The following is a 121,896-nucleotide window of genomic DNA, read 5'->3' as shown; positions in this document are numbered from 1 at the left end:
AACACAGCAGCTTTAATCAGCTACAGTCACAGATGAATATCTGTTGTCCACCCACAACATAGATGATTCATTTTTTTGTGACTGTTTCTGTGGCTACTTTACATGTAAATGATGCCCATGTGGTGTTCATCCACATTATTCCTTTAATATCAGACGCTCTACATAACAAGAGCATTTGCAAGGTTTTCCAGTCATATTTACTTGTTATAGCCCTTCACTAACACACCACTGATTGTGCCTTTTATGTATTATATTTATAATTTGTTTAATGTTTATTTATTTCTTTTATTCATTACATTTCGATGTTCACAGAGGTTTATTGTCTAAGAAAATATTAAAGATTAGATCGCACATAATGCTCCGTATAAACAGCAATTCCAGAAACTGGGGATGAGCACAGAGCTGCGTTAAAGGGCTTCTTTCTTATCATATTCACTTGCAGCCACGAACGATGCTGCCAGTCAGGGATTGTGAGCGTAAATCCAAATGATCTGTATTTAAACAATTATCCGAGATAACTATCTTTTTTGTCATTTAAGTACATAGCTCGAAGACGAACTCTGAAAAATGAACCGAGCACAAAGCCACAGCGCAGAAACGCAATCTTTCCAGGCAATCATCTTCTCAGGAGATTAGTACTTAGAATTGAAACTGTTTAGAAAAAGTCTCTCAATTTGTTTACAGAGACCTAACTTTTGACAAACCAGAGAAATTAAGGAACTTTCCCAGAAAGGTTAGTCAATCTCCTGTATAGTGAGGCATACTTAATTACTATTGCTACGAGTTAAATGGTGTTTTCTGTCATGTTTGAGGTATTTAGGATTGTAATTACCAGCCCCTGTTGCCTCACACAACAATGTGCATTTTGTTTTGCAGCAGCATGAGAAGCCCTTCTCTTGACATTCTCATGGCAGGTTGATCTATATAATTTATATCTGTGAGCCACTTTCAGCTTAGCTGTGCTGAACTGCGGTGGTTGATATATGAGACATGTTAATATTTTACCCTGGTTAAACAGAGTGTATGTGTAATCCAGTGTATGACTTTATCTGGTGCAAAAATATTAGCTAATGTGGTCGACTCACAGATTCATTTAGCACTGAATATCACACCCATTTTTCCTTTTAGATAGATTACTTCCTCCTACCGTGTAAAACATTCAATGAAAAGTAAACACACACACTCACTCACGCTGCATTGTCAGAGCATATGAAAGCACATGTGAAATGGATTATTAATCAAGAGGGATGTTCAGTCGCCTCCTAGCGGTAAACTGGGAAAAGCATTATCCTCTTCCTTAAGTTTCTTAAGGTCCCCCCATCAAAAGGTTTACCCACAGAGCTCTGCTTTTGCTTATTTGACTCGTCCATAATGCAACAAGAGACCATTTGTCATTGACAAAGTCGGCTGTATATGGGTAACCCGAGGGCCTCTAGGTGGCATTCCTGTCCGTGTTCAGGTTACGCGGGCTGATGAGTGGAAATACCAGTTTGTGTCTTAAGGAGAAAAATGAATAATCAGCAGTTTGGTCACTGTTTGCTGCTGTATGCATGCACCCCCTCCACAGTCTGTTAGGTGCAAACTTCACATCATCGTTTGGTGGATTTCAGGTTTTTGCGCAGATCTTTAAACTAAAGCCACATAAGCGAGTAAAGCCAACGTTTAATACTTAGCTTTAGTTGTTTTAAAGTAGGAGGATTTTCACTTTGCTCTTTCAACTTACCCCTCATTTAAAGCTTTCTCCCCTATATGCTCAGCTTTTCATGACAGTTGGGTTAATCCCCACTTCTTTTCAGCTAGCCCAACACTGTAATTTTTTGTTGTTGTTATGTTTCCTTTTACATTTAAAATTAGGCAAGATAGGACATGCAAATCAGTAACTGAAGAGTGTGGCTGGTTCTCATGCTCAGGCCTATGTTAGCCCAACCCTTTCTTCCACTCTTCCCTCCCTCCTATCCCTTGCCAAACAGGATCTGTAGGATCTTACACAGTCATTTTCTCAGGAGACAGGAATGTCAAAGCACAAGCTTTGTGCCTGCTGGAACTTGCTCCCTACATTCTGTAGAACCTCCAGGAAAAAGTACAGAATGAGTTACCCGTACATCCATTTAATTTCCACTCCTGTGTGTGGCATCAACCGCTAGTTAAAACGCAGTGCCGGATGTGTTCTAGACACACGTTGACTCACTACTGAAATTAGGTTGTCTGGTATGCCACCCTGCCCTATCTTAACAAGGTGTCCTTGGATTCACGTCCCTTTAGTTTGAAAGGCGATTCGTTTCATTTTACTCATTTTTATTTCAACGTCCCATTTTCTGGAGACATTTGTTGTCCAGACCATTCACACTCAGGGAACAAAAACACGGTTTACGAGATATGAATTTTAGGTCTTTTTAATTGTCTGGTTTGTGTACAGTTTAAAAGCACATTTTACAGCAGATAGGCTAGTCACTTAGACTGTAAAGCACCCAGGGGTATCAGATTATAAATATAATACAGTGTAACTGGCATTCAGAGAAATGACACATTTACAAAAAGAAATGTAAAGGATTTTTTCCCCAATCATCCCACATCACCATCTACATTATCTCAGCTTTTCAAATGCTATCAAGCAAGCGGAGGATAGAAATGTAACAAAATATGTCGATGTCCCAAATAATGCTACATTTGTTTGTGTTGCTGTATTAAGCTTGTAGACGCGGAGATCCAAATTGACAGCACTCCTGCATCTGTAAGCTCGCTCTGTCAACTCCTGCACTGGCATTTGCAGCCAGACAGACAGCAGAGCCGTCTGCAGAGTGGCAGTGAAATGTTAAAAGTCTCAAAGAGTCCAGTTTCCACCAGGATCAGATGCCATTTCTACTTTAATTGACAGACCAGTGGCTGGGCGTTAGCACTGAGCTGCTTGTGGACTCTTTGCGGCACAGATTTGGGCTGTGGCTGTAGGTGGGGGAGTGAGTGACACTTGGACTGCTGGGCGGTGTGGAAGAACAGGAGGAAGACTTGGATTTAATCTGTAGCCACTTGTCTCCCAAAGCCTTGGCAAAGTGGTCGTCGACGGACACGCTGATGGAGAGCTGCTGGGACTGAGCTTTCTGGTAGTGAACACCCAAGCTCCTCTGGAAATGCTCCTCGAGGACGTTATCATAGTTGTCTTTGGGAACCACTGCAATATAGAAGACGAATGGCAAACCTTTACATACACACCTAAGTGAGTCAGTAAAAGTGCGTGGTATGGCTGTGCTATGAGGCACGTGTGATGACTAGGGAGTGACCTTCTGGGTAAATGAGCTCATTCCAAGTGAGTGTGAGACTGACCTGATGAGTGGCCCACGGATCTTGAAGAGGGGTTTCGTAACGAGGAGGCGCAAGTGATCACAGAGGGACGTATCTGGAAAAAAGAAAAAGAAAAAGAAATGGGTCAGTAATTAGACTCAAAGTAATTAGACTTGAAGCACAGGTTGTAACCCTGGTTTTAAGCTTTCGTTTCATTCCACAAACTTTGTGTTTTTGTTCTGACTTTGGCTAAACCTGACTGTGTACTCGCTCTTCAACTGCAACAGTTTAAATTAAAAACAACACGATCTGAAAACCGATTAAACTGGTTGGGTTTGCGCGTGAAAGTCAGCTCCCTCCCAGTGTGGTGGCATAAACAGGTCAGAGAGAAAGCAGTCTGTTTGGTCTTGTTGATGGCATTCCTCCCTCCATTACTCACATTTTCTTCCCGAATCCGGCTGGATTGCATAGCTCAGGCAAGCTTAGGCTTGCAGACACACTTAGACGCAGAATGCTTGTGCAGCTGGATTCACTGACTACAGATAATGGACCCCTGTGGTTGGTGGCCTGAAGCTATGCTGAGGTTATACAGTAGGGTAAACAGTATGACCTCCTAAATACCCTGTGTTCTAGACAGGCTTTGCTGAATTACCTGGATTTGACTGGAAGAGGTGCCTTTATTCTTTTCCTCTGCGCTTTCAGTTTCTTTTCTGGGTTTCTTGATGAGGGCAAGGGGTTCATCCATGACTGGTGTGTAGTACACATGGGTGGGCAGAGGGCTGGTGGGGCTGGGTGTTGGACTCAGGGTTTGTGTTGGACTCTGCTGGCTGCTGAACACTGCTGGGGCTGCTCTCTGGGCCAGCCTGCTTCGGCTCATCGCTCGCTCTCGTCTGAAACAATTATTTGAAAGAGTTTCAGACCCTCGTTGCTGTCTTTTTTTTTTTTTTTTGACAGAATTTGCATTTAATAAGTTGAATCTATCAAAAGAAAATGTTCTTAGGAAAGTTAAACAGCTCAACCAACCTTTCCTCCAAAGTCAGACCTCTCTCGTGGCTGCGCTTGCGTTTGATTGGATACACCGTTTGGGTTCGAGCCCGGTCGTGTGTCATATGTCTGTATCTGTCTTCGCTTCTGAGATGAGGCTGACCTGCAGAGCAAAATTAAAATGCGGGATTAGAAGAAGCATGCAGACTTTCAAAGAAACACGACCCCATCAGGGGTGCCCGCGGTCCCTTTGCCAACGCCGATCCTACGTCAGATCACTGACGGTATATTGTGACGTTTGTGATTGTATCTAACTGGCAATGATGTGAAGCAGTGATGACTAACTGCTTGTTTTGATCCATGACATCAACTTGCACGACTGCTTTTCGTGGGAAAGCGTTTTTTTTTTTTTTGCCACCGTTAATCGTAAACTCCGTTAAGCTGTAGAACTCGATTTACCTGATCAGTGAGGGTTACAACACTTCACAGCTGATTCAATGCTAACGGTAAATGTTGTTTTTCTACATATTGGCATTCAGCCCAGTCACACGCAAACAAGTTTTTTTCCCCCTGTTTGGATGGAGTGCAAAAACATCAAACTGCTCTCCGTGTCTGAGGACCCCGATTTGGGCGTCAACCATTTGTGAAAAGGCCATCAAGGCGAAACACGTACACATCCTGGATCTTTGCAATTACACAAGTCGAAACACATCGACAGGCAGCTGCTGATGTCAGTGGCTTGTTCAATCAGAGGAGTTTAAAGCATGTCTACAGTGCAGGACAGACACACTAAATGGGCTGGATGTCTCAGTCTTTTGCAGGTTTATCACCCATCAAATGTCAACCAAAGCCACACAGGGGGGCGTTTGGGCAAATCAGCCTGCAGTCACATCCCCAGGCTGATGTGTAATGCATGCAGCCAAAACACAAGCACTGTTTGAAAATGTAATGGCAGCACAATTGCACTGTGTGTTCCGTTAACACTTGGAAATCCACACTGACGGGCAGCAGTGCTAAACTGTATTCAAATCAGCCAATGGATGTATTTAAAGAAACAATAGTCTGTGGTGCCACACTGAATTGAGACAGTCTGTTTAAATTGGTTTTGCATTCCTAGAGAAAAACAAAACAGCCTTCACGCCCACACTGCTCACTCCAGTTCACATTTCCTAACATCTAAACTCTCCAATAGCACATGTGAGCTTTGTGGAGGGGGGTAGGTATAACCACACCTATGCTGATTTTCTAATGCCTCGGGCATGGTTATTTCTTCCTTATTAGCAGAGGGAAAATGCTTCCTGACCTTTTGGTTCACTGCATTTAAATCTGATTTTATTGTTACCCAACAGAAACGCATGGTTTAGAAAATCTCAGTTAAAGCCTCAGGTGAGTATTTACAGAGTCTGTATGTAAGATTCAGTGTATTAAATATATTAACCGATAAAGCCAAACGTGGTTCTAGCAGTACACATACTTGATTGTTTACTTATCGCTGTCATTTGATTGTCACCGTATCTGATTCTTTCTGCCTGACTTCACCTAAATATCACAGACAGACTAAATGCCACTTAATTAACACAGATGTTGTATATAGTTCATATCATATTGAGAAATACATATTAAATACACATACTAATAAGTAAATGATATGGCACAACCACAGCAGAGATTTATTTCCACAGATCCAAGTATTCACTGTCATCAAGAAACATGAGGACATTTTTAAAAAAGCGTAAATCGAGCTTACCTTCTAAAATGTAGACCTTGAAGCCACTGCTCATCCGAGTTATGTATTGGAAGTTAGCCACAGCCATTGCTCCTTATCTTTGTGTTGCTGAGCCCAAATACAGAGGAACACCTTGACTGCTGGACTTTACAGGACACAAAGAGCCTCAGTTATAGACTGTATTGGAAAGGTAATGAGACGCTGGTTCTGAGCGCCGTCAGGTAAAGTATCAGGTGAGTGCGGACAGACCTGTGACTCATTTCCTGCCTTTCCATTGGCTGCTGCCCGGGCCAATGAGGAGCCCCGGTTCACTCATTATTATTCCTGTACAGTTGGGAATGTGCCTGCAGTTAGGCCCATCGCTAAAGTAGAAAAAAGGCGCTAAATGTCACAGTATACCAGACTTTACTCTGATTAGAGAACTGTTTGCTTTATTCGGCACTTTCTCTTATACGAAAAGTTCCATCCTGAAAAAACAAACAAACAACCCCCCCCCCCCCGTCATCAATTATTTTCTTTCAGTTCCTTGTAGAGTGTGCCTGCGGGTTTCCCCATACATGGAATCAACACCTGTCCCCCTCCCACCTCCCTCCTAATCTGCAATCTCACCAAACTGCATTTTTCCGAGTGCTTAGCCCACCGGAGCTCCAGTCATTCTTCTGACCTGCCCATACACGCATGCAGCTGTACTCTGAGCCTGCCTCACCAGTAATCCGAGGGCTTTTGTTGATGGCCAGACAAAGACTCCCTAAGTACTGAAAATGTTGCTGCTGCCATGAGAAAAAAAAATCTTCTGAGAGTGTAATGCGAGTCTGACGACATGTAGAAGGCCTCGGAGGCAGCTCACTTAGATACGTGACAGTTCTAATGAAAAAGGGGGGAAATCATTATTAATGTCATTGTTTTAAGGTGTATCTGTAAAACTTATTGAGAAATACCATTTTGTGCTGTCTGGACTTTGTTGATATACAAGTGGGAGATTTCTACTTGTGAGTTTTACCCTAACAGGTTGGTGAATTTTGTTTAACGTGATAAAAAGCTACTCTTTTAGAAGTCCCACTGTTCATACGTGCATGGAAAATATTAGGTTTAATTTAAGCTCAACAGTGCCCCCTTATGTCGTACAAAGCAATAGCACGGTCAGGGGTAGGAAAATAACTTGTGGGGGGGAAAATGCAGTTTAACGTTTTAAAAATGAAATGAATGTGGTTATAAATCTGCAAGTGGCCAGGGAAGCTGTAGAAGTTCTAGTTTTGCAACGATTGTCCAGCGGCAATCAAGGCATTTTGGCTTGCTGTACTAACAAAAACTTATTCTACAATTTCAGTACAGCCACAAAGAATCTGGGTTTAGTTTTATACTAAACAGAAATTAAATACTGATACTAGTTTTGATTCTATAAACATGATAAAGGGCTTCACACTCTTAATCAGCTGATAACATATAGTCACTGGGGTAATGTAATGCTTACACATCAGAAACGGTAATTGCTCAAGAGGATGTTCTAGGAAGTCTTGACTCACCCCTCAGTTCTTTATATTTTGCTAGGGAAACAAGATTTATTGCTATATGGAAACATACAGTATAAAGAACAAAAACATAGTTTATACAATTCTAATAAGCTTAAAAGTCAATATTTGCTATGACCACTTTTATTCTTTAACACAGCCTGAACTCACTTAGGTACGTTTTCTCATCATTTCTTTAAGAAGTCTTCAGGAATAATTCTCCAGACTTCCTGAAATATATTCAAAGCTCTTCTTTGGATGTTTCTGTCTCTTGTTCTAATCTCTGTAGAGATGATCTCACACTCCTTCAATAATGTTGAATTCCAATTCATGACTGATGTGTTTTTCTACTCAGGTATGAATTTACTGTACTGGCAGTGAGCTGGAGATCAGTGTCATGCTGACAAATGAAGCTGCTGCCAATCAGATAATTTCCAGATAGTGGATCCAGATCTCACTTTTCCTTCTTGTTCATATTTTCCTAAATTTTGACAAGATCTTTAACACTTCTGCATTTCAGCAGCTTCAGACCACGACAGAGCCTCCACTGTGTTTTACAAATGGCTGTAGATACTTGCTTTACCTCTCTCCTGACCTCCTCTGAACATGTTGATGATGATTTGAACCAAAACCTAAATTTTCTAATTAAGACCTGTTGATTTTCAGTCCAGTTCTAGTGTAGTTTTGTGTACCGCAGCCTTCCCCCCCTGTTTCCCTTCCTTAAGAACGGCTTCTTTACAGCCACCCTTAAGCAGAGGCCATTTCTGATGAGGCTTCAGCAAACAGAACGATCACTGAAGTTCCAGATGCATGCCTCAGGACCTCCGCCAGTTCTTTGCTGGATTTTAAAGGAAGACTTCTTAAAGCCATGACCTTTAAATGCCCATCTGCTGCAGATAGTAGTTTAGGCCTGTGACTTCTTTTTATCCCCTGTTTGTTCAGTTTCCATCTGATTTTTTTAAGCACACACAGCATACCATGATCTCTCTTTTGGAATAAACACATTTACAGAGAAAAACATAAAGGTAGGGCATTCATTAAGTTAGAAAGTAGCCTCATCACTTTGGGTAAAAGTTGAAATAATTATTTTCTGTTAGCCTAGCCAAACTTGCAACACTAATCTATATTTTAATTTAGTGAGGAGACTCCACTCCACTGGTGACTGCAAGCAAGAAAACACCCGAGGAAAACACCAATAAATAAATGACGCCGTCAATAACTATCATAAACCTCCTTGTATGATCCATGATAAAGCAGCTGTGTGCGACACACCACAGAGCACAAAGAGCATTCCCCTTTCTGAATAATCGAAAGTGTGTACTGATGGTTACCTGACAGATGCATTGCCTGGGCATGCCTTCATGGTGGGCAGGATAATGACAGAAAAAAGGGGCACAGAAAAAAGAAAGGCAAGCTAGAGAGCGATTGCTTCTCTGGTTTGTGAACTAAAGTAATCGAGCCACTTTCTATGAAATCACACAAATTCTAATGTAATAAAACTAAAATCCATCCACTGAAAAATAAATGTAAACTAATGATACATTAATAGGCAGTTCACTATTCCCAACTCTTAAGATCGGAGCTAAATAGCGGTATTTTTTACTAGCAAGCAATAGGCTATTTATTATCTCTAAAATGCATTAATGATTTAGATAAGAAATGCACCCGGCTCTAGGCCTCTATCCGTGTCTCTGTAGTTTCTGCCATATGGTACAGTTTCCATAGAGCAACCCATGGCTCCCAGGGGGGTGGGCTCCGAGTATCACTAACAGACGGCGCATCCCTCACTGTCTGTATTGACTCAGTTGAAAATCAAAAGTAACACCCTGTTTCAGCAGGCCTGACAACCCAGCAGTTGGTGTGCCGCTGCTGCTTTATTGGAGCCAGCAGGATGCCCGAATGAAATCAACACCCAGAGGTATTGCAGCCAACAGCAGGATCATGTCCAACAGCGAGCGACGCCCCTGCTTCTCCGCTCTCATCAGCACCACCCTGATACCCCCATCATGGAGCTTGTCAAGTTACAAGAATACTGACGAGAACAATGCCGGAAGTTCAACAACGCTAATAAGACTCAACAAAACAACAGCTCGCCACTTATGCGGTTTTAGCTGTGGCTGCTATTTTTACTTCTTTAGTTTAACTATGTCCAAACTCTGACGTCAATAAAAAATCAGCCCTAGATATGCATAGACTTTTCTTTCTTTCTTTCCCCCCCAAGAGACACCGGAAGTGTGGATATCACCCTGCTGCAACTTGACGACCGCGCAGCTCCTCTCTCCCTCAGGATGACTGGGAGTGACGCAGGGCAGACGGAAAAAACTGGGGCTTGATGAGAAGGACGGCGGTGATGCAGGAAGGGCTGTAGCTTTATTTATTTCAGCCTGATGCCTGACTTGCCTGCACGGAGGATATGAGAGTCACCCATATGAGAGCTTTTCTGTGACAGACAGGAGGTAATAACGAGGAATCATCAAGTCATCCTTGGGGCAGACCAGTTTGGATACACTCCCAGGTAGGCTTCATCATGCCCGGTTGTGGCTGTTACTACAGGCTGCTGAAGTGCTAGGTGGCTTTCTGGAAACAGGATACATGTTAAAAAATGTCAATAAATTTATATTTTTATTTGCGTCAGTCTTTACACGGAGACTGATAATTGGCTTGCACAATTTGCTAAGGTGAAGTAGGGCTGATTTCTTCTTGCATCTTAGCAAATTCTTTAAGCTACACCGTCACGACTCATCGCCACTGTTATGATCAGATAGTCGAGCTTCTCCTTCTATATTAACACGGGACCTGTTTTCTCTGTAGGTAACATCGGGTCCTGTTCCTGCACATGGGAAAGTAGCCTAGTCATTCATTTCCCCACTGAACACCGAGTTGTAAGTCGCATTCAGTGTATTTGGACCCCCACATCCTCCTCCTTCGTCATTTCAACAAATATCCACCATGAACTACCTGCGACGACGACTCTCGGACAGCAATTTCATGTCCAACCTACCCAATGGCTACATGACCGACCTCCAACGCCCCGATGCGCCGCAGCAGAGCCCCGCAGTGTCGCCCGGGCCGGCAGAGAGGCGCCAGTCCACCAGTCAGCAGCAGCAGCCGCAGCAGCAGCAACAGCAGCAGTCTGGAGGTGGAGGTGGAGGTGGAGGCTTCTTCTCATCCATTTCCAACGCCGTCAAACAGACCACAGCTGCTGCGGCTGCGACCTTATCGGAGGCAGCGGACCGAGCAGGTGTCTCCAGCAGCGCTAAGATCCTCCTGGTCATCGACGACCAGCAGACCGACTGGTAAGAGCAGTGCGCATTGGCAGCGCGCTGCCTCGTCTAGACAGCAAAAGTGTGCCAGACCGTGGGTTGCGGTGGCCTAACTCCTAGAAGGTCATATGATTCATCCGGTGTTGAGAGGTATCCTTCCATCACGTGAAACAACCGGTGGGAGGTTTTGTGCGCCGAAACTGTGCCATGGCAAAGGCGCAACAGACCGAAGGCAGAGAAGCCATTTTCATTTGACGATCAGCTTGTTTTTTCTTCTTGTGATCGATTCGTGTTGCATTCTGCTGATAATCTGAAATTACGCAAGTGCACTATGCGTTCATGGCCGCCATGAATATGGAGATTACCTATTTGTCAAATGAAGCGGCTGTAAGTGCAGAAGAAAAACGATTTCAGCAGACAGTCGAGCTTCTTTTCCGCGCGCATTATGCAATAGTGATAGCAAACTAAGAAATTTGCTATTATCGAGACAGGATTGATATTCACAATAAACGGAAGCTGACCTGTCCTGATGCAACACCAGTAGTTTTATTTATACATCCATATTTATATATATATTCTCTAAATTTCAAAATTTGCCAAAATAATGGCAAATATTAAATATAGAAAGGCAAAATTTTAAAATCACATCCATATATCAACTTTTTGATGTAATCATTTAACTTCTTGCTTTAAAATCAGGGTGAAGGTCTTCAGAGGAAGAAAGGTCCATGGGGAATTTGACATCAAGGTGGAACAGGTAAGTTTTGCTTTGTGATGCAGACTTGTAGATTGTCTAGGCCAATAGCAGACCAATAATCTATTTGTGAGGAGAAATGTGCAGCCTTATATTTATTACTACAGTTTCACTCAGTGGTCTTTCATGATGTAATCCACTAAGCAGCATTTTAACAGAAGAGAAGCCCATAAACATTTTAAAATCTTCTTTGCCTAAGGCATTTTCTTCTCCTACATTTCTTTCTTATGTGGCCTCAAAACAGGAAGGATGAATTTCACACAGAGCCTGATATTCTTTAATTGTGTCTTGTTCTGCTTGACCGCTGGCTCCACTCATCACCGCTGTGATTTCTGAAGTGTTTATTAGGGTTTGACCTTGATACTGTCCTTTCAGGCAGAGTTCTCTGAGATCAACCTGGTGGCCAATGCCACAGGTACCTACAATGTGAACATTGATGCAATTAGGAGTGGCCATAAAGTTACAAAGTAAGTTCTCTGCAAAATTTTTCTTTTTAGAAAAAAAATTGCAGCGCTGGTAAAACTACGAGTTTCTGCTGAAACGTTCACTGTGCCCCAAATGGAATGAATCATCAAACTGATTTGTTGTTTTTTTAGTGCTGTTAAATATGTTGCTCATGTCCCCTGAACCAGATCCTTTAAGCCAGACTTTGTGCTGATCAGACAGCATGCGTTCAGCATGGACAAGAATGGAGACCATCGTAACATAGTGATTGGATTGCAGTACGCTGGACTGCCAAGTGTGAACTCTTTGCACTCGGTCTACAATTTCTGCGACAAACCGTGGGTGGTGAGTAGGATTTAATTAAGGCATTCATTTAAAGCCAGCACACACTTAGTTGAGTGACATAGACATACTACGCAGCAGCATCTTTCTGTACGTTTCAGTTTGCTCAAATGTCTAGGCTTCACAAGCAGCTTGGCTCAGAGGAGTTCCCACTGATTGAGCAGGTTTACTATCCAAACCACAAGGAAATGGTGAGTTTTTGCCCTATGTCCTTCTCCTCTTCCTTTTCATTTGTTTTCATGGCTACTCTCTTCAAATAACAAGGACCTAGACCCATACACACACACACACACACACACACACACACACACACACACACACACAACCTCTGCATGGGTCACATGTCAGGGGTGTAATTTACCTCCATGTCAATATTCAATCTTATGTAGCAGCTGAGAGCACTCACATTTTCTAAGCATCGACTTTTTTTTTTTGTAATTGGTAGATGGTGAGTGTTTGATTTCTTGAGTTCCAAGTTAGTGTTGCTACAGTTAAACTGAGACGGGTTGGTGCAGAGCAGTTTAATTCCTCCCTGCTGTCACAGCCTGACAGTACTGGGCTGGCTTTCAGGCCATCAGTACCAATCGTAATATCTGCCCCGATCAGAACTGATATAATAATTGGTGTTTTAATCACTGGGGCACTACGAGAAAGTTCATTTATAAGAAATCTGAGCATGTTTTAATGTTCTTTTTGCAGATTACCTCCCCTCAATTTCCTGTAGTGGTAAAGATGGGCCATGCTCACTCAGGGATGGGAAAGGTAAATCTAGAGTTCTTAAGTATTTTCTCAGGTCCACGTGAACACGCTGATGTCACTATATTAATATTTTCACTCTTGCTGCTTTAGGTGAAAGTGGACAATCAGTATGATTTTCAAGATATTGCTAGTGTTGTGGCACTGACCAAGACCTACGCCACATCTGAGCCATTTATTGATGCAAAGTATGATGTGCGCATTCAGAAGATCGGCAACAATTACAAGGCTTACATGTGAGTGAAACTTCCTCTCAGGTTCATGCATGAAAATAAAAACAGTGAAAATGGTTAGAATAGAGTTAAGTCTTTATTTTAATTAACAGGCGAACATCAATTTCTGGCAACTGGAAAACCAATACTGGTTCATCTATGCTTGAGCAAGTGGCCATGTCAGACAAGTAAGAGCGCAGAGTTGAAAATGAAATAAAACTGTAAATCAAATTGTATCGCACTGCACTATAATAGGTCTGATTAATGTGTCACGGCAGGTACAGAATGTGGGTGGATTCTTGTTCCGATATCTTTGGAGGGTTGGACATCTGTGCTGTGGAGGCTCTACATGGTAAAGATGGCAAGGACTACATCATAGAGGTACTACGTGACAATGATATCAATGTTTTCTATGATCTTAAGGGGAGTCCACTAATTATATCAAGTTGTGGTCTTTTAAGGTTGATGACTGTTCGATGCCACTGATTGGGGACCAGCAGGACGAGGATCGCGTTCATATTGCAGAACTAGTGGTTTCTAAAATGAACCAGACTGTTCCACGTACTTCAAGCTCTTCCACAGTCCGTACAGGACAGCCAGCACAGGTGCTCAAACAACAGACATGCTTTCCTTGCTCCAGCACACCCTAACTTTTCCTTATCTTCCACACTTTTAGTAGTAACACACTGTAAGTACAGTTAGATCCATAAATATTAGGACAGAGACACTTTTTCTTGTCATTTTGGTTCTGTAGACTACCAAAATGAATTTTAAGTTCGATGTCTTTCAGCTTTAATTCGGCAGGTTGAACAAAAAGATTGCATTCAAAAAATTGCACACCCAAGGCAACAAACTGCCTCTGATGTGTTTTACGGATGGTGCGGTGTGCTTTAGATCTTGAGCTGCTCCACGGCTTCGCCATACTTTTCCTTGTCATCCTTCAGGTAGAGGTTGATCTTGGTTTCATTTGTCCAAAGATTGTTTTTACAAAACTGAAAACTGGATGGCTTTTTTCGATGTCTTTTTAGCAAAGTCCAGCCTAGCCTTTCTGTTCTTGAGGCTTATAAGTGTCTTGCATCTTGCAGAGAACCCTAACCCTCTTTTTCGCAGCCTAAGGATGGCTTGTTTCACCTGCATGAAAAGCCCCCTTGACCGCATGTTGTGTGTTCGCAGTAAAATCTTCCAAATGCAAGGGACACGCCTCAAATGAACTTCTAAACCCTTCATCCAATCTGAATGTGAATACCCTGAAATAAAAGCTGAGAGTCTACACATTATGTCCATTATATAACTATAATATAACCTGTGAAAGTGTTCAAATATATATATGGACCTAACTGTATATTAGTGGGCATAAAAATATGAAAGAAACAATTAAAACAAGACTCAGTGAGCTTCAAGTCAACAGGATCTGCATTATATTTTCTTTAATCTTTTTAAAAACACATGTTGTGTTTCTAAGAAAAGTAGTGGGCCAAGCATGGATCCCTGGGGTACTCTAAATCTGAGATGGTCACATCAGAGAGACAATCAAATAACAACTTTAAACAGACCACACTGTGATTTACTTTGCCTGAAATGACTTGAATGGTGTGGAAGGATTCAGTGTAGGGTTAAGAGGAGTTTCTGGTTATGAGGTAAGTTAGAACGTAGATTTCCGTCAGAATTCTAAATGTGGCTTAAAATGTTATGAATGTTGTGATTAAGAGATTTGCTAGATCATGCTGTGGAAGAAAAATCTTCGGAACAAATTAAGAGACATTTAAAATATTTATACATTATCATTTTCTCTGCTTAGCCATCTAATGAATGTCATTTTTGCTTTGTATTGATATTTTCCCCTTGTTAACTTGTAGAAAGCAGTTTCTCCTCAGCCAGTCTCACAACCGAGAGTCCCGCAGTCTCAACAGCGTCCTTCACCACAGGGTAAGAACTGGACTTTTAGGGTCTTGAAAAATATTTCAGAATTTGAATGTGATTCGTCTCCTTCTTTTGTTTATCTCCGATAGGTGGTCCTCAGCAAAGCCCTCCATCTCAGCAGCGTCCACAACCTCAAGGCCAACCTCCTGTACAGACCCAACAATCTGCTGCCAGCCCTGCCACTGGTGACCCCAGTAACCAGACTAAGGCAAGCCAAGGGCCTGCGACTCAAGGTCAGAGACCTACGTCTGGTCAGGGCTCTCCTCAGCGAAGCCAAGGAGGATCCCCTCAAGCTCAGAGGCAGCAGTCTGTATCGCAGCAGAAACCATCTGCAGGCCAAAAACCTCCACCACAGCAGAGGCCTGCCATGCCCCCTAGACAGCAGTCACAGGGAGGGACACAGCAACAGAGGGCTCCCGGCCAACAAGGACGCCCTGGAGCACCCACCACCCAGCAGCCACGTCCTGCCGCTCAGGGTCAGGGGGGCCCAGGAGGACGACCTCCTCTGCAACAGAAGCCTCAGCCTCCACAGAAGCCTAGTCAGGACAGCCCGGCTATGGGCGGCTCTCCACAACTAAAGTAAGTAGCTGTGAATGATAAATGGGATCGGTTTCACCTCATCCTTCAAGCAGAAGATCCCTTCTTATTGCCTGCACTGTGACATGCATGCCACATGGGAAATCTATTTAATGACAAATGAGCCACCCGAATGTGCATGGTTTATTGATTTTTACACTTTTCAGCCCTTCAGCAGCACTTTCACGTAACATAACATTTCAAAGTCTGTGCAGAGCGCCTGATACGTTAAAACAACAAGCGGAAGCCGTAATGAAGCTACATATTGTGATATTTAAAGATCCCTTTAATGTAAATAAACTTTTGAACCTTGTTTACATATCTAGATTGTTGTGAAACTTATGAAACTAATGCCATCGACTGGCAGTGAGGCTACACATGTTCATCAGATATTTTAACATTATTAAACATAACTCATTGTGTGATAGCATACTTAGTTCAAAGCACAGCTTGTCTATTTCAGGTCAGTGTGAGAGCCTGCTGGTGCTGAGCGTCTCTCCTCTGCTTTCTGATTCACCGTGAGTTCGAGTCTCCTCTGCTCCTTCTTTACTCCGTGTAAGACACACATGGAGTGGAGCAGACACATGCCGAGTGGAGGAAAGGAGAGATAAGTGGAGATAATATTACTAGACTTAATGACGTACCTCCAAGTGCAATAAAACCTCTAGGGTTTCCAAGACAAGACCATCAGGTCTAAGTTAATCCCACTGCAAGGCCTTAGTATCATGGAGTTTTTGAGTATCCATCTATCCATTTTCTTACACTTATCGCCGGGCGGTTTGGGGGAAGCCTTCCTTCTTCCCAGCTACCTTCTCCAGATTATCTTGTAGAATACTGAGGTGTGCCTCCGGGGCCTCCTCCCTGTAGGGCATACCCAGAACTCGTCACCCAGGAGACACCCAGGAGGCATCAGTGTCAGATGCCCAACCCACCTCACTTGGCTCCTTTCGGTGTGGAATAGTTGCAGCTCCACTCTGAGATGCTCCTGAATAGCTAAACTCCTCACTCTGTTGCTAAGGGGGAGGCCAGTTACCTTTGGAAAAAGCTCATTTTGCCCCTTGTATCAGCATCTCATTCTTTGATTACTACCCCAAACTAGTGACGATGGGTAAGCGAATGGGCATAGATCAACTGGTAAATTGACAGCATCGCAGTGGAGCGCAGTGTTTGAATCACCGCAGATGCTGTACGGGCCTCGGGGTGAAATTTTACATTTCTTAATTTAAAAAAAAAAAAAACTGGACACATGTAATCACATATTGCCGTTTTGCCGTCAGGTGTTCAGACAATTTATTTATTTATACAGTAAGCAAAATCATTCACGCCTTAATTTAACTGGGTTAGCCATGATTCGGTAGTCTCTGCCTGCTTTAGCTTCTTTACTTCTTGCTTCTGCTGAAAGTAGGAAGTGCGCTCTGCAGTGTGTCACTCTTTCCTCTTATGAGAAGCACAGTGAGCCTCCACAGCAGTACTGACAGCTGCGCCTATCCAGCTGCAATGTTCCATCGGTGCCACACAGGACACCTTATATCGGGTTGACGTTGCTGCGTGAACAGAATGTAACCTAAATAATTCACAAAATTAGGAATACATAATCCTGATTTTGGATTTAATACTTGAGCTTCTTTATGCTCTCCTGACAATGAGACATAAACCCTCTTATTGTCAGTCGCATACAAAAACATGCATCACTTTGCTTTCCAGAAAAGTCATTCAATATCCATATCATATTCAAAGCTAACTTGAAATGATAAGGTAATACTGAATGACCCGAGGAAAGGAATGCGCTTTATCATTGTTTACTGAGCCTTTTCTCTCATTTCTCTCCCTCTCTCTGTCTTGCCTTGCGCCAGTCTTTTCATTCCATGGGTTTGCTGCATGACTTTAATAGCCTCTTCCTCTCCTCTATTGCCATTTTCCTCTCTTTATAGCAAGTCCCAGTCTCTTACCAATACCTTCAACATTCCAGAAACCCCAGCGCCACGAGCCAGCCTTAGCCAGGACGAAGTGAAGGCCGAAACCATACGCAATCTACGCAAATCTTTTGCCAGTCTCTTCTCAGACTGAGACAGCATAAGCCCCTCTTCCCTCTCCTCCTGAAAGAAAAAGAGACAGGCAAACTGAAGGACAGACCCCTTCTTCCCCCTCCGAACAAGGACCAACCGGATGCCGTCTTTAATTCATGTACACTGAGCCTGATGTGAAAATGTACACACTTGATAGCCACTGCCTACATGGTTTAACTCTTTTAAAACGAACAAAAAGTAGAATACAGTTAGGCACTGATGTCTTAAACATTCCCTGCCTTGCCTCGAGCTTAAGTAATCATACTCAAAACTGTTTGTACTCCACACTGAAGCCTGTATATGCATGAATACGAAACAAAACAATATTGCTCTCACTTGTTTGTTTGTGCTGTAAATTCATCGTGGCCGTTATGTTCAAGTAACTTGAGGCGCTGTATTAAAGTTATTGGGGAAGGGAAGATAGCCAAATATTTTATTTTAAATAAAAAAGCAGCACCTAGTTTATTATCTCTTCTTATCTAAAAATAGTATATTTGTGTCATAGTAAAAACAGTGAAAATGTAGCTAACCCCTAATTTTGAATAAAGAGCTGTCAAACTGACTTAAAGCCACTAAACAATCTCCATGTATCCCCAATAAAAACAAAGCTACACCACTATTTCACACTTCTACTCCTTGCAAAATTAACAACAACATCCTCCCTGCTTTCCTGATTCCCTAATTATTTTTGTATGGCGCCCAAATGACTACAGCTGCACAAAAAGGATGTCCAGTGTTTGCAAATGCTAGATCTGTTCAAGCTGTAGATCGCTCATGGTGATGTCTTAGCTGCATGTCAACAGGAGGCAATGGTTGCATTTCCCAACCCCTGACTTTGGCGCTTGTAACTGTGTTGTCACATGTAGTTAAATTAGCTAGTATTAGAGTAGTTGGTGTCGTGAGTATGTCGTGGCTCCCGATTTTCTTCGTTTTTTTTTTTTTGTTGCAGAAGAACAAAAGCCCAGCAGCTCTCTAACTTGAAAGCATGCCTTACACAGACAAGAGCGTCAAATCAAATGGAGCTGTCTCAGGGATGTCCAGTTGATTGTGACACTTGTGTGTGGGTGAGGGTCTTCCATTGCAGTCTTATAGTGGTTGTTTACAAAAAAAAAGAAGGAAAAGCATGCATTTTAATGAGCTAGAATGTTTTATTATTTCAAACACATTTGCACACAGAGTATATCTTGCAAAATTATACTTGAATACAATGGTTTTCAGGTTTATTCATCTGCCACTTGACAAAGCAGGGTTCCTGCTTTGGGGTGCTGCCATGTCTGTAACAGGCATGGTACAGTGGGATCCAGTGTAGACAGGGTTGGCGACTGTTCAGGTACAGTTAGTGAAAAATATCGTTACTTACAGTTTATTTTCCTCAATTTTCAAAGCAATGTGACAAGAAAAAAACTGCTAACCAACTACTGAGTTTAATGGATGTACAATAGGTTTTAGGAGGTCTTAGCAGTAGGTCAGCATAAGATGCACTCCAAAGCACACACAGCCAAGGAATGTTACGTTTGTGAAATTCATTTGTACCACGTAGAAAGGTAAAACGGTGACAAGTTTTAGGAATGCCAACTGCACGATGCTTCTCTGCAGTTGATTTCACAATTCTGCCACGCATCTTTTGCACCGACAAAACTTTCTTTGATCACGTCTCTGAAAATCCAAGCTGTCACTGAAGAATGTTTTATCTTCTCCAGGCACTATAAATGTCTTCCAGAAGGAGTGCTATAGATTCATATGGTGATATAGTATGGCAATATCACGCTTTTAGAGAAGACCCAATAGTGAAAAGTCTAAGTGAGTCCTGGTCCCCCTGCAGATTCTCCATGTTGCCTGTGTTTTTCTGTTTATGTAGCCACAGTGACCCCTTGTGTTCAATGGTGCATAAACGTGTGAATGTTGTTTTGTAACCTGGTCAAACCAAATAGATGTTGTGCAAAGCTCTGAGTGATCCAGATTGTCACTTTCCTCCCCTGCTGCTATTTGTGCTTGCTGATATTCTGTGTGTCTCTAAACTTTATAGTTTATCTGGGAAAATAGTTTACTTACTTTTTCCTTTTGTACATGCACAATTTTCTTGTGAATGGCACTGCTATATGGTGCTTGTTATGTTATGCATAAGTAATGGAGGGCTTCATTTTTACATTTTACAGTTACTCAGTGTCAGTACGCAACTGTCAGATTCATAATGGCACAGCCGAGAATAAGTAAGAGAGGAGTAATTTTCACACTGAGTGTGTAATTTATGAAAATGAGCCATCACATTTAGCACTGATGGTTATCTTTGAAAAACCGTGCCGTCCTTTCACTCAGAGGTGTCTTGGCCAAACTGAGAAACACCATTTGCCACGAGCCCTCTGGAGCCTGACAGGATGAGCCGCGACGGCAATGCAAAGAAGTCATTTTGATATATATTTTTTTTTATATTTTATTTTTAAGGGTTTACATTATTTATGGTTGATATATCTGACTGTGAATGTACATTGTCTTCTTTCTTAGAGCTCCTTTTATTGTTTTTTAATTCCACCGTATAATCATTGTGAAACGGTAAAATCCTTACAAGTTTGAGTGAAATTGATTGTCAGTTGATGCCTGCCAGAGTTCAAAATGTACATCATAGATGTAAGTGCAAAAATCAAAAAGCTGAGGGGTTTTTTTGTTAATCAAAAATAAGATACTGCATAATATAAATCATGGTGGATTATTGAAATAAATGTAATAAAAATGATATTGATGTTATATGCAATGTAGCTATATTATGTGAAAATGAGTATGTTATTACAACATGCACATGTCCAATAAAACCTATGACAAATAATGACTGGTTTATTTGAGAAAAGTAAAGTAAAGTAGGTTTTAAAAGATGCTGACACAGCTGCTGAATAACTGTAACAACACCAGTTAGTCTAAATGATTAATGCAGAACTGTTGAGTAACATTCATATTCAAATTTCTTTTCATTTTGCTGTCCTTGATGATCAGAGACATCATTGGTTTTTCAGTTTGTTTTTCACACTTTTGTTAACATTTATTTTTATACCGTAGCTTACTTTATCCATCAGGTTGAAAATTACATGGTTGCATTTTATTTTATTTTCGTTTTTCAGTTATAAAGAAAAAAAATTAAAGGATATATATAATAGTAATTCATAGACTTTAGGTATTTATATTAAATGGGTACAGTGCATAGTATTCGGTTGTGAATGACTTTAATATTAGGCAAAGTATTGTTTATACTCTGCATTGCTGTAAGCTAGCGTCTAAAAATATGGTGGCCCTGAGAGGTCAAATGCACTGCAACTAAAGATACCACCAGCAAACCTAACCCTTAGCCCCCCAAAAACACAGCCCACAAAAGTAAGTTGAACAAAAACAAAAAAACAAACAAACAAACAACAGCAAAACATAAAAACAACATAAGTGTTTTGGGGAAGATAATAATGCGATGGACCAGCAAAAAAGTGACAGAAGCCAAAATGTGCGAAGAACTGCACCGAGGGGACTCATCTGTGTTATGAGTTAGAAAAAGATTCAGGTAATCTGTGTTTTAATCACATGATTCATACAATACTGTAGATACATGTTTGCTATTAGCTGTTTACTGCTAGCTTGTCCCTGCCGCAGCTGTTCCGTCACGTTATTGTCTCCCCATGAACACTTGCCGCCTGTTTTTTTAAAGCGTTTTCTACTTCCATTGTGTGTGTGTTATATTTTTTTCTATCTAGTTCAATTTTGTTTCATTCTACTTATGTTGTGTTTTGTGTGCTTTTGAAGGATTTTTTTATTTGCTGGTGTTTTGTTAAATTGCAGTGTGTTTGACCTCTATAAAGAAATGTCTTTTAAGAATGTCCTATAGTTTGACAGTATTTTTCAACATAAAACATACTAATGTGGCCACAAGGTGGTGTGGGCCTACAGTCTCACTTCTGTAAGCACACAAACACCACATTCTACCATATTACAATGTAACATGTTTATTTGGCCATTACAAATGACTTATAATACAGTATATGCATTCCTTTTCCATTGAAAGTGTTAATTTATATTAAAAAAAACATCCTTTTTAAGTAAGTAAAAGCATCCTGAGTGCTACAGAACAGAGCCCTGGGATTTTGTATGTATTACTATTCAGTCATTCAGTCATTATGATTCATCATTGTATTAGCAATTATGTTAACATTGCTGAAAAACAAAGTTTTTCTTGATGCTCAAATTTTAATCGTACGACTTTAAGTCACATAGAAAAACGGAAATCAAAGCCCGCACACTACCAAACAAAACTAAACTGGCATCCCTTCTTTGTAGAACAGAGACCCATTCATGGTGTTTGAGTAAAAACACAACTATTATGTTCCCAAATTTTGGGGCTTTCACTCGGGCTTAAAATCTGAATGCACCAGCTGCAGCTGAGAGAGGCTCGATACTATTAAGCACCCCCTCTAATGTGAAGAGGGATGTGTTTCATTGCCTTGTCTTGTACAACTCAGTGAGTGCATCTACAGCTGAAAGAACTACATTAAAATTAGATTTTCCTTTCCCTCATCTGTCTGTGCAAATGTTTTGGCAGGTAGGTTTTATGCAATGAGAGAGAGGGAGAGCGTTCAATTTTAATCACCAGATTGATTCTTTTTTTTCTTCCTTGAAAGTTTTCATTGCAGACAAAAGTGTCTGGAGTGCAAAATCCAATTTGCAGGCAGGATGTTTTATAGCTGCTCGCTCATGAAAGGTCACCGTGGTTTTTAAAGCTCTATCTGCTTTGCTTGCAGTTCTTATCTGGCTGCCCGGTGGCTGTTCCTTCCTGACAAATCTAGGTCTCGTTTGCAGGTAAAATGCTCATCTGATCAGGAAAGAAAATCTAATAAATTTTAAAAAATATATACATTTTTAATGCGTCATGAAATGTGTTGTGCATGGAATGAACTAAAGAAGTAAAGGAACAAATGACAGAGTCCTTTGATAAAACCCAGAAAAAAAGATGGAGGGGTGGGGGTGTGACAAGCCCAAAATAAATGTGACATCATTTAATTTACATTTATCACAGACTAGAGACATAGAGGGGTAAAATTTATGTAGCATGACCTTAGAATAATGAAAACAGTGAATCACTTTAAACTGAATTAACCAGTGGCTGCTGTATTATTGAACAACTCTTAATATAAGACTTTGCAATCCTTCACATTTCATTCTTTTCTCAAGCCTCCATAAAAGATAAAAGCATGAAATACGAATCACAAATATGAACTTTGTACTGTTTGGTACTAGAAAAAACACTAGTACCACAGCTTCATTCACAAAATGAAAAGTATATAACAGAGTAAGTTGCGTATCCACACCTTGTATCAAAAGTGTTGTCTAGCAATGGTGTGGTAAGTAATCAAACTACAAGAGAATTTATCAAATGTATATTTAATTTGAATAAGAATCTAGTGAACTTCTGAGATCATAACTATTACTTACCAATTGTAAGACATTAAGAGAGCAACAGCGAGTGACGCATGTTTTTTTCACCGGCTGTATTTCAGGCTGGGGGGGTGGGCTGACTTACTCATGGTCTGGAGAGCCAAATTATATCAATTATTCACTAAGGTAACAAGCAAATCACTGGCATACAGCATAATACGACAACCTGATGCTCTTACATAATCTTGTCTGTGAAGGTTCTCAGTCATCCAGGTCATCGTAGTCAAAGGAGCTTGCAAAGAAAAGCGTCTGGACTTCTTTAAGTTACTTGAAGACGTTTCACCTCTCATTCTCGGAGACGTTTCACCTCTCATCCGAGAAGCTTCTCGGATGAGAGGTGAAACGTCTTCAAGTAACTTAAAGAAGTCCAGACGCTTTTCTTTGCAAGCTCCTTTGACTTACATAATCTTATTTGTTATAACAGAAGATTTAGCATAGTGATGGATCATTTCATTCCCATCCACCAAAATAAATCCAAACCTCTTTGGGAGTTTTCAGTAAAATAGGCCATTCGGTGAAATCAAATGCTTTGTGGGTATCTAGTCAAAGTACAGCATATTCAGGCTTTGAAAGAGTACATAATTTGTTGCTTAAAGCTACTTTTATCTAAAAAACTAGGTGGAATGTAGCCGGTTGTTACTGGACAGAGTTGATCATGGCCTGGAAAATCCTTTCTCAAGAAACAACAGAAACTTTGATGGTCGTTCTCTTTTCTCATGTAGTCCAGTTGTTGTGCAGTCATCCTAATGTAGCATTCATGACTTTGCTGCTCACAAATAAAGCATTCAAGGCTATTGCCAGCAGTACTCTCGTTCCTTTACAGACAAGGGAGAAGACAAAAGGGGAGGGAGGCCACACTTCTCTGAGGGAGGATATTTCTAGAGCTGACCCATTTAAACAGCCCAGAGAAGCTGCAAAGCACAGGTGCATCTGCATTGGTTAGAACCAGAATGTGTAATTACATACATTAAAAATGCTGTTTATTCACAAACTGAAGCAAGTGTCAAAGCTGATTTTGCACACGTCATTTGATAGGCTTACTAAGCAGGATTTGAATAGAAACAGTTTGAGACACCGGGCTCAAATAACAAGTAATAGATTCAGTACAAAATGCATACAGCAAATGTCCTCAGTCATTCTTTTATGAGGGAAAAAAGAAAAGAAAATGTGGTGTCAGTTTAGGATTTGAATGCGTTATTCAGCACTCAAATGGGAAACAGTGGCTGATGATTATACGTAATCGACAGCCTCGCACAATTAGTGCAACCCAGTACTACTTTGCATTGTACTGATGTGGGGTAGAGGGTGAATGACATCCATATTTAGAAGGTCCTCATTGATTCTTCCTAACAGAGGCACAAAAGATTTGTTGTCTGTCCTGTCTTGAATAGCTGGACCTTAATGACAGTTCTGCATCATAAAACCGCCTGCTGACCTTAATCACCATTTGGAAATCTCTTGAAACTCTGAGCTAACAGTTTGCATTCGGTTTCTGCAGGTTGCATGAAAATCTCTGAGTCAGGTTATCAGGCGCTTTTGCATGGAAACACGCTGTTTCTATGCAAGGCCTGAATGTGTTTTCCCTTAAAAAAACACACACACACATGACTTGGATGATTTCTTAGCCAAAATGGCAGATGATGAAGGATGAGTGAGGAGTGTGCTATGAAGATTTAATTAAGTCTCACCATGGGATGTCTTAGTGTGACTCCAGAGGCAAGGACAGAGGAGTTTGTGTTTGCTCAGTGCAACTGTGAATAACATCTACACTATTCTTACTTTGACCTACATGTACTGAGAGGAGGATCTGAGAATATGCCCACATGAGTGCAGGTCTTTCATCACGTCTTATTTTTACCAGGAGGCTGCCAGAGGGGTCTCCTTATAGCGAACCTTATTTTAACTTTAAGCTGTCAATCTCTGCTGGAGATAATCTGGGATGTAAGAGGCATCCGCGTCGCATCTCTCTACCAAATGTACAGTCGACATAAAGCTGCGCTGCCAAATCCCGGCTGTGGTGCATTTGCAGATTGTTGCAGGGTTACAAGCACATTTTCACCTCAGTTTATCTTAAAATTATGACATAGATTTTGATCGTCTCTGTGGAAGACTCCCAACAGCACTTTTCTTCATTCCCTTTGAAATGAATTCAGTCTCTTTTGCTCCTACTCAGTGTGCGTTACCATGGATACTGCTCCCAAATGGTTTGGCTTGTACATGAATTTGTTTATAAGTGTTACTTGGAGTGGATTGTTCTTTTTCTGTGCAGCCAGGGTAAACATAGTTTCCTAATTAAGCACAGGACAAGTGCACGTAATTCCATTGTTATTACTGTATTCTCTTCTGTGGGACTAAACTAATAATTTGCTGTTTGCTTCAGGGAGTGATCAGGAAATTACTTAATTTTTGCAACTTCTGTAACGTGAAGCATGAGCTACCCGCCGACACCAAGTGCCTGCGGCAGTTCTTCTCTCTGCGATCTTCTGCATATGATTTAATCTGATTCACTTTGAATCAAAACTCTGTGGATTGTACAGCATCCTACTGATGCAAAGGAGCATCCAAACACCTCACATAGCTGCTTCTAAATCCTAATGGAGCATGCTGCCTGAGAGGCGAACACCCTGTATGGATTTGCACAACTGTAAATGATGTCTGGGGTAAGAAGGCTGAAGAGAGAGGGCTGAGTGGTTTAATTTCTTGAGGACTTAATCTGGGTTTTGGAATTAAGGGAAGACTGGAAGCATCTCCCAGTGAAGCTTCAGATTTATCACTGCCACACTTCACTCTCTGAATATAAGTCCACTGAATTAAAATCAGCTAGGGATGCCCCTACAGAAGTAAACAATAAATGTGAGGTTTAAAAATAAAATATCAAATAAATAATGCATATATGAAAATATTGTAAGTAACTGAGGGATTATTCTTTTTATGTTCTTTTGTACATATATGGTTACAGATGCTTGTTGCCTTCATGCACTTTTATTTGGAGTTTCATTTATTTTCTTAAAAAAAGACAACACACGATAGACAAAAATCCACATTTTTTTTGCTGGTAGGGTTATTACTGATATATATTTTGTAATTTAGATATTGGGAAAATATCTTTAACATAAACTCTTTGGACCACAGTGTGAAAATCTGATAACATGACTGCCCTAATGATGGTATTTCTGAAGGAACTGAAGTACTCACCACATTCAGTCACAAACAGACCCAACAGGTCTAATTCTGGCTCTGTAAAATATTCAGCACTGCAGTGGATGGTTAATATCCCTAGCGACCCTGGTGATTTCCCTGGGGTTTCTTCTTTTAACATGGCTGCCTTACCATGTCAGTCTAATGTGTTTTTCTTGTTTCGTCAGACATATAAATACAGGCCAGAAAAGAAGCTCAGTTCCTTTCTATTAGCCTGCCACGGTCGGAGCTGGAATTTGTAAGTGATGGGGTCTGACTGTGTGTGTGCACCTCCACATCTCTTATGTAATTTCCTCCAATGGGAACATGGAGATGAGAACTAAAAGTTTGCAGAGTCACTTAATCTTCCATAGAGTTAACTAGAGAGAGCTGCAGAGCTGAAGGGTGTTTACCGTATTGAAACAACCTTCAAGTATTGAAGCTTGTTTAAGCAGTCGAAGCAGAGTGAAGCAGTGATCTGCGGTGATGTAAGCCTGACGGATCCCTGTCAGAGAAGTCTCTAATCAACAGAAAGCCACTTATTTCCTCTCTGTTAGAGTCTACAAGGTGCCTAAGACACCTGCTATCACCAAGCTGACAGACACTTATGCATGGTAACCAACAGCTGACACAAACTGATGCCAGTGTACTCTGAGAGAGAGAGAGAGAGAGAGAGTGACTCACACATACTCGGATAGATCCCACTCTCAGGAATGCTGGATGCCACAATGTGAGATCCACTGTATTCTGAATCATATCTCGTACACGTGGTATCTCACAGATGGAGTCCCAGTTAGATGTGTGTTTTGTAACCAGTGAGCAGGCAGGAAAAGAGATAATAATAAGAAGAAAAGTGGTCATACTCCAGTGTGCTCAAGCAGAAAGCTGCTTCTCCTGTAACAAAATGAGATCTGTCAGAGGTAAGTATTATTGCATTCTTCTGCCTGATCAGCACAGTTTGTCTGTAGTGATTTCTATCTGCTGTGAGAGTGCTTCAGTAAGCAGTTCTGCTGCGCCAGTCACATGCTTTGGGCTGGGGCTCAAAGCCAGCTGTCCCCATCATCAGTTCAGACAATGCAGAAGATGTGGCGACGTGAGACTTTGGGGCAGATGCGAGTAGCAGTGGGCGGGCTAAGAAAAGCGTGACTAATCCAATTCAATTCAATTTTATTTATACAGCGCCAAATCACAATAACAGTTGGCTCAAGACACTTTATATTGTTAGGTCAAACATTGAAACAACTCACTATGAACAAGCACTTTGAGGGGTCCCGAAAAGCGCTATATAAATGCAATCCATTATTATTATTATTATTACTTTGGCAACAGTGGGAAGGAAAAACTCCCTTTTAACAGGAAGAACACATAGGGGTGAGTGAAGAAGAAACACTCAGAGCATCATGGGAAGCCACCAGCAGACTAAGATTTATTCGAGTGTAACTAAGTGAGGATTCAGGGTAGGGCTGCTCAATTAATCGAATTTTAATCACGATTACGATCTGGGCTTTCAACGATCATTAAAAATGACTGAGCCGATTATTAGCCCCTCCCTCATGCTTTACTCTCGCGCTGCTCCGTGTTCGAAATCCAGCGCACCTCTCTGCATTTCGAACATGTGTCACAACAATTAAGAGCAGCGGTCCCCAACCCCCGGGCCTTGGACCGGTACTGGTCCGTGAGTCGTTTGGTACCGGGCCGCGAGAGTTGAGGCTCAGGTGTGAAATGTATGATTTTCAGGGTTATTTTGTTATCGTTTTGATTGTTAACTCGGTTCTCCTTGGTCTTTTCATGTGTGTTATGAATAAATCTTCTTTTTTTTTCAGTACTGGTACTAGTTTTATTTTGTTGTATTTATCCGCGATACCTTAAAGGCCGGTCCGTGAAAATATTGTCGGGCATAAACCGGTCCGTGGCGCCAAAAAAGTTTGGAGACCGCTGATTAAGAGGACCCAAGGGAAGCTCGGAAAGCTAAGCAGAAGTTATTTGGAGAGGAGAGTGACTGCCATTGGTTGAAAAGAGAGGTAAAAAAAAAAAACTTCAGTGGTGCTGCACACTATTTTATATTACTTTTTAAAGTCATTATTCAATACATTGTTATTGTTAACCCTTTAAAGCCGGTCAGAGCAGCATGCTCTGTTTTGTGTAACTATTTTTAAATCCCTGTAGAACCTGAACCGCGTAAGCTAGCGCAATAATTTTTTTTGCATATGAAACCAGAGGAGTTGTACTTACATCTTATGCCATCAGCTTGTCCTCGGTCACGGTTTCCTTCCACATAAAGCTTTGCAAAAATTGCATAAAAAGCGCTTGCAGGAACAAAAACATAATATTCCAGAAACATGCTTTGCTGATCCGATCAGCTGTTCGTAACACTTCCCACAGTGAAACAGACGTCAGCACGAACTATCCGGTTGTTCAGTGATGACGCGACGAATCCTACTTCCGGGTCTAAGGTAGTCTGCGTTTAATATGGCTTTTGTGTTGTTAACATGTTTAATGTTATGTATTTTCTTCTATTTGATCTCAAAAAGCTCCTAAAAAAGTCAGTGATCACTGTTGACCTCCCTCGGCTTTTATTACCGCTAATCATTTATTTAAGCTCAGTTTTTAAAACCTTAGGATGTAACTACAGCCCAGCCCATGCAGCAGTATATGAATGACTAACCTCATATTATGGATGGATTATCTCAGTTGTTCTCCTGGCTGAAGTTTGGTCCTTTTACAGCATCCTGCCATGCGATTACATTTGTTCCTGACCACCGAGAACACTCACGGTAACTTTTATCGAGTGGAAAAAAAGTTAGCTTGTTTATATTATGCTAACATAGCTGTGTCGCTAGCGGTCACGTAGCACATCATTATATACCAGCTAGCCCAACTTCAGTAACCCTACAAACGTCACTGCTGTTTAGTTTTCTGTCTTCATTTATGCTGGAAGTGATAACAGAGCTGTACGTTTTAATTTGTTTCCAAAACCCCGCAGTCAGGACATGCTATATTGTATTTAGATAGAAGCTAGCGAGCTAACTCCCTGCTAACTTCTAACTCCGTTAAATGTCATAAATTCCGTTTTCATGGATGCCTGGATGTTAAACTCAATTGTTACACCTGGTAGAACAGAACGCTGATCATTTTATTAAAGATGAAAGACTTTAGACAGTTTTTCAACTCTCAGTAATGCCATAGTGATCGTTTCATATATGGACCTGCACCAGAGTTTAGACCCAGACACGGCTAGTGACGTCAGACTGAACAACCGGATCGCATGTCCGCCATTTCCTGCCAGAAACCGGAAGTGACATCATTTTCGCGGAAAATGTAGTTTTTTACTTGTAGGCCTTATACCAGTGTTTTTATAAGTCATGTTTGACTTTTCTGAATAATTTCTGGGATGCTTAGAACTCGAATTGCACTGCTGGAAATAGGTTATTTTGATGCACCTGCTGTTTTCTTTGCAAATTTGCATCATAGGCTTGTTTTTTCGTTTTTCCTGCAGTGTATATAAAAATTGCTGTATCTCCAAAATAAAACTATGAAGACACTCAAAATAAATTTCCTGTTGTTGTAAACTATTTTTTGAAACTTTTTTGTATTTAAAGTTTTGAGGGATAAACCTCTTAAATTTCTCCAAGTAGAAATATATGTAAAAAAAAAACCCCAAAAAGGTTTTCAATTTTTTTGTAGTTTATTGCACTTTTTTGCAATTAATGTAGTTACTATGGACTCAATGCATACATATTATTAAAATATGGGCTATAACAGTTGTATAGCAACTTGAAATGCTCCCACAAATGGCACTACAACATGTAAAAAAATAATATAAGCTCTGGCGGACTTGGTTCTATAGTAGGTCTTAAAGGGTTAAATAAATATCGTCAAATAATCGAGATCTCAATTTCAGTGAAAATAATCGTGATTATCATTTTTGCCATAATCGAGCAGCCCTAATTCAGGGTCACCTGATCCATGGTGTGTTTCATGGTGTGATCAGTCCTTCTTAATGATTAACACCTTGAAAACCAAGGACATGGTTATTGATTTCAGGAAGTCATCCCCTCATCCTGCGCTTACAGTGGTAAATGGTGCAGCCATCGAAATGGTGGATAGTTACAAGTATTTGGGAGTTGTTCTTGATAAGACCCTGTCCTTTGAGTCACATCTTGCTGCTACAGTGAAAAAGGCCCAACAAAGACTATACTTTTTAAGGAGGTTGAGAGGTTTTAATGTTTCATCTGAAATGATGACTCTCTTTTATAAAAGTTTTATTGAATCTGTTTTAACTTTCTGTATCATTGCTTGGTACGGTAGTATGTCCATGGATAATAAGACCAGACTTAACAATCTGGTTAAAGTGGCGAGCAAGATTTCAGGGAGGTCTCAGGTCCAGCTTGTGGACTTTTATAACAGGCAGGTGCTGAGGAAGGCAACCTCTGTCCTGTTGTGTTCAGATCATCCTCTCTTTAACGATTTTCAACTGCTTCCATCAGGTCGTCGTTATAAAATGACTGCAGTGAAGACGAAGCGACACAAATTGTCGTTTGTACCTAGTGCTATTATCTTAATTAACAACACGAAATTGTAAGTGTTGTTGCCATTGCACATTGCACTTTTTTCGATGGAAAATCTAGGTTGTTTTATCAGGCTTATATTATATTATAGTATTTTTTTTAATGAGTGTACGTGATGTGTTGGTTGTATGTTTGTTGTTTGTTTTGACATACTGCGAATCAATTTCCCGTCAGGGACAATAAAGTTACCATTGACCATTGACCAGCCCTCATTATACGATTTATCAAAAAGGAAAGTTTTAAGTCTAATATTAAAAGCAGAGCGGATGCCTGCAACAGCAAAGATCTAAAATCAATAGGGGACATTTGACTGAATCAAGGCATTGCCAAGAAACTTCAGATAATAAAGGAGAAACTAGGCTGCAATAATTTTTAATTAGAGGATTTGTGACTTTATAGAAATGCGGTTTTTCACATCCACAGGGTTGACATTTGCAGAATAAGGCCGGTCAAATGCTATTACCTGATGCCACCCTGTACCATACATTCTAACGGACTGAATACCTGAAAGCTGTCTGAAAATGTCACCTTGGGGTTTAAAAAATTACAGGGGACGTTTTTCCACTATTTTCCCTAAACAACAAGGCGATTAAGAAAGAAATAAAAAAGTCAGTTGTCCCAATTACAGGACTATTTTTTCTCTACCTCATGACCATCAATATGAGAGGAGCAACAGAAGTTACGTCAAGAACCACGGGAAATCCAAGTTGATCTTAAACTACGTCTGAAAACTGTACAAATGTAGCTGTCATCTCTGCTTTCCCTCCACGATGAGCATCAGTGACTGCAGAGCGCAGAAACCCCCGGAAATGCCCCTGCAAAGGCCTTTAAGGGACTCAGATACGCAGCGACACCGCGGTGCTGCTCCGAGGCTCGAACTGCCACATGCCCCCAGCTCCCTCAGCACCACCCCTCCCTTCCTCACAAAAACACGCACAACCACGCCCCCAGAGGCACGCGCACAAGCGCAGGCTCAGACACACCACCTCCTCCATCACTGGCAAACGCACATACACACAGAAGCATCGCGGGGTGAAGCGCACAACATGTGAAATGGGCATGAAGGACAGGTGTCGGGCTCCGGCAGGCGCACAGCAGGTGCAGCGGGGCTAACGCCGTACCCACACGGAGAGCAAGGCTGCCGCTTCGCCATGTCCACCGCATGCCATGTACTCACTGGCGAGACGGTAAGAAGGCCCGTCGTTTACTCTCGAAACATTTACCGCAACAAACTTGTTCGAACTCCCCCTCTTTAGCCTTCTCCGTGGGCTCCGTCCTGATTTGAACCCCGTGGCTGCTTCAGTATTTATGTTTTATTTCTTTTTAATGATGTCATTCCGGACTCAAAGGCGTTAGGTCAGCCACAAAGGATGGAGGGCCGTCCGTGCCGCACCAAAATAAAAAGATTTGCCCGAGTGTATCAGAGCAAATGTTTGGTAAGGCTTCGAGGCTCAATGCGTCTTGCTTTGGGTTTGGGCGCGGGAGGTTTCAGGAAAATCTGCAGCACGATTGTGATAGAAAAGGAAAGAATGCAGTCTTTAAAGTTGCTTTTTGTTACTCTTTAATATGGCAAACAAATGGATTTGATCTCAGATTAATTCTGGACTGCATACAGAACATTTAGCTTTATATAAGAAACGTAAAGCCTAATACCATGCAGTACAGCCTTTGGCTCTATGAATAGGCTGTTATGTAAAATTACTGTTACATCCTTTAAAATCAAGTAGCACAGGTCGATCTGCTCACACGCATGTTTGCATCGATTATCAGTTGATGTTTTTTTCTCCTCAGGCTGAGATTTTGCTCTCAGTGTGCAACTGCAGGAGCATTTAATGGATTCTTTGCTGTGTGCCGTAGCCATGGAGACAGTACGTGGCATGTGGTTTTTCTACTTGTGCTAAAGTGGAGTCTCTCTATTAAGGAGAAAGCTTAGTCCGTGAAGACAGAGGAAGGAATTTGTGGATTCACTGAGTCAAGATGTCCTGTCCCATCCTGAAATTCCAAAACACAAATCTTCCCTCTTTCCTCCTGGATCAGTGCGATTTGGAAGCAATATTCTGGTTAACAGATGTGTCAGCGAGAGACCTAAAGTTACTGTCAACCTTCAAAATTATATGCAGCACAATTTCTTTTTAAATTTTCTTTTGCATCTCCTGTGCAGTTGAATGCTCTAGCATTACTATGGGGATCAGTTTTGTAAGGCTGTTTTACCAATATCGGGAAACGACATAATTTGATGAGCACTGTTCATCCATATCCATTAAAGGATTAAAGCTGTGTCCTTGTTTGAGTCAAATTTGGGCATTGGAATGCTCACTAAATGTTAATAATAATGATAATAACAGTGCTATAATAATAAAACTAGAGCTCAACAAGGCCTTAGTTTTTGCAAGCCCCTCCTTAAAAGTATTTATTTAGATTTTTAAGGATAGAAAGATTGGAAGCTAGGTTCAACATTTTTTCCTATTTAGTGGCACTAAATAGGAAAAAATCATTTCTAGATTTATCATTAATAGGACATTGGTAATTTATTTGTAATAAATTAAAACAAGAGCTAGTCTGACAATCGCAGTTGTGTTACACTGACATTCAGCATTCAAGACAGTGGTCCCAGTCATGCCGGAAGAGATCGCGTGGTACTATCTAACCCGCTATGTAAAGAAGAACAAAGCTTTTCTCAACATTACAAAACATGTTTTACTGTTATAGTAGTCACACTAGGTGCAGTAGTTTTTACTACAAATGGCTTCATATGGTCAAACATAATGAAATATTTAACTAAACCCCTAAATGTCTGTGATTGGTTGTTGTTGTCTGTTAACCACTGGATTTTCCTGTCTGTAAATCTGAGAAACCCTATTTTAATTAGTATATATAACTATAGCTATTCCTGCATATTAAAAGTAGAAAAATATTCATATTTGTGCTTTACAATGTGACAATGAACGCAACAAACCATGAAAATCAGTGAATAGCGGTGTATGCGTTCGCTTGTGTGTGTCGGGGTTTGTTGTGAACAGACGTGATATTTAGGTGTGTTGTGGAGACATGACAGAGATGGCTGGTCAGGCCTCTCTCGTCATGATGAACAGATGGTAACTCAGGGTTGGCTTGTGGGTGAGTGCCAACAAGAAAGCCCGTGTGTGTGTGTGACACATAAAAACCCATTGTTGGAACATTTTGTCCATAATACTCTCCAGAGGCCTTAAAAAAACCCCCAAATAAACAAAAACAACAAAATGTTTTGGTTGTTCTTTAATCAGAGATTCGTCAAAGTTGTCTGTTATTTATTGGAAAATATTCAGAGCAGCTTTCTTTACATAGTTATGCTAACGTAATACTTGCTACAGAAAGGCGACATAAGCATGTACATTGCTGTATTTCATTTATATTTCAGTAATCTTAGTAATCAGTGAGCTTTAAGTTGTGGCTGTTGGCCTGAAATTTTCTAATTGGGTTAGTCTTTTAAGCTTATGTTACATTTATATCTACTCACCCTTACACATATTGGAAGTAGTTCCTTATAGGGCTGTGCGATATGACCAAAATCTCATATCCCAATATAAGACATCTATCGTCCGATAACGATATAAATCACAAAAATTAAAAATTTTCTGTAAACTCTGTGAATCTCGGGCAGCTCGACTTGCGTGAAGTGTTGCGGGGGAAAGCCTGTTCTAACGTTTGAGTCTAAGGTTTATTTTTTAGCACCTGACGGCTCTTTTTTTTTCTTCTCATCCGTAAACACTCTGCATACTCTTTCACGTGGTTCAGTTTATTTTGAAAAGTCTCAACAGGATCTTGAGCTTTATTGTGAAAGGTTTATGTGGAAAATAAACAAGCGGACACGTGATGGTGTTACCGTCGTTGTCGTAAAACAGGCGCTTGTCCGTCCGTAGTGTGGTTATATTAAAAATAAGAGAAAGAGAGAACTTTAAGAAATTAATATAGCCACTACAGTGACCATCAAAACCGTGAAAAAATATTGCCATAAACAGTTTATTTTGCGACACCACGAAACAAACGATAGCGTAAAATGAAACGATAGACGTTTTTATATCGTCATCCGATATATATCGTTATATCGAACAGCCCTAATTCCTTAGATTTACTTGGAAAATATATAAACATTTTATGTATTTAAAATATCTAAAATGCAGTATAGTAAGAAACTCAGTTTGCTAATTTAGCATTTTGTCCTTTACAATTAACATTTCAAAGGACATTTAACCTGGATTATCTTAATTTGCACAAATAAAACACATAAACAGACTTACCTTTTAAAATTATTGTTTACTTCAACTCGTTTGAAAATGAAAAAAAAACCATGAAGGACAAAGGGAGGGAATTCCTAGATTTATTTAAAAATGTATGTGAAGATTTCGTCAAGTAAAAATAAAACAGATTTTAAAGGAATTCTTCATTCTGGGAAAGGATTGTTTATTTCTCATCTTAACAGACTGTCAAATAGACCAGACCACCACAGGGTTTATATTATAGATGTTATAGCTTCATTCATCTGTCAAACTGTAATTCAACATTAGTGCTGATAACACTCTCTCAGCATCTGCAGTCTGATGAGGGGCTGTGAGGGCAACAGCAGCCGCCAGACTGAGCTGGAGGTAGAGTTCTTAGCCAGCAGAGGATATAAGCCATACCAAAGTCTTCTCCAGAGTTTCTGACTGAAGACGATTTGCACGCATGGAGCCACCCATATATTTAAACTAAGAAAATCCCTTTAAGGCTTAAACAAACCTCGAGGTCTGTTTGGTGTGATTAAATTGCTTGTATTATGAATGCAACCCACTCATTCAGCAGGACCTTTTCGTTTAGTACCATGCTAGGAACCGCATCTGTCAGCTGTAGCTTGCATCTAAAGTTCATCTTTTTAATATTCATACAATGCCCTAAAAGAATGATATACAGTTAGATATACAGTAGTTCTTTTACCATGACTTGGACAACAACACCAAAACATTTTCTATGTATAGGAAACAAATAATATATTCTATAAAATGAAAAATACAACTACTAAGCTATTACAAATTACTGAAAATGATGATTATAATTCCAGTAGATGAACACATTTTAGATTTCGTAGCCTTTTAAAATGTCTGTGTAGGTTCAGTCCAGGTCATGGTAATCTAAGGCAGTGTTTTCCAACTACTGTGCTGTGGCACATAGGTATGCCGTGAGAAATGATTAGGTGGAAGATGGTGGAACATTACCTGGTTCCACCTGATTAGTACTCTAAGCGATCGGCGTAACGTGCAGAACAATTACATTCTCTTCCAATAGAGGGCAGTACAACTACCCTCTCTAATAATAGTCATGCTGTGAGATGACACAGCGCGTAATATTAATAGATAAATATTTGGAAAGAAAAAGTAGTCTATCTGACCTGCGTCCTGGAGAAAATTCCAACCCAGATGAAAGCCCTAGCATGAGTAGTGCTGGGGACAAACCAAGCCAATTCCTCTATACCTGGTGCGCAGGGAAAAATGATCAATCTGCTTTTTGTGACCTTGTTGTTTGGTGTAGTGCCGCGTGATTTCTCTAATGTGAAAAATGTGCCGTGGTTCCAAAAGGTTGGGAAACACTGATCTAAGGACCTTGGACTGGACTTCTTTAAGTTTCTTAAAGATGTTTCACCTCTCCTCCAAGAAGCTTCTTCAGTTCTAAGATCAAATGGGCGTTAAGGCGGGAAGGGAACTCAAAACTGGATTGTATGTGCCAGACAGTTGCTGTCTGCCACGACTCCCACGAGGGCTTAAATACCCGGGACTCTCCACCATTTAGTCTTAGAACTGAATAAGCTTCTCGGATGAGAGGTGAAAAGTTTTCGAGAAACTTAAAGGAGTCCAGTTACCTTTCTTTCCAAGCTCCTTAGGTTACCCTTCTAAATGTATAGTCATGTAAAAAATCAGTTTACATATAAAAGTGACTTGTAAACCTCTCCTCTGGACCGTTGACTGAGTTGAGTGGTCTGTTTTTAAACTGAACTAATTCCTAATTATTTCATGGAGGCCCAGAGATTGCAGGCTCTGACAGAAATTCACATATTTACAGCAATTTGGATTTTTTTTGTTTCTTGGACCAGTTTGCCGTTTTCTTGGCGAGATTGGAGCTACTGGCAGATTTTAAATGTTATGGCATTCAGCATCACTACTCCCAAGCCTTCAGAGCTAACGTCTACACATATGCAGTTACCACAGTTACACATCGGTATCTGAAGTTTTTTTTTATTTAAAACTTGAGATATTCAGCTGATTGCACTATTCATAAACTTGATGTTTTTTCCTCGTTTTTCTAAAAATACAAGCTCAATGAGGTTGGGACAAATAATAACAATTCTGAATTTTGGCTTTTTATAGTGATGGGGAGGAGGATGATTAGGGGTTATGGTTCACTCAAAAAATGATTCTTTACATTCATAAACATGAAGGAATTTGAGTAAGATGCAACTGAAAGATATCAAAGAAGATGAAATAGTTTATGAAAGAATTCCATTTATGGAAAAATATTACCAAAGTTGAAATTGTGGCTTTTCCATTTTTAGAAAAGATATAACATCTGTAAGTTACAACAAGATTTCTATATAAAATATAAAATACTACACCAAGTAAAGGTTTATATAGCTAATATTAGAGACCTGAAATGTAACTATTAAAGGGTTAATTCTTATATGCATCGCCAACAACCAAACTATGATTACAGAGTTTGTGAAGTTTATATATATATATGTATAATTAAAATTACAAAAAAGAATAATCTCATCTTTCACATTGATCTGTGATATTTGGATAAATCAAGGTTTTGAAAAGCAAACTATATGCATTATAAACATATATATAATATAATATATATATATAAGTTGAAACCCTTTGTGAGGTGTACTTGGGTTTATTCTGTGCCCAGTGTCATTTCTCACATCATCTGTAAAATCTGCCCTGAACTCATGCTCCTCAGCAGTTCTAATTTTGGCAGCATTATTAACATCAAGAGTCACGAGTTCATATCTACCCTTGATATGAGTAACGCAGAATTTTAGGAAGGTCAGCCCATTTCCAGTTAGTGGGCAGGATAACAAGGGGAAAGTGAGAATGCGCAATGTCTATTTTGGAAATAACAAAATGAGTGGGATGAAGGCAAATTAAAGTCTGAGGCAGATCTGAGTAGGTAGAAAAGTGACATCTTTGTAGTGCTCTCTAAACTGTTTGTTGTATTGACTATGCTTTAGTGTGTAAGAGGAACGACATAGATGGTTATATTTTAGTAAATTTATCCGTGGTCATCAGTGGATGTGGAAGCTGGATCGTAGTCTGGGAACCTAAAAATTGCGTGATGCTAATTATTCATGCTCTGGACTCCTCGTTTATATTTTTTCTTTAATCAAATGTCCCACTTTGGTTCTAAGACTAACAATATCATTGTTGCAGGTGGTCAGAGCCTGCTCTGCTTCTGTTATATATTGCCCCTGGGACTGGTGAAATGTATTTGCATAGTGCATATTCTGAGGGATAATTCTGCTCTCAGAGACACTTGTTCAGTCTTAAAAAATAGGGCTTGTCCCTCAAAACTGCCTTCTTAATTAGCTGCAGCAGAAGGCAGCATGCTGCAAGCCTTTAATGGTAAAGTGGAGCCACTGTGGGGCAAGAAGGCATCACGTGCAGTAGGCCACAAGTGGGAGTGTAAGGCAGTTCACCTTCATTAGCCCTCAGTGAGATATTGGCATTTGATAACTACATTAACAGTATTAAATAAGAGCTTTGTAAACTACACTGCTGTTAGCTATGGGGTTGCTCCTCACTCCTGAAGCTCAGCATGTTGACCTTTACTTTTCCAACATGGTTTACACAGAAAGAGAGTGAAAATGTGCAAGTTGAGAATAAACAAACTTTCCGTTGTTAGAAGCTAGTGCATTACTTCCCAACTTCTCAGCTAGTTGAAGACCTACTATATCAAGCTAGCAGTTTGATGGTATGCCCTAGAATTATGATTATTCATTATTTTTGCATAGGTGGGAGCCTTTATTTACTTTTAGTCATATAGGCTCATTCTTTAGTAAAACACGTAGAGTACATAACATTTTAATGTCACCATAAAAGAAATAATAACAATTTAAAAAATACAACTCCACAATTAAAGCATTAAATAACCTAAATAATCTCCTCTTGTGACAAAGTTTGGAAGAATGGATCCAGATTTTGTGGACTGATTCTTCCTAACTTTGTGGCACCAATACAATATACTATACACTGTTTCTAGAACAGTACTGTAATATGTTGAAGACACTTAAAAAGTCTCAATTCATGAGTGGTCTGTTCACCACTCTTTAGAAAAATTCTCATCATTCTTGGCGTTGACACTGTCGGCACATTTGGTATAGCAGCAATGCTAACCGAAGTCAACCTTTGTTTTTCTAAATAGAGCCTAACTGAGGGATTTTTAAGACCAATTCTGATATTTGAGGATTTAAAAATCTGAAAGGAAATGTTTTTGTCCTTTCAGACCCACAAAACATCAACAGATTTCACTAGCATTTTTATGTGTAGTTATTTATAAGGTCTTACTAAGATAATATGACATTGCAGTTTAAAAATGACCTCGTTTTAATGTCACAGCAAGGCATGGATTAGTTGTTTACACTCTGCCCGACTCTGCTTGGATCAGCTGATTGTTGTTTTTGTGGTGTTCCAAACATGTTGCCATCAGGTAAGTTGCAGAGTGTCCTCTTGGAAGCAAATTATGCAATATTAAAAGTCACAACATCTCTTCTTTAGTTTTTACATTTTCATTTATTTCCCATTATATGAGATCAGATGAGAAAAGGAAGCGGGTAGTGGGCAACTTTTGAGGTGGGCTGTAGGCTGTCCATCCAATCAGAAGTTAGAAACAGTTGTATTTTGTCATTGGCTAAAAAAGTTTGTTTTTTCTTTTTATAATAAACTTTTGATTGGTTTGGCAAAGCACACTTTTGGATGGGTTGAGACCAGCAACCGCCAACATGGGTGCGTAAGCCTTCCTATGGCAGAGAAAACAATAACGCTGATTATGCTCCATCTCTTTTCTTTCCCCAGGCTGTGTTGATCTTGAATCACACTGAATGGAGATCATTGAAGTTTCTTTAAGATGACTCGGACACATCCCCCTGATATACTGGCATCAACTCTGTATCAGGACATAAATCTAAATCCCATCACTGACCCCTCCATTTCTCTACACTCCAACCAGCAATGTGACTTGAAAATGATTGATAAATCAGAAATCATCAACAAAAGACACTGCCGTAGTTTTGACTTCATTGAGTCACTGGATGACCCACAGACCCTCTCTTCCTCGATGGAGTATCCTTACAAAAGGCCCGAGCATCAGACATTAAATAAAGATCTTGCGTGGAATGGATTGGATCAACCGGGACATCTTCGCTTTTCATCTCCAGATCTGTTTAACACCAGGCAGTTTCAGCAGCACAGCACCCAAGACAAAACCAGCAATCTTACGTGGTCAGATTCAAAAAAGAGATCCAGGTCTAAAAGTGCTCCCAGGATTAAGGCTACTCTCACTCCTGTACCCATTTCAGTGTCTCCCCCAGGGACCAGGAAGGGGAGGGATGCACCTCAGGCTGCATCAGATACCTTGAGGACTTCTGAAACAGTGCGAGATTCCTACTCATCAAACAGGCCTTTTTTGAATGAGGTGCATCCTATCAAACTGCAGCCTCATGCCCCCCTCTATGTATCAGACTGTTTTGAGGAGGACAAGTCAGATAAACCTGCTGTAACCCCTCATGTTAGGTGCCGTGTGGACATCAAGCCAGATGCTGCTGTACTGCAGCACACATCAAGGCAGGTTCCCAGTGTGCGTCCTGACCACCTTTGGCAGAGATACTCTCAGGCCAGTAGCAGCAGAGGTTTGTATGTGCCTCAACAGATGGTCTCCTCACCAACGCCTACTCCAAGTGAGTGCTATAGTGGAGATTTTAGACAGGGGTACCATTACACTACCAGTATGTCTCCTATCTCTTACCAGCATCTAGACATGCACAGAATGCCATCACCAACAGCACCATATCTGACTCAAGAACAAAGAGCTTACTCAAATCCTAACATACCAACCAAGTTTTTCTATACCGAGGATGCAGTCCGTTATCCAGTGCATCCCTACTCTAGAGCTTACTTTCAGGATGATCGGTCCAGTCTAACCAGTCATGGTAGTACAGTGACCAGTCAGTACGATCCAAGGACTCGATGGGTTCACACCCTTCCTGTCAGGTCGTATTACGCAGACAACTTTCCTAGAGAGCCTGCACATTCTGTATACGGCAGGCCTTACTCCACAAGTGAGGCAAGTTCATACTTTTCTCAAACTCCACTGTCTAGATCTTACTATGGTGAGGACAACCGCTTCAATCCGTATCATATGAATAACTCAAGGTTTGTTTACTCCAAACCATTTAGCTCTCCTATGGAGCAGTACTTTTCATCAAGGCCATACCATACAGAGGGTCGTCGACGCCCTCGAATGTCTCAGGCCTTTTCAGATGACTGGTATCGCTCAAGCATATCTGGTTACTCTAATCAGTCCTCTCAGCACACGCCACCAAGAGTAAGACAAGACTCCAGCATACCCCCGTGGTTTCCCAATAGCTGTACAGAGACAAGTCGCCTTGGAGCAGAAATCAAAAACCATTCAAAGTCTTGGGACAATATTCTCTATCCACGTCATGACAGAGACCAGTCAGTGCCACGTGGACGAAGTTATGAAAATTTGTTTTACCAAGCAAGGAACGGCACATCCTCTGATGTTACATCTCAACCTGTCATTCTTAACCTATCAAGTTCACCGAGACGCTACGCTGCCCTGTCACTGTCTGAAAACTCTCTAGAGAGGGGTTCAAGCAATCCGTGGAAGAATAGCAAGAGTGGACATTGGTTTGTAACTCCAGAGATCACCATAACTGACAATGACCTATGTGCAGGCAACAGCCGGCGACGTGATGTCCACTCTGTTAGCTGGGATACACTGGATGATGAAAAAACACCATCTCCCAGAGAAGCTCATCCGAAGCAGCCATCTAATGCAACAGACATTACCAAAGATAGGAAACATAACAACTTCTCCCTGCAGCAGAGCCTAGAGCAGCTGGATGAACTCTTAGCTGATTTGGTCGTTGACTACAAACCACCAACTAGCAGAAAGTCCAGTGAAGACCTTTTAGACCAGCTAAAACAGCTAATCACTGAAGATGATGAGAAAGACAGGGGTTTGTCTGGGCACGAGAACTTAGGATGTCTGAACACCCAGCTCCCCTCCTCCAAATCCAGCCCCGACACCATCAAAGACCCCGATAGTGGGTGTGATGCTTTACAAAGAAGTGCAGAAGAGTGCTCTCCAGACCACAGCACTGATGAAGATGACACTATGGTGTGTGCTAATAAGAAATGCAGCCGGATTGAGAATATGTTCAACGCCTGCCTGTATTTCAAGTCTTGTCACAGTTGCTACACCTTCTACTGCTCACGAAATTGTCGCCGGGACGACTGGGAGATCCACAAAGAGACGTGCCTGTATGGTCGTGTCAGTAGTGTGTGTCGACACACTCTTAAGTTTTGCAGAGAGAATACAGAGATCCACAAAGCCTTCTCACGAGTTGCTAAAGCTGGCTATCTCTCCAGAGGCAGAGGCGTCCTCTTTCTGGGTTTTGCTAATCCAGAGACAGCTGACAACTTCCTGCAAGTTGGGCTTGAGAGCCTCCTCATGTCTCCCACATACTTATCTCTCAGAGAGCTGGATGGCTTCAAGGACAACCTAGGAGAGTACTGCAAGGAACTGCAGCAAGCAGGTCATGAGTATGACCCCAATGAATGTTTCCTTTTGAATGTATCCATCGCTGTTGGTGAACTAGTGCCTAACAGACCTTCGCCAAGGGTCCAAACACCAACAGTTCGAAAATATGCAAAGGTGTCCTTAGCCTCCTCAAGCCCTGACAAAAAGGTACTCAAGAAGGATAGCGAAATGGAAACGCTCATCCTCACTCCCCCTCCGGGCACACCAGACATTGACAAGGAGGGGGAGGAGGGAAGAAAAGCTCGAGAGGTCTGCTTTGTCAATATCCAGCGTGAGCTCAGGACCAGAGGAGTTTTCCTTCGCCATGAGTACCCCAAAATCTATAATCAGCTGTGTGAGTTTGTGGAAAGCAACAAAAGGTTTACTCCTACTACTATATACCCAATAGATAAGAGAACAGGGAAACAGTTTATGTGCATGATCATGGCAGCATCCGAGCCAAGAACATTAGACTGGGTGGGCACCCCCCATCTCTTGGATGATATCATATAGCATAGCACTAATTAGTAACGATAATGATGTCAGCTAAATGTATATACTGGAAATAAATTGTGTGATTTAGCAAACTAAATATTGATTTGGAAATAGATGTATATACAGTATGTGACCAGCCGCTCTCTCTCTCTCGCTCTCTCTCTCTATCATCTATCTATCTCTCACTTCTGTCTGTTGCCACAGATACACAAAACTCACACGCATAAACACACACACTTGTGACATGTTGTTTTTGGCTTGTTTTGATCCCGTTGCCCACAGAACAGTTAAACAGTTAATAGCCTGCATGTAGACTAGGCAAGCTCTCCAGTTATCCAGGTGTTTAAGATGTGAACATGTATGATTGTGCAGTCTCTGCAGACAATTTATGAAGCACACAGTATTTATTAAGTGCACATTTCATTGCCTACACATAATAGTGTGCAAAGCCAGGTTTCATATTGTAACAGTCATCCACTATTAATTTCTCCAACAAATGCTAAATCATATATTTATATCTTGTTACAGTGGTTGTAAGATTACAACTGTTGTTTATTAGTATTTAAGTATTATTTCCTTGATATGCTGTAGATGTGTGGTTTTTTAAAAAAAATTATATTAGTCATTGTTTCATAGATAAAGGAGTACAATCAGACCGCCGGTTGTTTTCCCACTCCATTCACGATTTAGTTGGAACTTATTTCATCTTGTGAAAAGACTTGATGTCATTCTTGTATAAATTGCTTTGTTTGAAAGTGGCCTTCAGTCGAAAACAAAAAAAATGCATTTGACACAAAGCAATGTATAGGGTTAGCTATTTCTAAAGGGTTTAGAGCTGTAGAATTAGGTTGTTTAAACTACCAGTGTAAATGAATAATTATTTTTGCTCAAAGCATGTTATTTATATTTAAGGTATTTTAATATTGATATTGCTTATGATTAAATTTATTATGTTAACAAGATACCATTTGATGCATAGAAATGTAAGAGGTATATATATTGAATATTAGATCATTTGAACATCATGAACTTGAGACCTTATTGTAACTAATACCACAGTATGTTCCTAATTAAATCATATGCAATAAAAGAGCAACCTTAACATCTATATTGTAAAATCCTATTTTATTATAAACACTTAATAATTCCTTTGAGCCAAGAGCTGCAAAGACTATTTGCACTTACACAAATTACGAGATAAGAATGTTCCTAACAGCGCTGCAGCACTGACCCCAGATGATAAGCCTGCTTCCAATGCCATTGTTGACTAATCTAAGGTTGCCCTTTTACTTGATTATATCTTTGTGCAAGACCTTCCTCAAGTTTCTATTTTGTGATGTTTATAACACACGTATATATAAATATATATATGAATCTATAATAAATGGAAGTAAATGAGTGACCTCATGGCTTTGAATTTTTCTTCATGGGCTACTTTATATAAAGGCACAAGATTAAATAAATACAGTTCTCGTCATGTTGTCTCCTTTTTATATTATTAGAGCTCCACCTTGTGGAGCAATGCATGTATTGGTCGAAATACAAAGTTGGTATTGGCAACTTATAAAAAGTAAAATATATCACATTTGACCTCTGACCTCTTTCAAGGTCAAGTAAGGTCAAACTTTCATAAAATGACTTTAAATTTAAAAGGTGATGCTCTCACCTTTGTCACGTGACATCTAAGTCAGCTTTGGTGCTGATAAACTAATACTTAATACACATACATGACATACAGTACAAAAGGCAGTGTAGGAAACTCATCACTCTTTTGTCCAGTGGTGGCTCACACATGGAATATGAGCAAGTATGAAATTGAATACCATTTAAAGGCCTCGGGTATCATTAATTACAATGGTTATGCACATGTCAACCAGATAAACTTTAAGTATGGGTAAAAATTCTATATGCATACATTCATTCACATCATTAGGTACAATAGTGACCTATTAATTACTAGGTTGTACCCCCTTTTGCCTTAATAAGTCATGGCATAGACTGAACAAGGTGCTGGAAACATTCCCCAGAGATTTTGTTTTGTTTTATTAAAATAAAATTTCACTTATTTTTTGGGAAAGTGTACATTCTGATCTAAACATCTCGACAGTGACATCTGCAGGTCTTGGGGGAAATGGCAATGTGAAGGAGTGTCGATGGTAGAGAGCAAGACATCAGGAGTTCATCCTCCAGGTGGGATCTCTCATATTAATTGAATGCATTTCAGTTTATTTCATGCTAACGCTTGTGGTAGCAGCCCTGAAGTTCTGTTAAACTAGGAGATAATGGATTTGAGAGGGCAGATTCAGCTGCAGGCTCCACTGACTTAGCATTATAAAATAATAATAAAAAAACAGCAACAAGTAAACCACTACTGATACATCATTCATAAAAGGACATTCGGTGTGTGTATAAAAAAACAAAAATATTAGGATTCAATGGTACTGATGCTGTGGGGAGTAAAACATACTTCACGAGGTTCTGAACAACTGATGGTACATGTCCAGTTAAGTTGGAGGTATAAATCCTTAACATTACTATTTTAAATAGCCTCTGTGACATATGAGTTACAGCTCTTTGGGTAGCTTTTGGTTACCTGTAGTTGTTTGATTCACAACTTGTTTTGGAAAATGCACGTTCAGAACTATGAACTTGTGTTTTGAGAAATTATGGAGAAACGACTATGTTTCAGCTCTGATTAGATGACAACATCATATTTTCCTAGTGTTCATATCATGTCCCATACACAGCTTTACGGCAGTGTTAATGGTACATCAAGTTTTGCTTTCACAAATAAAATAAAGCAAAACATCAGTTGCGTGTTAAATACACATTTGAAAAAGGATCCGAACAGATTTAATCCAAAGTATTTTCCGTATTCTGCATAAAAAAAAACCTTATTACAGAGATGAACATATTATGTAAATATGATAATAACCATGCTTCCATATAACTATATATAAACAATTTAAATGTCACTTGGTTATCCATAAAGAGACACATAATATGTGCATAAAAAATAAATATTTGGGATATAATGTGTGCCTATTTAAATACAAATCCTCCTGTGTTATAGTCAGGACCAGCCCATTTTTAGGTTATAAAATGCATAAAAGTACCTTTTAAATTTGTTTATTGTATCAAGGCTTTTTGACTTTGTCAGAATTTCTATTTAAACAAAGTAAAACAATAAAACTAAATTATATAATGAAATGCGCTGGTGAAAATTATGACTTTTTTATTGTTGGGGTTGGTTTAGACCCAGTTATGATATAACATTATAAAACAGTAGTGCTAAAGCTAAAGTCATAAACACACTGTGAGCTCACTAACTCAGTTAGAAGCTACTCTCTTTAACGCTTTGTCTCCTTCCCTAAATAAACAACCCCTTTTATTCTTACTGCTTCACTGAAAAGGTCATCCAAACTGAGATCTACATGTAAGACCGACTCATTTTGGTGACTTCAAGTTTGCATCATGCAGAAAGAATTCTACAATAAGCCAAGCTCTTTATGAGAAGAAGAAGGATATAATTATCAACCAGAGGACACGGATACAACTGATGAATCTGGTGAGGAGGTCACAGTTGCTGAAGCTGCTCCTGCTGAAACAAACAAATCCAAAAGTGGTGATATCTCTTGGATGGGCGAGGCTCATTTCACTGAAATTCAACCCAGGCCCAGACATAACAGTATGAATGTTTTGCCCCTTTCCATGGGAAATGCTCCTTCTGGCAATACATGCCCAGCAATTCAGGCAAATACGACATAATGGGATGTGATGCAAAAACCAGCTATGCATCGAATTGAAGACGACAGGAAGATTTAAAGAAGCAAACCTGCGAGTGGCATCCCTGAGAAAAAACAAGGAAAACATCAAGTCCTCGATATGTTTTCTGGACTGCAACCTCGCAGCTGCTGTGAGGAAGGACCTGTGATACCGCTTATAATATTATAATATTTTTTTATAATATTAAAACTAATATATATATATATATATATATATATATATATATATATATATATATATATATATATATATATATATATATATATATGTGTGTGTGTGTGTTTGTGTGTGTGTGTGTTCCATTACCTGTCAACGATAGTAAGGTAACATAACACCCTTTTATTTTAAAATTTTTTTTAGAATGGAAACGAGATATGCTGTAAAAAGAAAGGGCCTGGGAGCTACAAGAAAATTATTAAAACCAGTCTTTTCATGGATAAGGAAGCCTAACAAGGTAACTAACAATCAAACTGCATGGTAAACCATTGTTTTGAGGATATTCTTTGGTTGATTTAGGACACGGGTCAAAACCGATCAGTTAACATAAGAGATAGTAACGGAAAGGTACCACAAGAGGAAGGTTTAAACCTCCTTAATTTCCAGGAAACCTGATGTTTAAACATGTTTTCTATTTTAGCGTGAAATGTCCCTTTAACGACCCAAATGCTTCCTTTTGCGCATGCGCGTTGCGCAGGTCTCCTCGTGATGACAGTAAATGACAGCAGCGTTCGCTAATGAAGAAGGCAGTGTGAGACCGCTAACCGCCAACAAACACTTGACTGACTCGAGAAATCTTATGATCAGCTGTGTTTAGAGGAGGTGGGAACAATTAGTACGGACTAATTACGTTTGGTAAGTGACTGATTTTATGGTAACGCGTATTGTTGTTCACATTTGGTCCACTCAGGAGCTTGCAGCCTAAAGCTAAGCTAACGTAGCTATCGGGCTAGCTCATCATTAGCTTGACCTACTCGCAAACGTTAGCCCAGTTTAACTTGGTTAACATTAGCAGGCTACTACAAAATTAGCCAGTTCACAGGGCTACTTTCTTTCCGCGTCCCACAAATCAGTGCATTCGCAAGTTCGTCTTTACTGGAAGCAGTGTGACACCTGGGTGCCCCTTGTTCCACTTTCCTTCATAGCTTTTAGCTGGCAAATACCGGTCATATGGTTTAATTGATATGATTCCCGGGTCGTCTTGTGGTGATCTACTACAAGTTAATGGAGCAGGCGTTTACGGGCATTAACATTACCCATCTCGAACTGCTGGCTGCTTGGCCAAATCTCAGGAGTGGAAACAGCATCAAATCAAGGACACTATAAACACACAAATGCACGGCAGTTAGAAAATGTACATGTTTTATTCAGATTTTGTGTTAGATATGCTTTCACCCACTCACTGAGAAAAGTGGGTGCGGTGTCTAAAGTAACGTAAAAACATAGGTACAAACATGATGTTTGTAACGTTAAGGCTTGTTAGGCCTTAGGATATCAGAAGCATGTTGTCATTGAACACGACTATTCAAATAAGCGGTACATGTTTCTGGCAATAAGTAATTATCGCTCGGTTTTGTCCGTTATCATTATAGTAATTACTGGTAGATTACAAAAAATGAAGCCGGTTAACTCAAATTTAATTCAGCCTGTTCGTTGCCAATTGCAAAATGTGAAACGTTGCTCCTTGTCGTGTGTTATGTCTTTAAAAAAAAGTTGTAATTTTTTCCCCCCCAAGGTTAAGCTTAATGACAAAAATCACAACACAAACATACACGTATTTGTTGTACAGTACAGTGCAGTAAAGTCTTAGCACCTGTAAAATAACTAGAGCTACAGTTTCCACGTCCTTAGTTATCTAAGCCCATAACTCCCATATTGCTCATCACGTCATGCTTTTTTGTTTATAGCCTCAGTAGTCACTTTCAGTTTAAGTCTTTACTAAAAATTGAATGTGATTCAGATCTGACTGAGGCTCAGCAAACAGGACTTTATTCCTCTGTATTTGTGACTACAAAGTGCCTGACCAAGGTTCAAGTTTTTCAGTCTGAAACCTCAGCTACAGTCCATTCAAATTTGTTGCTCAAAATGCTCAATAGTAAAGCAAGCAGGCAGCAGTGGGGAGTCATTGTTAGTTAATCCAGATAATAATAATAATAATAATAATAATAATAATGATAATAATCATTATTATTATTATTATTATAAATTTGTTGTAATACAATGATCTGCAGCCACCCCTCAGGTGATGTTTACTTTTATTCTTGCTCCGTTTCATTTCGTGTTTCATCAGTTCTTGTCCTGATGCATTAATAAAGTGTGTGCTGGTTAAATTGGCCAAACCTGCAGCGAACGGTTAGTTTTTACTCCTTCAGAAAGGATTGAGGTTCAGGAAAAATGCTGAGAAAGGTCACCCGTAAGCCTCACATATTTTCTGTACACTATCTGCCTGCTGAGCAGTGTAAGAAATTCTGAGAAAGGGAAGTGTGAAGAGGATGTTTGCTCGGGACCGCAGATACCTTTTGTGGAAAGTGAAATCCTTTAAATCTATAAATAAAAAAAACACTCAGTTCTGTTGGTTTGTGTGTGCGCTCATGTAGTGGGTGGAGTGGGCTGTGATCCAAACACCTTTACTCCGATGCTGAGATATTTACTAGAAGTAGGAAGCGCAGAATAAGTCCCAGAACATTGTCCACGCTAACGGTGGTGTCTTGATACAGCCCCTTTTAAGACAATAATTTATCAATAATATCTGTGTAACCGAATGAGAAAAATAAATCTGGAGAAAAAAGCAAGAACAATGAGAGATTTATTTATTTATTGTATTGTGGTGTGGCATTGTATTATTATTGTTATCAAGATGGAGTTTTGCTAATGAGTCATTTCAGTTAGCTCCTTGGTTTGCTTTTTGCTCCCTGTCTTCTATTTTCCCCTCTGAGTATTTTCTTCACCACAACCTACTTAACTTCTGCTCACATTATCCTCCTTCATTTAATAAGCACCATCAGAAGTTTTTTTTTTTTCCCCTAGACTTGCCCTGGCATTGATAATAAATTAAGGCGTTTAGAGATATTATGAGTGAACACTCGGTCCTCTCGTGACTCATGTTAACAGATTTCAGTGGCTGTCCTGCCACGACTTTTATTCTCACATGCAGGTTACAGAGTTGAAGATTATGCCTTCCCTCAGTGTCTGTTGTTTGGTTTCTCTTCTGCTTTAGAGTTCCTCTGTGCTCTCCATGACTGACTCACCAGGTAGCTCTACTCTGTGGATTGTATTGACGCTCGCATGCACATGAGGCTGTGGCAAATGGCAGTAAACCTCTCTGCTAGACACTTAAAAGCCTAGTTGCTTTTTCACTTCTGTCCAAATATGTGAGGAATGTGCTTATTCAAGAAGATGAGCGGCTCAGTGGAAGTGCGCCATAAGTGTGCTTGTAAGCCAATCCCATATGGAAAAGAAATAATAAAAACATATATGATTTACTCATGAAAGTGGCCACTTTCATGAGTAAATCATATATGTTTTTAGTAAGTATACAAAACATACAAGTTTCATTATATAATTTTTCAAGGGATCTTATATGTGTTTTCCCTCTTGTATGCTTTTCATACAAGTTTCATACAAGACAGATAAAAACTTTATAAGATTTATATATATCTTTTCCATATGGGAATTACCTGTCAGTGACTTACGTTCAGATCTGAAATGACTTTTGAACTGAGAGAAAATGACTTTTTTGTCTTTATTATTCTGATCTGTTAATTTACAAAGGTCCAAAATCTAGAGCAGTTTACAGTACAATAAAGACCCAACCAGGGATTTGTTGTTCCAATGTATTAGTATCATCAGTAGTGGAACGGGAAAATTCAACATCACAAAATGGATAAGCCTTTCTGTAACCACTGGACTATGGTAAAGTTTGGAAATGATTGGCACCTTTTTTACTAATCATTGGTTAATCATTTTGGTCATTTCCAAAGCTTAACGGCTGACTGATGTGGGTTTTTCTGTTGTTGTTGTTGTTTTTTAGCCTTTATGTTGATAAGCACAACATCTGAAGCCTTAGTTCACACTGATCATTAATATTTGACATTTTATAAATAACACAATTTGTTAATTAATAGAGAAAATAGAGAGATGATTGAAAGTAGAGATTGGTACTGACAGTGACTACTCCTTGGTCTTCTTCTTCCTGCTTAATGTGCAGACTCAGGCTGGCAGACTTGGGGTGAAACCCTCCATGCATTGTAAGGAGCTTGTGTTGATGTCAGTAGCTTCAAGGGCTGGGCGATATGGCCTATATCCATATCACGGTATAATTAGAAGCATGTGTGGTAACGATATATATCGCGATATATTCTTTTCTTCTGTATAACGTATTTTACACACTATAAGGCACACTTAAAATCCTTTAATTTTTCTCAAAAATCAACAGTGTGCCTTATGTATGAATTCTGGTTGTGCTTACTGACCTGAAACCGATTTTATGTGATACACGGCACGCAGAAATCTGTCAAAAAATGTTTTAGTACGACTTTGGTAAGCTATGAAGGCGCACCGCTTGATGGATTGCCGGAACATTACGGCTGCTTGCGAAGTAATCTGGGTCCAAAACTCCGTCTTCTTCAGGTCCCAAAGTCAAACGAACACTGTGGCATTAGGGCTGTTCGATATTAGAGCAGGGTGATATGACCAAAAATATTTATCACAATATACATTTGAAAATTTGCGATAACGATATAACTGACGATATAATTGACACTAGACAAAATGCTTTACAACTCCACAACTTTATTAGTGCAAAAAACCCTATCATTGTATTTTCACTTAAACAAGCAGCTGTTTTTTATGTACATTAAAGTTATATAAAAATGTAATAGTGCAAATTCCTTGCTGACAATTTAACCAAAAGGCATTTCCAGTGGAAATTGGCCGACATATCCTCAGCATAACCATGTATAATATCCACAAAACTTAAAAAGAGGTTATACACACACAATATGGTAATATTATGTTGAAGCACAGTACGTATCACTCCGTGTGGCGCCTGCCTACGATAGCCGTAATGCTCCGACAATCCATCAAGCTGTGCAGCTTCGTAGCTTAGCAAAGTCGTACTAAAACATGTGACAGATTTTTTTAGTGCTGTGTACGACATAAAATCGTTTCGAGGTCAAAAGGCACACGGGATTATAAGGGGCACTGTCGATTTTCAGAAAAATCAAAGGATTGATTTTAAGTATGCCGTATTTTCCAAACAACACGATAATAACGACGGCCCGCTAGCATGCGCTACCAAAAATAGTGCTTTGTTGTATATCTGACGGACAAAAGCTAAACCAGTTCCACACCACTGGAGTTGCAGCATTTTTACAAACCAATTCTGGTTCATCCGTTTCATTTAACGATCCACTTTCGCTCTTCTCATTCTGCGTCGCCGCCATGTGCGTATGTAAACAAAGGCACTGCGCATGCGCATTTTACCCATATTCTATCGCGATATTTCATTTTCCTATCGTTGCCCAAAATTACACCGGTATTACCGTGAACGGTATGATATAGCCCAGCCCTATTCGATATAACGATATATATCGGATGACGATATAAAAACGTCTATCGTTTCATTTAAAATAAACTGTTTACGGCAATATTTTTTTCATCGTTTTGATGGACACTGTAGTGGCTATATTAATTTCTTAAAGTTCTCTATTTCTCTTATATTTAATATAACCACACTACGGACGGACAAGCGCCTGTTTTTATGCGTTATGGTTAGCAACAACGATGGTAACACCATCGCGTGTCCGCTTGTTTATGTTCCACATAAACCTTTCACAATAAAGCTCAAGATCCTGTTGAGACTTTTCAAAATAAACTGAATCACGTGAAAGAGCAGATTATTTATGGATGAGAAGTAAAAAAGAGCCGCCAGGTGCTAAAAAATAGACCTTAGACTCAAACGTTAGAACAGGCTTTTCCCCGCAGCACCCTGTGTAATAAATACTCATAAAGAAAACTGAGGCTGTTACAACTTATGTCTAAAAATGTATCGTTTCATGCATCGGTTAAAACACTCGACTCCAGCTACATGACGCGCAGCTGGAAACACTTCATGCAAGTCGAGCTGCCCGAGATTCACAGAATTTACAGAACTTGTTACATTTTTGTGATTTATATCGCTATCAGGACGATAGAATTCTTTTTTCGGGAAATGAGATTTTGGTCAAATCGCACAGCCCTATGTGGCATCACTGAGAGTTAAAAGCTGTCTAAATTCTTTCATCTTTAATAAAATGATGAGCGTTGCTGCTCTACCAGGTGTAAAAATTAAGTTTAACATCCAGGCATCCATGAAAACAGAATTTATTAAATTCAACGGAGTTAGAAGTTAGCAGGAAGTTAGCTCGCTAGTTTCCACTTAATGTTTTGACTTGCTATATCAAAAATTAAAACGTACAGCTCTGCTATCACTTCCAACATAAATGAAGACAGAAAACTAAACAGCAGTGACTTTTGTAGGGTTACTGAAGTTGGGCTAGCTGGTATATAATGATGTCCTACGTGATCGCTAGCAAAACAGTTACGTTAGCATAACATTAGCACAGTGAAGCTGAAGGATGAACGCTAACTTTTTTCCACTCGATAAAAGTTAACGTGAAGGTTTCTGGTGGTTAGGGACAAATGCAATTGCATGGCAGGATGCTATAAAGGGACCAAACTTCAGTCAGGAGAACAACTGAGATAATCCATCCACAATACGAGGTTGGTCATTAATATACTGCAACAACATGGGAATAGAGCAGCTGCGAGAGAATTCAGCATTAATGAATCAATGGTACGGAAGTGGAGGAAACGCAGTTTTTGGTTTTCCCCATATTCCAAAAGTGCTTCGTCTCTTTGCTATTACTGTCGCCCGGCATAATTTGCAGATGATGTTGTTTGCAGCCGCTGTAATGCTTTCGACCAAAACAGGTGCAGCTTGATGACACCATCAACATGCTCTATCGCGGTAGAGCGGTATAGTCAAAATCTCTACCGTTGGCCAAATTTATATCGTTTCTACCGTATACCGTTTATACCGCCCACCCCTAGTAGCTTCTATCTCCTCCTTTGGCCAGCTTATCATCACAGTGGGGTATCTGATCACAGGCATGTTGATTGCCCAGATCTTGTTCTTCACATTCAGCTGACTCCTCAGGAATTGCCAAGCTAAGATCCTGTAGGACTTTTATATACAGACAAACTGGTGATGGCTAACTAACAAGACATAGGAGTGGTGGACAAACAGAGGAAAACACCCCTAGTGACAGATGTATCTATACCGAGTGATAGCGACATCAGGAGGAAGGAACACGAGAAGCTGGAGAAGTACCAAGGGCTGAGAGAAGAGCTTGGGAAGCTGTGGAGGGGGAAGGCAACAGTAGTCGCTATGGTAATTGGAGCACTCAGGGCAGTGACCTCCACACTGGGGGAGTGTCATCCCTGGAACAACATCTGAGATCTCTGTCCAAAGAGCACAGTCCTAGGCATCTGTTAGAGGGCCCGAGCTTGAAGGGATAGAGATCGCCTGCAGGGCGAGTGGGGAATTTATTTTATTTTATTTTTTTAGATGTGTAAAGCTGGTTTCAAAACAAACAACAACATCACATCTAGGTTATGCAGACACGCGTTGTTGACATTATGTCTACGTTACATGTATATTGTTTGTAACTACATTATGCTAAACAATTTTTAGTACAGTGACGCGCTGGGGTGACTGGAATCTAATGGCATGCATGTCTGTAAATAAGTGTTCATCAAGCAGTTATAATAATAGAGCTTACAATTGATTACTACTTCTTATACACAAAATATGTTGCTTGCAAAGAATAATAATAATAAATGTCTTTATTCTAGTGCTGTCAGTGTTAATCTCATTAAAATGACGTCATAACCGCATTAACGCAGCAAATCTCCGTTAGCGAGTTAACGTGGATCGCCCTGTGCGTGGGGCTGCACCTTAGCGCGGGTAGCTTGTTAATGCATTAGAGCGGGTAGCTCGTTAATGCGTTATTGCCGTGCAGCCCCACGCACGGGGCGATCTACGTTAACGCGCTAACGGAGATTTGCCGCGTTAATGCGGTTATGACGTTAACGTCATTTTAACAACGCTGACACCACTACTTTATTCATTTCTTTGGTGTTTCTGATCAGCCATTTTTACCATTTGACTATATATAGTCACATAATGTTATAATGCTGCTTTTAATGAAAAATGTAAACATAAAAATGATGAATAGTGAAGTAAAAGAATCGCTGTTTGTTCTTTGCCATGGGAATTCAATGTAAAGCCAATCATTATGTCTGCATAACCAATTTGATTTGCTTGGTGTATCAGCTCTAATGTTGTAGTTGTCTGTTATCTTCCGAGCAGTGACGCTGCCCTGCAGTCGTTCCTGCTTTTAAGGCAGTTTTCTCCATTAGTCTTATTCTTCTTCTCCTCCCAGTGCCTAAACTCCTTATTTTAATCGTTTTTTTAAATGTTTGCAACCACACACAAAGAGGCTTTTGTGGATAGAATTAAGGAAGAAATCATTCAAATTTCACGCATTCTGCTTGGATTATGTGTTTTGGCTGTGTATGAGTGGCAAAGGAAGAATGATTTGCATTTTCTGCTCTGTAGCGCGTCCCAGAGCTTGTGACAAAGCCTGCTTTTGCAGTTGTCACTGGGCCAGTCTGCAAAACACACTGAATGCAAATGATCATTTTCCTTGTATGATGTAACCATCATGAACAATGTAGTATGTGGTGTGATCTTAATTTTCTGGGAATCTGCCCATGAGGGGAAAAAAGAAACAGAGTTAAAATTTTCTCCTTCAAGGTCAACCCCTTGTGCATCTTTGGACCACTTTTAGGACTGTTGAAAGTTCTGTTAGGGCTACCTGTACTGTGTACTCTGCAATTATTTAACCAAGGATCTGAAAACACACAGAGGTCAAACATAAACGTATTTCAAAATAACCCAAATTTGAGTGGAGGTTCATCACTGGTGTTGTGAACTGGGTCTCTGGTCATAGCCATTGTGTACTGGCACACCGTGCATTGAAATTTGGACCTCAATACTCTTTTTTTTTTTTTTTTTTTTTTTTTTTTTTCCGCCTGTCCCATTTGATTCTTTAGCCATCAGAATTGTTGTCTGAAGACCAACAAGGATACCCAATGGATTTACTTTGCCAAATGGATCATCGTGGCATTGCCGTATTGGTCCATTTGGTCGATCTTTGTTTTTATTATTTATTATATTTTATTTTCAGATGTTACAGACGGGACAGACATGAGTGAGGGATAGGAAAGGGAGAAAGAAAGAGGAAGGAAAGGAAAAACAGAAGGGGAGAGGGACAGTGAGAAAGGGGGGGAGAAAAAAAAATCTCCTGGATCACCTGTTGAGAGAAGAATAGAAAACAAGCAAAAAAAGACAAAAAAAAAAACAAAGCAACATACTAAACACAACACCATCGCATTAATCTAGCTAAGTGTAAACAGCAGTAAATACTAAATATTCAATGTTGTTGTGCAGCACGCAGGACAGATGTGCTTCGAAGTAGCAGCCAAGAAAGGTGTAATTTGGGTCTACGAGCAGTGAACACCCGTGTGCATACCTGTGTGGATCAGCGCGCTTGTATTCCAAAGGTTTCTCCATGTAACGATCTGCTAGGGAGTGTGGGGGGGCCACAGCCCCGTCCTCCAGGGTGTGAAGCAGGTATGGAGGAGATCAAAACTCCAGACATCCAGAGGCCCCCAGAACACAAGAGACCATGGAAGACCAACAGAGGGGCAGCCGCGCCACTGTTCCAGTAAGAGCTGAGGAGAGTCCCAGATGAGGGTTCACTCAGCAGCCGCGGAGCAGAAGCCAGGGGGAGTTGCAGTGACGCGCCCATGAGCTCCGCCGGCAGCCAGCTGTGCCTGAGTGACCGAGCCCCAGGCCGAGAGGCCAGGGGCACCCCACCCCCGAAGGGGCCCGAGCGAGCCCCAGGCTCCAGGCCCCGATAAGCGGCCGCCAAGGAGGATTGAAATTTGGACCTCAATACTCAATACAAGAAGAGGATCCTAAAGTGGAGGGCAGCCAAATTTAAAGTGTTGTTTTTCTTCTTCTCGGGGGCCGATTCCCAGAACTTTTTGATCATACCCCATATTAAGCCAATTCTTTAGAGAGAAAATGATCTGCTATAGAACAATTGCAAACCATTAGAATACTACTCTCTACATATACTTCATTTCATACATATACTTGACCCTTCAACAGCACGGTTGCCTGTGGTAGAACGTTACAATAACTGCCCAAAAAGTGACTAAAAGACAGTTTCTCCATTTTGTTTGTTTAAAAAAACAAAACAAACATTAAAAAAAAGGAAAAGGTAAATCCTTTCAGTTTCAGCACTTTATAGTTTTTCCAGGAATTTAATCCTTCACTTTCACAAAGTTGAGACTTACAGGAAACTGAATAAAATGTAACATGTGTGGCAAACAGTATTTAATAAAACCAATAGCATCATTTTATTGTCCCTGCCTGGTGAGTTCTCACTTCCTCCTACCAATGTGCCCTTGTGACACAACTGTGACTGAAATATCAGAAACTTCTGTGTGTGAAATCGGTGCAGTTCCCCTGATAGAAACCTTTCTCTTGTTGATGTCACGGTTGATAAAAGTTTTTTTTTTTTTTTTTTTTTTTTTTTTAAATGTCTATTTAGTTTTAGTTCCACATACTATACCGATTTACGTTGTTTCCATTGGATCTTGTCTCTTTCATGCTCCAGTCATTTGCCTCTCTGCCTGAGTGAGCCGTTGAAGATGGTGAAGCCAGATATCCACACTCTGGCCCACCACCTGAAGCAGGAGCGGCTGTATGTGGCGTCAGAGAAGCAGCTGATCCAGAGGCTCAACAGTGATGTGCTGAAGACAGCTGAGAGGCTGTACCGCGCTGCATGGATCGCAAAGCAGCAGCGCATCAACCTCGATCGTCTCATTCTCACTAGGTTAGATCTACTGTCACGATTCACTGTATTGTTGGCGAATAAGAGAAAAGTCCCGAATATTTTGTATTTTTAACCTATACGCAGAGAGCAATGTAAAAATTACAATTTATTTGGGGGAGAGTTAAGGAAAGTTGGGCATTTCCAAGATTTGACTTGGTTTGCAGAAAGACATTTTAGCCAGATTGGTAAGTAAAACGGAGCTAGATGCAAACATTTTAGTGCAATTCTAAACTTTTAGTTGAGTTTGGTCTTTTTAGGGAGGAAAAAATGGAAAGATTAAAACTGCTGTTGGTGGAAGGAATTCTATAAAATGTGGTAATGACACAACTCTGTTCCACAGTGCTGAGGCCTCTCCGGCTGAATGCTGCCAACATGCCAAAATGTTGGAAGATACACAGTTTATTGATGGCTACAAGACTCTGGGCTTTCATGAAACAATCTATGGAGAGTTCTTGGCCAGGTTGAGGGATAATCCCCGGCTGGTTGCGTCCTGCTTGGTGGCAGGAGAGAGGCTGATCCAGGAGCACACTCAAGGTGCCATATATACAGTCTTCACCTCACTTTATGGCAACTGTATCATGCAGGAGGATGAGAGCTACTTACTACAGGTCAGTGATCCCACCTGCTTCTGCTGTTACACATTAGTAACAGTTTCATAGGTTTTCAGTGAGATAAGAGGTTTTCGTCTGGTTCATCCATCTTTCTTTCCAACTACCAGGTGTTGCGGTACTTGATAGAGTTTGAGCTGAAGGAGAGTGACAACCCTCGTCGTTTACTCCGACGGGGAACCTGTGCCTTCAGCATACTGTTCAAGCTCTTCTCCGAGGGCCTTTATTCCGCCAAGCTCTTCCTCACTGCCACCCTACACGAACCTATTATGCAGCTTCTGGTTGAAGATGAGGACCACCTGGAAACCGACCCAGCCAAAGTGACGGAGCGCCTCACTCCGGCCCAGCAAGAGCGCTACGGAGAGAAAGGCTCTGAGGGCTACAAGCAGAGGGTGCAGGCAGCTGTCGAAGCGAACGAAGCCAAGCTGGTCGCTCTGGTCAACAAGTTTATCGGTTACTTGAAGCAGAACACCTACTGCTTTCCTCACAGCCTGCGCTGGATCGTGTCCCAGATGTACAAGACTTTGTCATGCGTAGAGCGTCTTGAGGTGGGAGAGGTGCGCACCATGTGTACAGATCTGCTGCTGACCTGCTTCATTTGTCCAGCTATAGTTAACCCAGAGCAGTATGGCATTATCTCAGACGCACCGATCAATGAAGTGGCTCGCTTCAATTTAATGCAGGCAAGTGGCACAGCACGTTTTCTCTTTGTAATGTCATATACACGGCCATTCTGTTGTGGATGGGTTTACAATGTTTTTGTTTTGCCATACAGGTGGGGCAACTTTTGCAGCAGTTGGCAATGGCCGACGATGATGCAGACCCAAGGCGGAAAAGCAGTTTGTCCAAGTTTGATAAGGTAGGTCTGTTTCTGTAAACAGAGTAATGTGTTTTTTGTTTGGGTTTTTGGGGTTAAAAAATGAGGGGCCTTATGTACTAAGATGTGTTTTCTGGGTCTCTGTTTGGCAGAGTTGTGTTGCTGCTTTTCTGGATGTGGTGATTGGCGGAAGAGCAGTTGAAACCCCACCCATGTCCTCAATGAATCTTCTAGAAGGCCTCAGTAGGACTGCAGTCTATGTTACTCATAATCAGCTGCTTTCTCTGGTAGGCTGTTTTACAGTTACAGTATATGTCCCTGTTATGTGTTTTGACAAAAACAAAGTACTTGCAGGTTAATCGTTGGTATGTTATCAAATTTCGAAAATTTAGCTACTCTATTGAGCCACTCGAAGGTACTTGAAAGCCAATAGCAGGATGAGATGGCTCTAATTAATGTATTAGAGAAATTGTTCTAAGTATCCTACATATAGCTCTGTCTGACTTGATGGGATATGCATTAATACATGGATTTTTATTCAAGATCATAAAACAGATCAAATTCCTTTTAGTATGAAAGCTAGGTGCGGTCATTTACTCCAATCACTGCAAAAATAACTTTGTAGATGAACTGAAGCCGTGTGTAACTCCACACTGGGAACCAGTTTAGGTTTCCAAAGAACTTTGACAAATCCAAATTCGCCTTTAAGATCAATCGGATGATCTTGGAAAATGCTACATTCTACTTCCTGCTTACACTTCAGGTTCTAAGGACTGTGAGGACTTCATTTTTGATAGATATAATGTGCTCTGATCTTGATCGGAGGCTTATAAATAAATACAATCTATCTAAACTATTCATACACAAACATTGGTTCTTTGAGCAAAGCTGAGCAATTACTCAAAGCTGGAAACGGAGTAGCTTATATTAGTAACTTTTAAATTCTAAAGTAAATTTCCCTGCAGAAATCTAAATCAAGCTTTAGTGGTATCAAGAAGCTTAGTGCCAGTTTTTAAGTTTCTCTGTTTATTAGATAATTTGTCTTTCTGTGAGTTAATGAAGCTCTTAACATGCTTTTGTGGGCTTTTCCAACTTTGTGCATCATTGCTTCCTTGAATGTCTTATGAAAAACCTTATCTGGAGAAGTGCATTCTTAGTCCAAAATCAGATTTTATATGCCTGTACTTAAATATATACTGAGGGGCACCTCTCTGCACTTCTAATTTTGTCTGTTTAATTGGGACAGCTGGCTCAAAGTAGCTTCTGAAGAAGTCATTAGTGCAGAATTTAAGTAACGTATTCCAGTCTGCACTTCCAGTTATTACTCAGTACGTTCCACGAACACATGAAAACGGTGTAGTCCTTTTCCATGGCCTGTAATTGTGGCTAAGGATCAAACCATGTCTTACATATTACCTATAAAGAAGTCCTGGTAACTCGAGACTGTTTTCCTTGCAACTCTAGGTGGAGTTTGTTCGAGGCTTGATGGCAGGGGACCACCTTAGAGAGGAGGAGCACATGGCATTGGAGACCCTGCTGGCCAATGTGCCTCAGTCTCGGACTGTTAAGAGCAACAGCCTGGAGCTCACTCCATCCAACACCCCTCAGCTCTCTCCAGCTACTACTCCTGCCAACAAGAAGAACAGACTTCCTATAGGTAGCTTTCTCCACAGCACCTGTCCTTCTGTGACTCTGGTTATTAAGACTGTATGCACTGGTGTACATGATCTTAAAAAACTTTTGGCTTGATAAAACATCACAATTTGATACAAGGACTAGAAGATATAAGTCTAGAGTTTGTCTAATGAGGGGCAAAGTAAACAATTAGAGTTGAACGGTGATAGCTAGTGAAAGCCTGTATTTTATGAGAAGCTAATGAGCTACTTCTTAGCTTGTTATAAAGATAATTAGTATGGCCTGGATTGAGGCTCTATTAGAGAAATGACAACCAAATAAATTACCAAATATAAATGAACTAATTTTAATTGGAATGGATGGAAAAGATGCATAGATTACCTTCATTACCATTTTCAAGACAAATGATTCTGTAGCAACTCGCCTTAATTAGAAATGAATCACTTGTGCATTTATTTACTCAATCTTGACTACTTGGACTACTTTGAATTCTCAGATACTTTGTATTCTGTCTCCAACTCCCTACCTTGTCCTTTTCCTTTCCTCCTGTGCTGCCAATGAATGACCAGGACAACACTTAGCTGCTATAACATCCTGGGACCCCACAACCACCACCCTGTCTGCACACATTCCATTAGTAACCCCTTTTGGTGGGTAGCCTGTCAGTCGTGTTAGTGGACGAGAACCTAACCCTCATATCTGTGGCTTCTCTCAGCTTTATGTTAGATGACACTCATAAGACGTTGGTTCACGCTCCAAGCTGCACAGAAACCACGCTGCCGCACAACTTGTTACCTAGCACTGCTGTTGTCGTTGTGCTCTCAACATGCCTGCTTTGCCCTTCACAGTGCTTTGGCTGATTATTAGAGCTAAGATGTTATTCCACTCATTTTGTTTTATACGTTTTTTATTTTTGTTTTCTTCCCCCCCCTGTTTCTTTGCTTCCTTAATCAGCGGAATATGGCTATTCATTACCAGGTAGAGTGGGGAAAATCTATCTTTCACCTTTTTCCCTTCTGGTTTATACCTCAGCTGGACTAAGCTAAAGAAGAAACTATTACAGTTAAGGATGGTCATGGTGACGAATTTCATAGTCGGCTAAATAACAAATAAAATTAGGCTAACCAACCAGTATGACTTAGAAACACTCAGATATCAAGTTAAATTTGAAGACCGTTTAATGGACAGTGCCAAAAAGTGTCTAAGAAAGACATTTGAGTTTAATCACATTCTTCAACAATGACTCAAGTGTGGTACCTCACATCACGTATTATCATGCATTATTCTATAATTTGTGAAAAAAGGTTAAAATCTAAAATACCAAGAATAAATCATCTATTTATTTTCTTCCTCTTATCCGGGTGGTGAGAACCTCTATGACGATGTCAGGATTGCAGCTCCCCCTGGTGGAAGATGGCTGCATAACATTTAGGCCACAATGTATTGAGCATCAGTTGAACTGTTAACAATTAAACGACTAGTATGTCTGGTACTGACTCATGATAATAGTAATGATTAGCTATCTAGTCACGCACACCCTTAATTACAATGTCTTCTTATAATCTCATACTTTGATGCCATAGTTGGTTTCTCACACAGGTGAAATTAATTGTATTAATTAGGGCTTAGCTTGATTATATTGGCTCCTTGAAACTTTTGCCAGCATTTGTTTCTCCTGTTTCAATTTGATTTTGCTTTTATGGGAGAATTATTGATAAAAACACTTGTTTTGCAAAGACAAATGCAATCCAGGGTGAATGCCATATGGCCTAATATCTTTCATTTGTGTGTAATGTTGTTTGGAAAATTCCATTGAGATGGAATATCAGGTGTCAATAGTTACTGTAGAATCTTAAATCTATTTTAAGGCCTGTGCTCGTTTCCAGTGCATGAACTAAAGAATATATGCATGACGTTATAGTTACTAAAAACTAAAAAGCAGGTAAAATATGTTAGACCCTTCGTTTTCTTTTTACGTGTGTATATCAAGTGCTACTCTGTGCTACAGTGCATTCGGCCTGCTATTTTTAAACCGTGAAAAGCAGGTAATTTGGTATTTGAATATACATAGTGCACTGTGTTTCAGTGTTGGTAATTTTAAATTAAAACAGTGAGTTTGTTAGTTTTGGAGATTGTTGCATGTTAATAAGTTGGACGATTTTTTTCCAACTGGACAATATGAGTCTAACAACTTGGGTGGATGTGTGTGAGCAGAGTAGCTCTAATTGAATAAACAAAAAGGCGGCGGCGAACCTATTATACCAACTTGTGAAACGTGGCCTTTGGGGCAGGTTGTAGACTCTGCTGTACTTGTAGAGACCATAAAAACCAGATCTTCATGACTCTCAAAGTCATGCTGATGAGAATGAATGTCGGTATCTGCATATAAAAGATTTACATAACCATCATGACTTCAACCATCAGTTTGCAAAGACCTGTCTTGGAGGCTGAAGCTTTTAAGAACGATGAACGATAACACCGAGAAACACTGCATGCTTATGTGATCTCGACATGCCAGTTTCAAGTTAGCCACATCACAAAGCATGGCTTTCTTCATCCTTCTTACCAAAATTTTGAACTATAGTAAGACATAAAAATAGCCACAGAGTCTATGAACTAAAGTCATGGATCAACAATGGGACGTGAACGATGCCACATTAATTACAAAATACTGCCGCCACTCTGTTATGAACCTGTGGCAGAATGAGAAATGATACAAATATAAAATAGCTTTCAACTCTAAAGTAATGTGAAACAGCAAATTATGGGCTCAATGGTGCAATTCTTTAACTTGCACTATCGGCAGATACGACCTTAATTTATTTACACCCTTGCACATAATCGGACACACCATTTATTAACATGTGAGCCATCAGCAAAAGATACACTCTCAGGAAGTTCTTGAAATGTTTTTCTTCGACATGTCTGAATAAGATTGTTGTGTAACAAGTTTGTGCCACACTCTCTTAGCAGTAGAGCTGTCGACATAATTAAACAGTACCACAGTATTTTTTATTTTTATTTTTTGGAGTGGCATGATGAGCTAAGCCTTCATATAAAACTCACATCTGTCCGTATCTTAACATCTTAATCAGTAAACTGCTGAATATATTAAAGTAATATTTCTGATTTGTAAAGGATAACTTCATACATAATCAGCACTAACCTTGTTTTTTGTAGCAAATTACTGTCACACGTGAGATAAACTAATCTTATATGTCACATGGGTGTGTAGCTACCTGCAGATGACTATGACGCTGAGCTCAGCTTACATAGAACTCTGAGTCTGCTTTCCAGCTCCTGCCTGCTGCTGTTCATTTTCACACATGCTCTTTGGTTGATGTTGTTTTTGTTTAAAAACAGATTCCTTATTTGTGACTATAAAAGGGGAAAAAAAGGTAAAAATAACACAGTTCCCTTTCCTGTTTCCTTCAACCCACCAACCAGCATCTGCTCGAAGCCGGAGCCGTTCCAACATAGCCCAGGAGGGGGAGGCAGAGGCCAGCTCCCAAGAGTCCCTACAGGAGCTGGTACCAGAGGAGGTGCTGGTAATTTCATTGGGAACTGGTCCTCAGACTGTCCCTGGGATGATGTCAGAGAATGAGGTAATGTGACTTGATGCAATAAATTCAGTTGAATATATTTTTTTTCCTGTCAGTAAAGGGAAGTATGGTTACCTAGAGAATGTTTCTTCCAGTTTCCTGTTACTTTTGTGTTCTTGCAGTGTTACGCAAGATACCACAGATCTCACAGAAAACAAACTCCCTTATCTAAATATGACCTTCTGCTTTTACTCAGAATACCTCTAGGAAAAAAGAGCAGTATTAGCCCAAGTTTACAGCTGATCTTAAGTAATATTGTTGCATATGCTACCCTCTAGGTTTTGAATCAGATGGCTGATGGGGCCCAGGTGGATGGCCATGCTGATGACACTAAGCTGCATGGAAAACCAGACAAAACATTGCGCTTCTCTCTGTGCAGTGACAACTTGGAAGGAATCTCAGAGGGTCAGTCTGGAATGCCATGACGTGACATATGTTGTAGCTATGTTTTCCTTCTAAATTTTAAAATATGAAGGATTTCTGAAAGAGATTTTCATGAGAGTTTCATGTTTAGATTTGGAGAAAAGCACTTTTCCCCAGGTTAAAAAAATGTATACTGTAGCAAAACAACATAAGTGGTCTGGGCTAAAATATGCTGTACTTTAGTTTACTGAACTGCTGACTGAGTGACCTGTTGACCTTGCATGTCTTCACTTTCTAAAATGTATGTATTTATTCTTAACTTTAGGCCCTTCAAATCGTTCTAATTCTGTGTCATCTCTGGACCTGGAGGGAGAGTCTGTTTCTGAGCTGGGAGCTGGCCCGTCAGGGAGCAACGGGGTAGAGGCCCTGCAGCTTTTGGAGCATGAACAGGGTATGCATGTGTGTTTCTGAATGTATAGTTTAGTTGTAGAGGTTTAGAGGATTTTAGATACAGCAGTCCTCTATAAACAGACAAAGCGTCTGACAGCACCTTATCTTTATTTCAGCCACGACACAGGACAACCTCGATGACAAACTACGCAAATTTGAAATCAGAGACATGATGGGTCTGACAGATGACCGGGACATCTCCGAGACGGTCAGCGAAACCTGGAGCACCGACGTGCTCGGCAGTGACTTTGACCCCAATATGGACGAAGATCGGCTACAAGAAATAGCAGGTGGGTCGACGATTTGGGTCGCGTATTTGTAGACATTCATTGATCAGTAGGCAAATGAACGGGCGTACAGATCCCATGCGATCACTGCATATTTTATCAGAACCAGTCATGAATTGCTTACCACAGGGACTTTGTTTACGAAGTTGATTCAGGGACATGTCATTACTTTGTGGGTTTGGGTGAAATAGCATCAAATAGAAAAAATCTTTTAGTCAGTTCAGTTTCTGCAAAGATATTGCTCATTTTAGTCTGTAAGAGCCATAAATAATTATTTTGTTAGTCAAATATACTGAAGGGTGGAAATATAGGTCCCCAGTGAGAACTGTTTTTAAACTAAAGGAAAGGAATTTGATCTTTTTGTGTTTCAGATTTACAGATTTATGGAAACGGCTAAATAATAGTTGGTGTTGATAATCCTTTATCCTGAATCTATATTAAAATATAGGATATTGATATAGAGCATGATATTCTTTCACTGTACTGCAACCAACTCATGGATTTTATTGATTGTGCTGTTGTCCTTTAATTCTTTGCCTGGCAGGGAGAAGGAAGTAAAAAATAAATGAAGATGAAGTTAATACAAAAACAGTGGTTGATAAGTACATGTGTTATTATAGTATGCTAATACGTAGGATGATTCAGTTTCTGCACTTTGTTGAGCCAAAAGTGTGACAGAGAAAGATGGGTTGGGAAAAAAAAATCAGGTTAATGTAATTTTAAACCAGCTGTGGAGATAATATTTGAGTCTTCTTCCTATTCAGCCCCTCATCTTCCTGTCTTCTTTCTCTCGGTCTTTTCTGTTCACATCCTTCCCCTGCCCATTTCTCTCGCTCTCTTTCTCTCTGTCTCTGACATTCACTCAGTCCCTGCAGTCTTATTGACCTTGGTTCCTTCTCATTTGCATCCACCATTTTTCATTCTTCGGAATATGGCGTTGGGGGACTTTTCCATCATTAAGTGAATTTACAGCGATTTCCTTATGTGTTTTCTCCGAGGGATTGGGTTATGAGATGCACATTAAATATCCATTAATACCTCATTATCCCACTGATAAGATTACCATGATAATGAGGCAGAAATTCTAATTGTTTCACTTCTTGTTGTGCCACTCATTTAATCATCCACCTGAAAGACAAGTACTCTGCGCCCCTACCTTGAAGACTGTAAACACGGACAGCGGGGTAGAGCTCTCCCACTGCCAATGAAAGCCCTGCCCCCGCCAACAGCAGCACACACTGTTGCCTGGGTGCTGGCACGCATGTAAGCTCATGCCACGCGTGTGCCACGAAGTGGAAGCATTTCGTACCAGGGGCACAGCTACCACAGGTTGACTTTCTGGTCATGAGCCTTGGACGCCCACTCCCACTCACACCTGCTAGCTCTTTTCCCTCGCCTCTGCATTCTTCCGCCTTGTTAAGCCACGGCTTCTCAAGCGGAGATGGAGGGGGAAGCTGTGCTGAGGAGTTTGCAGGAGTGTAGACAAAGCAGTAATTTGGTTGTGAATAATGCTAGGCTTAATCAACTGCTCAAAGTCATGGCCCCAGAGGCCAGGGCTGGGTGAGATATTACTATTAACCCCTGACCTTTGGCAGAGTGGTGCAGGTGCCTGTGGGTCCCAGCATGGAATGCATGTGACCTCTCTGTGTGCAAAGCTCACTGCTTCTGAACCCCCTTCTGCGAGTGAGTGGTTTATCTAGTATTTTTGCTTATCTCTGGCCTTTTTGCTGTTGTTTGAAAGTCAGACCTGAAGATTTGTTTATTTATTTTTATTGAATGTTTACACATCAAATCAGTACATTAACGACGGAGAGAAATTTGCCTCAAAAGCGCTGCAGATGCATACGATATGATCCACAAGGATAAAGCGATCTGAATACATACTGATCATTTCCACACAATTTATTAAGTTCCGTTCACGAATCTGATAATTTTACCTTTATAAGCATTTTTGTGCGTACACATGTCTAAAACTACACACAACTTCTCTCTCGCTCGCTCACATAACCTTTAATACATGTGGACGAATTGCCTCGTACGCACAGATCACGTCACATCGCATGCCGACGTGGGGTTTTGAGACAAATTTAACGCGACCATTTTCGCACAATTCCACAAATGTAAGCTGCGTTCAGTTCCAGTGTAAAACTGGGACATCTGGGCTTTAAATTACACACAAATCACTGCACACATTTGCAAATCTCAGTATATGCTTGTGGATCATATTGTATCATATCGATCATATCCTCTGCAACCCTTTTGAGGCAAATTTCTCTCCATAACGAACTGTCATGGAGTGAATATAGATACAATTATTTCATGAACTCGTCGACTTAATAGCACTGACAAGTAAGTCATTCATCATGCCAAATACACTTTCCCACTCCCGAAGGGGTTAACTCTTTGTCTTTTTCTCTTTCTCTGTTCTCAGGGGCAGCTGCGGAAAATATGCTCGGCAGCTTGCTGTGTCTTCCTGGCACGGGTTCAGTTCTGCTGGACCCCTATGGTTCCACCATCTCAGAGACCACAAGCGAGGCCTGGAGTGTAGAGGTCCTGCCTAGTGACTCAGGTGGGGGAAGCCAGGGTTTATTCTGCTGTTCCAGTGTCCTTTTGTTTTCACACTCATCCTCATTGGGTATTGTCTTATAGGTCTCAGGTGTGCGTTTGCATTCACATGTGTGCTTATTTATGCATGCAGTATATTTATGTTTCTTCCATATAGTAAGGAAGGGTGGGGGGAAGGGACACCAGGTGTGGTTGCACTGCATTCATACCAAAAAATGTGCACGTGCATCTGTCATCATATTTGTATGCACTTGCTTGTCTTTCAGGGCAGATCTGCCAGTGCCAGTAAAAGGCAGCTTAGGGTTTCCTTAGAGGGACCACCAGGTGTGTTTGCACCTGTGGTTGAGCAGTGGGGAGGGAAGCGCAAGGACAGCAGCTGTCCTCAGTCAGCTTACATGGTGTCAGTTCTTTATCTGGCTCCGACTTGCACGATACTGCTCTGAAACTGGTTTGTGCATTTTTGTTGTGTGTTTGTGTGTCACTAATCAGTCAAAGCATCATTAACATTGTTACGGTGTCTTTGCAAGGCAAATGCATTATTACGAGTTGCAGATTATATTTAGTCCGTTCTTGCAAATTGAACATTTAGACCAAACCTTTTGTTAATGGGAGATTACGTGCTTGAGTCCCTCTATTGAAAACCAGCGTTTTGTGAAAATCAGTCGAGAGCTTTATTAACAGTGTTTCTTCAAAAAGCTTGGGCCTTATGTTAATTGAAGTAGTACACCATTTCAATATGTGCTGTGCAGAAATGACATGCATGAGTGCCTTGATTGCTTTTTTTTTTTTTTTTTTTTTTTTTTTGGTTACGTTTGCCGCCCCTGTTGTTCTCTGTAATGGCGTGATCGGAGGCGTGCTTCAAGTAGAGCGCTTGTTTCATGGCTGGGCAGCAGAAAACTACACTCCGAAGAGCACTTCAACAACACATTATTACTAACGAGCATGCAAATGAGTACCGCTAGTAGTGTGGAGCCTCAGGGTTCGACCCAACTGCTCCGTTGGGTAGCCACAGAATTGGCTATACTAGCTTTATTGTTTGGATTGGCAGTTATAAGACATGATCATGTATGCTTTATTTGTTTTTTTTTGTTGTTGTTTTCTTTTTCCATGTGTACAAAAGAAGGTAGTGCAAAATACTATCATCACAGCAATCTTCCTTGAGTAAGTTCAGATTCTTGTGGCCATTTTCATAAGAGAGATTTTTTTCCCTGTTTTTTCATGTGCAGAAGCCGCAGACCTGAAGCAGGAGGAGCGTCTGCAGGAGCTGGAGAGCTGCTCTGGGGTCGGCAGCACCTCAGATGACACAGAGGTCAGAGAAGTCAGCTCGAGACCCAGCACACCGGGCCTCAGTGTCGTCTCAGGTATAAACACCTTGTCTTAAATCTACTTTATTGGCTTCTGTTTACTATGAAAGATCTCATTCTGTTTTTGCCTCATTTTGTTATGTTTCTCTACTGGAATGTCGTTGCTAAATTCAGGTTAGATAAAACCATTCACACTCTCCTTGCTGGTGTGGAAAGAGTGGTCATGTTGTTAGGAGGGTCCTTACCAGCATAGTGGGGTCCAAGTGAATTTTTCTGTATGACGCAGAGGTTAATGTTCATTGCCTTGTCCATGGGCTCAGGTGCACGTGTTATGTTGACGTGCATGAAGTAGTATCCTAGATTAAGAAGCCAGCGGTGACGTTCCTGGTTCAGCTCACAGGAAAACGTCCCACGGGATCCAGCCGATGGATAGTATGCGTCTGATGATCACTCTTATCTGTGTCTTTCCCATAACCCACGGGGAGCTTACGCTACCAATTTAGAGGTCCCAGTGGGTTCCCGGCTGAGAGAGACCATACAGCATAGTCTAAAGAGAAAAATATCCTCTTTTGTTTTAGAACCATTGCACTTGCAGTTTTGCCCAAAACCTTGTTTCATAGGTGATATTGAGTTGTTTTTGTCCTAAATGTCAAAACACCTGTTTTGTGTGGGGGGTGCCACAGGTATCAGTGCAACGTCAGAAGATATCCCCAACAAGATTGAGGATCTGAGGTCAGAGTGCAGCTCGGACTTTGGAGGGAAGGACTCTGTGACCAGTCCAGATGGGGAGGAGTCAGGCCACGGTAGGAGTGTGTCACATCCCCACTAGGATGGCCAAACCATCAGTCTAGAGTCTGTCTGGTCACCATCTATCCCTGTCACTTTTACAGCTGTCACCAAAGTAAATCACAGTTTTGCTCCCTAAAACCATAAATATGACTTGAGGTTATATCGAAGGGTTGCATGCTCTTTGCTGGGGGGCCGACTTTGGAGACCACGGTACAGAATAAACCAGCACTTCATAATATACTGGCCCAACCAATACAACCCGCTCTGTAGCTTTGCAACATGTGAAAGTGCAGAGAGGAGCGCCCTAATATTTTCACCTTATCACATCAGGAACATTTTGTTGCAGGTCATTTAGGATATGTTGAGTGGAGATAAAACTAACAATTCCATCCGAGCCAGAGGCTGGGTCACGGCCTGTAGCCTGCCATACCACACTGAAGTAAGATGGCAGTAGACTGCTGACATATTGCTCCAATTTCACTTACTTTTTTGAAATATGGAGGCATTGGACGTACTGGGCTGGCCCACTTGAGATTAAATTGGCCTATTTAAAAAATGAATATTGGTGTGCATTGTAATTTCAGCGGCTCTGTAATGAATAGTCTTCTATATCTTTGTTGTTTTTTTTCTTTTCAGGAGCACACCATCTGACATCTCCACCATCACAGGTTGATTCCTTGCTGGCCATGTTTGATCCCCTTTCCACCGCCGAAGGTAATTTGCACTCCCAGAATGCTCTACAGCCAATGAGAGCTAAAAATGAGTATCATTAAATCCCTGCCATAATGTCATGGAATCGCAGAACAGCTTGAGCTGTGCAAAATTTACTCCAACCCCCAATTACTGGACATATTACTGTAAGTGCAAGTGAAATATCTCTTCATTGGCATCATTTAGAATCTCAAATTATTCTCAGCAGTCTTTGTTCTGGCTTCTGTGCATTTTGTTTGTAGTGCAGGTGGAAATGTTTGAGAGAAGTGTGTGTGTGCGTGTGTGTGTCTGTGGGGCAAGGTGAAGGGATGACAGGTTGAGAGACCTCACCCCAGGCTCTTTGGCACTGTCCCCTTGTCCCACTGTGCTCATGGCACGAGGCTGCCATTGGAAGCTTTTCAGGAGAGCGTCTACCCTTGGAACAGGTGGCCTACACCTAGGGCTCATCTCCCACCTACATCTCTCTTTAGCAGTCCCCCCACATTTTTGTTTCTCGTGAATGTTATGTTTAGGGACTGCTCTTTAGAAGCAGGTGAGCTTTTATGGTACAGAGCAGCAATTTTTGCCCTCATAAATTGATTTGAGTTTTATTAGTATATTTAGGGCTATAAATAAAGATCCACAAATGCACTTGGAGGGAAAGAAAAGAGTGCAGTAAGCTGTTAAGTGGGTAACTTAAAGCTCAAAGAAAATATAATCAAAACTAGGGCTTCTTGAATATTTTCTCAGTGCTTTTTTTTTTTTTTCTCCCTTGCCTTATTACCTCAGGCTCCTCCACGGGAACAATAGTGAGGCCAAAAGTGCACTATGCCAGGCCCCCTCACCCCCCTCCCGATCCTCCCATCCCTGAAGCCAGTGCCCTGGGGCAGGAGACTCGCCACTCTCTTTTCACACCCCACTGCTTGGCCCAGTCCGAGCTGGAACACACCAAGCAGCGCCACTCGTTCCCTGACAGGCTGGTCCGCAGCCGCAGCTCTGACATCGTGTGCCCAGGTCGCCGGCCCACGAGTGACCCCGGCCTTAACCGGCGGGTAGCAGTCGAAGAGCGCGACCCTGCCGGGGCTTTCGCCTTGGGTCCATCCTCATCCCCCAGCAAGGACTCCCTGAAAGGAGAGGTAACGAGCTGTTGTGTAGTTGGGCTGCTTTCATAGTCGGCTTTCAATAAACCACCTGCTAATGTTTGATTATAATGTGCTAATTTACATTTAAAGGTTGAGGACAGAAAAGACAGCGACGATGAGAAATCTGATCGCAACAGGCCGTGGTGGAAGAAACGTTTTGTGCCAGCCATTCCCAAAGGTAAGGAAACGGGTTACTTGCAAGTCTTTCCCTGTGCCGAGAAATGAACTTGTGATCAGTGTGATTGCAGTGTGCCTTTTATATGTTTTGTGGTTGGGGGGGGGGAAGAAAACATTCTCTTAATCACAACGGACAGGAAATATCACACTTTAAAGAGCAGAGCAAAAAGCAATTTATAAAGTGAGAAAGAGACTGATGATCCATGTTGTCCACTCCATTGCTGATGTTCCAGTTGGAAAATGATGTTTCTTGTTGTTTGAAGTTGCTCTAGAGACGTGTCCAGTCCTTTTTCTCTCAGGTCTCACTAGCTGCAGATTTATATAGACTTTTCAAAGCTAATCAGTCATCAGAGGAGCTTTAGCTGTGTAGATTGTATGGCTGTAGCCCTCCCAGCAGTGCTGTCAGCCAGCGGCTAATGGTCATTAGATAGACCTCTCTGTCATCAGCGCTGATAGATGACACATCTCTTGTTGGAGTTCTACTCAACAACCATCTCTCATACATCTGTCTGGGAAATAATGAGCTGTGCCTTCACAGAATTAGTGCTTATTACTCTTTAAGATAATGGTACTTCTAAAGTAAACATTGGATTGATATTCATAAAATGCAGGACTGGAAAAAGTCAAGGGCTTTGACGTCTAAACCGCCACCTCTGTAAACGCCATTGTGTTTGTCCTGCTGCTCTGCATGGTGATTCAGTCGTCCCGCAGAGCAGCAGCCTGTGCTTGAAAGGCCAACCCTGTCTGTTGTGTTCCTCACAGTGCTGTATTGGACGGCTGAGAGTGAAGTCCCAGGTAACGCTTCCATGCTGTCATCATCGAGCTAGCTTTACTGCTGGAGCCAGCGGCTGCGTGCCTTGCTGCTTTGTGCTGCCTTAGAACTGTAGAGCTGTGATGTGACACGGTGTAGCCTGAGTTCCCACAGTCGCGTTTCTCATCGACACCCGATTTTCTGTGTTTCGCTATGTTTTTTTTTTTTTATTCATTCATTCACTCATTTTTTACTCCCTGGCGAAAACAGAATATGAATGTAGATATTTCACCCAAGTTCTCCTGTGTGTGTGTCATCAAATTTTAGCATCTGTAACTCTGCTGTGTTGGTGCCTTTATGTCAATAGAATAAGCGTCAGTAGGGTTATGCACATCCATATACACTACCTCTTTTATAATTAGTTACAGTATGTCTTTGGGATATTCTGCTTTAAGCCAAAGGTCGAATTACCATCAAAATGTTTGCTTTTTCTTTTTAAAAGCATTCACTGGTCTAATACTTTGTAGATGCCATGCATTACACACTAAGATTTTTCATCTCCCATACAAAAACACCAAAGACTTAACAAAAGTGGCTGTCAACAGGCGATTTGTGACCAGGTGAATGGATTGCCACTCTGTTTTAGTTAATCACACGTTTCTGCCCCACAGCTCCAATTGCAGCATTTAGGAAAAGGGACAAACAAGAGAAAGATGAAGTTGTCCACAATATCCCGCAAGGTCAGTCATGGTTTGTTTTCAGTCTTGATTGCTAAGCAGAGATCCACCACTGTGAGTTTAATTTGAATTCAAGCTTCTTTTTTCCTCTTTCACCCTCACAGATGACCCGTTGCTCAGATCGAGCACTCAAGCCCAGGCAGCTGAGGACATCCTGGACAAATACAGGAACATTAAAAGGACCAGCCCGAGTGATGGAGCCACAGCCGGAGCCTCCTATGATGGTGCAGGAGGTCAGAGCAGAGAAAAAAAATCAAAACACCATGCATGCACGAGAGGTAGACCTGCAGGAGACATAATACATTAATATATATTTATGCTTTCTTTACTTTAACAGATCTTTGTGTTGAGGACAATGTGCATGACGCTCAGAGAGAAGACACTTTGCAGAACATTTCTGCAGATGATCTCCCAGACTCAGCCAGCCAGACGGCACAACAGCACGAAACAAAGTTCTCTTTCAGGTCATAATCCAGCACATAGCCAAGCTCTTTTGACACTGACACTTAAATTTTCTTGATGCAGATGATTCATAGATAGGGCTCAATTGATTTTTTTTTTTTCCCCCCACAGTGATGCAAAGAAGAAGTTGAGGTTGGCTTTGTGTTCTGCAGACTCAGTGGCTCTGCCTATCATGGCTCCTGCAACTACTCGAAATGGGCTGCCTGATCACATGGATCCTGAAGGTAAAGGTGCTTGAACACCCAATAGTTAATCTATCTGGTTTCATTTCATTTGATTTTTATTTTACTAAACTGAACATGCTGCCATGCTGGATTTGTATGAATATTTCTACTGAGTACTTAAAAAAACAAACAAACGGATTATGAGGTGGAATTCATTTAAAATTTGTTTAACAAGAAATTAGAGTGTACTAATTTAGAGCAGCACCAAAAGTTTCTACAGTGTAGGTATCTTTGTCACACACTTCCATTGGGAGCGAGGCACATGCCCTTAATGTTGGCAACCATCCATCCTGCTCAGATTGTCCTTAAGCAAGACACCAAATCTGTGCCAACTTCACCTTCTGAAGGTTTGGGGCAAGGTTGAAATATGGGGGATGTTGAAAAGTTCAGTGAAATATGGTCATACGCGTGTGGCCATATAAAATAATCTCAGTTTAATCGAAAATAGGCAAGTGTTCTAACACGTCACTAAGTAAATGCAAGGAAAGGATGTTCTACCAAAACCTGATATCAAATGTTTAATACATTTATAAACTTTAATGTTACTCGTTCTTTGGGGCTTTCATTGACATTATATCTCACTGTTGTCCAATGCACACTGCTGTCTCTTGTTTTCAGAAAACGAGATTGTCTGCTTCTTGAAGATCCAGTTAGCAGAAGCCATCAACCTTCAGGATAAGAACCTGATGGCCCAGATCCAGGAGACCACTCGGTGCGTCAGCCGCTTTGACGCGCGCACCTGCAGGAAGCTGCTCGCTGCCATTGCAGAAGATTACAGGTAAATCTGGAGGGTTTGGAAAGTCACCCTTATTTGTGTGTTTTAATTAGTTTTTTTTTTTTTTTGTAATGAAACGCAGAGCTACAGTGAAAATGATAAAATGCCTGTGTTTCTCTTTGTTTCCTATAGAAAGCGGGCACCGTACATAGCCTATCTAACCAGGTGTCGTCAGGGCCTGCAGACCTCTCAGGCCCATTTGGAGAGGCTCCTCCAGAGGGTGCTAAGAGACAAGGAGGTGGCAAACCGCTACTTCACCACAGTCTGTGTTCGACTTCTCCTCGAGCATATGGAGTCTAAGATGCTCGATTTCATTAAAGGTATTTCAATGTTTTCACATTTAGTTGAACTGAATTCTTTCTTTGCTTAGTCCTCCACATTAGAGATTCCTGCTAGTGTGACATTACTAAATACTTTACCATTGTTGTTAGTAGAATATTTTAATATTTTTCCAAGTATTTGAAGTGCCTGCAGTCTGTCCACAAACTCGAGCGCAGCACGACGGTTACAGATACTAATGTCATTTATTGAAGATGCGAGGCTTAAATCACTTTCTCTCTCCAGCGTTCCAGGGGTGCACAGCAGCCGACGACAAGACAGCAGCAGTGGAGGATTTTCTGCGCTACTTGTACGGCGCCATGGCCCGTGATGCCATTTGGCAGTATGCAAGCGAGGACCAGCTGCAGGATGCCCAGATGGCTATCGAACGCAGTGTTATGAACCGCATCTTTAAACTGGCCTTCTACCCCAATCAGGATGGAGATATTCTCAGAGACCAGTGAGTAGCACACTGCCAAGCAAAGTGCTTCACTAGGCAGTATTGGATTTCTTTTCTTTTTTTTTTTTTTTTTTTTTAACTGTTAGGAGGATTTAAAACTGAAACTCTAGAGATAGCAGAACTTTTATATCTTGGCCTTTATACAAGTTCACTAAAGGGCTTTTGGCTCGGTGTAAAAATGCCCTGTAAGGATCCTGTGACTAATTTCAAAATTTAAGTAAATATCCCCCATTTACTTGTATGAACATTGCATGTATAAACAGATTGCATTCATATATGTTGGTGGAATCCATGAAAGCAAGTTTTGTAGGTCAACTCCGTTGTATTACGTGACTACATTTAATTCAAGTCTGGCTTTCTGTTTCGATTTACCTTATTAGTATCCTGCTTTTGCTCATCTGTCAAAGCACTTTGTAAACAGTTGTTGCTGTGAAAGTAAGTTGATGTGTGTTATTGTTGGACAGATTGCGTTCTCTCACTGTTGTCTTAAACCCAGGTGTCTTTCTCTCTCTCTCCCCCCCCCCCTCCACACACACACAGGCTTTTCCATGAACATATCCAGCGACTCTCAAAAGTTGTGACAGCAAATCATAAAGCTCTTCAGATCCCAGAGGTATAAATATATATCTATTTTTTAACATATTCTCAGTTACCAAAGAAGGGAGATACTTTAGAGGTACTGGTACTTTAAAAGCTGATGATTTTGAAAAACTTCCTGGTTGTAGGTTTACCTGAAGGAAGCTCCCTGGCCTTCTGCACAGTCCGAGATTAAGAGCATCAATGCATACAAGACGCCACGAGATAAAGTCCAGTGTATACTGCGGATGTGTTCCACCATCATGAATCTCCTCAGTCTGGCCAACGAGGATTCTGTCCCTGGAGCAGACGACTTTGTTCCCGTGCTCGTCTTCGTCCTTATTAGGGTGAGTCTGTTCTTTATTCTTCCCTTTTTATTACCACAATGTAATTTCTTCAACTTTAATTGTAAGAATTTAGATGACTTGTTGACTTTTAAAATTAAAAAATCACCATCATAAAAACTTCTCATAAAAATGAATGCTGTGGCAAAACACCATAACGCCGCTGCTAAGCTGTGTATATTTTTATATGTAAATATGTAAAAAAAAAAAAAAAAAATATATATATATATATATATATATATATATATATATATAAATAAAAATAAATAAATAAATATGATGCTGCATGAGCTTCGTTGAGTGGCTAATGCGAGCCCATCCCCACGTCTCCTCCCCTCCAGGCAAACCCGCCCTGCCTGCTGTCCACCGTTCAGTACATCAATAATTTCTACGCCAGCCGGCTGAGTGGGGAGGAGTGCTATTGGTGGATGCAGTTCACCGCGGCGGTGGAATTCATTAAGACCATCGACGATCGCAAGTGAAGCAGAACAGCCACCTGTATGGGCAGACTGCGGGGGAAGGAGCCGGGAGACTGGGAGACTTCCCAACCAACTGCTCCCTCTGCACAGCTTATAAAACCTGGCCCTCAGCCTGCTCTGTATTTGTATAGCTTGTACATAGCCAGAGACGTTGAGAGATTACAAAATATATATTACTGTACGTATGTGAACAAATCCAGGGTTTGAGCCGTAGTGGGGAAAAAAACAAACAAAAAAAAGGCCTATGGGAAAAATTGGTAACATATTAACTTTGAACCTGATTTGAATTTTTCCTTTTATCTTCTTGTCTTTTCAGTCAGGTTTCCTTTTGGGGTCTGTATTAGGCATTTTATATATACATAATTACAATATGACATTAAATCAACATTATCCTGTATAAAGGGACCAGACTTCCTTGATGTGATCAATTTTTTTTTTCCCCTCCCCGGGGTGAAAGGGAAAGGCTTCCAATTAAATTACAGTATAATGTTCACTAAACCCATTGTGACACAGGAATTTACAGTGAATGATAGTTACCGGTGGGATTTAGTGACTCATAAACACTGAGATCAGTTCACAATTAACCGTACTACTCCCAAGGTTACAGTATCAAAAAAACTAATAGGGCAGCTTATATCATGAACTGTTTACCCCAATGTGCATCGATTTGGACGTAAGGGCCCACATATTTATATGAGATAAAATGTATTTATTTCTGTCATTCTGTTTAATGCTTTGTTAATCTAGTTTTTAACAATGAAAATGCATATCATGCCAATTCAAGATGTCAGAGGCAAGCGATGTTACTGTAGACTTGCTAAAAAATAATGCTTGAGTTCGGAAAGGCACCTTAGCAGTGAGTAGCCCTTAGGTGAGGATGCTGGGTGATTAACAAAGACAGGGTGAGCTCATGCACAGAGCTTTGGTGGCATTTTTTTTTTTAAAAAAAAAAAGGAAAATAGTGCCTTTGATGTGGGGCACGCTGTACAGGTAGTTACTTTTTTTTCTCTAATATATAACCCAACATAAGAACAATCCCCACCCTTAAGTGCATACGTGCACACAAAAACCAAGACACACACGCACTACTCCAACGGGCCAACCATGTCTCATTGAGACATTTTTGTCCAGCCCTCACTGCTGGCATCATAACATTACCGACTGTTGCGTCTCGGTCCCTTTAACGATATCCCCATTTCGGAATTCTAGATCCTACCTCAAAGTTGAAACCAATGAGCCTGATATCTGTCTGTACACAGTAACTGTCCTGCATTGGTTGACACCAGAGTACTGGATCTTTTTTTTTTTTTTTTTTTTTTTTTGTGTGCAGTAGTTGGAAATGGTTGCAAACAGGGAAAGGAATGAAGGAAAAGTTGGATATTGACCTGCTGTGATGCTTGTTGTGGTCGCGTCACCCTTAATTAAGACAAGCCTTTGTTAGTGAACAAAGACATTTTAGTTTCTAATCTTATACCTGAGATGCCACATGTGTCCACATGGGCAGACTAGTGAACAATTGGATATTGGCTCTCTACCTCCTCATTAGTTCAACAAAGGGACTCCTGTTTATGTGCACTTATCCCCCCCTCTTTTTCTTTTTCTTTTCCCAATTTGGTGTGCTGTGATATCCCAGTGTCATTGTATCTTTCCAATTATAGAACAAGCATGTCTTTAATTCTCAAGAAATGACTAAAACTCCTTTTCTCTTGAAATCCTCTGCTTCATTTTTGTATACAGGCGTGCTACATGTATTATAGTTTTAAATAACCTGTTAGTTTTCACGGGAAATGACCTGACAGCACAATACACAGTAGTATAGAAGAGTAAATAATCAACACTATTGTTACTGACTTGCAGTTTATACTGAAGTGGTTGGTGTAGTACGTGAGTGTTTCCTTTTCTTTTCCTCTCTTTTCTTTATTTGTCTAGTGAGCGTGTGAGACGCCTGTGCGATTGGTTGACCCTCTGCCTCCTCTTGCATGAAGTCATTGAATGGTCTGTACACTGTCAATCATTGTAAACTGTTAGAATAGGATCAGTATTTGCCACAGGCCAGTAATTGAACCTGCAAGAGGATGCAAAGTTTCTGTGCCCGTGATACTTGCATATCTGAACTCAGTGGTTTATTTTGCACAAAACGGATGTATTTTCCTGGAAAATTTGAGAGGGAACGGTGCATTTTTTTGGGGGGGGGGAGGGGGCTTGTAGTCATCTAAAGTAACCATATTTAGATTTTAAAAAATGAGTAGCAAAGATGAGCACCATGCTGTTACTTTCAAACTGGTTAGCAGTTTATGGGTAACATCACAAATGCTTAAAAAAAACATATGTATATATACATATATCCCTGTGTGTGTGTGTGTGTGTGTGTATATATATTCGTCTACAGTAGCATATGCAAAGGATTTGTATGTGTATCTACACTTCCTTGCAGAGTCTGTGTAATCAATTTGATGAGAAAACCATGCACTGGAAAATCAAGTTGCAGGTTGCATCTATACTAATGAGGTTTATGTGATGTCACTGTAATTGGAAATACATACTGCACACAGCTGATGAAATTATTTGGACCTGGCTAATGTTTCAGATAGCCAATCGTAGCAGCTACGAATTCCCCCACCACTCACTCCCAACTGAAGTGCTGATCTAAACACAAAAAACGCGTATGATTGTGTTGGACAAATTTGTAATTTTAGCCTTGATTGTATGCAAGCCACTCTGGGCAGTGGTGTGAAGTGAGAAGGCTAAAGGAGTTCATCCATTCTTCAAAGCTTTACTGTTCTGTTCCCTGTACGATTGAGCTGAAAGGCTGAGCAGAGGAGAGAAAAAATAAGAAAGGTTTTACATCTTGCATCTAATTTTAAATTTTATTGTAAGCTTGCACAATTATGACATGCGGAGAAAGCCGGTTTGTCTTTACTGTGATTAATGCATTATGTAATTCTTTAAAACCAATAAAAGAAGCGGAAGTTTTCTTTCTTCCCCCTCCCCCCTTGTTTTTAACATTTTAAAATTTAAAATTTTGTGCTTCCCTGTTCTTCTCTGGCTCCATGAGAACGGGAGTGTCTCACACACACGCTGTACATGCACAATAGTGTATCGTTATTCTCTGGTTCCTTGGACAGTTGTAGGTATATCTGGCTGACGGTTCACACAATAGAAATGAAGGTAAGTAAATTTATGCATGGAATATAATTGTTAGTGGGGGCAGTGGAGCAGCATCATCCAATCTAACAGCCACAAATAGCAACCTCTCAGCAAACATTTCATTACTGCTGACAAGTGTTTCGGTGGATTGTAATTGGAGATATCCCCTCATCTAAAAGCCCTCCTTACTTCACCGATTGCCTCCTCTAGTACACTTTTTTTTTTTCTCCCTCTTTCCCATCATAAACTTCTTCGTGGGGTGCTTTGTGTCCCCTGATGATATCTTGCAAATGTTAATTTAAATTCAAATTTTAGTGTGTGAAGTTAATTAGTTGCATAAGCCAGTGGCTAGATAGGCCAGATTTAGCGATGGGATCTTATGACTATGTGGCACTTGGCTGATTTGAGATACAAGGAGGCTTTGTTTTGTATTAAAATTCTGTGTTTTTATTGGCTCATGCTTCTGGGGGTTAACGACACCAAGATATGCGGGTCCAACAAACATGAGGTGTGATATCCCTTCCAGTTTAAGCACAGTATCAGATCAGTGGTGATCATTTCTACAGGTGATTGCAGATATATGTTGAACAAGAGGGTTTTCTTTATTTTTTACGTTTAGACATATCATTTTGTTTCTTGAAGGCATAGATTGGGTTGAAATTCCATGCAGGAGGATGGGGGGATGCTTTCACTCACTGATACTTCCCTGATGTAGGGGGACAGTGATGAAGGGCCTTCCACCATCAAACAGTGGTCTCAGGAAATCGCACAAATTCCAGTGCAGGTTAAACATGCACATGTGTGTGAAAAGTTGAAAACCAAGATGAAGCATGATAAAAGATGTTGATGAAAAGCGTGAGAACATAAGGTCTAAACACAAATGTGGGTTTTACAGGGAACAGCACAGTGTTGGCTGAAGAGCGAAATCAGCTGCTCAATTTGCAACTTACAGATGCCTAAAGGGGGTGGTGACAATAAAATATACAACAAGAAGAATGAAGCTGTACCTTTACAAAAACACAGTACCTGGAACTTTGCTGATTTGACTTTTATTCCAGTAAAGCATTGCTTAAAGCACGGATCTAGGCTGTGTTTATTTACATCAACTCCCGAGACCGTTGGCATCAAAGTGCACGAGGACCAGTAAACAGCAGCACTGTTATCCTGGCTGGTTACATGATACTGACAGTGCAAATCCACGTTTTACCCAAAGTGTCCTGCAGATGGCAGGCGCACCATTCACGACGACGGTCTGCAGATCTGATCTGAGAGCGGCTCAGACAAAGAACACCACGGGGCACGACGGCCTGACATTTAAAACCAGTGGGAACTGCTGTCTGGAACTGGATCTGTTTTGTTTATTATGTATCCTTTCCATATTTAAAATTATTATTATTATTTTCTAATAATTGACGGATGGCTCAACCTATATTATTAATATTAGTAGTAGTGATAGTAGTATTCCTTTTATAAATACTACTGTTGGTGTTGTCGAATTACAAGGTACACACTAAATATAACGCAAAAAAGAAAAAAACAAAACAAAAAAAGCCAATTTTCTTCATTACTTAGCTCACGGAAAAGGTTACGCGTGATTCCTCGTGGCATTATCCAGATTTGGAAAGTACCTTTAAAGACACGCGCGCCCTCTTTTCACCCCTCACGTGCATACAAGCGCGTACATACATATCTGCTTGAGCTTACCTGCTGGTAGTGGCGGGAAATCTTCGCTAATGACTAAACAAACAGAACAAGGCAGAAACACGTCAATTAAATTACGCTTGTGTGTGTGGGGGGGTGCCTAAATGAACAAAATGTCAAATACACATATCAAAACTTAAATGAAATAGCCGCAAGGATGCGGGCAGAAGAGAAGATTAAAACTCAAAGGGATACCAAGTCTCCAGCGCCCTGAGGTGGTGAAACTGAAGGAGATACAAATAGCAAAAGTGAACACCATTCTCTTTAATAATTTCAGCCTCAACTACAGAGACAAAGGCGCTGAAAAGGAGATTTGTGTCTAATAGCTCTGGTCCATTATGAGGTTGCTGTAGTCAGTATTAAACTGTGCGTATACACCAAAATGCAAAGACCGGCAATAATGTTAGATTTAGCATCATTTCAAGAGATTTGTGGGCTGTTGTATTTTGCACTTATTGTACCATTGTTTTCCCAATCTGTCTTATAACAGGGATAACGTACATTCTCCATGTTTTCTTTTTCTACTCACCATAAAGGCAATCAAATTAGCTAAAGTGTCAGTTTACAACAGCACCTCTTAGACTTCCTTATATTTTCCTTATATGATTGGAACAAAAAAAAAAGAACAATTTTCACAGGCTGGGCTAATCACCTCTGAGAGAAAGAGTGGGCGTTGACATCAAACTGAACCGTGGAAATGGAACAGGAATTAGATGCACTTAGCCATCACATGTTAATGGCAGCAATCAACAGCCAATTACCCAGCGTATTTGAGTACGTTGACAAGTGCAGGTGTACCCTACAACTAACACAGGTCTCTTTCGCGCATTTCCATAAAATCGACAGTAAACTCCCTCTCTGATTGAGCTCGCATGTTTCACTGAGGTTGCAATTAAGCGACATTGTTAGGGAAGTGTCAAGTGTGGATCATGAGGAAAAAAATACCTCAAGGGCAATAATAGCCTAACGTGCATTAGATCTGGATGCATGTAAATCCATAAAGCTGGTATTTGTTTGTATTAAAAGTGTCCTTGTTGCTTTGAGGGAGGGTTAGGCTGCTCCTGCTGATTTGAACACTTTCTGAATCAGTGCTCAGAAATGTGTTGGCAGGCAGCATTTGTACAACTGGACAGTGCAGTGGTGTCACTGCCTGGCATGGCCCTCAAACTGAACATGATCTCGGCTGAAGATCTGCTGCTGATGCTGATCATCTCTGTCATTGGGGTGGATTTCAGGGCTCAGCTATGGCTGCTGCCCTGACAAGCCTCGGAAGACACATGCGCACACACACATGCATGAGCTCTACACACACTGTGAGGCCAGCGTCCCGGCATGACCTACTTTGATTATTCTGTCCTTAAGCAACAGGTGATGGGCTTCCCCGGATGTCATCTGTGTCGTTGGCCTCTGTTCAGAGACAGCATTCAGGACCCAGGGAGAGCTGGCTGGCAACATGCCCGATCTACAAGTGAGCTGTCCTATCACTGACATCAAGTAAGCCGAAGATGTCATGTCTTCATCTTGTGAGAGTTCAATCCCCCTTTCAGGATGGATCAAGCTCTCTGTCGCTGGAGAGAGGGCTGTGCAGATAAGTGTAGTCATACTTCCTCCCGGGAATGTCTAGCAAATAACCTGTGGGGTACAGGCATGCTTAATAAAGGCTGCTTTATTGGTGATCACGAAGCAATACATTTCCCCAACTTGCTTGTGTCCTAGGGGGCGACACTAGAAACAAAAAATTAAAAAAACACATTTTTTATCATTTACGAATATCGACAGAAAAAATGCATGTTATATGAGCCCCGCATGACTTGATATTCAGGCTAAAGTCCATCTGGTAGATATCACTGTAAGTTGTAGCAGTGCTCAGCTCTGATATCAGCAGCTGGTGGAGAGACTCCAGCTCAGATTGTGCAAAGCTTAATATGATGTAGGAAGAAAAAAAAAAAAGGAACACGTAAAGATGAATCAGCATTATAAAACCATATTTTGGAAAGAACACTTTAACAAACAACAACAACAACAAAGAATAATTTGGCCCAGTGGTATTATTTGAATAATGAAGGGTGACATAGTAATAGCACACCCCTCACGTGAAGCAAACATGTTTCACTGCATTCAATATATTACAATGACCACTGACAGTCCATTAGCTGTTGAGAACAACCTGTTCATTCCCTTCTCCTTCTATCTCTTTTGTTTGCCCTCAAGCTGCTTGACTTGTTCTACTTGACTCCTGAACCATTTTAATATCAGGCTGCCATGGGTTTCCTTCCTGTAAGCCAGTGTCTTCATATTTCTGTTTCAGCCCTACCAGACTGAGAGATAAAAACCTCGCTGGTATACTCTCCTAGTGTGTATTAAAAGCGGCAGTGACCCTGTTAACGGCCCTTTTAAAAAACAGGGATGAGAGTGCGCAGGAGGAGCACAAATGTTGACTACGATATTTGTGTAAATATCAAGCAACACCTCTGCACATGTGAGGTCTTAGGATAAAGATGGTTTTTTTTTTTGCAAACTGCCAAATAAATAAATAAATAAATAATAAAACATATATTTTTTTAAAGTACAGTGTTGGCAAAAATCAAAGAGATCAATATAACTCAGAATGCCGGTTCAGTTTTGTTTAGGGCTTAATGCAATAGCTAGTTAACAGTTCATATTAATCACTTTTGAAATGACATCAATAAAGCAGTCCAATGGAAAAATGGCAATTAAGCCTTTATTGGCCCAACGTGATCGGTGTTGTCAGAGGTCATGTGCAGCCATCGCTGGCACTGTGTGTGTGTGTGGACGCACAAGTTTGTGTGCTGGCGCGCGTTAAATAATGCCCAACTTTTCCCCCCATGACAAACAGCCTCCATAAAGGATGCAGCCTGTCTCACTGCAGCAAAGCGCTTACGTGCCGTCTCTCTGTCACCGGCACTTCATTGCTTACTCGCAGAGGAGTCCACAATGCTATATATTAATTAAGGATTTCAGAAACAATAATGGTGACAATAAAGACAGTCCTCCCTCTTTGTCCTCCGTATTCTGCCGTCAGACGACATTAGGAGGCATGTGAGAGGAGCTAGGGGAGGAGGAGGGGATGGCGCGATAGAGCCCCCTTCTCTCCGGAATGTAATCTCCCCGATGTTACATGGTGCAGCCTAAACTGATAAATTGCAGATTAAATGGCGGCCACACTCCACTTCACCCTGCAGCCTGCACCACACCCCCTTAGTTCCTCACATTTTTGCTATTCACTGCCTTCTTGGCCTGTCAATTCTGCCTAATCGTGAGAGGCACTAAAACACCAGGTCTTGACAGAGCTAGATCAAGAATGATGAACATCTCTCAATGGCAAAAGACTCGTGCTCCTAACTCTACTAGAAGGCTCGCATCACTTATGCAGAAATCAGCGGCGTGCCAGCATCCAGGAATTATGCCTGCTGACAGGAGATGCATGAGGTACGCATTGTGCGGCTGGAGCAGCCTTGACAAGTTATAGTTAACTGCAGCAATGGCGACCCCGAACACAAAGGATACAGCGGCTTATTAATGGTGGAGCATCCATGTCAATAATCCCTGCTTTTGGGTTGTGTCCAGAGTCATGCATCTTGCCACTACAAGTGGCACGCGCGGTTAGTTTTTAAGGCATATAAACACACATACTGACACACACAGACACATACAAAGCACACGTGGCCTCGGCGTCTGTGACCGGAAAGCTTTCTTTTCCTTAATGAATGGCACAGCAGTAGGGAAAAAAAAGAAAGGTGAATTTAAATATCAATGTATATGTCTGTGTTAAATTATTTATCTGTTTCCTCAACAACCAAGCCCGGGGAGATGCACCGCCTCCCTCCTCCTGACCTAATCCATGAGCGTGAATACAAAGAAATAAGTCATTAAATTCCTAACTGCATGTTGCTGATGTCGTCTATGGAAATATTTGTAATGTATATTCTAATTTTTCCGAATAAATTAGGCAGTGTTGCATTTCCATGTAAATTTATTCAAGGCGCAAGGAAGAGGAGTGTGGGGGGTGCGCTAAGATCTGCTAGATTATGCATAATTGTGGTATTGTAGCCCTTATTTCTACATCTAGCTCCGTATTGCGTGGTCATTAAATTCTAAAATAATGGCAACCTCACAGCTTCTCTGTCCTAATTGCCCCCTTCCATACAGTTGCCTCTTCAAGACAATATGATGAAGTGTGCTGTGGGATGTGTTAATAAGATGGCATTTCTAAACTGAGCAGGACAATACTTTTGCAGTTGACTCGCCGCGTATTGAGTGGAACGACTTCGCTCGCTCACTCACCTTCGCGTTTGTTTTGCCTTTTGACTTTCTGATGAGTCAAAGGAGGCAAACGGCTGAGCCCGTCCTGACTTGTCAGGATGAAAGTGGGGATTTTGGCCTGTCTCCGCTCATCTCTATATGTGCAGAAATCAAAGCGGGGAAAAGCCTCATTAATAAAAAGACACATCTCTAATCCACTCGGTGGTTGGAAGGAAATTTCTTTTAATGAAATGCAACATGTTACCTAATTGCACGGCTGAACCATGTGCACAGTATACATTTCAAAGGGGAAAAAATATGCACAAATTTCAAAAGTAGAATCTCTCGACTGAGACTGGATATGATTGAGAGAAGGGGAAGGAGAGATCAATCTTTGTGATGATGTGTGAAAAGGGCAAGCTCTTCGCCCAGCATGTACTTTTCCTCATTACCTTTCATTTAGCAAGAGAGCATCTTGATGCTAAATAAACAACTCAAACAGAGTCTGCTGTTAGTTTTCAGCAGCCGCTATGGAACCCGCGTGTCCTCGTCTGTGCATATTTGCAAGCCCGCATTTCACACTGTAAGCTTTAGTTGCATGCTTGCATGATAGAAGGTTATTATAACGTGCTTAAAGTGTCCCCCAGTGGACATTTTATCCATGCAGAGACTTGGAGGACTCATCAGCAGCAGTTCTCTGGGCCTGCGCCCCTTTACGCACACAGGCAACACCCCCCGGAGTGTTTCCCACGTAGCATAACCCACCTAAACATCCTGTCCGCTCGTTCCTCCTCTGACGTTCAGCTGTGCTTCATCTCCACATCCTTAAAAGCAGAAATTAATGACAAGCACAAAGCTGCTCATTTATAATTGCTTCATTATACTGCTGTGCTCTCCTGACAATAATGGTGTTGCTGGTGTTTTTCTAATTATATGGCATTTTTTTTTTTTTTGCTTGTTATCAAGGACTTCAGGTAATTGTGGAGAAAATAATGACTGCCTGCCTGCCTGCTTCCTCTGTCTCTCATGGATTGCACATCACAAAAAAATCCTCAGTGCTACCAAGAACCTTATCAAGGAGACCGTTGGGTTGCCTTTTAAAAGCCGACTCCATTTACACTGCTAGTCATCAGCGGCCCAGCGTCTCGAGCGTCTCTAATGAGCAACTTGTACTGTGTTTAACTGAAGGTTTATGACAGTCTACAATTAGCTTCTAGACTCAAATCACAGGATTTCTCGTTTCTTATTTGTTTTCTGTGCTGGCTTCACTGAAACTTCTCTTACCACTCGAAGTGGCCGGGGGAGGAAAAATAATCTAATATGAGGCTAATAATACGAAAAAAAAGCACAACCCATTCTATGACCATATGTGTCTCTTATGAAAAGTCCCAAATATGATTTACATCAGTGATGATAACATCACTAATAATGCTGTCTGTGTAGTGTGATTTCATTCAACTGTGGGGCCCATTAATGATTTGCATTTAATACCCGGTGCGCTCTGCTGTTCCTTTTCTGTGCAACATTGCCGGATATGGATGATGACATTATAATAATTAAAGAACATTATGGACAGAGGGCGCTTCGCTATTTGCTACCATGCGTAATGGCGGCCAAGGCTGTTATTTCTATTTGAAGAGTGCATCCATGTGTGAAATAATAATACTCCCTCCAGGAATACTTTTGTCATATTTTATTCGTCAATATAAAAAAAAAAGAAAAAGAAGAAGAAAAAAAGACGGAGCAGAAAAACATAATAAAAAATGAACGCTCGCTCTTCATTTCCATCCTTCTTCCTTTTGTTTTTTCAATTCTGCTGTTGCAGCATCCAGCACACCATTGCTGTCTGAAAACCTCAGAGGCGGACTTAATTAGTTGCTAAGAGAAAGCTGCCAGTGGTGGGGAGCTAAGAGAGTGGGGCAGATTTTTTAGTTTGCTCTGAACTTTGCTAATTATCAGGTAGGATGTAATTTTCTCCATTCCCAAGAGGCGCCCAGCAGAGAGCTGCGCCAACTAAAATGGAGAGAAACAAGGCTAAACCTGGGAAAAGTATGAAATATTGACTGTTCTCAACTAATCCTTTTGTTTCTATTTCTTTTTCCAGTTCACCAGGATTTTTTTTTCTTAACTTCTTCCCCTGCCACTTCTGGACGTGTGATTATAGCCTGATGCGGTGACACATCGCGGACACTTACCTGAGAGGGTGTGGGAGAAAACGTTTGCACAGAATAGTGATCACGGACAGGTGGAAACAGGATGTAGTGTGGCTCAGAATGTGGGGGGGAGCGAAGCGAGCGCGTGGCGTATATCATTTATATCCAGCAATGTCGGAGCACTGACAGGGACTGTGTTTAGCAGGTTCCTATCCCACATGCATCACATTATGATTCTGAAGTGCCTCAGACGAAAGAGGAGGTTGAATTGCCGTTGACCTGAGTGAGCTAAAATGACATAGATTCAGACAAATAGAGCACTGAGCTACGCGGGGAAACAAGATGGATGTCTAGTGGCAGCACATCTGCACGGGCTCCCTCTCTCCCTCTCGCCGCGTTGCTGAGCCCAAACTTTTGACATTTTCGCCACGTCTGAGGCGGCGTGGATGAGCACTTAACGGGCTCGCGTACATGCAATTTAAAACTAAGAAATTTGTCATTTTCTCAATTTGCGAACACATTTCTTCCAACTTCGCCATGGCTCGGGAAAGATCCTTTAACTGCACGCCAACTTGACACCGGCGTTCAGGACTGTTTGGAGAGCTGTGTTCTAAATTGTCAACGGGAAGTTTTCCGAGCAACTTTTTGCAAGCATTCCGGTTTAAATCTTGGCAGACCCTTCTGTGTGTGTGTGTGTGTGTATCACCATGGTTGCGGCGTCTAATATGCACGCCCCAGTGCATTGAGAAAAGAGAGCACTTCTTCCTCACTTGGTTTAATTGTCCCTCAGAGACCTGAGGAATTGGAATCTAAGTGGAATACCAGTCTCTTTCTCCAAGACTCACCCCACCACCACCCCCACACCCTCTTTCTCTTCCTCTCTCCAGAGTTGGAGCGGGGCCCTCGGAGACTCTTGATTTGGCCCCTGTCTTTATTTCATCACAGGCATCTTCTCAGCACAGCCCTCGTTCTCGGTGCTCGAGCGCCTCAGCGTTAGGCTTTATTAACCCCCTAAGCAAGAAGTACCTAAGGGAGGTCAGACGCTGGTCGTTAAAAATCTATTGTGACTTGTCTGAAAAATGAATAAATGAGCACATTATTTCCCGCCCGTTCCACCGGCCCGGTGCACTGTTTGTCTAATCAGTTGCGGGAGCAGGAAAAGTCAACCAGGGTTGACATGCACATTTTATTTAAGTTTTTGTCTGTCAGAGGAGTTTAAATGTGTAATGAACAAAGGAGTGGTGATTTGAAATATAATCCCATTACACTGATGAAATTACAAAGACGGTGAGGGTTCACAAATCATGCTCATTGTTTTCTATCATGAGCGATGCCCCTGTTGAGGTTGTGGCGCGAGGAGGAAGGGCAGGCTATGAATGAATAGTGACAGCACTGTAAGGGGACTGCGAGTGCAGCAGCGGCCTGGCCTCGGTGCACCTCCCTGTGCACGGAGATGCTAAAGTGTTTTCTTGCCTCTGCCTCGGCTCAGGATGAAACAGAAATGCGAAATTGGAATGAGAGAGTGCTGCGTTTCCTGTCACGAGTAGACTGAGAGGAAATTCTTGGATTCTTTTACTAAAAAGCTGGTTAACAAAATTAGTCATGTGGCTTTAAGCCAGCAGAAACAACCGGGGGATTTTAAGACATCTAGTAGTATTTTGTTTTTAAATATTTGATTCGGAAAACATTTCTGATGCCTCAGTGACCACAGCACATGGCTGTTATCAAGATTTGTTTACTACTTTGAGTATAGTATGGACTGCATCTACAAATCATGACTGAACCCTTCATTTCTCTTTTCAAGTCGAGCTTGCAAGATGTTGTCTCAAGGATTAATATAGCCATGCGTGCATAGGCTGCAAGAGCACTTTGATGTCTGCCTTTGATAAGGAGGGTGCTGAGGCCCGTGGCGTAGGAAAAGTTGCATCTAACTCTAGGAGAAAAAATATATTGCAGAAACTTCTGTTTTAGTTTCCTACAGCTTTAATTGGAAGCCTCATATGACCCTTAAACAACATCATCTGAAGCTAATAAGACTTAAAAAGTACATCTGGCTGTAAAATGCTTACCATTTTTAACACTAATGAACTGAGGCGTGCAGGGAGATGTACAGTATATTCTGGAGAATTCCCCTGCTGCACGGGAGCTCATAAAACACATCTGAAGACAGGAACTTGTATCTGGTTATTCGTGTTTAATTGGAGGCGCTGAGTGATGCAAACTAGGTTTTAATGCCCTCCCCTGCTGCCTGACTACAAGTAGCATCAGTGTTGCCACCACTCCTTTTTCCCCCATTTATCCTTGCAGAAATGACCAAACGCACCGTTAACAACGGTTACAACACAGTGTCGCAAACTCCCCTGCAAATGTGGCGCAACATGCAGATATTATGAGCTAAATGTGTCTAAATGCCACAGTTTTGTTTCATTCTACCGGCACGTATGGAAGAGCAGGAGCATTGTGACAATGCTGCCAAAGATGTGACCCTCAAGGACGCCTGCTTGTTTCGGATAATTTCTTTTTGCTTTCTAATAACTGCTTATTTATGATGTGACATCTAAATCCTGACCCGATCAAGCTGACAATTACTTAATCCAAAACACAGGAAGCGGGATGCTCAGCTAAGTCTTTAGACAGCAGAGACTCTTTGATATTAATTTTCTTTACCCGTCACATGGCGTCTGGCGAGCTTCGTCGGATGTCCGGTTTTTGTTTGGCACACTGCTCTGTCTCGTACGGTTATGCTCTCTTCAAGGCTTTGATCTTCTGCATGTACAATATAATAGCTCATCCTGTAAACATGGGAACAGATTGAATAAAGAATACTTTACTTTCCCTTGGCCCTGGAAAACAGTTCTGTCATGTGCTGTCCACGCTCATCTCAGCTCCAGGCTGGCTGTGGTGCTTTTATTCAATGTGACAGAGGAGAGCTGGGGACTCTTTCTCCTGGCACCCCGGTACTCGCCACACTGACACTCTCCTCTGAAGTGCCACATTAATTCTAATAAAGCACTGCCTTACCAGGGCCCACGAAGACCAGGGCTGTTGGAGGGGGCAGACGCTAGTATAAATACCAGGCTTAATGAAGGGAGGCAGTGGTGGCGCAGGTGGTGTGGCAGTGCAGGTGGCACCTCTCACCCCCAGGCTCCTGGGTGAGTCCGCCGCTGCTGCCACTCCAGGGGGCACAGCAGCAGAGATTGCATTTTAATTACCAGGCACACCTTGTCCTCCTGATGGGTCACCGCCTTGGAGGGAGTGAGCGTGCAGACATGCCTGTTTTCAGACCTTCTTTATCTCTACCTGCATGTTTACAATAAGATACTCCCCTAAATGTTGTAGACTGAATAGGAATTTTATTGTTCATGCCCGGCCTGTCACCACTCAGCATAACTAATTCCGTACATGGGAAAGGGCCGGCATCTTGCCTGAATTATGTGCACCTCTCTCCCTGTAGGGAGGCATCCATCCAGCCCCAGTCATTGCTAACCCTCCCCTTGAGGAGTTCTATCCACAGGGAGGTCCACACCTGTTTCTTTCACCCCTCCCTCTCCACGCTGGAAAAATCATCTCTCTCCCTCTTCCAGTGGTAACTCAAAACTCTTGACGTTTCAAATCCTTATTTTAGTCGGGCTTTTTTGGTTTGGTGCAAGTGGCTGTACCTGGATGAGAAATAGATCACTGTTTCGCTGCACCCATCCCCTCCATGTGTCAAGACCTGGCACAGATGGGTGATGAGAGGGTTTGGATGTAGGAGAGAGGGTTGTATGTCCAGGACGTGTGAAGACACTACCCCACCACCTACGCCCCCTCTCCCTCCCTCTCTGGGGATGTTTCTGTCAGCACACAGCAGCCCTCAGCAGCACAGATGTTGTTGCATTGTCTGAAGCACCAAAGCTCCGATCAGCCCAACTGGGAGCTCCTACTCATTAGCTATTGTCTCTGTGTGTCTGACTGGGCCTTTGATGAATGCAGCAGTTAGCCGAAGATCAGACACCAGACAAAGAAAACAGAAACCCAACCATCTATACATATGGCTCAAAAGATAACACCCTGCTGTGTTCAACATGTTCAAATGACCATTGCTGATTAAAAATTTTTGACGCGCAGCCGTGTGCAGCTATGCAGTGCACAGCTCAAGTGGATGTTTTAGCTTTTTCTGCACTCAGCAAACATACAAGATTATCTTAAGCTTTGTGTTTACAATGAAGAGCATGGGCTCTAAGCTCCTCAAAATAAAAGGGCATTGTGTCTGCCACTTGAAAACTCTGCTCCCCTCTTTGCTTACTCACCCGAAGAAAGGCCATGCCATTATTTATTTAATTCCCCCTCCTTGCATTCTTCTCTCTTCCCCTCCATACACCTACCCATCCAGCCAGTCAGCCAGCCGGGCTATGAACACATTGCGGGGCCTGAGGGCAGTACTGTGGACAACCTGCGCTGTGTTCACATGGCTGAGCAGAGAGCGAGTGAGGAAGACTGGCACGCTGAAACCAAACAGGTGTATGATTCAGAGGCGTGAGCTGTGAAGGGTGAATTTTTTATACAAGTCAATGTTGCTTTTGGAGCAAACAGCGGCTTGGATCTGTCCCAGAAAACATTTACACACACTGTGCCTTTTTTTCTTCTTCGTGTTTCACGGCCAGCTTATCAAAGTCTGTGAGAAAATTACCATTTTTGCTCTTACTATTATTAGAAGGTACTGGTTTGAGTAACATCAATTATTATGACAGTAAAATATGAGCAAGAAAATGATATTCAGTTGATGTGAATGTCAGCCAAGCTAAATGTGCTGAAGGTTCTTTGTTTAGACACAGAAAACTGCTGTTTTTGCTCGCAGTCTGTTTATTTATTTCAAATAAATCCCTGTTTCACCAGCTGGAAAAGAATATCATCACATTTTTGTGTGAGCGGAATCCTTTGAAAAGATGTGGACAACTAAAGGATAATTACAGAGCAAGTTAAAACATTTTCATGAACTGGAACAATGCTAAATGAATATTGTGTCATAATCAGTGGTAATAAAGAACACCATAGTTTTTTCTTTTTTTTTAATTTCAAAATGTCACAGATTATTGCTTCCACAAATAAATCCCATCATTTTTATAATTATTATTTTCTGTGATTTTGCCATTTTGTCAAATGGTGCCAAACAACTGTGATCTGTATTCTTCCTGCAGCACAAGAGAACGCAACAAAAATTTTCAAAGAGCCCTGTTAAATTAATTGGATTTAGAACAATATGGAAACAATGTAACACGCACACTCTGCCATAGTTTCTGTTCTTTAAAGACATCAATGTAAGACGTTAAAGATTTCAAGTTGACGACTTTGACGAGTTGCAGTGGGTGAAATATCACCACTGTATGTCAGTAGATTGCAAATTGCATTGAGCCAAGTTCTGTTTTCTTACACCTCCCAATTCAAGTGCAATATCCTTACTGCGGTGGCCCCTGTAGGACAAACAGCTCTTGCCACCGTTCATTCGAGTGACTGTAGGCTGTCAATCCACTGTTTACCTCAGCTGTCAATATGTATCCATGTGTATTTACTCTGGGGGAGACTGTAAAGCTTTGTGAAAGGAGTCAAATGAATCAGTGGTGCTCATATCTGCTGAGTGACAGCGATACAGAGGTGAGGATCAGCTGAGCTTTTCTCTTGGTAAGTCTGTGTTTTTGCTTCTGTTAGCTGCTGTTAACCTGTGTCAGCGGAACTTTAGCTGAAGTGGATCTAACATTGTGGGACTCAGATACTAAGTAAATAAACCAATCATTTTTTTTCAGCATGTGTTTTTTTGGACACTCAAGCCTAACCTTAGCTAGCATGATGTTAGCTTTAATTTAGTTTATAACCAGTTGCTGTCAGCTGTCTGCTGACATTAAGTAATTGTAACAATATTGGTAATAAATATGCATGTTTATGTGTGTTAGAGCCCTGACTTCAGTTTAGGAAATGAGGTTTGAGGCGAGGAGGAAGAAGATGACATTTTAGTTTCTTTGATATACAGTGGAACCCCGACTTACGAATAACCCATTTAACGAAAAATTCAAGTTACGAAGGCACTTAACAGCAATATTTCTGCCCGTATTGTTGTTGCAGTTAGCAATCAACTTATAGCCTATCGTTCACTCAAAAGGCGCGATGGGTACTTCGACTTAAGAAAATTTTCGACTTACGAAAGACCCTCGGAAACGAATTCATTTTGTAAGTCGGGGTTCCACAGTACTAGAAATGGTGATGTCCATGTAAGACATCATGTATGTATTGTTAATTGATTTCTTCTCTTGCAAACCCAACAGTTGGTTAGATGATGGAATTACACACTAATCAGTGTATATTTTAAAGGATTCAATATTCTTTTTTTTAAATCAAATAAACAAAAAAACCTAACAATCAAACAATTGATTTTACATTTAATATGAATAGATAATAGAACTTATTATCTACCAATTTTGCTAGCTGATTTTTGATTTGTAAAATAGGTTGGAAAACAAAACTTGTGATGGTTACTCCCAGGTAAGGACAATGACACCATTCCACATCGCTAGTTTTAGACTAGTTTTGGACTTTTTGCAGTTGGTTATACTGACTGTGATAACTCAGTGCTTGCTGATAACTGTAAACATAATTACAGCAATTATTTGGGAAAGAACATAAAGATTCTTACACACAGTTTACAAGCCATGAATTTGGCGACATCTAGTTTCTTTGTAGGTGAAACCCAAAGAAAATAACCATTTAATCCCTCACTGCACACTAAAACTGTGAGTGGGAACTCAACGTAAACTGATGTATGGATTTTTAACACAGATACTGATACCGATATTTGGTGATTAAAAATCCAATACATTAGCCAATATATTTTTTTTCTCGTTCAGTCACACAAGACATAAACACATTTCTGTAACTTTTGCTTTGTCTAGTCCCTACTAAGATAATATGACAGTGAAATGTAAAAATATGTTTAAAAAGTCAAGAATTACTCTTCTTTTACTCATTTTTACTTTTTAAATTTTAATTTATTGACTAATATATTGGTACTGTAGCTAAACCATGTTTTGACCAAAATAAATGTCAAATGTATTACATTAACTACAATTAAGGTAACTTACCTGAAAATGTGTTACGCTTTCAAATAACACATAAAATACACAAATGTAGGTTTCATGTATTGAGCCATTAAACTGTGAGTGTCACTGTATTAAAATGGAGAGCTTTTTGGGTACATTTGGACTCTTTAGGTTGCCATTAGCGCTGCAGGATTGATTTTCTAAGCAGTGAACTGGGGCTCCATAACCAGAATTATACTATAGAATTATATTATATAATAGTCATTTTTGCTGCTTTTTTTCTACCAGACTTTTAATCAGTGGCAATCAAAGAGAATTAGAGCTGCCGTACATTCAGCAATTTCCCACCCTGGTTCTCTCTGACTGCACCTCGACAAAAAAAATTTTGACTCACAAACTTAGAAAGCACATGTTTAAGAAGAAATCGGTGCACTTTTCCAGACTTTGGAATACAGAAATGACACAATGTCCCAGAGGAGTCACTAAGGAAGGGGGCATAAATCTCTGCAGAGTCAGTCCTTGACGGCTAGACCTTGGGGTTAAGATAAGAGACCATGTTAGTGGTTATTAAGTGAAAGTTTCCAATCGATAGCCAGAGAGACGTAATCAGGGAGGGTTTAATTGCAAAGGGGAAGACATCTATTCACGTTATTGCAGCAGCTGTCCAGAAAAGCTTAATTTTTTGCCCCAGAGTCTCCCCCCCAACATGTGACTTCCCGTGACCTCCTGCAGGGCTACTGCTTGGACTCTGCAGAGGTGTCAGGCAGTTAATGATATCACTCCAGTTTTATTTTCTGACATTTGTACTTGTATGACTCATCTTTTAGTGATGTAAAAAAAAAAAAAAAAAGACTTGGCCACACTGCGTTTTAGCCAAGCTCAAAGCAATCAAAACAGCACACATTCACAATTATTTTCACTTGATGTAGCCTTTTCTTCACCAGTTTACTCTAGAAAACAATCTTTTTGTTGTCACAAAAGTAAGAATCAAGTCAACATGGAGGAAAACCTTATCAGCTTCCCAGAAGGAGAAAAGAAAAACGTATGACTACAACTCCTTCTTTATGACTTGGAATTCTCTAAACCATTAACCTTTAAAAATTAGATTTACATCTGCATTTGTCAACCTCCACCGGGTAAATCTGGCAATAAACACCTCAGAGACTCCAAACATCTCCCATGCCCTCAAAAAAAAAATATTTGGGTCTAGTTATATATCAGCCATCAATTACCACTCATGCAAAATGAATCATGGCATAGTTCTTTGCTGCATGCTGTCCAGTACATCAGCAGAGGAAATAAAGTACAATGATATGGTGGAAAAGAGTAGAATTTCTTAGCAATTTTCCAGCATTAATCACTTCAAATTCATTGTGATTTTTGCTAACTGGGCTCTACTCAATAAAATGTTTAAATATAGGGATTGGGCATAGCAGATAAATTGGATTCTCACAAAGGAAATTGGGCACATTATTCAGCGAAGTGGTTGTCTCTTTTCTTATTTAAACAGACTCGGGTACATTATGTTGCATGGTTATAATAAGCATAAAAGCCCATTCATTTCTGCACAAGCCCCTATTCTGCAGCAGCCTGCTCATTTCTGGCTTCATGTGCTGCTTGATCACCAAAATCCAAAATCCAAGGGCGACTTATTGTAGGGAATTTCATGCCATGAAAAGATGATGACAATGATGATGATGTGAATGGATGGCTGATGCCACATCAAATCCAGTAGATGTCAGTAAATTGGAACATATGTTACTTAAAGGATAACATCATGATAATTTTCCTTCAAGATGGCTCATAAAACTGGGATTTATTAGGCTAAATCTAAGAGGATGATAACACAGATAATTTTTAATGGAAGGTTAAATGCAAGAATCAAAAGGTAAAAATGGACCCATTGGGCTTGTATCAGCTGCATCCTACAGCTCTGTGCTAAAATCGGAGCAGTTTTTATGCACTGTGGGGTGTTCCCTTTCCATTACATTTTATAGCTTAAGGCATAAAAATATACGGAACGTTTTCATGGATAATAAAATCCCAGATCTTTACATGATAAGAAGAACGGAGACACAAGGTAAAAGAAATCTAGCTTAAGCAAAGCTTCTGCAAGATATTCCCTCTGCTATTTGTCCCAACGCTGTCCCACCAGAATGAGGAGCGTGTTCAGCTGCTCGCGAGGCGTACCTCCTCCCAACGGGAACACGGAAAGCCTGCTCAGATGCTAGCACAGAGCACTTCCTCTATTCCCACAGATGCACCTTTAAAATAGGCCACATTGGAGAAAACATGACTTTTCACTATTCTAATAAATGGGAGCCTGCCTGTTTATTATTAATGACATCCCAGCACACTTTTCAGATTTGGTTGGTGTTACGCCATGTGAGTAATTTATATTCATGCCAGCGTGAGAGCCTGTGTGTGTACGCTTACTGTCTTTTTACTGTCAGCTTTGTGTAGTACTTCCATGAAATTTTAATGTTTACCAGGTCAGTCCTGACCTTCTTAATCCTCTTGGTTATTAATACGGTAAAGCCTACACAGAGGAACAATTAATCAAAAACACCTCTTTTCTTTCCTTTTTCACCTTTCATACATATTAATTATATTCAGCTGCCTTGGGCTGAGGAGTGCATTAACATGTATGTACCAGTGCAGGGAAATAAGTCAAAAAGCAGAGCAACTCTGCCCCTACAGCGTGAGGTAGTTCCTCAGGATTAGCCTTATGAGGGCTGAGTGGCAGGAACTTGAACACAACAGAGCACTGATACACTTTCTTGTCCAGACAATTTCCGTGCCCTACTTTTAAAGCTAATTCTACACGGGCCCCCCAGGTTGTGTGTGAAGCATCCTGGTGGGGGGGCGGCAGTGGAGGGTGTCAGTCACAGGAAGACCAGACTGCCCTGGAGCGAAGCTGCCGGTCCCTTCTCAGAGGGAGAGGGCTGGGGTGGGGTGGGGGTGACGGCGAGGGTGATTGAAATAGAAGTTGAGATGTAGGACACATAAATAAAGTGATTTTTTTTTTCCTAGAATACACTTCCCTCTCCTTGCATTTACATAATACTCTACCATGCACCACCATCACTTCTATAAGCCCTGAGGTTTATGGAGTCATGTGATGATGCATGCAGTGCCAAGGTATGCCACTAATATACATCAGCATAAAATATAAGCAGCACAAATCCAAACATCATGCTTACTTCAGGTGAAGATATTGTTTTCTAGATATTTCACCCTCTCTTTCTACGTTTCCGATTACTTTTGCTGGCCCTCATCATATTCTGAGGATGAAGGCCTGCACATGGGCTATTGTACTTGCACACAGCGTGACCTCCAAGGAGAGATGGAAGACAATGCAAGCGTGCAGGATGAAAGGGCATCGCAGAGCGGCCGCGTCCATGGGTGGGGGTACAGGGAGGATGGGAAGCAGATGGCAGTGGCTCTGTCCCATCAGCACAACAGAAGGGGGACTCAAGATGGCCACAGGCCCCCCTCGCATTAACAGCATTCAGGGAGACGCCTTATCATCCCGCCAGCGTGATACGTTTTTAACAACGCCCCCCCTGTTTTCCCAACCCCCAACCTCTCATCATAACACTACTGGAGATGCTGAATCAATCATCTGGGTACTTAAGAGTATAACATTACAGTAAAGGTTACGGCCTATCACATCTACCCTAAAAATGGGATCTGGATGCTACAATATACCCCTAAAAATGAGGCAGAATAAAATCAGGTTTAAGCTGACAGGGCACGACCTGCCTGATGTGGCTCTCGGTCGACTATGAATGAGACTGCGGCGTCTCTGAGCAGCTTGTCGGTGAGATAACCTTCAGGCAGCCTCCCAGCCCTCGCCTTTTCTTGCAGTGTGAAGAGCATGTAGTGAATAGGTGCTAATTAAGCTTTGTGAATATAAAGAAGATACCATACTGTTGCAGCCATGAAAAGGAAAAACACACACACACAAACACACAGACTTAATGTACAGAACTTTTTCTTACGTCAAGACATCACAGCTCACTTATAACAGCGTATCTGTAAACTGAAAGGAAAAATATGCCGGAGAAATATACGTATATGTACATAGCCTCCGTAAATCAGAGGCTGAATCTAAATTGTTCATCTGATGACTTTTCCCCACGCTGCATAGTTCATCATAGAGACCAGTGACAGAGCAGCAAAAAACCAAAGAATCATGCATCTTTGCGGGTAGAAATTAATAAAAACACTATGTCAAGGAGCCAGAAAAAATGGTTTCCCCTAATGGATTCTCCACAGAAAACAGCTTTTAGACAATCAATCTTTTCTTTGAAAGCCCAATTATTTAAGTAATTGTTCCTTACAACTGCCACAGGAATTTGTCCTCTGGACGCTGTAAAAGTAAGCATCTTTTGTCACTCGTAAAATGGCTCATACCATTTTTATTGTACTCATTTAATTTCTTTGCCACGGTTCTACTTAACACCCTTTGTCTACATTTATAAAACTGTTCATCCTCTATTTGTCACCGAACAGAAACCCACACGCACGCACACATCGTTGGTAATATTACGACATAATCGAAAGTCATACAGAGTGCAGTGTCAATCAAAAGTGGAGCTTTGTTTACAGTCTGCTATAAATACCTGTTGACTGACATGCTATTTCTGCAGTATATGGTAATAGCTATACAGCATGATATCATATCGATAAACTGACAATGTTTGATTTACTGTATCTGGGCTGACGTTCACTCAGCCTTCGTAATGATGCAAAACATAGCTGAAACCATTTAATGATCATTATTTTAAAAAAAGCATTTAAAAAGTCTTCTAACCCTTTTTAATATTATGATTTCGCAAAACTCATAACAATAAATGGACAGAATCGAATTTTCTCAGTGCATTTTCTGGTTTTCGTGATGTAATCCGATTACTTTTTCAACTAACGAGTAAAGTAAGAGATTACTATTGCAAAAAAGTAATTAGATTACTGCTACCTACCCATAAGCATGCTGCGTTACTAAACTGTGATTTTGTTTCTGAGTGTCTCATGACAATGACGTACGAGCGTGCAACGTCCTTGGCAGCAACAGATGAGTGTAGCTCAACGATGCAATGTGTATAAAGTTAAAAGATTAAAACTAATAAAACAATTTTTAAACAGAGACTTTTTCATTTGATCCAATTTTATATGATGGATTATGCGGAAAAAATAGAATTATGCTGAAAGGTCTACTGCTTTAGTGTGTATTCAGGTCGTGTATCATGTTTTTAAAACTAAATAATAAGGTAACTAATTACCTTTGAAAAAAGGTAATCAGTAGAGTAATTGGATTGCTTTCTTGTAGAAGTATTCAGTAATTAGTAACTAATTACTATTTGCAAGTAACTCGATCAACACTGCTTGCAATTTTGTAGTGGTTTACATCCTCGTATATTGAGTAAAACCTCTACAGGTTTGATGCCACGGTCAGGATTGCATAAAAAAGGGCCTCTGGTGTCAAAACAAAATGAATGGAGCATCTTTATGACGTTGTTGAGGCTCAGTAGGTTCAGGGAAAGATCATAGTTTGAGTTCATGTACTTTTCCGTAATATCTAAGTTAAATATTTGGTTTGAGAAATCATTCTAATAATAAACAAGAACAACAAGAAAAAAGTTTCATCCTTTCCTGACCATCCACCCCAATTGTGCTTGCTGCACATACCTTAACTGTATACTGAAATTGACTAACTTCATTTTCTTTTGTCTTGTCATATTTACTATATACCCCTGATGGTCTGTTGTTTGAATGTAAACGTGCTGTTTTGGGGCACATCCTAAAACAACTGATGCTGTTGTCCTACTTACAGCTTTGTCTAGTCATGAGTGACCCCAAAATACACAAAAGAACTAATGGCAGGTACTCAGGCTTCCTCCGACAGACCCCCCAAAATGCATGTTAAGTTAACTATTTATTATAAACTGGTGACCTGTGCAGGGTATAGCCCACATTTTGCAGTATGACAGCTGGGATTGGCTGGTTACCGATTAAGAAAATGAATGAAAAATAGATGCAATGGCATTTTAGGATTGCAATAAAATTACAATTGGAATTTCAAATGATTTACTGCATCATTTATGAAAGGCTCAGATATTTATCCTTTGACGCTATAGCAGCAGAACCGTAAAATGAGTAGGTAGACTTGCAAAAGTGGGATTGTATGTGAGAGATTACAAAAAGTGGTGAATAGCATTCATTCGCTGCAGTGAGTCAGGCTGCTGTTATGCTAAGTGTTAGGGAAATGTGGGTTGAAAAAGCATTGTGTGAAAAACATCCAGTTACATGGTGTTCAGTTATACCGGCAATAAGCAGATATTACACAGATAATTCAAGGTGGTTATGGGAAGCCATACAAGAAATAGATAATGACAAGGGAAATACATTTTACTACTTCCAGAAATATTCAGTATAGGCCTAGAGAAAAAGGCTTTACTTGCATCATTATTATAATTTTGTTTTGGTTGTTAGTGTCCAGGTTACTGACAGCCTGCAAAATACTGTTACAATTAGGCCTGGCAGCAGTGCCAGATGTTTCTCTGAGAGGAGAGAGGGAGATGTCAAAACACCTGTCTGATCACCATGGTGCACATGCTGGTGCAACCAGCAACAGTGCAAGCAGTCCTTGTTAGTACAGTTTGCTCTTTTAGCACAAGTCTGTGACTACACATGAGCACCTCTGCTGACAAAGACACTGCTATTCTTATATAAACAGCCCTGTGAATACATAACGCATATATGCACAAATCTCTTGTCTTAGTTTATTTACGTACAAGATGTGAATTAAGCTAACTTTAGCATGCTAAATAATAATAGCCTAAGTAAGAACAGGCTTGGTTTTTGCTTAGAATTAAAATGATTCGTTGATATTTAACAGCTAACCATATTTTACCTGCAGTGGTTATGAGTAGATTTCAAATTTTTTGATACATACACATTAGGAATGATGCATATACTGTACATTCGGACTGAGTGAAAGACACAAGCTGACAAGGCTTCAAGCTATATTGTTCTAATCTTATTGAACATGAAGTTGTACATAACTAACAAAGACGTTCACAAATGTGCCGCAAAAGGTTTATTTTCATGTCACATTACATTTATAGGTCTCGTGACACAAAGTTAACTGTGCTTTTGGAAAACTAAACAGCAAAAACAAATACACTTGTCAGGAAATGTAACGGCAACCAGATGACATTTAAAAAGTAAATATAATGAGCAAATTAAAATATAGCTTGCAAGACTAAACCATGCTTTTTTGCTGACAATGTCTTTTTTCATCAAAAAAGTATTAACTTCATGAAATGAAAACGTACCTTGAATGGATTACATACTTCTGAAATGTAATCCATCCCAGCTTTAACATTGCACTGACGTGTAACTGTGAAAACAATTTGGGTTTGTAGAGGCGTGGATGGATGAAATGAAGGACCTAAAGTAAAATTAGAAGAAAGTATAAAGAAAGCCCGGAAACAAAAGGAAACAAACTGTTAAATTATTCAATTGTTCAGTTATTATGAGAATAGACAGCATGCTCATATTCACTGAGATTACACTGTTTTGACTGATACACCTAAAAACATATAACATAAATTTAATTCCACATTTATGCCCGTGCTGTATTTATGTTTCAGCCGAGAAAAAAATACTATGCATTTATACTTGTTCAAACAATAATTTTAAATAGTGAACATTAAAAAACTGCATTAGCCAACATCACTTTAGGCTTTTTTGGGGACACGTGTTCAATAAATTCTTCTGTTTGCTTGTGGGCCAATATACACTGTAGTGTTACTCATCCCTGCAAGTGTTCAGGTCAGTTACTATGGCAACCTGCACAAACTGGGGGATGAGATAAGGGCCGGAGCCGTGGCCTTGAGGGAGTCGTTAAGCATCTGTCTCCTGACTCCCCCCTTCAGTCTGTGTATGGAGGAGGCTGCCAGGGAGGCAGCACATAAACAACAAAGGTGGCTCACCCTTGCTCCCTCTTCAAGGGCTGACCGTCATCATGCTGAGTTAACAGCACCACCCATCACTGCTGAGTCTGACTGAGATGACGGCGATCATGTTGAGGTTTCAGAATTTTTGTCTTACATATTTCTCCCCAGTGCTTAAAGGTTCTTGTTAATTTTGTTCACTCACAGCTTTACTTTTTGTGTCCCTCAAAAAAGTTTCATATAATATGTTTCTACTGCTGAAGAAAGGATTTGTAAGATTGTTGAGACAGATACTTGATTGTTTAAAAATCCAATATTCTGAAGTTGCAGAGTGCCCTCTGCTGGACAAACTATGGAAAATCAAGACTCAAGTTGTTTGAAGGGTGTTTCTCCTCTCTTCGTTACTTTTTAAATATGACTTTACTGGTCATTATTATATTATTTTTATCATCTGAGATAAGCACACTGAGTTCACATATATTGAAATGTGCTAGATAAATGAAATTGCCATTGCCAATACTTATAGATAATAGCCAATATTAGCAAATAGCTAATATTGATCCAAAATGCTTACCTATCACTGAATCAGACAATTTAATGGCTGGGCTTTAGTAACTTCTCAAAGTAACAGCAACTTAAAAAAAAGTAAAATGCTAAAAAAAAATGAGGTGAAATCTTACAGCCACAATTTTTGTTCTCATTTATATTCTGAATATTTTTATTAAAAACCACGAAACATTGTATTTCAAAAACATGGCAAGAACTTTGATCTTTTCTTTATCCAATATTCAGATTTCTGTTGTGAAAAAAATACACAAATGGGCACAGATAGATAATGGCTTTAGTAATTAAACATAATATATAAGAAAACTTGTAGTAGAAATAACCTTATTTAAATAATCATGTGGCGAAATGTCAGGGAGCTATTATTAGTTAAATTATTTTACCGTATTCATCTGTGGTGTCTCCTCTTAAATTATTCCGACTCCATCACTGTACAAGTGAAGACAAGAGAGATGTCAGAAGTTCATCAGTGGATTCTGATGAGGTTGCTGCTGCTGCGGCAGCGAGTGAGCACGCCTCACTGGGTTCCAATGCAGCTGCGCTTTTCAAGATGTTCCAATCAAGACGTTACCTTCTCCTTTAGAGAAGTGAGGTTTATAACAGGATACAAAACCCCGAATTTGTGCTAAAAAGTCTTCATAGTGGCATTCAGGACAAAGGATTTCATACTATTCAAATGTGATGCAAAAGTCCTACAAAGCTGACTCTACCAAGATGTTTGCTGATTTTTTTTTTCTGTCCTCTGGGGCATGACTTTGAAAATCCAATCAATTGCAATTAACAGCATTTCAAAATCAGGCAGAAAAAAAGTCTCATTTTAAATACTGCATCTAAGACTTCTGATATAAAGGCTATGTATATACTTGTGCTGAGAGCGTTTCCTTTTTACTTGTCAGCATCTGTGTGTGGACTGAATCCAGCTATTCCCCTACTGAATGAATTAATCATTCCATAAACACACAAAACAGCAAGAGTCAGCTAACAAGAGGCCCCTGCTGGTTGACCACAGCATGTCAGTGTCAATAACAGCAATATTTAGTGGACTCAACACCACCACACAATGAGGACAATAATTCTGTTCTGATACCCCTTAAGGCATTGCCACGCAGACTCCTCCAGGGGTAGTGCTCATGTTAAAGTGTCCTGTCGCACCCGGCGCGCACAGCATCAAGGCTGCAGTTCACCTACAGCCTCACCTAGCAGTGCTCGAACCTGGAGCAACCAGCCTTGCTTTAGAAACAGATGATAAATAAATCAAAGTGCACTAAGCACTGCTTCCACATGGCAATCGCCTCCTTCATAGCGTCTGCACCTCATCAATCACGCCATTGTCTGCTTGAAAGGCGAGCCTTGTAAATGTCATATCCACTCAAACCCAAGGAGAGGCGGATCAGAATGCGGTTGAGTTTTTTTTTTAATTGGATAGTGTAATTAAACTAAAAAACCCTGCTAGGCTGCCTTTTGACAGGACAGATGAAGACCCCTTTTAATAGGGCTATGAAACATATTTGTTAAAAGGATGAAGCAATGTGTACCATATGATTGGGTGCCCTTATGTGTCATACTTTTCATTAATGATTAAAACGGCAAAAAGGTGTCTTTTTGAAAAACGAGAGATTCTTAAAGGCACTAGTACATAAGAATAATTAATGAAATTTGCCATCCAAATTGTACAATTTCTTGGAACCGCTTGAAAAAGAAAGCCCCTGTATATTACATGCACCAATCAGGCGCATATATCAAAGCATATGTTCAGCAGCATTTGTGAAACATTCATCTTGGGACCGAGCGATTAAGAGAGGTACAGCTTGTTCTTGATTAAAGTAACAACTGAGAGAGGCCAAGCTATAATATTGATTACATGCACAAACGGGATACGGGTCACTTTGCTACCCACACATGCTTTCTATTCAATTTCATTAGTGGCGTTCTTTCCTGATGTACTAATGTTACACAAACACCAGAGGAATACGTGCATGCTTAAAAAAAGGGGGAAAAAAAAAAAAAGAAACAACCACTCACTGTCACATGTCTGAAGTCGTAAAAGGACTGACACACACACACACACATATTCAATATCCCGGTGCTTTGGAGTTGATTTTGATGGTTGCCGGTGAGAACCTGGCTCGCGAGGTCTCTCTTGAGAGGCAGAGTTAGGCCCCAGTACGAAAGATCGATAGGACAGCGGCGTGCAAATAAATCAGCGTGCTTTAGTGACGTCTGTCATAAAGCTCCCGCCACAGTTGCAGCTCTTAGGTTTATGGCAGCGCTGAGTGTTATTGCAATCTTTTGATAGCTTTGGTTAATTTATCTGATTACAAGAGCACCCAACGAACAAACTGCAGAGAACCTTTCACATGTGTTGCATCTAAGCACTTCTGAGGTTCAGGGAAATGCTAACATCAGTGCAGGATGATCACAGGGTTTCTTTATAACTAACAAAAGGTATAATACATACTTTTTGTGGGGGCTAATTACCTCTATGTTGTAGAGGCTTATTTAAAGGTCTACAGTTGTATATGAATAATGCGTCTATGCTCCAAAGAGACAATGGAGACTCCAGTGAACACGGATAAGGATTCAGGAGTTAAAAAGCCAGTTATTTACTACAGGAGGTGGTGTAGACCGAAACAGAGTTTACATTTCAAAAGGGAACTGAAATACACCTCCAAATTAATGCTAATGGTTTCCATGACTGCCAAATGTGTAACTAGAAGATGATGAAATATCAGCTTTTTGTTTACAGCCTCTTCTTGCTGGCCAAATATCCTAATGACAGTTTAAAATGCTTCACTCAAAATGTACACATATAAGGATAAATTAGTGGTATCTGTAGGAAATCTATAGGTAAAAACACTCAAACAAATAACATTTTCTGTCCTTACTATGTGCAAAACTGCAGATGAAATTTTAACATTTGAATCAGAGGTAATTCTGTCAGGCTTAAAAGTGCAGTTCACCTGTTTTGTTTTTACCCAGAGTTCACATTTGCCTTATCATTTCACTCTCGCTGGTGGCTTAACATCAGCTACGAAACCCTCTCAAGACAATATGAAAGTGAAACTGTAGACCTTATCCAAAGGGGCATTTGCCAAAAGTGAATGAACACGTCAGCTACTTCGAGGTTTTAAATGAAACTGCATAAATGGCTGCCCTGCCATTCTATCTACTGGCAGCCAGTGTGAATTGTGCTGGAAAATCTATTTTGGAGAGCTGGGCTTTTCAATTCAGAGCGAAAAGACTGACTGCTGTAGCAACATCAATCAAACGAGGACGCTGCGGTGGCTTTGCTTTACAAGTGGAAGGTCCAGAGTTCACGGGTTAAAACAGGCAATATAAAAAAAAGGGGGAAAAAAAGATGGAGAGAAACGGCTGAGCTGGGGGCAGACTGTTGTTAGTTTCTGCTATCTCCTCAGTGGAAGTGTTGGAGAGGTACCCCCCTCCTGTATTAACTGGACTTCATTAATCTTCATGCCATCTTCTTTAACTAGTCATGTAGAACGGCTCAATAGAAAGCCATATAATGGGGAAGGCCCAGTGCCAATTACTAGGTTAACATAGTGTTCAGCCCCAGTGCAACAGGGAATGAGATGGAGGGGGAGAGCTGGCTTGCAGGGAAAGATGCACAGCGTTTGAACTGACAGCAGATGCAAAATGAAATTTCTTAAGGTGCTATTTAGCCTGCAGAAAAACTCAAAGGTGTCAATAAAAATATCATGTGAGCGTGTATTCATGCCAATCCCTTCCAGTAAATCATACGGCTTACACAGTAGTTTGACATTCACATTTGACATCACATTGTTGAAGTAAAGATTAGGGGAACCTCGTGCAGCAACTGCAACAAAATGTAAAAATCACAGACGCTCTTTGTGTAGTGAAAGATTGCATTGCCGTCTCCCCCGTTCTTGCATTTGTGCCAAGCTGGACAGCTTGCATAGGATTTAACAAATGGACTAGCTGTTAGGAAAGCAAAGAGGTAACAGACAGCGGCTTGTGGTGTGAACACTTTTACCATGAATATATTGCAAATGCCTGATAGTGTCAAGCTACTTTAAAATAACTTTAAAGTTGTAGTTTTCAGATCAAATTGAACAGTCGTGACTTTTAAAGTTTCACTTATGCCTTGCTGGTTTATGACAGCATGAAACAATGCTAACCACGAGTAAGCTTTTTGCAACTAATCAGCTGAAATTAGAGTTCATTCAACTCACCTTTTCATGAAAGCGTAACATATTTTACAGCAGGGATGTCAAACTCATTTTTCATTGGACCACACTTTGATCTAAGTGGGTCGGACGAGTAAGACTCGGTAAACTTGTCAGTGTATGTCCTCCTTCACATTTTCCAAAGCCATCCAGCGGGCCAGATTGGAGTCTTTGGAGGACTGATTCTGCTCCCGGGGCCTTATGTTTGACACCCCTGCTTTACAGGATATGTAATCAGATTTTTTTAGCTAAGCTGTAGACTGGGTACTATATAGTGTACTTATTAAAAAAACAAAACTGCGGTACATCTAAATAACCCCTGACTCACCAAAAAAATGTTTTCTACTATAGCCCTCGGAAATAGTAAGTATCACTCTTGTCATCTTTCGCCTCCATTTACTTTGTTTTTATTCTTTATTTGACTAGAGGGGAAGTTTGCTGTGCAAACCACTTGTCATGACTGCTGTCAGAACAAGTGCAGTGTTAAACCGTAGTTATTTAATTCCATGTGATTAAAATAGGACTGGGTCAGTTTGGGAAGAGCCTGTAGGCTATGGTTTTATTTAGAGGACCAAGATTAAACTCAAGTAAAATGGAAATGTCACACCGTCATGGAAGATGCTGCGGGAGTTGTGAGAAGGATAATATTATTGTGATGTGAAGTGATAATTCCGCCTTGTCCACCCTCATTATCCGGCAGCCCAGTGTATTTCTGGCTCGCAGCTGTATGCATGCGTGTACGTGTGAGTGTGTGAGTGCAGATGCCCTTTCCTTTCTGCACACACTCACTGCAAATTCGCCTAACACTAAACATGGGTAAAAACATTTGGCATCTTGAGCGGGGGGAGGGTAGGGGGGGTGTCAGGCCGGCTGGGGGAGAGAGTCACGTGTGAGCTCGTGTTCGGATCGGCGATTGTGTTTCGCCTGCATAAAGTTGAGTTCACTCGGTATCAAAAGTAGTTCCCCCTCAGCTCCCCTGACAGCAGCAAAACACAGCAGAAGATCCCTTCCTGTTACACGCGGAGGAGCAGCACAACAACAAAATAACAAGAGCAGCAACAACCTATCCGAATGCAACACAACGAAATGGAACAAGAGGACGATCTGGAGAGACTCCACATTCAAGCAGACCCTAGCAGTCGGCGATAAGGTATATTTTTGTCTGGCAAGATAAGAGAGAGAAAGCAAACATATTACAGGGCTCAAAATTCTGTATCTATAGCTCCTTTTCATGAGTCCAATAATTCATTCATTCATGGCCTCTGTTTCCTTTGCCTCTTGGAACATCTGCCTCATACATACATCACTGCGCTGATAAAGATCGCAGACAGAATTGGTAATACGCTGTGAATGGGAGACTGCAGAACTGATTAAATAACTTCAGTGGCACACTAAAATTGAAGCGGCCACGGGATGAAAGGGGGCTTATCGGGGGCTTTATTAAAGGCAGTGGAGGATGGTTTTAGGTTTAGGGTGATGTACACAATTTAAGACACAATGTCTTGCAACATTGCCAAGGGACTTAAAAGAGAAAACAAAAATGGCTATTTTGACCTCTGTCATTGTGCTTCCCCCTACACACCCAGGAAGGAGGAGAAATATTATCCTATATATGCTGGGAATGAAAAGAAATCCAAGGTTAAGACCATTTTCAAAGTTTTTGTAGAGTACTCCACAGTGTCATAATATGTTAAGCTCTAATTTTCAGAGTCTTGTTGACTTGTCAACAATGTTTTCTCAAATTAACCTCAAGATTATGTGTCAAAGCTCTAGAGTGCAACACAGGGCGCATTTCTTAAATGCTGGAAACTCCACTAAAATCAAACCCTAATATCTCACCTCAGTGGCAGATTCCTGGCATTTCATAGTTGGAGATGATGATCTAATCTACCTTGGTAATGACTTTTAATCAGTCATGTTGTTCTTTTAATGCACCTCTCAAAAACGACCTCCCTTTGCTTAATATCTGAGCACCTGTAAAAGGAAAATGACATTGTTTTGAAAAGACCTCTATAAATTCTATAGACGACCCCCCCCCCCCCCCCCCCCCCCCCCCCCCAGCATTGTTTGAAACTGTACCCAATTAATCTTTTTTTTTTCTTCCACAAAATATTTTATGTTTTTCTCTTGACTGGCATCGAGGTAAAAACGCATTTAACAACATACTGAGTTTGCACGTTTGACAAAGGAGAGAAAATATGGAAATGACCATATTAATGTATTGTTGCTGACTGTAAACACCCTCTTTATTCTGACTTTGAATGAATGCCCCCAGGACAACGTTATAGGATGCTTCTAGCTAGCAAAAAAGGTGTACACGGGATCATTTGTGCCAAAAGCAATGAGTAAACTGAATAATAAGATGCTGTGGTGTATTTCTGTAGCTGTATCAAAGCTTTATATATGTGTATGTTTGAATGAGGGCTGACAACTGTCAATACTTTTATTGTAAAGTGATTGATTGATTTGTGACTTGGTAAACTGAAGACAATTTTCCAAAGACAATTATTGTGGACAATAAAGTTCTATTCTATTCTATTCTATTCTATTCTATTCTATTCTATTCTAACTTGGCTGGGGGAGATTTCCAGTTGCGAGAAATCTAAATATTGTATTTCAGGAGGGTAGAGTCATTTAAAAAGTCTGGCTGTAAACAATCAAAAACTAAAAAGCCATAAATCCTTGTGATTTTACTGTAGTTCACATCCTAGCACCCATCAGCCCATACATAGATAAATATTTGTTTTCACTGGTGGGCCTTTTATCAGTTCAAAATCACAATCGTGAACAGTTTGCAAAAATAGACGGAACAGTTACAAAGGTACCATTTGTACCTATTTCCTTTTTTTGCTTCTTACGTGTATGTTTCACAAACCCGTAAAGTAAATGCACAGAAAACTGAAGCATTTCAGTTCAAATAAAGGAAAACCTTAAAAAGAGACGATGCACACAAACTGCAGAAAGTCATGTCTGGGCATTAAGGTGAACTGGCCATATATTTTCATTTAGGTTCAGCTTTCAGGAAAACCTGCACTTATTAACCATTAAAGCATTTTAACTGGAACTTTAAAAGGAGTTTTTCTTATTATCTATATATTGATGCTCTCGTCTGCCGAGTTCTGGGAAAATCCTTAAAAGCTTTTATTTGAAATTTCTTTTTTCCCCTACAATGAGCCAATTTGTAAGAGTCCACTCAATTCAGATTGTATTTACATGCTACTCTGAGCTAGCTTCAGTGGGGATTTACCAGTGCAGTTAATCCACCCTGATGGTCTAACAGGGATTGTCTGCACAGTATCTTCGCAGCCAAATCATACAGTATGAAACTGCATCAAATGAACAGATGGCAGTGACACGAATTAAAAGCACAGAACAATGGTAGAATATAAACCAGAAATGACACCCAAAGTGGCTGTTGATTTATAGCTGTGGCGAGTTTGGTACTGGGCTTCCATGTATATTAGTGCTACAAATCTGGGTCCATTTAGCAGGGAGATGCTCATACATACATCACAGACTCCTGCTCCAAGCCAAGGTCAGTCCTTATTGCATCAATCTTTTCAACAGAGGCTACTCTGCACAGCAGCAGTTTTGTAACTGTCGCAGCTGTAATGGAATCTTTTTTCTCGCGCTTCATCTTTCTCTTATCACATGAAATATATATTCAACTTCTCTTCTTTCTCTCATTCTCCTGATTCTTTTTATTTTATCTGTAAAACATTCCCGGGGACCTCATTCCTTTTCTGGGGAACACACTCCAAGTAGCACATATTTTAACCCCTTAAGGTCTCCATCGCAGCGGGTCACTTTTGAATACATAGATAAAACACAATAAAAAATTTAAAAGCGCATTACGTTAAAAGTGGATTTGTCCCATTTGTGGAATGACGTGATGCAGTGACAAGACATTTATTAAAATCATTCTCCTCCTCTCTGCTCCATATATTATTCACCAAGTCATTTCCCAAAGGCTTAACAGAAATAAAAGCACCTGAAATCTGTGCTTTGCTTTGAGTTAATGCCCCTTTTTATGACTTTTACCCCCCAAAAAACAACAAAAACACTATTACCTAATGGATGTGATTAAAACACTCACAAAGGAGACAAGAGTCGAAGATGCCTAAATGCCAATTTAAGACGTTCATGCTGAGTCAGTTTCTGTTGTCCTGATTACTCATGCCGCAGCTTCACAAAGTACTTTAATAAATGAAGAAATAATAAAATCAATCATTTTAAATAGCACCGGACCGTTTATAGCGAAGGGAGGAAAAAATAAAAAGAGCAGACATTTAATTGATGAACTTGACCTGCTTTTCCCAGATAACAAATTTCATCTGTTCTATAAAAATTATGCTCAAGTGACATTATTTGACGGGATCTTTATCACCTGCAGAGTAAATAAGAGTAATTTATGCTGCTTAATTTTGAGCGTGGATTATAAATCATAGCTCTATCATACATTACGGAGCCTGCATTGATGAAGGAAGTGAGAGCGGGGCCAGCTGATTGGGTTGTTAAGGCAGCCAGTACAAAACAACAGTTACAGCAGAGACTCGTTCTCCCAGCATGGTTCTTTACAGCCGAGAGCGGATTGACGCAGATGATAAATGATGATAAACACCTAGCAGAGCCAAGTGGTGAAAGATAGACTTTTAAATAAATTATAAAGCATGTGTCATTAAAAATCAGACAACAGCTTGACGCAGGAGCCGATTACAGGTATGTATATTGTCTTCCTCGCAAATAATCTATTCAAGTTAATAATCATCACTGAAAATCCATGTGGGGTACATGCTACGTTGCTCTTGCAGCAATAAAAGCGTGGGCAAATGATACAATGAAGAGCCTTGCGTAATAATAATAATAAAACTCAAGGTATATTGCTCCTTGATATGACTGAATCTAATATGAATGAGCACAGACAAAGACAAAGGCTGATTACAGGCATCGCTCTCCTGTAGGTGATGCTTTGCAGTGCACTGAAGCAGTAAGCCATCTCTTGGCTGAGAAGACCCTCAGATCCTCTGTCAAAGGGATGGCTTCTGACAAATATCACTCTGCAGTGATGAAGACATGACAGCTGCCAATCATTTCTTAATAACAGAGGAAACAAAGCAGCTCACATGCTGTGGGTTTGACCTGTAAAGCCCAAACACACACACACACACACACACACACACACACACACACACACGCTGACACTTCACAAATTTATCAATCAGCTTTTATTGGAAAATGTAAAATAGGAGACTGTTAAACAGGAAGGATGTTTTAAAACAGGATTTGACCACCAAAAACATTAAATAATTCTACTATGTGAGCTTGAACACAACCACAATCTTCCAGAAATAGTTTGACATTTTAACTGCTTATGCATTCTTGCTCACTGAGAGTTAGCTGAGGCTATTTCTACCACCCGCACGTCTTTCTGTTAAATGTGAAGGTACGGCAAGCAGTTTAACAACTTAACTGACCACATCAGATACTCTGAAGTTCACTAATTAGCACTTTATAAATAGTCTGTTACATCTGCATAAGAACCTTGGTATAAAAATGACACATTGTTGCATCAATAATTGGCCAGATGCAGCGCCAAGTTTCATTTTCCATTGTGACAAAGTGGTTTTAGCTCATTTATCTGCGCTCGAGCGTTTGCATCAGTTTGGCCATCAATGCTGAAACGTGAAAAAAAAAAAATTCAAATATTAGACAAAGAGAGATGATATTTGGGACTGAACATTAGCGTGCAATGAAAAAGTCATTATAAATGACACTGTGTTAATGTCCTGGATTCATTAAAAATCATTATTCACACTAAACACCCCCTGAAGTCTCAGAAACTCACAAAAACCCCATGTATCAAACATGACACACTAGGTGTTAAGGGGTTAAATGATAATACAGCTACCATGTTTCCGATATTAAATCAGAAACTCTGATGGTTCATATTAATATATACAAGCTCGGTGAAATAAAGTAGTCTGTCAACACCCATTTTATCATCCAACAGTAATAGTTATTATAACATTTCTAAAAATTACAATAAAAACAGTGTTTTATTTCCAAGCGTCGGGAGGGCCCGACCCATGCTGGAGCGCCGGTAACTTAATTATTCCCGTCACAATGATGCTCCTGTTTCTGGGAGCTAAACCAGACAAAAGTTTATTTTCACTTTTAAACTTTACGCCAACAGCCCTGTGCAATCATTTATTTTGATGCAGCATAATACTGGTCTCAGGCTTGCATGCTATATTGCACAGAACATCATGAATTCCGATATAAAAAAATAAAGGATTAATAATGTTCTTCCTCCTTTTGTGTCGTTCTACAGAGCTTTATGAGTTCCTTCGATCCCAGCTTTCAGAAGCCATTAGCGCTCTTCCTCTTGAGAGATAGAAGGCAAAGCCCGGAGCCATAGTGAGAGTCCTTTTCCAGCTCTAACTAGAAATGACACAATGTCAATAAGTATACTGATTATTCTGCCCATTTGTTTTGCACAATGCAGTTAACAAGCTTTATTACACAAAAGACATTGTGAGAACCTAATAACCATTCTTTATCATTTGTTTTGATGAAAGTAATAGAGTGGCTCATATGAATGGTCTGTAGAAACTTCTGTTAGTGGAGCAAACAATGGATGATTTCCTCCATCTGCCGCAGTCGCAGCAGAGGAACTACCACAGCCGAGCGGGATAGGGAGATTGGCCTCAGTCCACTCCATCGTCTTGAAGTGTTTGTGCTCCTACATCAGCTGTCCTCCCAGTTCACCATTTATCTTCCCTGAACTGTCCTAACCTTTTCAAGCTATCATTTATGACAGATTCCAGATACACTGGGCCAAGCCTCACTGGAAACCAGCTACAGTATCATACACACAACTGTCAGCGTAAAAGGAAGCCTACACATGGCCTGGCACACTGGATTGGCCCTCCTCCTATACAGCCACATAAATCTCAGCAGCATCAGACAGGTGGGAGGAAGCTCTGGCAGATGTAGCCAGACCTTAGACAGGTCCTCCTCTCAACCTCTGGCCCTGTTCCTCTGCAGAAAGAGAAAGAGCTGTGGGAGTCATGAAAAAAAGGTGAGGTTTTTTTGGATCGTGAAAACTTTGGCAGCAAGAATCCAAGTCTGTAGTGCTACCTGTCAAAAGTGTAGTCACACAAATAGCCTTGAAGGGAGTTATTACCAAAAAAGTAACATGCAATTAAAGAAAAGTGAGCAGATGTGGAGAAAAAGATGAATGCTGGAGATGAAACTTCAATAAAAAAGAACATTTAATTATAGTAGAATCAACAATGTCAAAATAAGAATGGATACTGGATACAGCAGACCTCTTTAGAAAACACTACTGTCTTTAAAAGTCTTAAGTTTGTGTATAGGTGTTGTTAGGTAAACTTTGTGGTCCTTGTCTTCTGCTGAATTTGAAATGTAGGAGAAAACTCCCTGGCCCCATCTTTCTCGTACCAACAAGCTCAAGGAAAAAATAGAAACATGAGATCTCTTCTTGGATTTGTTCTCTCCTGTGGGGATAGCTGAAAACGTCATTTCAAACCGAGAGCCTTAAATGAGCAGTTCTGAAGCGTACTTGATTGACCGAACCTTACAGCTTGTCATCTAATCAGCGAGCTAACCAAGTCTGAGCTGTACTTACCTTGCCATTCACTCGATGTTGTTGTTGGAAATCTGATAGACCAATTCACTTCCCTTCCTTGAGAGTTTCGGTAACAATGCCAGGCACACACTCAGTCCAAGAGATCGGGATGAGTTAGTGTGCTGAATGCATACAGCCATGTTTTTTAAAGGTTGTGACTGATTTATAGCTGCATTTATACACAAAATAAAATAAAATGATGAGAAGACGCTTTACCGTGATAATCAGGATGTTATATGTATGTTCATGTTACTCACTTCTGATGCTGCTTCTCCTGTGGGCAGTGCATGTAAAAAGGAGTAGTTTCAAGGTTTATACATCAATATCCTCCCGATTTGTTAGACAGCAACATTACTACAGCCAGCTGTGGACTTTATGCAAACCACAACAATGCTCTACAATGTCTCATTTATGTGATAGTATAACCTATATGTGCAATATCAAGAAGCAAAAAAGGTTTAATAAGTTAACATTATAAAGCATCTTTGTCTTCCTTCTTTTTCAGTGTTGCAACGCTAGATATATACGCAGACTTTCATCCATTAGAAACTGGATTATTATCCAAAAGTATTTGCGGTGACTTTTTTCTTTACTTACTAAAAGAAAAAAGTAAATAAAAATTGGGGGCAAACAAGTTTAAACACCTTGCTTTATTCTTACAGGATGTAAATAATAATATAATAATGAATCCTTTTTTTTAACCTTTTAATAAATTCTGTGTGGGAAAAATTACTTCATTTTGTGGGTCCTCTGCAATGCTCAGCCCTACTCTACTATATAAATTTCATTTTGCCATTAGGTGGTTGTCAGGTAAGGCGATAATAACATATAATTTGTTACATAACATGTTCTTAATTAGATAATGGCTTAATTACGTCAGTGAAATTAAAACAATGCAGTGCTTTTAAAGGGGTTATAAGCACATAAATGCTAAACATTTATCAATTTAGGTTGTAAGATGTTGCTAGGCAACATAATGATGTCAAAATCTCTGATATAGATAAGAACCTTCAGGGGTATAAGATATTTGTGGGTAGCTGCTGGACTTAATTTGACAAATGGACAGACACACTGAGATTTGGTGTATTATAGTAACATTATTATTACAGTTATTATATTGTGCTTGTCGCAACAATTTTACTGCTACTACTAACTACTACTATTACTATTACTATTAAAGTTGTCTGCTACCACAACTGTTTATTGCTTTATACATGAATGTTTTTAATTTAGAAGAATCAACTGAAGGGTTATTGTTGTATTTCAAGTGACTGCGCAACAACACTGTAAAAATTCTGTATAATGTAACTAGTATTACTATTACTTGTAATGTATTTTCTTATAAAGTGGCTGCATTCACTCCTAGTAGCATGTTAGCAGTATGTTCATCGTGAGACAGTCAGGGCAGGGTTAGGGGCTGTTTTCAGGCATCTCCTTGATGGGTTTGCATTTCAAAAGACCTTGGTCCAATCCATTAGGGGTGCAGGAAAACAAGATGTTCCTTTCCAGTTGGACTAATTAGTTTTTTTTTTAGAGGAACCTTCCATATTCTTAAATTGCTGTGGGGATCCAGATGTGTAACTAGGCTAATGACTGACTGGCTAACAAAGAAAAATGGGGTATAATCCTTGAGCAGCATAATAAGTCACCTTCAGTGAGGCAGCAGTGAAGAGTCATTGGCAGTGTAGCTTTGCTTACTGTGCCAAACTACAGCGTACTGCCAACCTTGATATACTCTGGGGTCAACAAATATGCAAGCTTCCTATTAGGTGGTCTCAAAATAGAGTGCTTACAAGTCCATTTACATGTGGCAAGATCCTCTGTGCAGAGACAGAGGAGATGAAAAGTGACCATGAGAGGTTGGGAGTGGCCCGGGGGGTGAAGGGTGAGAAAGGCGCGGTAGTGTTGTGCCGAAGCCGCGTGTCTGCTTTGAGGAGGAGTAGAGCTGACAGAGGCCACCTCAAGAGACTCTTCACTCTCCATCAAAGAGCTGAGAAGAAGAGGCAGGGTCTGTCAGGGGTTCCCAATTCCTACAGAGCACCCACATGCTGCACCTCCCACCCTAAACACCTTTAGTCAGTCTCACAAAGCTCCTCACCCTGCCACAAGCCTCCAGACTCATTGGCAATGCATGACCAATCCCCAGCTCAACCACCCAAACATCACCAGAGTTTAGCACTTAGAACATGACAGACACGTCCAGGGGCTTCATTTCCACACAGCCTGCAAACGCTGGGATCACATGTAACTCCCGCACTGTGTAATAGATTCTTATTAAACACACTGTTGGATAAAATGTACAGTATTGTTTACTGTTACAATTATGAAACAACATTATATTATGTGTGATAGAAATACTAAACTACTAAGACAACTCGAATAAGATTTCTCCCCGTGGAAGCAGCCTGACCATATCTGTACAGCCAATTTGACTTATTCCCCCTGCAAATAGAGATTCCTTCACTGCCTGCCCCCCAATGTTTTGAACAAGGGCTATCAGTTTTAATTTTCCAAACTTTCCCTTTTCCGTCAAAATCGGGTAGGAGGAAAAGGAGGAACGTAAGAAGCAGAGACCACCATTCCAAGTTTTATCTGCTTCTACAAAATGCCGTTATCTTAGCGCGGTGTCAAGAACTCTATCTCTTTTTTTTCCAGGTGACAGGCACAGACGAGAGATAAGATTGGAAAAGAATCCCACTCCACTGAGTAAATAAATAATCAATACTCATCTAAATGTAAATGAGAAAGTAGCCCCCTTTGATAGGAGGGTTTTTATCAACCAACCAATTTTCTACAGGCACTCACTGGGCCTCAACCAAATCACCATCATTCAGCTCCCATGTAATGGATAAGAAAGGGGAGAAGGGGCGAAGGGGGGTGGGGGTGGCTGTGGTGGAGTAAAGAGGAAGGGTCATCTGAGATCAGCCAGATTCAGATGACTGCATCAATAGCACACATTTTTTTTCTAATTCTGGGATTATTGCTTAGTAAATAAATAAATAAATAAAATAATTGAATGCATGTGTGTAAAAATACATAATTATTATGTTTAATTATAAATGAACAGTAATACTCACAATATGATTTTGAGGTTTGGTCACAAAATGCCAATCAGGGTCAAAATCTGAAATAAAAATAGGAATATATATAAACATTAATAGATACAAAAAAAGAGCATATATGAAAACTGTGTTAAAAGTTACAAGATGTTGGTTTGGTTGTGTCCAAGAAGTAATATGATTATATGATCATGTCCTCTACCCCAAAACCATTTTGTGAAACGTCCTACATTGATCTCTGTTTGGTAAAAATCGGCCGGCCACATCATCTCGCAAAATTCAGTCAAAATTCCTTCCAGAAAAATCGAGACAGACACACCTGCAGACTCTTTCATTATGGCTCAAATTCTCTTGTTTTAGCATTTTTTTGAAAACACAGCACTTTTTGATGTTGTAAATACTGGTCAGGATTAGCATTTTATTGTCATCAGAATGCAGTGTGCTGACTTTAAATTGATCCAATAAAAAGCCTCAAATGCTATTTTCCTCATCCTCATTGCATTAGGTTTTATTTCATAACTCACAGATGTCAATAATGGAAACCATTATAAAGCAGTATACTCAATAAAAGAATTTTCCTGCTTGAAATGCATACAGTATTGATTTCATGTTTTTCTGGGTCCATAGGGGCAAGTAGCGTGGCGGAGGTTGTTTTACTGAAGTCAGTCAGCAATGTAGAAAACAGCAGCTGCTAAAAAGTACGGCTTCCAGAAAAACAACAAAAGGACATGTCGCACTTTTACTACACATTAGCACATACTATGAAGGGCATTTATTTAGACTTAAGCAATATTAAATTGGTTACGTTATGCACATGAAGTGATTTCAATACACAAGCCATCAGAATTATAATGTGCTGTTTGAGATAGCATATATCTGCAAACACCACTGTGCTCTGGATTGCCATAAATGCAGTGTGTGAGTTATGAGGAATTGTCATGCAGGAAGTGATTGTTTTTCAATTATAGCTCCTTTTATAAAGTATAAAATGAGTCTTGACAGCAATATTTTTTTCATTGTGTCTGAGGCTGGTACTGTACTGTAGAAAGCTCCAGGTGAAGCCACGGTCTGTGGCCAAGCTGCTTTTGATTTTTATTGTGCCGAATTGGAATGACAGAGTAAAGCTATTCACATAGTGTGTCTTCCATTTCTACCCTGGGATCCCTCCAAGCTAGCCTCTCATGTCCCATGGGAAACGAACCCATCCAGCTAATATGCCATAAGCTGACAGCCCTCCTCTGAAATGTGTGTTAAAGAGCCAGGTTTGGAAACACAAAGGCATTCTTCAGATGCTGACGCAATTTCTTTAGAAAATCACACCTCACAGTACATTCTCACAGCTCTGTTATTCCAGATCTGGGATTTTAAGCATATCTATCTACAAACAATACAAATATATATATATGTATACCTAAAAAATATATGTTTGCTATTCATTGCAAATGCTTATTATAAGGAGACGATATGTTTTAGAACCTAAAAAATTCAGTAAAGTGAAGCAACAAAGTTACAGCCATGCTTTAAAGAAGAAAAAAAAAACCCCCAACCCTTTTTAAAGTATTATATACTTCTGACTCACTGATCTCTATGCAATTTAGCAAGCGCGTGAAACTGCCCCAAGTTTTCCAACCTCAACTATAATCCGCTCAAGAGGGATTTGCAGACTGTTTCTCTAAACCATTTTAAATCAGACGGAACTGTGAGGGTGAAAAATAACGCTTTAAACAGAAATAGTGACAGGACAGTACAATGTTAACATTAAACCACAGCTGCTTTTGTTTAAATCCAGCTCATTCACAACTCCTAAAAATATTGCATCACGGCGGGTTTGTAAGCTGCATGCAATTTTGCTCTTTGATGGTCTTAAAGAATAAAAATGCCATTTTCTGACTTATTTTTTGAGGACTTACGGAAAACCTAATATGAGCATTTATCAAGCTACAGAGGCCGAGCTGAAGAGAAACATTTAGACTATATTCACATCTGCTGAGACTTCTGTTATTCAATTACACACACATGCACACACACATACAAAACATTAAAGCCAAAAAGTTTTAAGTGCAAGAGGTAATATTGCAGTTTCATGCAGCAATCTTTCTCGAGCACATTGTTCAACAACAGAATCAACAGCCATTTAGAGACCAATACCAGAGACCATAACGCCTTTATGGTTGGTGTTGTCAACTCAATTTTCAAATTCCACCCCACACTCTGGCTTTTCTATTGAAGTGTCATCTGATCTCCTGAATTACTGACAAGACCACAGTCATCACCGTGACGCTCTGCCTTTCTCTCCCACAACACCCACACCAGCTGCATTACATTCACCTAAACGAAGGGAATAACTGTGTGGGTTGGGCGAACCTGCAGCTTGGGGCCATTGTGCCATCAAACTCTCAGTAAAAGCATACAGTTT

At 40.6% G+C, this 121,896-nt stretch overlaps 4 protein-coding genes across 9 annotated transcripts; 3 read left to right on the top strand and 1 right to left on the bottom strand.

The window, feature by feature from the left end:
* Positions 1 to 2,383: 2,383 nt before the first annotated feature.
* vgll4l (vestigial like 4 like) lies at positions 2,384 to 10,622 on the bottom strand. Its single transcript, XM_085293820.1, has 6 exons — positions 10,496 to 10,622; positions 6,008 to 6,131; positions 4,300 to 4,423; positions 3,929 to 4,166; positions 3,319 to 3,391; positions 2,384 to 3,166 (listed from the first exon to the last, which is right to left on the bottom strand). The coding sequence occupies exons 2-6, from the start codon at positions 6,072 to 6,074 to the stop codon at positions 2,865 to 2,867; spliced, it is 804 nt and encodes a 267-aa protein (XP_085149946.1). The 5' UTR covers positions 6,075 to 6,131; positions 10,496 to 10,622; the 3' UTR covers positions 2,384 to 2,864.
* Positions 9,767 to 20,648, top strand: syn1 (synapsin I). Of its 2 annotated transcripts, none has more exons than XM_085293818.1 (14): positions 9,767 to 10,009; positions 10,306 to 10,790; positions 11,457 to 11,514; positions 11,887 to 11,978; positions 12,144 to 12,300; positions 12,399 to 12,488; positions 12,997 to 13,059; positions 13,147 to 13,289; positions 13,379 to 13,453; positions 13,544 to 13,646; positions 13,727 to 13,870; positions 15,122 to 15,191; positions 15,275 to 15,764; positions 17,693 to 20,648. In XM_085293818.1, exons 2-14 carry the CDS (start codon positions 10,444 to 10,446, stop codon positions 17,826 to 17,828), a joined length of 1,968 nt encoding a protein of 655 aa, XP_085149944.1. In that variant the 5' UTR covers positions 9,767 to 10,009; positions 10,306 to 10,443; the 3' UTR covers positions 17,829 to 20,648. The 2 variants fall into 2 exon arrangements, with proteins under 2 accessions (XP_085149944.1, XP_085149945.1); XM_085293819.1 differs by having other exon boundaries at positions 9,768 to 10,009; positions 17,731 to 20,648.
* An 11,371-nt stretch (positions 20,649 to 32,019) lies between these two features.
* Positions 32,020 to 44,761, top strand: unm_hu7912 (un-named hu7912). The gene is made up of 2 exons (XM_085293816.1): positions 32,020 to 32,222; positions 40,116 to 44,761. The coding sequence occupies exon 2, from the start codon at positions 40,168 to 40,170 to the stop codon at positions 43,375 to 43,377; it is 3,210 nt and encodes a 1,069-aa protein (XP_085149942.1). The 5' UTR covers positions 32,020 to 32,222; positions 40,116 to 40,167; the 3' UTR covers positions 43,378 to 44,761.
* A 3,088-nt stretch (positions 44,762 to 47,849) lies between these two features.
* gapvd1 (GTPase activating protein and VPS9 domains 1) lies at positions 47,850 to 79,421 on the top strand. Of its 5 annotated transcripts, none has more exons than XM_085293815.1 (29): positions 47,850 to 47,997; positions 57,936 to 58,154; positions 58,495 to 58,762; positions 58,873 to 59,445; positions 59,538 to 59,621; positions 59,732 to 59,866; positions 61,044 to 61,236; positions 61,784 to 61,864; positions 64,662 to 64,819; positions 65,095 to 65,221; positions 65,505 to 65,630; positions 65,746 to 65,919; positions 68,348 to 68,485; positions 69,708 to 69,842; positions 70,469 to 70,588; positions 71,211 to 71,288; positions 72,054 to 72,400; positions 72,497 to 72,584; positions 73,346 to 73,378; positions 74,006 to 74,074; positions 74,176 to 74,304; positions 74,409 to 74,535; positions 74,645 to 74,757; positions 75,376 to 75,535; positions 75,665 to 75,852; positions 76,097 to 76,310; positions 76,851 to 76,923; positions 77,036 to 77,233; positions 77,572 to 79,421. In XM_085293815.1, exons 2-29 carry the CDS (start codon positions 57,970 to 57,972, stop codon positions 77,710 to 77,712), a joined length of 4,455 nt encoding a protein of 1,484 aa, XP_085149941.1. In that variant the 5' UTR covers positions 47,850 to 47,997; positions 57,936 to 57,969; the 3' UTR covers positions 77,713 to 79,421. The 5 variants fall into 5 exon arrangements, with proteins under 5 accessions (XP_085149941.1, XP_085149937.1, XP_085149939.1 ...); XM_085293811.1 differs by lacking the exon at positions 73,346 to 73,378 and adding an exon at positions 62,169 to 62,192; XM_085293813.1 differs by lacking the exons at positions 61,784 to 61,864; positions 73,346 to 73,378 and adding an exon at positions 62,169 to 62,192.
* Positions 79,422 to 121,896: the final 42,475 nt, after the last annotated feature.

The sequence above is a fragment of the Mchenga conophoros genome, linkage group LG12, assembly GCF_057382185.1.
Source record: "Mchenga conophoros isolate Kocher_MC1m ecotype Shallow Benthic linkage group LG12, M_conophoros_male_GT1.1, whole genome shotgun sequence".
NCBI lineage: Eukaryota > Metazoa > Chordata > Actinopteri > Cichliformes > Cichlidae > Mchenga > Mchenga conophoros.
The sequence above is the reverse complement of the archived record's forward strand: the minus strand, read 5'-3'. Positions and strand labels throughout refer to the sequence as shown.

Bases quoted from the DNA above. Each gene is read 5' to 3' on its own strand.
- vgll4l (XM_085293820.1), bottom strand. From the start codon at position 6,074: ATGGCTGTGGCTAACTTCCAATACATAACTCGGATGAGCAGTGGCTTC. The intron at 4,424-6,007 runs GTAAGCTCGATT...TTTGCTCTGCAG, and splicing joins CAAGGTCTACATTTTAGAAG to GTCAGCCTCATCTCAGAAGC. The intron at 3,167-3,318 runs GTCAGTCTCACA...TCTATATTGCAG, and splicing joins ATCCGTGGGCCACTCATCAG to TGGTTCCCAAAGACAACTAT.
- syn1 (XM_085293818.1), top strand. From the start codon at position 10,444: ATGAACTACCTGCGACGACGACTCTCGGACAGCAATTTCATGTCCAAC. The intron at 13,647-13,726 runs GTACTACGTGAC...TGGTCTTTTAAG, and splicing joins GCAAGGACTACATCATAGAG to GTTGATGACTGTTCGATGCC. The intron at 15,765-17,692 runs GTAAGTAGCTGT...CTCTCTTTATAG, and splicing joins GGCGGCTCTCCACAACTAAA to CAAGTCCCAGTCTCTTACCA.
- unm_hu7912 (XM_085293816.1), top strand. From the start codon at position 40,168: ATGACTCGGACACATCCCCCTGATATACTGGCATCAACTCTGTATCAG.
- gapvd1 (XM_085293815.1), top strand. From the start codon at position 57,970: ATGGTGAAGCCAGATATCCACACTCTGGCCCACCACCTGAAGCAGGAG. The intron at 59,446-59,537 runs GCAAGTGGCACA...TTTGCCATACAG, and splicing joins CTCGCTTCAATTTAATGCAG to GTGGGGCAACTTTTGCAGCA. The intron at 76,924-77,035 runs GTATAAATATAT...TCCTGGTTGTAG, and splicing joins AAGCTCTTCAGATCCCAGAG to GTTTACCTGAAGGAAGCTCC.